The 102,344-nt window shown below is 45.5% G+C and overlaps 4 protein-coding genes across 17 annotated transcripts; all 4 read left to right on the top strand.

Annotated features, from left to right (window-relative positions):
- The first annotated feature begins 5,640 nt into the window (after positions 1-5,640).
- On the top strand, positions 5,641-38,053 carry CCDC187 (coiled-coil domain containing 187). Of its 11 annotated transcripts, none has more exons than XM_065035582.1 (26): positions 5,641-5,991; positions 6,365-6,448; positions 7,165-7,208; positions 8,028-8,121; positions 8,797-8,866; positions 9,279-9,874; positions 11,241-11,366; positions 13,227-13,355; positions 13,997-14,745; positions 14,884-14,975; positions 15,466-16,130; positions 16,885-16,984; positions 21,508-21,698; positions 26,667-26,764; positions 27,144-27,254; positions 27,636-27,736; positions 28,325-28,458; positions 28,992-29,122; positions 29,251-29,438; positions 30,317-30,404; positions 31,117-31,293; positions 31,387-31,565; positions 33,323-33,507; positions 34,066-34,178; positions 34,710-34,878; positions 35,820-38,053. In XM_065035582.1, exons 2-26 carry the CDS (start codon positions 6,406-6,408, stop codon positions 37,715-37,717), a joined length of 6,471 nt encoding a protein of 2,156 aa, XP_064891654.1. In that variant the 5' UTR covers positions 5,641-5,991; positions 6,365-6,405; the 3' UTR covers positions 37,718-38,053. The 11 variants fall into 11 exon arrangements, with proteins under 11 accessions (XP_064891654.1, XP_064891653.1, XP_064891656.1 ...); XM_065035581.1 differs by having other exon boundaries at positions 27,141-27,254; XM_065035584.1 differs by having other exon boundaries at positions 5,642-5,991; positions 13,227-13,262; positions 26,658-26,764; positions 27,141-27,254.
- On the top strand, positions 37,730-40,508 carry TBCB (tubulin folding cofactor B). The gene is made up of 3 exons (XM_065035592.1): positions 37,730-38,129; positions 39,042-39,114; positions 39,429-40,508. The coding sequence occupies exons 1-3, from the start codon at positions 37,730-37,732 to the stop codon at positions 39,484-39,486; spliced, it is 531 nt and encodes a 176-aa protein (XP_064891664.1). The 3' UTR covers positions 39,487-40,508.
- A 135-nt stretch (positions 40,509-40,643) lies between these two features.
- QSOX2 (quiescin sulfhydryl oxidase 2) lies at positions 40,644-67,788 on the top strand. 2 transcript variants are annotated; one of them, XM_065035591.1, is made up of 12 exons: positions 40,644-40,909; positions 43,855-43,955; positions 44,718-44,766; positions 46,640-46,745; positions 46,942-47,032; positions 48,355-48,500; positions 49,627-49,770; positions 51,922-52,051; positions 54,293-54,415; positions 56,517-56,667; positions 61,037-61,225; positions 63,785-67,788. In XM_065035591.1, the coding sequence occupies exons 1-12, from the start codon at positions 40,663-40,665 to the stop codon at positions 64,333-64,335; spliced, it is 2,028 nt and encodes a 675-aa protein (XP_064891663.1). In that variant the 5' UTR covers positions 40,644-40,662; the 3' UTR covers positions 64,336-67,788. The 2 variants fall into 2 exon arrangements, with proteins under 2 accessions (XP_064891663.1, XP_064891662.1); XM_065035590.1 differs by having other exon boundaries at positions 46,637-46,745.
- Positions 67,789-69,845: 2,057 nt separating this feature from the next.
- LHX3 (LIM homeobox 3) lies at positions 69,846-77,211 on the top strand. Of its 3 annotated transcripts, none has more exons than XM_065035575.1 (6): positions 69,846-70,013; positions 72,881-73,052; positions 73,243-73,445; positions 73,651-73,802; positions 73,903-74,074; positions 75,665-77,211. In XM_065035575.1, the coding sequence occupies exons 1-6, from the start codon at positions 69,944-69,946 to the stop codon at positions 76,081-76,083; spliced, it is 1,188 nt and encodes a 395-aa protein (XP_064891647.1). In that variant the 5' UTR covers positions 69,846-69,943; the 3' UTR covers positions 76,084-77,211. The 3 variants fall into 3 exon arrangements, with proteins under 3 accessions (XP_064891647.1, XP_064891648.1, XP_064891649.1); XM_065035576.1 differs by lacking the exon at positions 69,846-70,013 and adding an exon at positions 71,875-71,896; XM_065035577.1 differs by lacking the exon at positions 69,846-70,013 and having other exon boundaries at positions 72,754-73,052; positions 73,295-73,445.
- Positions 77,212-102,344: the final 25,133 nt, after the last annotated feature.

Raw genomic sequence — 102,344 nt, 5'->3', positions numbered from 1 at the left:
ATTATTATCCAAAGAGACAGAAAAAACCCCACGAGTCCAGACAGAAAAATTCCAGTCACAGTCGCAAATGATCTCAGGTTAAATGACTGTGCTGTCTGGCATCCCAGGGGAGAGCAGCAATGCAACCGTGGCAAATCTGAAGGCAACCTGACTTGACAGAGCATAACAAGGCAGAAGACAGTCTGTTGTGTTGACTTTACGCTGCTGCTTCTCCATTGACAATATATTGGATTGGCGCTTAGTAGTAAAGCAAATACAATCAAGGGGAAATTGGGTGAATTTATGAGCAAAGGGTCAACGGCCCCAGGGATATATAAAGCTCTTTTACTCTCATAACCTCTCGTAGTCACCCGTACTGGTGACTGAAGTGGGACTGAGCAGATCAGCTCTAATACAAGACAGATGTTTTGCATCCAGACGAGCTGTCACGGTGCATTCGCACACACCACAACGTCCTAGCCTGCCCAAGAGTTTCTGCCTAGGGAGTCAGATAAGCTTCTCACTGGGTCATTTGCAAGTGATACAGGTCTGAGATTAATGGCCTGCGCACTGTTGCATGGAGATAAAGAACTACAAGGTGGCAGGAGGGATTCTGGAAGCACTGAAGGTCCAGGGAAAGCTCTACAGAGAGGAAAACACGCAAAAGGGAAGTGGAACCAGATTTTGTTTGGACTACTTGGATTTCGAACACAAAATTCTTCTTGAAGGAAGAGGCTGAAATCTGTCATTCTTGGTAGTTGTTTGATGCTTTGTTGAAAGGTTGAAGCAGAACAAAGTAGCATTTAAATAAAAAGCTGTGGAACACAGTAAAACACACAGAATATACAGGGCTTTGAGTCTTTGCTGACAAGGAGGCTGTATTCTCCAGCTCAAAAGGAATTTTTCTTCTTATATTTAACATCACAAATATACCCAGGTTTGTACTAAACTGCATATTTAGATCCAGTCACACTAAGCCCAGGGTACATAAATCAGGAGATTTTGAGCTTTGTTACTAGATACGACAACAAGGCAAGTTACTTAAGCACATGCAGTTCTGTAGGAGCTAATGAGCACAATGTCAGTTCCATGTACATCAGATTTAACCATTGCCCTTAGCTGGGAGCAGCACCAGATGTGTGGAGTCTGATCCAGGAGACGATTATGTGGCACTGTCACCCAGGTCTTGGTGATGTCTGGTAATGAAGGCAGCACTGCGAAAATAATGTCTCATACCACTCCGTGTATTGCTGTACTTGAATGTCAATAAATGGGAGAATCTGAAAACAGTAAATCAATCCTCACTCATCTGTTCTCTTGTTACAGAAGCAGTTTGTGGCTTACAGCACGCTTGGTGTCACTTATAAGTGTAACAAGCTGGTCTGGGGGCCTTTACCTGATGGACTCTTCCCCAGCTCCAAACCAAAAGCACAAACTGGGCAGCATTATTGGGCTGTGGGGTCTGTTAAAGCATCTGCAGGGCTGTGCAAGCAGGGGGTGGACTCTGCTTCTCCTCTCTCTGAGTTTGGTGGGCACCGGTGTGGTGCATCCTTGAGCCCACTGCTGTGTTTTGGGGCACAGGGAACAAACAGGTGCCTGCTTGTTGCGTGCCTGGCCCAGCTCTCACCAAAACCCACAAGAATCTTTGCATCTCCTTCTACGGGTTTTAGATCAGGCTTTAAGACACCTCGTAAGTTTGTACTCCTGCAATTCTCCCCACCCACCTACCCTTCCTTTTTCATTTTACAGTGCATGGAGACAGTGTGCAAGGAGATGTGCCATTTTACCTGTAAATTGTTGATTTAAATTGCCTAGTCCCAGCTCGGTGCTATAAATCCTCCCATGCAGCTGGAGAGCCGGGTTTCCTCCAGCGGGTTTCCATGGCAACGCTGCGCTCTCCCTCCTCCAGCTGCACAGTGCGGGCAGCCCCCCCTTCCGCACTTCACATTCCACTCACATGGACTCCTGTTGATAGGAAAAACACCCAAATAGGCCATGGATAGTCATTTCTTATCTTAACACCCGTTCCCCAATAACTGGATGATAGATACGTATTTAGTACATAAAGAGAACACTTGCCCTTTTCCAGACATTGTTTGGCATGCAGCACAACATCCAGATATTCCGAAGGTCTAGTTCTTCTCTGACACACATCATTGTTAGTTTTTAAGGACATCAACAGGAAAATATGAGCTTAATATTTCCTTGTGTTTCTGGCTGCAATCACTACAGAGGAAGTGTGTCTATATTGGTACCAGCAAAAATTCTGCAGCCAGGGTCAGGCTCGTCCCTCTGGGTCTCTGAGCATTTTACATGAATATTGCTGGTTTACAACATTACCTGTGGAGGAAGAAATTTGTGTCTTATCTTGGGAGCTGTGATATGGAATTGTTAATGGGTCAGCCCATTTATCTCAGTCTTATTTTGCTGCTGATTTACGAGCTGATAAGAACCCTCAAGAATGACTTAAATATGTAATGGGCAACCCCATGCCCTTTGCAGGTTCAAATCAAGTCCCAATTTATTTCTTTTTGTCCCTTTTCCTTTCAGCTCATGTTTTGTCACAGATTTCAGTGGGTGCAGCACCAGGCCCTGGGCTGACAGACTTCAGAGCAGCACACTTCTTTTTTCTTTATCAACTGCCTCTTCCCACCATATGCTTATTATAAAATGTATGTCACATCCAGCTTGCAAGAGAAGTCTAAATTTGTGCTTTGATTGTTTGCTAACTGAGAATTGCTGTGAAAAGTGGTTTACAATGTAAATTGCTTAGTCAGGCACTGGGAGAAAAAAAAATGCAACCACCACCAGTCAAAACCAAACAAATACCATTTCCTTTCCTTTTAGCAGGACATGTTTCCCAAAAGTGAGGGAACTCGATGCTCTTGCAAAGAGCAAACCGGCAAGAGAAAGAAGAGGATGTGTCTGCCACAGCTGCGAATTATCACTTATGTGTGCCTTGGAGTATATCTGCCGGGTGCAAAAGTGTAGCTGCGTGATATGCAGCTGTTTCAAAACACAGAGACTTAGGAGGAATTTCTGGGTTTGGTTCACATACATATGCACTTCCTGAATTTTGCTAGGCCTTGTGGGTTATTGGTTTAACTATTTCCTAAACAGCGACAGTGCCCAAGGGCGGAAACTGAAGCCTCTGGGTGGTGAACTTGCAGCTTGGACCATGTCAAACCAGCCTCCAGGCTCCAAACAGCTTTGTATGGGGTTGAGCAATTACCAACCCCACTTGCCTTTGTGTTGCAGAAGCACCAGAAATCCAGGTTGCAGCTCAACGTGCCGCAGTGTTGTGCGTCCTCCGTCATCCTCGTGCATCTCCCTTCATCATTGTGCATCCCCCTTCGTTGTCGTGCACACAAGTGTAATGGTAGCAGGATCTGCTGGCTGGGAAAAGCAGAGACTCGTATCTGGACAATGGGCTCTGTGTGGGATAATCTCATGCGGTGGGTTAGCAGCCTCTCTTGGCAGATCCTTAGCTGCGAGAAACTTGGCAATATTCTTTCCAGAAAAAAACCTAAAATGGCTTTTGTAAAACCTCCACTGGGTATGCGATAGCCCATAGTGTAATTTGCTAAAAGCAGTAGGCGGTAGCCTGAGTATCTCTGTAGGGGAAATTCAGTGTTTGAGGACTGATGCATAATAAATGCCATATGAATGAAAACATGGAGCCTAAATCTGTCTTAGTTCCATGTGACAGGAGCTGTGGAGTTGTCAGGTCAGAGCTATACATGAATGGCTCATTTTGCTCATACAGGTCTAAATTACAAATCCAAATGGATTTGCTCCTATCTGCCTTGGCTCACACTTGGCTCCCTGACTTGGGAGTTTCCTACACTGCAGAAGTGGGATTTGGCCCAGCGATCGGTTTCACTTCATCTCTCAGCAGATTTGTGGTCTAACACTCCAAGATGTGCAGCACAACATGCTGGCAATCTGTCACTCTCCTGGCTCTCGTTAGCTCCGACAGCTTGCTGGGAAAAAATGGTGCCAAAATAGATGCTGGTCTGACCTGAGAGACCTCAGCAACATCACCTGGATGCAGCGAGAGCTCTGCCTGTCACTGCACATGGGTTCCAGCTCTGCCTGGCTCCTCTGTCATCCCAGCAGGCTGGGACCAGCCCTGGGCTTTCCTGGTTCCTGTCACAGCCTCCCATCTTACCAAAACTTCACCAAAAGCTGCCCTCCCACTGCTGAGGTTTCACGTTACTGTTCTCTCTTGTCTCTTGGGTGGACCAGTTTACTTGGTACGTGGCTGCCCGGGAACCCTGCGGCTCCAATTAGGGCACTTATCACTTGCTGCGGTTCCCGTCTTGGACAAGCTCTGCATTCCTAGCACTGAAGCCTCTAATCAGGCCAAAATTTTGGCTTGGAACAGCTTGACACGGGAACTTCATGACTCCAGTCTGCAGCTCAGGAATTCCTTGTTTGGTCAGATTGGAAAAGCTGAAATGCTGGGGATGTGATATTTATTAGATTAGCAGACAGAGCCTGGTTCTTCATGAGAACTTCTCTAGAGACCACAGGGATCCATGTACATGAAAGGATGTGGTGTCGGTATCTTGCCTCACCATCTGAGTGCTTTTCCAGTAATAACGAATGCTTACGATACTGACATTACTGCTTAAAGGAAATCTGTAGAATTATGGACAAATAACTGAGGACACCAAGCAGTAAAAAGAGCCAGATTCAATATAAACCAAAACGCTGATGAAACAGTATATCAGTCTCCTCTGCTTGGCAGTGAGGTGGGACCTAGAAAAGGATAAAAAGCCTTTGCTCAGGGTACTTAACTGAAATTCAACCCATGACACAGAGAGGTAAGCCACGGCCACTGCTGTAGACTCCTGTCTGCGAGCTGCGCTTGCCCTCTGCTGTTTGCTGAACAAACTGTTCTTTCTGCTTCGTCCCAGTTGGGAGAGTAAGAACAGCAAGACCTGAAGAACCAGAATGGTCAACCCCGGGTTTCAAATACTTAAACTTAAAAACTGTGACACTTAAAAAAGTGACACCCACAAAGTTGGAAAAGCCTAATCTGAGACTTAAGCATACATTTAGTTTATATTATCAAGATTTTATTTTTTTTTTTTGTAATCACAAAGACCAGAACACCCCTCTGCCTTCTTCCCCCCCCCCCCTAAATAAAAGCCAATACTCAGAATTGAGCCCCCTGCTCTCTTGAGACCAGGAATTCGGGTGTGAAGAGTGTGCTGCTGAAAGCAGGACCAAAGGGATGAGCCCACAGAGGATGATGTGAGAAGGGCCCTGGGATGACAAGAGGTGCCCTGCAGAGAGGAAAGGTGCCCTGGGACGAGGACACGGACAAGCCTGGTTTCTCCCCATGCTCTGGCACTATATTTTCCCTCCATCCCAGAACTGCAGAGCTGCTTCCAGCTGGGCCCCAGGTTGGTGCCCCCGTCCCTCTGCTGCAGTGCCCTCTCCTCTGCAGCCGTCCAGCCGCAGGAGTGGTGATCACCAGGATGCCAGGCGCCCTGGAAAGGACGCAAGGGCTTGTCAAGAAAGCTGCTGGCATCTTGCCACATGTTTGCAAGCTGAGATCAGCCCTCAGGCTCCTCTTGTTGCTGTTTGTTTTCCTCTCTGCTCCTAACAGCCTCTCCCTGTGCTGTCGCTACTGTCGCCCTGCACAGAAGGGCTCAAACAAAGGTGTGGTGAGGGCTGGTGGGTGGTGGGACTCCAAACGTCCTCCTGTGCTCATGGGCAGGGCAGGGACTGGCCTGGCACTTGTCTCAGAGGAACTTCTGCACTCCCAGCTGGTGCCAGGGAGCTGGTGCCTGCGGATGGCTCAGCCCTGGGAAGGAGCAGCGAATGCGACGTTTGGTGCTGAGATCTTTCTCCCAACTTCTTTTGGAAGTGGCTTTTGGGATTAGCCACTGTAGAAAGGCTGGAGCCCAGCCACAGATGAGCTCTAAAGGGCTTCTCTAGGTGCTTTTGCACAGCTTTGAAGTGGAGATTTTGTTCCATGCATGGACAAGGCTTCAGAAGGTAAGTGTTAAGCAGGCAGTAGCAGGGTGACATGGGAAGGAACTGGCGTTCTTGACTCTCTGATCATAGAGTCATTGCCCCCATTAAGATCATCAGAGTCCTGAGCTCCCAGGGCAGCTCTTCAGGGTGTGCTGGCCCAGAGCAGGACATGTACCAACCGTGTCACATCCTCGTCCCTCCCCGAGACTCTCTCACAAGGCTGAGAAAATGAATGATAATAGGTAACATTTGCAAACACCCCAGAAATGTATATGAGGAGGGTCTTTATGGACATCAGCAGTTATAGCTGAGACAAAATATATATAGGGATAAAAATGACCTAGTCTGTTCTCAAAGGGCAGCAATAACTAGTCCTCTTGCATGGTTATTTCAGACTCAGATATCAAGTAAGCAGAGCTCTAGCACATCTGGAAGATGGATAACAGGTTTGCATCTGGAGAATCGGGTCCTCTGGCTGGTATGTGGATAATGAACTTCCATCTTTGTAGAATCCTACTCAGAGACTTGGACAACTTTATTTTAAATCAAGGATTTCTTGCTTATTGTAAGACTTTGGTGCTTAGGTTAATCTGGATTGCATGACTTCAAATGCAATAGGGTAAATATTTTGAAGGGTCTTGAACAGTTTTGTAACTGTGCTTGGAGCTCGTACAGCAGCATCGAAACTCCCCATTTCATGCTGTTTCCTAAGAGAGACCTGCTCTTTGAATCTTAGCCTCAAGTCATGGAGACTCAGTTACTGTTGAACGCATGCAGTAAGTTCACACGAGGAGCTTCTGCTTTGTTTTTTTCTATAAAAAGACACGATCCATTTATACTTTCACAAATAATCTTGTATGGGTTTATGTAAGTAACTACTACCAAACAGGACTGAAATGGGAGAGTTCAGCTCAGTCTTTCTCAAATACATGCAAAACTGCCAGCTAGTATTGCTGAGGATTTTGCTGAATAAGCACTAGCGTAGCTCAAAGAGCATTAGCTCTGACAGAACTAAGCACACATAGAAAACAAGCCGTATATAAAAGCAGTACAGACCAATTTTCCAGGAGCAGTTCTGTGCTTCAGCCACCAGCTCTATAAACTTCTCTGGCTTGGGCATGAGGGGAAATTGTCCGTAGTGAAGACACATGTGAAGAGCTGCTGAAACATGTCTTCTGTCTCTGGTTTCTGCAGATGTGGCCCTGGCTTGGCAGAGCCTTCAGAAAGCCAAAGCAGTGGTACGTGCAGTTCTGGGGATGTTTGCTGCCACATGCCTTTATCACTCTCTGTCACCTACCTGTACATCATCTCCACAGTGTTTTCTTTCATGGATATAATGTAACTGAAGGCAATGTAAACATGCCATATTGCTTGTTCTTTTGCAATGAATGTATAACCTCTTTAATAATTTGTTAAATGACAAAAAGGGGATAAGGAGAAAAGTGAGGAATCTTACCAAATTTCACACCACTCCAGAATTATTAACAAGAACAGATAAAGGTTCTCCTTGCTTGCGGTTGTAGCCCTGAGCAGAGTGATAGCTGACACTGAGCCAGGACACCCTCTGAATTCTCCGTCTTGTTGTCCTCTTAGTAGGAAACTTAATAATGTTTATATCAGGCACAGCAGCTGCAATCCTAACAGTGAAATCACTTGGATGGATTCATAACATCAACCAAATACATGCAGTGTTGCTTGCGCGGTCAGGGCCTGACCCTGGGATCACACTGTTTCGGCTGCTGTTGGCTGGGGTTACTTCCAGCTTACGCTGTTTTTAAAACATCAGAACAGCCCTGGTAAAAGTCTGAGGCACACATACGTGCAAAGTGTAAAGAATGGAGAGAGGTTATTCCACCTCTTATCTTCCCAGGCAGTTGCATTCTTTCCAACCGTAGGAAATAGCACATGGAACATGCTCAGACACGCCGGTGTTTACAGAGTAACTAGGAGCTGCAAAATTAACCAGAGAAACAGTGTACGCCAGCAAAGGCTACTGAAGGGGAAAAAACACAACAAACATATGTCTCCCTTCAAAAGAAAAATCTGCCTTTTCACAGCTACAAAGGATTGAAAACAAATGTTATCATCAAACGTGGAGTTGTGCCAAATCACAGGCAGCCAGAAGAAAGCTTTGGCAAGGAAAAAGCTTTGGTGAGTTCTGAGTTCCCAGGAAACTGCTGAGACAGGGGCACTACCGTGGTGCTGGGGGGAAGGGAAGGTGACAAGAGATAGTGGAAGTCCCTCTTTATTGAGGAAAGTGTGTATTTTCATCAGCTTCCTACTGATGTTCCCAGGAGAGCATCACAATGTGCGTTCACACCTTGCTGGAGAGAGCTCAGGCAATAGAGCATTAATACCCACCAGCTGCAGCAAAGTAAAAGCTACTTTTGCTTGTCCTCTGAGATTTTTTTTCCTACACATAACTGAAATTTCGTAAATACAGAATTTTGTTAGTTTATTTTTTTGCAGGAAATGCGTAATGTGTTTAATCTCTAAATACGAAGTGGGATAACAAAAAAGCAGGAAGTTTGACCAAATTCCACAAGACTCTTTAATGACAAGAACAGACTTAACTTGTTATTATTTTCCCATCTGCTGGATATTTGTTTTTTGAGATGGCTTATTGACTGGGGACGGTTTAAGCTACCAGCCTTTAATATTTCTGGATTCTATTTGCTCCCTAAGCAGAAGGGCTTCGCTCAGTGCCTGGACTCATTCTGGGTAACAGGGATAGCAGGAGAGGTGTCTTGAGCTGGTCTGTTAGAGGCTTTGCTGGAGCTTGTGGTTTTGCATGTGAATGCTTTTTCTGATTTCACTACACTGTAGATGTCAAGAGGAACGGAGATGAAACAGCTTTGAATGAGAGGAAGAGCAATGAGATTCCTCCAGCCCGCAGGTAAATAATAACCTTAATGTACAGCTCTTGGTGGATGAAGAGGCAAAGGCACACATAAAGAGATTTGAAATTCTGGGATGCAGAACTTCAGAAAAAGTTTAACACTTTATGAGAAATAAAGAAAAAGTCACCAAGCAATTTCACCCTCAGAAAGGCTGATGTGAATTGTCTGCATTAGTCTGTCTTCCCATGCTTGTAATAATTCTTATCAGACTGCAGTTGGTTTTACACTTTCCCAATGTTATCTTCATTTGCCAAACTGCTGGTAACTAGGAAAATGCTGATCCTGCGAAGACACCGAGATCACTATCGAAGCAGGTTGTAGAAGCTCAGCTGTCATTCATATTAACAGTCTATTGAACAATTTAAGAATACGCCTTGAGTATTCAGTCTTGGTTTTCTTTTTCTTAAGAAAGGGAAGCTGTGCTGCTGTCTCCCCTGCTTGGCCACAGACCTGTTCCCTTGAGCGCCCCACCATGAGCTCTGGCCCGTCCAGAATGTCCCCTCTGTCCCCCAGCAGAGGCTCACGCTCAGCGCCTTGCAGCCCTGTGGATGGAGAAGGCACAGCTGGGACATGGTCTCCTGCAAAGAGTCTGTACAAACCAAGAAGGGACAGTTTCAGGGAAAAGGCAGATTCAAGAAGTCACACAGCACAAAAGGAAAAATCTCCCTGCTCTCTGCATCACCCACCTCGTTCCCTTGCAGAGAGCAGCCCGTGCTCAGCTGTCCCACCAGAGAAACACTCCGATGCCCACAGCACGTTCCCTCCACTCCACCTTCCATCAGCCAGCAAGCCCAGCGATAAGAAGCTGGGAGAGTTGTGGAAAAAATCACCCCAAAGGAAGTTAGAGCAACTCAAGAAAAGAATCCAGGAGCAGAAGCAAAAGCAGCAAGCAACATCGCAGAAGTGCCTGATTTCTGCCTGTGCTCAAGAGCCACTGCAGAAAAGAGCCGTGAAGAGAAAGGTGTGCAGAGCGGGGTCTGCACCTCCTGCTCCAGCTTACAGAGGTCAGTAGCAGCCTGGCATCTAATGAAGAAAGACTGAAACTGTGTATGACCCAGCAGTGCTTTGGCACAGCTGAATAACTAACCACACACCTTCCACCCCACGCTGCGGTTTATGCTGGGCAGCAACCGTGTTCATGCGATAAATTCACTTACTTCTGCAGCCCTTGGGGGAGCTATAAACCTTCCTGTGCTATACATATCAACCTGTTACTGAATTCACTTCTCCACTGGATTTACTCCCCAGCATACACAAATTTATAAATTTCTTTCCACAAAGTAGTAAAGAATATGCTGCCAATATATTATTTTCTCCCCTTCCCTCCCTCATTTTTCCTTCTTCCACATACAAAGCATGAGACAGGGAGCAGCAGCACAGTAGTGCAGAGTGGCGTCACAGGTATTTAAAGCAGGAATTGTGTAATTCAGAGGCATTACAGGGGATTTAACAGTTCATTCAGTGGAGCTAGCGTGGATCTGAAAGCAAACATTATTAGACTTCCTTATCCTACTTTGCTGCTAAATTTGGGCCTGGAGAACCATCCGTCTGCAGATGTCACTTTAGTTTAGCGTGGTTTAAGATCTCAGATTGCTGTGAATAATGCACAGACTTGAGAGCAAGGACTGCCCGTGGCTCCCCGGCCAGCCTGCCCGCTTGGCAATCATTTCAGCCAACGGGGGATTACTGAGCCTATATCAGACTAGAGAAGACGAGCTGAAAAGCTGTACATGATAAATCTTATTGCTGTAATAGCATTAGTGTTAATTCATTGAGCACTATGATCCCTGTCACACACACCCCACCAGCTTCCACGGGCATTTCCCTTAGATTTGCTCCAAGTCACCTTTCCCAGCGATGTGTGGAAGGATTTGATGGCGGACACCTCGAGGCTGTGGGAACACACGTTGGTCCCACCGTGTCCCCCTCTCAGCTGAATCCAGCAGCACTTTCCACCATCAGTGTGTGGTTCCCCCTCCTAATACCCAGAAGCCAAAGCCACAATCCCTGCTGAGCCTCTTTTGAACATTCTCAGGCTTGTTTAGTTTGTTTTCAACCCAGATCTTTTTATACAACTGAGTTAGGGAACTACCAGACAAACGATCCAACTTGCAGAACAGAGGCAGCATCGGAGGCTGAAGATTAACAACTCCAGTCTCCTGGTTCAGATGCAGTTTGTTCAGTTTGCCTGTACCACTGAAAAAAGTGTGTCACGGCTGCTTTGCAGGGCATCACCTCCGTCAGATATCTGCAGGCTGGCCTAGGAAACCTGCTTCTGTTTTTCACACATGCAGGAGATCAGCGCGGTCAGATACCAGCATTTGTACCGCTCCTTGTAACCTAATGGGTTTCAAATATCTGTTTGTCCAGCGTTTGGTGCCGTGAACCTGAGATCTGCTCCCCGCTTGCCTGGTGAAGAGCACAGAACCCCACGCAGAGAAGCGTTCGCCATCCCTGGACAAGGGAGGGATCATAAAAAGGCCCCCAAGACCCCAGGTTAGCAGTGCTGTATCACAACAGCTTTTTACAAGCAACTGGCCTGTATTTTGCACTACCCAAGCTACTGGGGTGAAACAGAAACAAAAAATCCAAGATATTGAATACCGTGCAGATTAAATGATGAACATAGCGGCACCATACGCTCTACTGCTTAAGTACTATTTAAAATGCATGAAATATATAATAATTTCCTTCTCCCTCCTCTTTTTTTTTTTTTGTTTTAATGGATTGTTTGAAAAATGGCTTGATCTTCCTCTGAGAGTGGGTCATAATAAGACCATGGCACATGAGGCATTCATCATTGTAACTGCCAGTGTCATGGTGTCTTTATTGGCTATTAGTTTCTGTCAGGGAAAGAGCCAAGGCAGGGCTACCAAGAGATGAATGGGGGGCAGAGGTCAGAGCCAGAGTACTCAGGAATTTGATGAATTAGGAATTTGCTGTAGTTAACAAAAAATTAAGTCACAACAGCTATAAAATATTCATCTGTTCATAGGCAGAAAAAAACCCAGGGCATATTTAAATCAAAAGATTTTCTTCTAGCAACCGTTTTCATGAGAGATGCTGGCTGCTCTTGAACTTTAACATAATTGTTTCTCTAGTTAATAAACACCGTGTAGATAAAATAAGATTTAATTGAAATCTGACAACATGCTGAAGCAAAGATTGTTAGATCTACGTATTAGTTTGTCAGTTCAGAGAAACTAAGACAGCATACAAAATAAATGCATCCTGCACTTTTAATACTGCTAGACTAGAGAACAATGTAGTACAGCCAAGTGTTTCATTAAAGACATTGATGGATCTCAGTGTTCCTGGCAGTTCCACCCGTGGTTCCTGCTGTCGGACACTGAACGAGTTCACTGAACAGAAGCTGGAAGCCCTGACTCAGGCAGCAGCCTGAATACTGAACCACATCCTCGAACTGAGGCTGATACTGACCTAAGAGTAAAATATTTCCTCTAAAAAAAAAGGTTGAATATTTTCATTGGGGGAGTATTCGGTAGGGAGGATTTCCATGTTTAGTCACCTTCTGCTGGAGAAGTGTTTGCAATAAATACATAATTATGCCAGTGCAAGTATTGGCATGCTGTGAATGCAGTCCAAAATTATGAAGTAAAACAGTGATGAATGTTGTCTATTATGTGACACCACCTATTAAGCAAGAATAATTTGTTTGTGCTGCATACTGCATCATTTATTTTTGCGTTATACATTGTCCCTCGTCCTGTATCGTTCATTGATTCTTCCACATTGCATCCTGCTGATTCTCACCAGTTTAAAAATGAATTAGTTTTCTCTAGTGAGTTTGAAGTAATTACAAGGAAAATAATTATACCCCTCCCTCCAGTTCTCAAATCTGCTGGTACCAGTGAGTACCAGCTGTCTGCAGCTGCTAGTATAGAAGGATGCTCTCAGACAACCTCAGGTCAATGTCCCGACCTCTTCTTAATGTTCCTGAGGACTCTGGGAGTCAGTGGTTTCTGAGGAAAACTTGCAAGAACTGTGCAAACATGCTACAACTGTTAAATTACGTAACTGCTAAAGCAAAGCCCTAGGAAATCACTGAACCTTCATATATTGCCCTCATCTGATTCATGAACCATCTCAGTCAGTCAGTGGATAGACCACAGCAGAGTGACAGCCTCCAAAGTCTGAGTGATTTAGAAACTTTTTGTTATCAAAGTAACATCAACATTTTTTTAAACCTGCTCTGACTGAAACTTCTCAGATCTCCCCACACCTTGAGTGTGATTCCTGGAAATCACCATTAAAAAAAGATTTATAATAGAGTTACAATTTTCCTTCAAAGAACGTGTGAGGGTTTAATACTGAAATACAAATCCTCTGTTTCAGGTGAGAAGCCACCCGGTGCTTCTGCATGGAGAGAAGGTCAGAAGTTAGCTAGAAAGTTGCTTGGGCCACCCCCTACATTTCCAAATCTGAGGAGCACAACTGAAGAGCAGATCACAGCAAATACCTTGGGTACAGTTGCTCTGTGCACCTCTCTTTAATGACTCTTGCAATAACCCACTTGTCAGGTTAACAACAACCCGGAACAATTACTAAAGCTGTTGTCCACAGCCAGTGCATTGAATCCTCTGTGGTTTTGAAGAGACAATGCAAATGCACTGTGTCCTTAAACTAAGACTTGTCTGGCCCATGGCACACGTTGTGTCTCCTCAGGATCAGCTCCATGTCCTACAAGTACCAGCATATTCTGCTTTTTCACTGGGTTGGTTTGCCAGACACAGCTGCAGAGCTGTCCCGGCTCTACCAGCAGCTGAGGTCACTGAGTCCTCACCGCGCTACACCGACAAGCGTAAGAGGTTTATGAGATAAAGGGTTTCACTGCCCATGTATATTAAATTCTATTTGTGCTGGAGGGCCACAAACTACACATCATTTGTACAACTGGCCACTGCAACCTCAAGTTCCACCCTTACAGATTTATTTTCGCCCTAGGAGGTTGCAGATTTTACAACAGACGGACAAGCCTGGGCTATGCAAGCAAATAGTCTCAGAACTATAGTAGGAAGCAGGTATTGAGACGCACATGATAGATACAGGAATTGATCCATCTCTGAAATAATAACACCACTATTCTTTCCAAATGCTTTCCACAGAACCTGGTAGAGGATTTGTAGCAGTGCCAGAGATGGAAAAGAGCCACAGAGAAAAGGGAAACCAACCTGTGAGGAGAAGCCCTGAATACCAAAGCTGCTTGATTCCCCACAGCAAACATATTGAAATGGGCGGCAACACACCAACCAAGGACTCAAAACAAATACTCAGGAACCTACACTTGCAAAGCCAGTATCGTGATGAACATAAACGTACCAGGTTCCCAAAGGATACTGTGGAAGGAAAGGTAGAAGTTCTACAGCAATACCTAAGGATCCATTCTCCTTCACCTGGACCTCAGGGCAGAACTCCCTCTGCCTTCAATGGGGAAGAGATCCAATCTTCATTAATGAAAGATGGAGCCAAGCCCAGCACCTCAGGAAACCGCAGCAGAGGAAAAAGCACATCTCCTCAGAGACAGAAAGGCTCAAGCAGCCCTGCACAGAAAGGGTCTGGGAAAGAAAACCTTAAGCACCCTTCAAAGAGGAGGGTAAACCTTAAAAAAGCTCACCCCTACAGTTCTGAAGTTGTTCAGGAATTTATGTATCGAAAGAATGAAGAAAGAAAGAAAAAAAACCTAGAAGAGAAAAAGTCTCTGGTGCAGGCCATGGAGCTGAGAAATAAGAGACTGCAAGAAGTGTACAGGAAACAGAAAGCAGCTGTTGGAAAGAAAACGTGTTCTGACCAGATACACAAGCTCATCAGGGAAACTACTTCTGCAAAAGAAAGTCCTCCGTGTAAACTGGAGCAGGTAGGTCACAATGGTTTGTTGGCTGGTGCGTGCCGTTTTCCAGTTGCACAAAACGATTACTGAGGGGAACAAAAGCCAGATGTTGCCCTCGTGTTGCCCAGCTATTCGTGCTTACACTAACGGTCACTTCTGTTCCAGGAGCAAACCAGTGGCGGAATCCTGGAGAGGAGTTTCACAGCCTGGGTGGATAAAACATCCTGTACTCTGCTAAGTAAAGACCACAGAGGCAGGTACTTAGACATGAAAAGCCTCCTAGAAAGTCTCTTTCTCAGCACACGCTGCAGACTTTTCATAGGATTCTGTTGTAAACTATAAAAAATAGAGCAATGGACTGATGTACTCTCATATCTCACCTTAAAATCAGCTTCACTGCAACCTGATACCGAGTGGTTACAGAACCTGGGAGCATCTGGGGGTGCTTTTGAGCACAGAAGGACACTGATGCTCTGGCTTTCCAGGTTGAGGCAAACTTTTCAGCCTACTTTTGTGCTTTATATTTTCAAATAAGAATTATTTATTGCAAGCCACAGGCTGATTCTTTTCCACGTGTCAGCAGCTCATAATCCACCCTGAATCTATCATTTGACAAATGTATCTATAGACAGGGAAATCTGTTTCCTTTTCTTTTTTGAAGCACTTTAGCTGAGGATACTGGTCTGTGCAGAAAGCTACTGTCACTTTGTCTTTACAACCTGACGTTTCTCCTTTTCGTTTAAACAGGAATCAACTTCTAGATACGCTTCAGGCACCTAAGAAAAGAGCAGCATCAGCTTCTCCAGCACCGCTGGAATCTGAATGCTGGTTTCTCAGTCCTCTGAAATGCAAAGGCTTGAGGGACTGCTCTCCCCCAGCTCTGCATGCACCCCCCCTGAGCTTTTCCCTTCCTCAGAAAGAGCCTTACTCCAAGGACTCGATTTCTGGGCTTTCTCCATATAGAAGTAAACAGGATCGAGTGAAAGCCATACACAGTCTATGCAAGGAACTTGCAGAAAAGATTGAGATGGCAACTAAGAGACTGAGTGGAGCAAGTATGGTTAAAGACTCTGCTGACAAAACATCGAGAGAGACAACTTCGGACCTTTTCAATGAGTCATCTTCTATTCCAGAGCCTGAGATATCCAAGGACAAGCAAGACAGGACAATGACTATACAAATGCTTCTGGACACCCCAGATCCTGATGTGCTCCATGTGTCATCAGGCAGGGGATTTAATGGACTGGGCAGGATTAGCCTTGCAGGCAGCACTGAGGGAGCAACAGCCCTGGACAGACAGAAGGAAAAGCCCACTCCTTTGGCTGGTGGGAGTGAAGAATTACCATGGATCACTCATAGCGCAGGGCTGAGGCATCTCAACACCAGGAAAGACCTGAGCAACACGTTGCAAGGTAGATCCCATGGACAAAATGCAACAGATGCCACAGCCCAAGTCTTTTCAAAGCTGCAAAGCCCAATCTCCCCTTGGCTATTGCAGGTGTGGTGTCTTGGAAAATCCCTGAGCAGTGGGGCTTCTAGGCTGTGTCCGTACTGCTCAGAGGGAGCAGTCGCTGCAGCCTTGAGCGTTTGCGGGTTTGTTCTCTGCACAGCTCACAAATCTAATGCTGAGAGTCAGCACAGGCACTGGGGGGTGGCTGCCACTCCATACGCTGTTCAGTAGAACAGAACCATGAAATTCCAGCAAATCTCTTCAGAGCAGAACGTTGCCACAATGTTAGTAGTGACTGACTTCTCTTACATGCCCGTTTGGTTAGCACTGAAAAGTCTGTCAGTCCCTCTGTGAGAGGAGAGGTGCAACTGAAGCAGAGGCTGTCACATTCAAGAAGTAGTAATGTAACTTGGGTAATGATCCAATTTCTGTCTTCTCTTCTCACTGCACCTGTGAAACTATATCTCTTCATTTTATCTGTAGTTTTGCCACTGATTTTGGCCACATTGCGTCACCTTCTGGCGCCTGGGCTTTCCCAAAAGTAAGAAAGGAATTATAAGCCTAACTCTATGTACTTAAAAATCTGTAGATAAGAAGAGCTATATGGAAGTTAAGTGCTCACACTTATGTAGGCAGAGAATAGATGCCAAAGCACCGGCCATTTCATTTCTACAAAGAGCATATTTATTAAATGCTTTAATTTGTCTTTTTGAAAGGTTTTCCTGTGAATAAGGACTCCAAGATGGACATAAGTCTATTGCACGAAAAGCCAATAACTGGCCTGGCCTCTCCATCTCGCAGATTCTTCACAGGAAGGTAAACGAATTTGGATATATTATTCTCTGCTAAATGTGCCACACACACACGTAGTTAAAATAAATAGCACCAATTCAGTATGGAGCTAGACTACTCTTTACTCCTTACACAGCGAATTGCTAAGTAGGCAGATTTTGACACAAGATATACTGGAAGAGGGAACCACCTATTTGCAGAGACCTGGAAGATGAATAGGAAGGGTTCAGCCGGGGTTTTTGGAGAGATGGATGTTCCCTGCAGTTTTGCCAGAGGTGCAGCCTCCCAGTAGCCTGAGCGGACTGGGGGATGGGAATGGTGGGAGTTCTCTCCGTGCAGCCGAGCCGTGTCCCACCTGTCCGGGGGTGTGTCGTCGTTCCAGCCCCCCCGGAGCGGGAGCGGCCCCGGGTCCCCCGCGGGGCTGGGGCGGGGGGGCGGTGCCGGAGCTGCCCGCTAGGAGGCGCCGTGAGCCCGCCGCGCCTGCGGAGCCGCTGGGTCTTAGCGCCGCCCGCCGGGAGCCTCCGCGACCCCTCGGTCAGAGCCCCGCGTTTGGGAAGGAAGGCGCAGGTCGTGCCCCGCTCCCCAGTCCCGTGACACAAACTCCTCGGTATTTTAATATATAGCATTGGCAGAAGAATCAATTGATCATGAGCACCTAATTAAATCTCCACTGATCTCCTTTTGGCAGGAGATTAAAGAATGATTTAATCAACTGAATACTACAAATTCATTTTTAGTAATTGTTTTCACTCACTTTGCTCCAAAAGTGGGTGAAAAACTCTGATTACTGCAGCTCTACAGGTTGTGTGTATGTGGAGCAACACCTACTCACAAACATTAAGTTTCCTTGAACAGGACACGTCAGAGCTCAGTAATTAGTACAGAAAATAGGTTTTGAAGCAGGAAGTTTAGAAAAAAGGATTGCCATTCAAGCAGGCTGTTTTCAGTCAGCCTACGGTAATTAAATGTTTAATGTAGATGGCAGACGACAGAAAACCCTCTGTGTTTAGCCTTTATCTTGGACAGCAAAGACATAATCATGTAGCTGCCCCAGGTGGGTCGCTTCTGGTGACAGGGAGGACCGTGAAGGGGCATGTGGGTGCAGACACAATCGCTGACTGCAAACCAGACCCTGCCCCAGAGAAGGACAAAGCCAGAGTCCCCACAGGGGCTGCACATCTCTCTGCAGAAAGGTCTTTCCTTAGAGAATAAACCCCCTGAGCCCTGTAAGATTAAATATGCCCTGGACAGACATGGCCAAAGGAAGGACATGTGTGCCGCAAACTGGCCGCCGCAGCCCCGACTTCCTGTTCAGAGAGGAGGATGAGGTGTGGGTGCTGCAGGATCCCTGCCCAGGCAGGGCGGCGTGGATCTGCGTCACGGGTGGGTCCCTGGTGCCTGGGACCCAGCTGGCCCTGCCAACCTACTTGCAGTTGAACTGCAGAAAACTGTAGCAAGAAAAAAAGCATGTTTTTAAAAACCAAAGGCAGGATATAAGCACAGCATTCTTTTAAAGAAGATTGGTTACAGCATCACAGTGCAAAGTAAACAAGAGGAAAATGAAAATTTGAGAGGTATGTCCAGACAGCTCAGCTTACTAAAGTTACGAACAATAATTACTGGAATTACGGAGAGTCAAAATCCTGGGTTTTGTGCACAACTACCGCATTCACAGAATCGTTGAATCATAAAATCGTTTTGTTTGGAAAAGACCTTTAAGACCATAGAGTCTGCTCTGAGAGATCAGTTGCAAGGGTTACGGAGCTGTTCTGTCGGAAGATGGCAAATGTATAAAACATGAGCACTCGGCACTTGGAGCGTGCAGTGAAGAGTCAGAGCTGTGTTCACACTGAACCTCACAGAGCGCAGCCCACCCGGCTGAAGAAAACGGTGGGGCACATTAGTCTTGTCTTGATGTGTGTGTGTTTATTTGCAACTCTAATTCACAGTAATGGAAGGTGGGTGCAGAACGCCTATGGGCCCCAAAGGGAACAGCCCCTCAGCTGTAATGGACAAGCATCAGACAAAGTAGAAATAAGACAGATTGCAGCGATCTCCTGAACGATGCAATTACTGAGAAAGCAAAGCTCCCGTGTGTTTGAGCAGCGAAGTCAAAGTCCTCAGAGCATCACAGAAAAAAAACACCAATAAAGCCTCTCAAACAATAAATCACAACCCTGTTGCAAGTGCTGTTTCAAAAGATGAGGAGAGCTACTTGCAGGTAAAATATCGCTGTATTTAGAGATTAGAAGTGCAAAGCGTTGCTTTATTGTGAATGACTCTAGACTCATCTCCTTGTGGGTTGAGGGCTCCCTCTGATGCAGCAGCAGTGACAGAGAGAGGATGATATAAAGGGGAGTCCATCCCATGTCTAACCCTTTCTTAGCTACTGGTAGAGTGGATAACAGAATACAAAGATTCAGAGTAAAAGCCTGTCTTTGAATTGTCCTCAGCTTTTATTTGCATATGATGGAGACTCTAGTTTTGCACCTCATCCTGAAGCCTGCACTCTCACTCACTGGAAGCAAAAGTGGATGAGAGTCCTTCAGTACACACCAGTGGGCAGAACACACCAGTGAGGACAACGCGAGGCGCCCATGATCGACCTGTTCCTGATGTTGTTCCAGTATCAACTGTTTCATACCCCTGCTGACGGCATGTGTCCACGGTCTGATCAGACAGAAAGCCACATGCTAAAGGAGCACCAGTGTGTTAAGGAAGTGACTGAGGAACTCTGGAAAGTGTTTTCCAGGGTTATAATTTCTCCTGCCTCAGACACATTTGCACTGCGGGTGCATGAACTCCATCTGTGGGAGCATCAGTTAGGAGCCAAGGACGCCAGTCTCTTGACCAGCGCTCCAAATTGCCCAGGACTCTGCGACCAGGCGGGGACAGTGCTGTGTTCTCAGCCCTTGCTCAGTCCATGCCTGTGTAGCTCATCACCAGTGCAGCCAGAGCCGGGTTAGAAAACGTGATAAGAAAAGCAGCTGAATTGGGTCTATGCTCAAGCTTTCACTGTTGCTACCAGTGATAATAAGTTATGAGTCCACAGTTGGTTACAATAGATATTCTTTTCAAGAGTTCATCTCAACAAAGCCACCTGTTAAAATCTGACCGTTTGCCTGCCTCCTCCGCACACACAAACCATCCAGTGTTACCAATTCAGCGCTCTTAAACACGGTCATTTCCACAGCCAGTTTCTATAGCACAGTTTTCTGTTTACGTGTTTAATCATAGCTGTGAAAACAGTGACTCATGTTCATGCAAGAAATCCCTCGGGTGTCTCTTTCCACAAGCAATGTCCCCGTTTCACGCACGGCTGCTCCGCAGTCCGCAGGGACGGCTCACGGACATTTGTTGCCAATGCAAATGGCTCAGTGATGGGAATTCTCCCAACTGCCAGAAAATGTGTATGCGATTTCATCCTTTTTTTGATTCAGTTACCTATAGAAGCAGCTTTCTGTTACATTCTTGAGAGTTGAAAAGATCTTAAGAATTTTGCTATAAGCTGCTCTTGAGAGATGCCAACAGAAACAAGAGCATTGACTAAAAAACTGACACAACACAAATGCAGAGACAGCACTCTGCACATTTGCCCAACAAATATCAGGACTGTTTTTTAAGAAATCCCCATTACCTCTTCTCTTTCTCCCTCATCCACCTTTGCTCCCACTTTCTGAAGGCTACATCTAAGACGCGTTAGTGGAAGCTGTTCTAATCGTTTTAGCAGTTTCTGGGTCATGAAAAACAAAGAAAAGCTTATTAATGAGAAAAATGAAATGAGATTTCCCTAAGCTGATTGCCGATTGAAAAAATCTACATTCATTTTTTCCATATAAAAAAGAAAACATCTGTCACCACTTCAATGTGTCTCGGTGTCCCCGCCTGTGTATCAGATTTGATCAATAAACACCCATTTTCACACCTTTCTTCCTAATCTTTTTAGCTTAACTCAGATAGTTGCAGATCAAAACAAAGTAAAACCAGTCAGCTGAACCTTCGTCAGGACTGTGGGACTTGATGCTAACATTGTTCTGAAATATTAAAGTATATATATCAATAGCAAATGTTAGCTGGTCCACAGCCATGCTCAGCACATCCCAGAAACACTGGAACAGGGATCAGTACTTCGTGTTTCTGAAAAGATTTCAGAAAACTTTGCCAAGGTTCAGAGCAAGATTGTGCAACCAAGTCCCAACCATGGCACGGATTGTACAATGCAGGCCTCATAAATTAAGCTTCAAAACTGCAAGGTTGTTGTTTCTATTTGTCACCAGGTTGAAAAATATCCAGCTCTTTCAAAGCAGTATCTAGAGTAGGTAAAGACGAGTGTTGTTAGCTTTCCTGACAACATCAAGGTGCAAAAAAGGGGATTTTGGACATTGGTAAGTAGGAATTTTCAGTGAGTCTTATGTTTCCATTTAACACAATTTAATAAATGATAGCTTTGCTGAATGAAATAACAATTCTTTAGTTCAAAGGATTGCTTATACGCATGCACAGCCTCAAAAACTCTCCAAGTAATTGTTGTTTTTACCTTTACACAGTGCGCAGACAGAACTCACAGCTCAGAGGAATCACCACCGGTGTGAGACTGTTTTCAAAGTTCAGAATCAAGAGGAAGGTGCCAATCGGTCTCCCAGAGAGAGCCCGAGGACACGGGACAGCCTGAGGTCACATCCCTCTGCCACCCTGAGCCCTGGAGCTGAGACTCCGTACGGCTGCAAGCAGGACTTTGGTAAGGTGGCATTTCCCAAAGCGTCACAGCGCGGTGGTTACTCAGTGCCCTGCCAAGGTGTTCTCCTGCTATTGAAAGAGAAAGAATAGTCCTTCATTGCAAGAGATTTCTTGCTAACGGTTCTGGCCAGGGCTGAAAAATCTTCTAGAGTGAGGGGGGTTTTCAAATAGCTGCTTCACATTCCGGATTTCAAAGGTGAAGAATGAATGTATGAAAAAATGTCCCCTCAACCATCATCACAGTCCAATTTAACACATCCATCCCACTAAAATAATACAATAGAAATGCTCTCAAGGAGCTTTGTGATTAATTCCTCATAATTACCACATCAGATAAGCGTGGGATATTACCCTACTTGTACAGCAAGAGGCAGCACGGGACACTCGCAGGGGTTAAAGGGTGGAGGGACCTGCCTAAGGACCTGTACGGCTGGGCATACAGGTCTTGAAGAAAAACTGCTTAAAGCCTCAAACCTTTAGGGCTCAGTTGTGGTTGGACTTGGTCTCTTCCAACTGAAATGATTCTGTTCCACTTCTGCTCAGAACAAACCTTTGCATAGAAACAAGGGGAAAATTTGTGTCTGAAGGGGTTAAATGGCAAACGGAGCATGCAGGCTGGAGATCTCGGCTTGTTCCACCAAACAGGAGCAGATGGTGCATTGTTTTAAGGGCTTTTCTGAGACAAAAGAACAAGATCAGATAACCTTTCCTCAAAGAGGGTACTTACAAAAAGCCTGTGCTCTTATTAAGGATTCTTCATTGTTTTCCCCACAAAATTTTCTATGTAATACTGGATTTGGAGCTGGTGGAGAAGCCAGCGTTGTTTACTATGCTTCCCCACACCCCCAGGGGACTAGGAGGGCATCTCATAGGATGGGACAGTAAGTCTGTTGTCTGAAGTGTTTACCATAAGCAAAAGACATTGTATTTATTTAATATTAATAACCAAGGGCCCCAGTTCTGGAAGCTATCTGGCAAAAAGACCCCACCACCCGCTACTCATCACATGAACAATAGGAACTGCTGCCTGGTGTCTGTGCCCAGAGAAACCTTCATGTTCTCGGAGCGTTTGCAGGAGCTGAGGCTTTGGAGGGAGCTCAAGCCCAAGGTCTGGGTCTAACCCAGCAGTTCCACTGGCCGTGCTGCTGCAGATGAGATGCAGAACTGCCGTGCTGAACACAATGCGGGTTTGAAATATGGGTCACAAGTGGATCTGTTCAGTGCTTGTATCGGGAAAAAGGCGTTCAGACGCAAGGCTCTATTGTCCGCTACACTGCAACGCACCAGCAGCTGATTCCGTTGTCTTTAACAGAAGTCACTGTGCACAAGCAGCATAATGGTGCGTAATCATACACCCCGCTGCAAAATAGAAATATTTACCTTTAAAAGATGCGTGCACCACCTAACCGCTAATTGCTTTGCCAAAGAGGAATTTTCTGTAGTGAACATGCTTGGCAAAATACGAAATTCCATTTTCAAACATAATAAAACACAGTAGGAGCAGCAGATATTCACAAGCTACTTGTGTCCTGAACTGCTGAATTTTCTTTTTAAACACAGCCAGTATAAAATCCAGCTTTGCAACTGCTATAAGCACCTGCTGCGATGAACACAAATCTCCTCCACAGGGATCATTGGAAAGTACTTCACATAGCTTGTATATACGTCTAACCGATTTAGGCACTAAACTCGGTACAACCAAGTGAGTTGGTGAGGAGGTGGTTTGCACTTTCTGCCTGTCTCAGAGACCCCGCTACATCAAATCTTTCTCTCATTCCTGCCAGACCAGCAGTTCCTTCCCCAGGGAGCTGAGGACATGAGCTGAACTTCCCTTGATGCTGCAGCACACCCTCTGAACACAGCCCAGAGGACCCAACTTTCTGTATCACTATTCAATAAGGGAACTAAGTGATTAAAAATATGAATAAAAAATTGCCTGTGCCCCTTCCTGCAGCAATTGAACTATGAGCCAGATTGGACTAAATGAGCCAGAAATCTCATTTCATTGGGCTAGACTCTTGGATTTCCTTTTTTTTGGTAGTATATGAGAGACAATAAGGTTGACACTGAAATCATTGTTTAAAAAAGTATTTTCTAAATGTTTAAGCTAAGCAGAGAAACTAGTTTAAAGTAGTTGGTATTAGGAAAGGAGATGGAATGCTCTCCATTATTCTTAAAATGTAGAATTTTAACCTGGATTTCAAAGAAAAGATGTCAATATGTAACATCTTTCCCTTGAACTGCTGATTGACGTATTTTTTCTCATATCACTAGAGGGAGCTGCCTTCTTGCTTGTAGCAGAGGGAGAAATGATTAAATCCGTGGAACCAGCAAAGATGTGTAACAGCGTGGTTTCAGCTAATTGTCCTCTGGCTGAGAGTTCTGAGATAACACAGCTCCTCCTGTTTTGCTTCACAATCCTACACTTTTGCATTTTACAAAGCTTCTGCCTGCTGGAGCTTCAGTGGGCTCCATCCTGAGCCTTCAAACGGCTCTAAAATAGTCTGTAATTAGGGCAACGTTGAAGCACAGCATCCATATTGCAAGCGTAGTGGCTTGAGGGAATATAATCCATGAGCAAGGATCTCCATTCCATGGAAACGCAGGGTTCTGGTTAGGCCCAGCTTCCTCCTGCTGCTCTGTGTGTGACATGCCGCACGTGGAAGGGGCAGCAGCAGGGTGGGGTATCGCCATGTGCTGCAACATCTGGCTGGGAGCTGAACTCTGGCCAACCCTCTGCACCAGAGGATTTAGCTATAAACACAAAATACGTGGAGGACAGGAGCAGCACAGGCCGCATTAATCCCCTTGTCTAGCAAGCAGCTACTCTTGAGTGACAAGCGGGATACCAGATGTATTTATAGAGGAGAGAAGAAACTGATTCAGCAGGAGCAGAAATACAGACTCTCCAAGGTACTCACAGATCAGCCCATTGATTTTCCTGCATAAACAAGTATAGCCTTGAAGTTTAGAGTCTCCTCCTTAGGGATTGCTCCTGGTTCACAGATCTTGCTGAAGAAGGGCCAAACAACCATCCTCTTCACCTGTGCTGCTTATCGCAGTTGTGATCAGGAGATAGAAAACCTCTTTTCTGCACCTTGATTTGCCTGCCATCTCTATAGCCCAGCTCCTGCATGCTAACAAAGTCCAGAAATGCCTGGGTGGTATCTCACTCGTGCCTTCTCTTAGCTGAAGAACATCCTAAAATATTAATAATAAAGCAATTGGGCTAGCACAGTAATTTTGGAGAGGGGAAGGATTAACCTGACCTAGGTGTCAATGGGTCAGTTCCTTCTGGAGCTGTTGGTCCATCACATAAGAGCCTTTCAGGACCTTTTACACCCCATCTTCATGCACCTCCTGGCAATAATGTAGTCTAAGTTGTGCTTAAATCTAAAGTTGCAAGTATGTATTTTTATAATACCTGGTTTGGACTGATTGCTGACATGGGCAGAAAGAGAAAAAGCTGTCCTTGAGTAAAGCAGCAGTAAGTGCTTCTGCCTAGCTTCAAGCGATTAGAAAAATGAGACTTTTAGCCCGGCTTTCTTAATTACGTGTCACAGAGATTCTACAGGGCTTTACTGAGATTCTGCAGGTGCAGCGGAAAGTGATTTAATAAATAGCATTTTTTAAAAAAAAAAAAGGCTGAGTGTATGTACATTGAAGCTATCTGGGCACGCAGTAAAATGCCATTCATCATAACATAAGAGGATGTGAAGTTTAGCCAGATGGTATTTTCTTCAATGCAGGATGTTGCAACACAAGAAACGCATCTGGAAATAGCCACAATTAGGAAAATTATGTTCAAAAGGAGTGAAAGCAGATCAGAACAAACTTTGTACTAATTTTGAGAACAATACCATTGGTCAGGCTTTGAGCAGAACAGTAATAACATTGTTCAGTTTGAGGCACACATTGAAAATGCTTCCTAGTTTTAAACACTCGAAGAAGGAGGTGAAATTTGCAATCAATTTGTAAAATCACAGCAACCTTCTAATAGAAAATCCAGGCTTGAAACATTAACATTTTATTTCACTCACGCCCATGTAAACACAAAAAGCATCCTGGCATGCCAAAAAGCCCATGTCTCTGATCCTTCCATGTTAAAGATCCTTCAGCATTTAAATCAAAACCAAACCTTGCATGTCGTGGGCTTATCCTGAGGCACAGGGTAATTTGGATTCAGACAGTCTTGATAGGGATACAGATTTTTATCTCAAGTTTCCAGGTCAAACCTATTTCTATTTATGACCCACACTTCAATTCATTTATGACTCTGGTTGCTGTGACAGTGGCACAGCACAGAGTAAACACAACCTGTTTGCATAAGCTTAGCAATTCATCCGAGGAGCTCAAAGCAGCCAAGAATGTATCACTGGTAAACATTACATCACCTATACTGTAAAAGACAGACAGGAGAGTTACAACAAGGAAGTAGCAGTGGAATACGTGCACCTGGAACAAGAGTTGTTTTCCCCATGGGTTTGTGCCCCTCCATGACAAAAGAGAGAAGTCAAGCCTGCACCCCAGCACAGGGAGAAGCTGGAAGGCGGAGGGGCACACATGATGCTGATGGAGTTCCCAAAGAGTGACCAGATTGGGAAGATTTTCTTCTTTCATAGCTAGTGAACCTGATTCTGTCAGTACAGAGAGGATACAGTGGGAATAACCCACACTCTGGACTTTGGGTTTAGAATGGGAATTGTTCCTCAGTCCTTCTTTACAAGGCGTACCCAACCAGCCAGCCCCTCTTACCAAGTGCTTGATCCCCGTGGACTTTGACAGCGTAGAAACACATTTTCAAGGCAGCATCTAGCTGGAATCTGAAGAAAATCTCCTTCCACTCTCCCTCTGGTAAAAATCTGATACTTTCTTCAGCTGATACCTTTTAAATGGAACACAGATTTTTAAAATTTTCTTTTAATTAAGTAATAGTGACTGTTACCATCTATTTCCTAAGTTTCTGCAGGTGAGGGAGATCCTAACTGCACAGCACTGGAAGAGAAACACAGGAGTCACCTGGACAACTTAAGGCAAACCTCCCTCCTACTGACTCACAAACTGAAGGTACAGTAACCTGTACAAGCAGCAAAGAGCAATCCCAGCTCTGCCATGACAGGTGAAAAGGTGCTATCCCCAGATACAGGTGCATTCAGGCTACAATCAGTTGGCATCAGCTGACTCTGCATCAGGTTTATAAACCCTGGAGCCACAAGAGAGAGGTGCTAACCTTAATTTGCTATTTGAAGATCCTATTGTAGCACTAATAGGCAAGAACATGTTGTTCTGTTGCAGCCCAAGCAGGGATTTGTGCTGCCTGCCAGATACCTGCTGCATGATACCTGTGCTGCCTTTTTTTGGAGTTTGCTGCCCTTTGCCCCCATCTTTGAAGAATCACATGGCTTGCTTAAAAATATTGTTTATAGCATGTCATTTCCTAAAGCAGGCCCATCAGCTCCAGCAGGAGCAGCAGCTCACAGTGCTGAGGGAGAAAGCAAAGCTAGAGGTTCAAGAAAACCAGAGATTTTTGAGTGACTTGCTTCAGCACAACTCAGAGGTAAGTTATTGTTTCAGACCCTGCGCTACTGCTGCTGGATTCAGCAAAATGTTCCTCCAGTCCCCACTATGTTCTTGATTTTGTTTTTTATTCCCCCTTGCTCAGAGTCCTTTAGGTTTTTTTTTGTTTGTTTTTTTGTTTTTTAACTGATAAAAACTGTAGATCAGGGTAAGTTTTTGGAAGTCCCCAGGTTTCTCAGGTAACAGAGTCCCTTATGCTGTCATTTGGACCTGATCTGAAATCACTTGGGTGCTGCAGCATTTTGTGTCTATAGCTGGTTTTGCTGCAAAATCAAGCAAAGGGTTTTTAAGGGAAGAAGGCTTAAAAGTTCTGCCTTTCAAATAGACCATTCAGGTCTATGGGCAATTTCTGTGTTTGCAGGGCTGCAGTAGCTCCAGAGGTGGTTATTCCGTGGCAAGACTGGATCATGCAGAGCAAATGCGGACACGACACCAGCTGGAAGGTGGCAACATCGCTGGCAGGTACAGAAGGCAGTATACAACAGTGACTTGGGGCACTAATGTGTATGCACTGTTTCTGAAACGAATGTCAAAGTCATTTAAGAACAGTTTATGTGGCTGTCATGTTATATTTAGGACTATGAGCAAGCCATTTTATTCATTCAGATCTTGGTGAAGTATCCATTTTTGTAATACAGTATTTCTATTCTGATTTAGGCACAAACTATAGTATAACCACCTTCCCACTGTTGTGGGAGCTTTTGCAATCCTAAAAGGTAGAAGTCCCTTTGAAACTTGTGGCAAGATAAAATTTTTCCCATTTTGCTTTACTATCATATACCTAGGTATGAATGAGAATATTGTGTGTGCACACTTTAATGTTCATTTGAAGTGGCATAGATTAAGTCTTGAGAATTGCTTCTAGAGTCTTATGGATACAGTTATCAGAAAGGTACCTTTGCACAGGTAAAAATTTCAGTATCACATAGACATGAGCTCCATGCTACTTTGAGAAAGATTCAGTTTCCACAGAGGACTTAGTTACAGGAGCTGGGAATTGAAATAGTATCTCTGACTGCAATGAGAAAATATTTCCTTTCTTTCCTTCAGTAATCAAGAAACCTATTCACTGAAGCAATCTGCATTGAAGACAGGAAGAGATCACAATCTAGCTGATCCCAAAATAGCTGCAGAAAGAAAACCACTGGGAGGAAGGAGTTCATATTGCTCAGTGCTTCAAGAAGGTGAACCCTAAGTTAAAGGATTTGGTGGTACTGGGCAAACAATACTTTCTAGTGTGGCATGAGAAGCAGTGAAGCATCCAGGGACTGAAACACGTACTCACAAATTTCCCTTATCTTCTAACTAATTTTGAAAACTTTGGCCTGAATACTTACATGCAGTATGCATAATTGAACCACAACAATCTCTGTCTGTCCTCCTGACCCTTCTACAGAAAATAATATTGGGAGCTGGGAGTTATTTACCTTGTTCATAGGCCACTTTTTCTCTTTACCTGTTTACTGTGATTTCACTTGAAAGTGTGGTTAGTGTTCATAACTAACTGTGTAGGTGACAGTGGTGGGGTGACTCCTCAGGCTCCCTCTGAGGGCAACGCACGGGCCTGGCTGATGAGTTTTGCAAAGGTGCCTTGAACTGAGGAACAGACACTAACTCATGTACAGTGGGAACCATTTTCGGGGATCCTTTTCCTTCTGTTACAGAGAAATGTTTTACTTACAGTCACTTTAAATCTTCTCTCTTGGTTCCTTGCCAGCAGAGCACGGGGAGCCGCTGCATGGCCATCAAACTTGGACTCTGTTGCCACCTCCAGTGAATGTCCATGGGGAGACCTGTGCAGGGGACGACTCTGGAGAGAGCAGCGAACAGGCCAGCTCTGACAGCCAGGTGACACCAGCTCTTGTATTAGTGTGTGGGGTTGTTTTTTGGGGATTTATTTTGGCTTTTAATCCCCTTGTTACTCATCACTCACATAGCACTTCTCCAGTAAACATGGCGCTCTGCTCTGTCCCCAGTGGAGCAAGGTTGGCCGGCACTATGGAGGCTCCAGAACCTTCTGCCGTTTCAGCTTGGCCATGGTGGAGCAGTGTCTGAGGGGAGAAGAGCTGCGAGCTCGACACCAGGCTGCCCTCCTCGAGCTCCGCAGAAAAGCCCTCCGGGAGAAAGCCAGGGCCGAGCTGGCCTGGCTGGGCCACCAGAAACGGTGAGGGGGACAGCACAGGGCTGCCATGACAGGGACGGGTCCCTCAGCAGAGCGTGGAGGTGCAGCTGCCCGCTCAGCCCAGGCAGTTTTCCTTCCTTTCAGGGGAAACTGAATTGGGTTCAAACTGGAACACAAGATTCCTCTTAAATTTGAGAAGAAACTTGTTTGGGGTGAGGGTGGCAGAGCCTGGCCCAGGCTGCCCAGGGGGGTTGTGGAGTCTCTTTCTCTGCAGACATTCCAACCCGCCTGGACACCTTTCTGTGTAACCTCATCTGGGTGTTCCTGCTCCATGGGGGGATTGGACTAGAGGTCCTTCCAATCCCTAACATTCTGTGATTCTGTGAAATAAAGAAAATATGAAATTCTGCTCTTACAGAGGTAGGTAAAGCAGAAGGAGAGGAGTCTGCACAGTTGAACTCCTAACTGCAGCCTCCTCCAGGGGTGTGTGAGGTGTCCCTCAGCACTGACTGGGCTGAGGCGCCATTGGGGACAGTGAGAGTCCCCCTCATGTGAGGTGTCCCTCAGTGCTGAGGTGCCTTTGGGGACAGCACGAGCCACCTTGGAGCAAGGTGTCCCTCAGCACTGACTGGGCTGGGGCACCAGGAGGTATGTTTTGAGCCCTTCCAATGCACAGTGTCCCTCACCGGCCTGTGCTGTGTGCCCAGGGAAGTCTGGTTGCCTCAGGAGAGCCCCAGGGTGGTGACATGTCCTCCAAGTCCACCCGAACTTTCTGTGGAGTCTTCCATAGCTACTGCTGCTTTTGCAGATGCATTGAGAGGAGCTTTCTTCCCATACCTAGCGTTGTTTTCTGAAGAGCATTCAATTAATGGTATTTAATTATTTATTGATTGTGATCACCACCCTTGTCTGGTCTCCAGCTGTCTGGAAAACCTGCAAGACAGTAAGGGAGCGTCTGCCATGGCTGTAAAGCAGCACAAAATCCTGAGGGAGCTGAAACAGGAGCAGGTAATGCTGGAGGAGCTGGATTTCATCTCATAAACAGCAGAAGGATGCAATGTGGGGAGATGCCTGGAGTTGCTGGAGCAAGTGGGGTTTAGTTTGGTTTTTAAAGTCACTGTTGTCATTTCACATGCATTATTCTGCTTTTCTTCCCACATTCAGTGAGCTATTTTTTGTGCCAAAGTCAGCAGTCTGTAAATCTTCAAGAAAAGAAACACTTATTTTTGATTCCTGCTACTCCACTGTGTGTTTTTTCCAGTTGTGCCATAACAAGCAGGTCATATAATGTAGGTTTCCCCCAATGTATGCAAATTTATGCTTCTGATGCTGAAATATATTAAATTAATCTGACAGCTAATTTTGTAGTCCCACTTCTGCTACTGAGAGGAAAGCTGGGCTCATAATTACACTTGGTAATCAGTAAATTTCTGTCCTATTCCTTGTATAGTACAAGCCCCTCCTATACATGAAGGAATTCCTAAGCAAACAGAGTGCAAATTGGAAGCATTCTGTAGTTTTGAGTGACCTGAACACGATTCACTTCTAAAGGTCTCACCTCTGAGACACCAAATAAGGAACAAAACCTGCATATTGAATTTTCAGGATGTTTTGTGGGTTTTAGTGCCTTATGTTAAGAGATATTATACACATTTTAAAGTGGGTCTCATTTCTGTTATTTTAGCTCTCTTATGTTCCTTTCTTTTTCTGCTTTGGCTAGGCAGAAATCCGGCACCTGCAAAACATCTACAGGGCGGCCCATCAAGAAAGAAAGCTCTTATTAAAGCAGCAAAGAGAAATCTTAATGATGAGGCATTCAACAGCGCAGCTACAGGGAAAGCTGCATAATTTGGCTGGGAAGCAAGAGGTTATTAAGTCACAGTCACTAGATGTTTCGGTGGGTTTTTTGAGTGGATAATGACTGAACTCAGAGCTGACACTACAGCCGAGGAACCCAGGTGGAACCTCATGTATTACGTTTTCCTTTCAGCTTACAAGGAGCCCAGCAACTGAAGAAACAATCAAGCTGAACACAATGAGACTTATTTCTAGCCCAAAGTTCTTCTCATCCTCAGCAGAGTCTACAGCCCACACAGAAACACCTGATCTGTCAGGGAATAGGGAGAGCTGTGTCCAGCTGAAGAATAAGCAAAGCAAGAAATATGAGGGGTAAGTAAAACCCTTTTCCAGCGATGGACGTACCAGTCCAGTGGAGAAGATGGAAGCAGTTACATCCTAGATAATTGTGCAAGTTTAAATGCTCCCAAGACGGAGTTCTATAATAAGTTTTGAAAATATCTGTGTTCAAGCAGTTAATGTATCAAGATCACTACTTATCATTCTGACCAACATTGCCTCACTGTTTACTTGTGAGTCCACCATGTGTCCAAACTACTATCCAGTGTCCAAACCAGTAAGCTCCTTGAGGCAGGGACCAGTTTATTGCAAGGTATGTGAACAGCATTAAGTAAACTGTCTGGATCTGTAGCTGGAGATCCTTATTAAATTCTTCAGGTAGAATACATCCATCGCTTCAATATATCAATAAGAAATAGTTTGTTTATTTCAGATTCTTCCATTCTTTAAAAAGATGAAGTACCCTTCTGTGCAGGGGAAAATGTGTTTTAAGTAAAACCTTGAATTTTAAAAGAAAGTTAAGTCAGTATTTACAACAACTTTACAGTTTATCAGGAACTGCTGCTGATATACACAGACACACACACAGACACACACACACACACACATATATATATATATATATAAACCCACACGCAAAACAAAAAAACCCCTCTTGGTGGTTACAGGGAGTTACATTATGATCTCAATACTTCTGTATGGCACAAATATTAACTCCTTTAATAGAACAAGCTACATCAGAGCCTTAATCCTGAAATTTAGAGTCTGTGTACATGTATTGATTTAATTGGTGAAATTCACTCCTTTGTCATCCTCTGGCTCTAAGCCTACGTGTCACTTAACTCCTCAGATCAGGTTTCTGTTTCACTTAGGATTTAACCACAGGAGGCTTTTGTACTACATGAGGCTTAATTTTATGCTTAAACTGAAGCGCAGAGGTGTCAGGTGAAGTGCCCACAGTTGGAGGTGATTCGGGAGCTCAGTTAGACTGTCCTGAGAAAGCGCTGGTCCTGTGCCCCAGGGACTGTGTCCTCAGCATCCCTGTTGGCTGAGGACCCAGCAGTATCCATACAGCTCAGAACAGCACTCTTCCAAAGCAGGCTCAGATGAATAAAAATCTAGCTTGCTTCAAGAAAAAAAGGCAGTTAAAGACAAATATATATCTATATGAATTTAAAAACCTCGTTCATTCAGTGTTACCCAGACCTTAGCAGACTGGTGAGTCAGATTTGTGCATTTACTTAAGTCCCCGCAGGGAAAGGCTTTCAAATAAATCCCTGCACGGAACTGATCTATAATTCATGGTGTTATTGATTACAAGTCACAGAAATCTTTAAAAGGTTTCTTGGCTGTGCTTTCACTTCTTATTACTGACAAGCCTGCTCATAGGAGAACAGTGAATATTGGCGTCAGTCTGGAGCAGACAGGCCCTGCTGGAACTCGCAACACACCCAGACTCCGGCGGCTGTTTGATTGTGTATAGATCTCTTTCCTGTCTAGGAGTGTAGAGTGGTAATTGTGCTATCTATCCACCAGTGGAGGTATGTTCATGTTTTCATACTGACCAGGAAGACAGTTAATAAGCAGGGCTTTAAGGGGATTAAAAGAATTGGGAAACACCTTTTAAAGTGAAAGCAAACTGAAATAAAAAATAACTTTCCAACATGCAGAAAAATCCCTGCTGATTTGGGCATTTATTAATGGGTATTCATAGAATCATACAGATTAGTCATGATCAACTTGGGAACACAAAACCTACTCCTAATCATTAATTCCTTATCTGTTTACAGCTTTTCTACTGAGAACAAGAAAACTCTGGCACAACACCAGGAGCAGGCAGAGGAGTCCCCAGGTTTGGAGCAGCCTCTTGGTGTGCAATGTCCTTGTGTGTCTGAGATGGTGACCAAGACAGTGCGTGGTGCTACCAGTCAAACCACAGGCTCAGTCTCTATGGGTAAAGATTACAAAAACACAGGTCCCCAATAAAGATTACTTCGTGGAAACCATGTTTGTGAGTACTTGGTTAAACTGAAGGACTTAGGGCAGAAGTTGAAGTCTCAGCTGTTCTTTGGAGCAGGTCAAATGATCTCTTGGAAGAGGATTGTTGAGCTGATTAGCCCATGAGAGAGAACTTGTGATGTTGACCTGGTCCTTGGTTACCTTCAGCATGGGTTTTTGTACCAATATCTGTTCAGAATTAGCAAGAAGATGATGTAACAAAGGTGTAAGTTGGGTTTTTTTTTGAGGTAGCAGAGACATATAGATGAAGCAAGGGAGAAAGAGTACAGAAACTTCTGGAAGTGCGCTTTACAGTACTGGATGGTACGTAAGGTGGTGATCAGATAAATAAAATCACTGGTCCTTTCAGCTTCTGTTGGCGTGACAAGGAATGTGGTGGGCAAAACTAAGTTACTCAAACTATAAATATATTTAAACAAGCCTTTTTGAGCTAAACAAAAAGCCATAGTCAAGTTACTCATGTTAAAGAAAATGCAGCATTGGAAACGTTGTAATTGAACATTATACCTTTCAGAGCTTAATGCTCAGGGTGGTGTCTTATTCCCTCTGGAACATGCAAACTCAGCTAGATTGGATGACCCTATATCCACACCCGCTTCAAGAGGAAGCACGAAGTGTGTGTTTCTGGTAAGGATCACCTCTGAAATTCCATTTCTGCCTTAAGAAATAGTGCCCTAGGTTATATTTGCTTTAAGATAGGATCAGCACATGACTCATTTGGCTGTTCTGAACATCAAGTAGAAATCAGCCTGTGTGATTCTGTGTGTTTCAGCTAAAGACTGAAATTTGACATGGGCTCATTCACCACAACTCTCCAGTCCCTTCCATTTTCTCTGTGTTGATAACTGGTGACAACGTGTTCAAGCCATCCCCTGTGGGTGCTGTGCTCCTCCAGGAGAAACTACACCTGTCCCTGGAGCAATAAACTATTATTTGCCCATAGCAGCTGCAGAAGCTGGTCCTTTTCCATTTCCTACAGCAGTGACACAGCCCCAGAGTGGGTATATATGCCGTGGAGTCCATATGCACTTATATACCTTGGAGTGACCATGTAGGTTTAATCTCTGGTCTCTTAACAATTCTTTTGGTGCCAGTTTGCCAACAGCAAAGTTCTTTTCTCTTAAGACGTTAACTCTGTCTCAACTACTTACATTCTAGGAATCTGTGCTGAATGAAAAGGCATTGATTTCAAGCCCAAAGGCAGATCCTAAAGACAATGAAGATATTAATCCATGTGACAGCAAGTTCACAGTGGAAGGCTTGGAGATGCTTTCTACTTTGTGTAACTTACACCTGGTTCAGGCAGAAAATACTCTTCAAGGAACTGGTAAATCATGTTTAATGCTATTATGTCCAATCTGTTTCAATCACTTCAATCAAACTTTAATCCAGACAGAGAGAGAGAGAGACAATCTTCTCATTTATTATGCAGGTGTCTTGCTCCCTATGCTCAATATATAAATCACTGCTAGGCAAGATGGTGGAGATTTCTCAAAGGTTTGTTATGAGATATGATTACACTGCTTCCTCAGAACAAAATCATAACTTATTCTGATTCTGTCATTAACAATTTACTCTTTTGAGCCATTTTTTAAAAGTAATTTAAGGGTGTTCTTTTTAAAATAACATAGATCAGTTGAAGATAGACTTCAGCAGGACGTGCTGGAGTTATTTTTGTTTCCAGGTTTTATCCTCAGTTCATATTTCTTCCTCTCAGTAGGATGTATAAAACATAAAGCTGGCTGCTTCTATATGAGCCAGTTATATAATTTGTATAGTTCTGGGTATGCATAATCTCTGTATTATAAATATTTACATACGGTAGCAATATTTTGTATTTGTGTTATTTTTGTCACAAACTATCTTTCTGCATTTACTCCTAGATACCATAGCAAGGGAGACTATAGACTTGTGTAACAAAGGCTTAGAAACCATGGTCTTGATGACAGAATTTTGACATAGACTGTACTTGAACTAGATTCTCAAGCCTAGCTTTGAGCATGTGGACATCAAATTGTCTGAAATCCTGTCCCTCAGGCAAAAAGAAATTTTCCCATGGATTTCAGTGGTCCACAGTTTCACCATTAGTGTTCTGACTTAATTTATGCGTTTGGGAAGGAGTCTTGTGCTGTTTCACAAGCAGAGTGTCAGTGCACAGCACTGCCCTAAACTCGAAGCAAGCCTTAGATCCTTGTAGTCACAGCTATTTTGTATGACTGAGAACCACCCTGTATTTGCCTTCTGTGCTGAATAATCTGTGTATTTCAGGTGATGCTACATCATCCTTAGAAGATGTACAGAAAGAATCTCTGATAGGAGGGAAAGCACCCAAGGAGCATTTGGATGGTGTTTCCCATGAAGCTTCTGATGAAGAACTAAATTTAAAAGCATTTTCTGAAGGATTAGCTTCCACTGAATCATCATCCAAGTCAAACCACTTCTCTCTGAGATGTGAGAGTGCCAAATCAGGTTCTTCACTCCCAGAATTTCAGAAAGTGTCTGCAGTTTGGATTGACATTTCAGAAAGCTCCATTTCAGACTCTGAATTAGAGCTGAAAAACGCAGAGGACACAGATGTCAGTATCCCAGAAGAGTTTGATGACAATGGTGATGTGTTTCACAATGTTTCAAAAGAGATGCTAATAGCAGTAAGTAATGGAAAGGAAATGTTACCTAGTGACAAACACGATGAACCTGAGGTGCCTGAAGATGACAGCACCAGGACTTCATCGCACTCCCAGAAATACCCTGCTGACGTTTCAGATCATGGTTGCGCTGATCATTTGCTTCCTTCTGTTCCCTCAGACAAAGCAAAAGCCACTGAAACAAAGTCAGGAGATTCTTCCCAGTCTGATAACCCTGCTAAGGGAACAGATGAGCCACATCTGGATGCCTCAGAAAGCTACAGCAGAAACAAAACCAGTTCTCAGGAGATCACAAAACAGGGTAAAGAGACAGTTGCCAGGTCTTCATGCAGTGATGATATTTACTCACCTAAGATCTATGGACAGCAGCAACCTAGTTCTACAACTAGCAGGGTGAAAAGGGATGATGGAATTAACAGTGTATTTGTGGATCAAAATAGAGACCTACTGGGGTTTCCACTGATGGGTTCTCTGAAACATCTGGATTCTGTTACTGACCAACTTAGGAACCCTGTGTCTCTTCCACCTGACAAAGACATTACAAATAGCAAATTATTAGCATGTCCATCTTCAAGAAACCTGTCAGTTTCAGGAGGTGAAAATAACCATGCACAGCTTTTGAATGAGAGACTCACATCCAGCAAACACGATGAGATTGAATCTCTGCCCACATCCATGTCAGGAATTTCTGAGGAAGTCCATACAGAGAATAATTCATTTGAATCTTTGCAAAGGGTGGCTACAGAAAATCAAAATGACTCAACAACTGAAAAGCAAGCCATAAAGGAAGCAGGGGAGGGAATGTTTTCTTCCATCTCCTCAAAAAAGCAATTGTTTCAAGCCGAGAAGTGCTCTTCCAAAGGTGATGATACAATTTTTATTAGTGATGAGGGTCTTCCTCCAACTGCTGAGGATACCTTGTCAGAAATACTGTCTCCTGTTGATGAAGTATTGTCCTATGGAAGTGCTGACTTGCCATCCTCTAATAAAAAGGATTTGTCATTTCCAAGTGAAGATCTTCCTCCTGCCCCTTTAGGTGCAGATGCAATGAAAAATGATGATTCTACCTTCAGTATGGATGATTTCCCATCTCCACCAGAACAAATGACAGTCTCAGAGAGTAGACCGTGTATGGATGAAGATATATCACTGCAAATGGATGCATTACCCCCATTACCTGATAACGCTGTGCCTGAAGAATTTCCCCTGCTCGATAGAGGGACAACTGATGCCTTTTCAACTCAGGATGGTAGTGTCTCAGAACAGCCTTTAACTAAAGATGTTTTCAGTGTGAAGGAAGGTTTATTAGAGTACCAACAAGGAGAACATGAGACACCTTTGCAGAATTTGGAGTTTCTGACTGTGTCAAATCCTATTTCTTCTGGACAGGCCAGTAAAAGTCCCGACTTAACAATTAAACAATGCAAAACATACTTAATGTCACCCAAAGCTGAGGAGGACAGTGATGACCCATTATTAGCATTTGAAATTGGGGACAGTGTGTTAGTAAAGCAGACCTAGCCTGGAACTCTCATGTTCAAAGGATGGACTAACTTTGATAGCGGCCATTGGGCTGGTGTCGCACTGGACAAAGCTCAAGGCGATAATTCTGGAACTTGCAACGGGGTGAAGTATTTTGCGTGTCCTCCGCACTGTGGTGTTTTTGTCAGACCTGAGGAGGTTTCACACCTGTTGGTGGCTGATGAAAATGGTCCCAATTACCTTGGTGATGAAGACTCCGATTCCTATGATGATGAATGTTTCAAAGGAGACCGCACATACCCTGAAGATGATGAGCAGGGAGGAGGGTTTGCAGAGCCGAAAGCAGAGGACACGAACGGTGCAGGAGGATCAGAAGTGAAAGAAAACCAGTCTAGGTTACACACCACCTCACTGGCTGGGAAAGGGCAAAAGGTTCCATATTCTGACCAGTGTAAGTGCAATGAATTCCTCTGTCAAAACAAGTCAACGTGCGTGGGATGGGATAAAGAAAAAACAGAACTGATACATATGGAATTGTTTTCTGAATAAACAAACCTATATATATAGACCATAATAAACAAAATAAACCCTATGTATGTCTTACTTATTTCTTTTACTGAAACCATCTAGAATTGCAGGTTATATTGTATACACTGCTGTTCTCATTAGCAAATGGGAGTAGTTTTGTTGTTTTGCAGACAGCTCCCGGGGATGTTACAAAGCCCTGCCTTGCTAGTTGCCATATGAACAGAAATAAAAAGGCAGCTTCTGCCCCAAGCGCATTAGCTGTTGATCTTATCCTGTAAACTATTTTCATGTCCCTAGTGATACATTTATTTTTTTTTAAGCCTCTGACTTTTATCCTCATTGATTAATTAATCCAGATAAGTTATTTGTTCGAAGATCAATGCTTTCTTGTTGTCAGTTTACAGTGGAATTTAACTTTTTTTCTCCTCCTGGACTCATAGACAAATTCTTGGATACAATGACAAATCCATATATTGAAGCACTACAGTTTTTCAGTTTATTGTTGCTATGGTTTTGCAGCAGCAGCAGCAGGATCCTTGTGTTTGGAATGAGAGGTATTAAAATGAGAGGTATTTCACTTTATATAAGTGAAAGAATTAATGAAGGACTTGTTTTATGTTACGATGTTTGCCTTATGTTACCCTGTATGTTACGCTTGAGGAAGATAACTATTATATCTGCAATGAGGTTTGTGAGTGAAGCCTGAACCCTTGCAAGATACTATACACAGAAGGACATAGCTATAAAATAGCCATTGCTGATAAGAATAAAAAATGTTTACATAGAATGTCAGACATGTTTAATATCCCCCACCATTCTGTGTTCAAAACCTCAGATTCTGGCACCCAGATATATTGGCCTGCTCAGTCAGTGGCAAGACTTCAATATCAAGACTACTCCCCTTCAAGGTCTAATATTTTGTTTGCCTTGGTTTTGATCAATATTAACCTCCTGGGTCAATAAATCCTGATACTAACCTCAAGAGGAGTCATTATCTTTCATAGAAAATGATTATTTCTCAGTTAAACCCCACATTTAATTTTCCTGTAATCCATCTCTTTCATCTTTATACATTTAACAATTCTCCTGAATAAAATGGACTCTAAAATATCTTGTGCACTGCAGATTTTTAAAATCCTAATTAGCAGATGCCAGGAGATTTTTCATTTCTTTGAAGTGGTTGGACTCCATTATCGTAACCATCTAATTTTGTTGTTTACAGCACCTGGGAAGAACAGAGACAGAAAACCCCTCAGATGGGACGTGACGCGACCATGTAACTTATGGCTGTGGATATGGATGCAAAAGAAATGTGCCTGAACCATTTCAGATATTAACGGTGAAGAAAAGAGAGAATGAGCAAAAGAAAGGGCAAAGGTGTAGAATCTGTCACTCCATTCTCGAGGAGAGGATTTTTACTGTATATAAGATTCCCATGCTTGTACTGTCCGAATTACGGGCAAGAAACAACACTTGATTCTAACTTCTGAATTTACACAAGTGGGCCTGGAGTTTGGACCCATTTGTTTCCTACTTGTTCTCAAAGGATTAAAAGAAGTGTTTGTGAGTAACCAAAGCAAGAATTATCTTTTTGGGGACCTTAGTCTCTGTGTTTTAAGCTCCTTTGAAGTCGTCCTCTAGGGACATTTTCTCTGCTGGTTTTCTGTCTCTGTTAATGTAATGGAAATTCTTGAGCTGGTATTTAGAAATGAAATGTGACTTTCATGCTGTGGCTACAGCTTAAAAAGGTTCTAAAATCCATTACTAGTGCATAACCAATCTGAATTAAAAGGGGAGCGTTTCTAACACGCTCTTCAGCGCTCCGTGCCCGACGTGCAGCCTTTCAGCACATCTTCGGCTTTGAGGAGAAATGGCTCTTTCCTGTCGAGCGGTGTGCTTTGGGATGAAACAGTCCCCGATCAAAAGGTCATGTCATCTTAATCTCATCTCAGTGAAAAGATTTGTGGAGTTGAAACTTCTGTTTTATAGCAAATTGCCTCTTCAAACCAGCCATCAAGCTATTGCTACTGTTTCAACCTTGTTTTACTTTTTTCCTTACTCCCGGGCGGGAAACACAGCAGCAAAGGGTTTATTTGTGGTGTGTCCCTGTCGCCAAGATTTGGAAATGTATAGGCGATGAAGAGGGAAGGGATGGAGCGAGGAGGGGAGGATGGCAGACATGGTGGCAGGTGGTTCGTGCGGGGCAGCTGACAACTGGTGTGTCCCCACTAGGGGCAAGGCCACGGCGCAGGGGTTGAACTGGGGAACAGCCGGAAACAGGGGCCAGGCTGCCAAAGCTCGGGGCCGCCAAGGGGGAAGGAACCGAAGGGGGCCGGGTCCCGTTGGCTGCCCGGGCCCGGCGGGGCCGCCCGCCGCTAGGCCGCGTTGCCAAGGCCGGCGCGTTGCTATGGCGCGGCCCCGCCCCGCCCCTCGCAGCGCGCCGCTGGCGTCCCAACATGGCGGCGGCGGGCGGTGCGGCGCTGCCGGTGCTGCCCCTGCCCCTGCTGCTGCTGCTGGCGGCGGCGGCGGCGGCGCGGCTGTACCGGCCGGGGGAGGACCCGCTGACCGTGCTGGCGGCCGGCTCGGTGCGCCAGGCGCTGCTCAACTCCTCGGCCGCCTGGGTGGTGCAGTTCTACAGCTCGTCCTGCGGCCACTGCATCGCCTTCGCCCCCACCTGGCGGGCGCTGGCGGGGGACGTCAAAGGTGAGGCGCCGGGGGAGCCCCGGAGCCCCGCACCGCGGAGGGCGAGCAGCGCCGCCGCCCGGCTCTCCACAGCCCCGCCCGGCGTGAGGCCGGGCTGCCCTGGGCCTGACCCGCAGCCCCCGCGGCCTCTCCCCGGCCGGCGGTCCCGGCGCTGGGCCGCAACGCTGCCCGTGGGGCGCTGGGCTGCAGCGGGGCCTCGTCTCGCTGTGTCACCCGTGGGCTCCGGCCGTGGGCTGCGCGAGTGTCGCCCCTCTGGTCGCCGTGGTGGGGGGCACAGCCCGGGCCGCGCTGCCGGGGCGGCACACGGGACAGGGCCGGGCGGGGGGGATGGCAGCAAGTCTCCAAATTAAAGGTTTCTTAGGAATTCAGGGGTTAAACAAACACCTCTCCATGCACGCGGGGATCCCGCTGCGGTTTACACGCCAGCATCTCTGTGTGCAGCTCAGCGCTGAGGCACGGGAGGGATGTTTAGACTGTAAAGTCTTCGAGGCAAGGTCTTTATCTCCTGAGCGGTGTATAAAGAGACTCACATAGGTTAAAGGCTAAAGGAAAAATAAATATTGTGGTGTTGGAGAGGCCGTGCGTGTGTTTGGTTCGTATCTTGCAAGTTCAATATAGGATGAATGGACTAGAAGGGAAAAGGAACTCAGTGAAATAATACAAAAAACAGGCTGAGAGTCAGATTTTCACATTTGTCGATTAGTGACTTTAAAAGAAATGGTGCTTTCCACAGTTTATACTGAGGGGGACTTGCATCACTGTGTCTTAGTGTGCTCGGGTTTTTTGGCAGGTGCTGGAGTGTTTTACTCTATTTGTAGATTTAAGGTAAGGAAGCAAACAGGCCCCTCAGGTATCGGTTAAATTCAGTAGCTCTGGTGGGGAGAAGACCTGAGATCAAATTGATAGCAAATGTTATACTTAATATAGTGATTTTCAAAGCTTTTAAACTACTCTTAGTTTAGCGTTCCACCCAAGAGACATTTCCAGGATGGAGACAGCAGCTCTGCTGCATTTGCATGGTTTTAGTTTGAGAGGGAGTGGAGAGCTCTGACTTTTCTCTGGCAGCCTTGTATGTGTTAACATTTAATATGAAAATGTAGGTGCAGTATCAGGTTTCTTTGCACACAAGGTTTGTGCAAAGAAAGCATCTTCCTCGTCCTATGCTGTGACTGGCGTGTTGCTGTTCTGTAGCATTTCTGAAGTGGGAGGTTTGACCAACCATTTGTCCAATATATTCACGTCATTCGTTGGAACTTGTTTAGCATAAACAGAAATAGTGTTGGTTAACATATCACTCATCTACCGATTTCATATAGTTTGTGTTAGTGTTTCAGAAATACTAATGCTTATTTAAAATTAATCAGCATTTAGACAGAAACAGCCCAGGCTACAGTGCTGCTGTAAACTTACACAACCTCGACTGCGCACTCCAGCAATTTTTGCATCCTTTAGAAAGGAAAAAGCTCCTTTTGAAGCACAAACAAATGCTTGGCAGCTCACATCCCAGCTGGTGCTCTTTAACCCAAGTATTTTGCTGGAGCTGGGTGTGCATTGTTGTGCACAGGCTATTTGCATGATGTTCATGGGGCTTCTATTCATTGCGTGAGGAGGATGGAGACAGGTGGAAAAAGGAGGAGGAGTGCAGAAAGTTGAATGAGATAGATACCCAGAAGCCAAACTTTCTTTTTTTTTAATTTTGCGTTTGATTTGATGGAATAGGCTGTTGTATCTTTTGTGCTCCTGTGAATACGTGCCCATCTGCTCCTCATGCTTGGAGTTACTCCTGCTGCCTGTTCAGCTGATGGCACGTTCAGCACAACTGAAATTCTCCCTCTGCTGCCCCATCCTCCTCCAAACACAACGAAAGGTCAAGCTACATTTCAGAAGCAGCTAGGCGTGCAACTGTCAAGCAGATCTTGAACTTGATGAAGCTTTCATGCTCTTTGCTATAAAAGCAAGTTTGATTTTAGTGCTTTTTAGATTTTATTGATACTTGGGAATTGTGGTGTACATTCAAACTCTGCCCACAGCTGTTTCAATTTAGCTTAGCTTTAAAAAGTAACTGTCTAAGGAGTCTCTTTGAGTGGTTCTTGCTTAAAGTGATTGTTGCAGTAGAACATGCCTCAAAAAGATAAGTTCCTAGCAAATGAGAAGGAAAAAGCTATAAATGAGTTGAAAGCTTTTACTGAAGTTATATAAGCATATTTATAGAAATACTTGAACTCTTGTGGTTATTGCTATGAAACGCTTGTAAAGGAAACTTACAGTGATGTTCAAACTCAGCTGTTTAGCACTCTGGTTAAAACTCAGGTATTTTTTGAGGTCTGTCAAATGTATTCCTGAGCAGCACTAAAAGATAAAGGCAGATTTCAGTAGACAATATAGGAGCCTTGTGTTGCGTGAGAGAATCGTAAGTTGGGTAAATAGTGAGTCCTTGTTAGAACAGCTGTAGCACAAAATGCATCGAATTTATGGTTTTGTAATTGACAACCACGTGGATAAGTAATGGTTGGATTAATTTTATTCAGTTATATACATTCTGCGTGCTTTATTTTATGAGTTTAGCTATTGGGAAAGGCCAGGGAATGCAATCTGGTGTCTTGTAAGTGTTGGGTTGGCCCCTGCTTCATCTTCCTGGGTTCAATAAAATGTCTTCGGCCCTGGAAGTGCTACATTGTGTGTTGGGATTATTCTTGTTTAGGTGTATTGAAAATACTGATGCAGCCAAGAAAAACAAGGAGGTTTTAGTTACTCTAAAAATCGCTAGATTGTATTACACTTGAGGATAGGAATGGATAGCAAACGAGAATTGAATGAGGACTTGATTTTTATGCCATTGGAATCTATTGGAGCTCTGGGGTTGATTTCCATGGGAAGCGGGTTAATCCATCAGCTGGGATCCATGATTGCGTCTGCTGACAGCTAAATGATATCTTTGTTTTCAGACTGGGAATCTGCAATTCGAGTTGGTGTGCTGGATTGTGGAGAAGAAGAGAACTATGAGACGTGCAAAGAATATGGGATTCACTATTACCCAACTTTTCGGGTAAGTGGCACAGTATATCACCTCGGGTGAATCTCAGTATCTACCATGGTTCATCTTCAGGTCTAAGTGCAGTTTTTAACATCTCTGTCAATCTGTATAATCACATTATTAGCCATGAGTGTAAGCAGAATGTGATGGATGGAGAGGATTGAATAAACTCTGTGTGTGTTGTGACAGGAGAGGGAACAGGAGATGTTTCACTGTAGAATTTGTGGTGTTCTACCCTGATAGAACAATATATTTTCCTTTTTTGTAATCTTTCAAGTTTTGGATGTAAATTGGAATGCACTCTTTATTAGACACTGATTTTTTTCTATTTAATTTTTTATAGCAGAAGGCTCCATTATATATCCTGTTTAACCACTGGAGGGAGTTAAGAAAATGTGAATAATGTTTTAAGTATATACAGAGTTGGTAGTACTGATTTGGTAATCAGTTAATTCCTGTTTGTGTTAGTGTTTGCAGTAATGCATCAATATACAGTATTGAATTATGCATTGTGGTATTTTTCCTCTAAAAGCTGGCTTTATTGTATACCGGAGTTTTGACGGGTGCCTGTGAGCTACCGTCATATAGTTGAGAGCAGGTCTTTGGAACTCGTGGGCTAAGAGGGAAAACTTCTGACCAGATAGATAAACATGTTTTGTAATTGGAGCTGTAAAAAGTAAAAACTCTTGAAAGCCACTTTGGTTTCCAAACTGAGCTTTTCTCTGATACAGTGAGTTATTTTCAAAGCAATAATGCTATTTTTCTCCCACATAGTACTTCAAAGCATTTACAAAGCAGTTTACTACTGGAGAAAATTACAAAGGTAAGAACATCGTATTGTAAGAAGCCCCCAAAGCAGTTGTCCGGTCAGCCAGGAATATGTCACACAATAAGCAAAATCCCTTTGCTTGTCAATTAGTTTAGACAGAGATGGGCATTAAATAGCTCTTTAAGACATGATACTACAAGTGCTGTGTGAAAATGGAATGTCAGGCAGAATTGTAAACAGGCAAAGCATTTGTTCAAGAACTTAGGGCTCACATTCCTCATTTTTTTGAAATGTAGTTCTTAATTTTCAGAAATGGCTAGATTTATTTTTTCCACCAGACACCTCATGAGCACGAGATCGAATTTACTCAATCTTGACTTTGGGGCTTTTTGATCTGTCAGCCACTTTCCAGGCGTCCTGAGCCCTATTCACATGTTGACTAACTGAAAACAGGCTTATCCTGTGTGTCTGACAGGATCACAGCTTGAGGTGGTTTGTCTGGGGACAAAAGTAATGTTGTCTTTTCCAATGGATTACCACTGAAAAGGCCAGAGGTCAGAAGAGAGACCACCTGCACCATTAACCCTTCATGGAGAAGCAGACTGTAGTTGTACCTGTTACTTTTTGGTATTTGTGAGAGTTTCTGCTTTTTAATTCATTTTTTTTAGAGCATATAAAATATTCTCACACTTGAGTTATTTCCACATGTTGGTACATGGCTTTGTTCGATAAGAATGATACACCTTTGCAGTTTTTAATGCATGATGATTATCTGTATTTCGAAAAAGGTACCGAAGTTGACCACGCTGAGTATTGTGAAAATGAGCACAGGTTTAGAATGAAGTGTTGTTTGAGGAGAAAATCAGCAAGGCAGGCAGATGGTTAGATTTGGAGAAGTCTTGAGGTTTTGTTAATTTTGGGGTGGGATGACAGCTTTTGAAATTATCTCATCTCAACAGAACCACAGAATCCCAGAATGTCAGGGATTGGAAGGGACCTCAAAAGCTCATCCAGTCTAATTCCCCCATGGAGCAGGAACACCCAGATGAGGTTACACAGGAAGGTGTCCAGGCGGGTTGGAATGTCTGCACAGAAGGAGACTCCACAAACTCCCTGGGCACCCTGTTCCAGTGTTCTGTCACCCTTGTCCTATCATTGGTTGTCACCGAGAAGAGCCTGGCTCCATCCTCCTGACACTCACCCTTTAGATATCTGTAAACATGAATGAGTCCCCCCTCAGTGTCCTCTTGTCCAGCTCCAGAGCCCCAGCTCCCTCAGCCTTTCCTCACACGGGAGATGCTCCACTCCCTCCAGCATCTTGGTGGCTGCGCTGGACTCTCTCCAGCAGTTCCCTGTCCTGCTGGAACTGAGGGGCCACAACTGGACACAATATTCCAGGTGTGGTCTCCCCAGGGCAGAGCAGAGGGGCAGGAGAACCTCTCTGACCTACTGACCCCCCCCTTCTAACCCACCCCAGGTCCCATTGGCTTCCTGGCCACAAGGGCCCAGTGCTGGCTCATGGTCACCCTGCTGTCCCCAGGACCCCCAGGTCCCTTTTCCCTACGCTGCTCTCTAATAGGTCATTCCCCAACTTATACTGGAACCTGGGGTTGTTCCTGCCCAGATACAAGACTCTACACTTGCCCTTGTTATATTTCATTCAATTTTTCCCTGCCCAACTCTCCAGCCTGTCCAGGGCTCTGGGTGGCAGCACAGCCTCTGGCGTGTCAGCCAACATTGAAATGAAATCCAACAGCTAAATCCTTAGTCCCTGTTCTTCAGCCAAATAGTGTTCTGTTTTTCAAGTCCAAATTTAAAACAAAAACCCAACACAGAAAACGGTGAAAATCTATTAAAACCTGCATGTGAGTAATTTGCCCCCAGTTTTCTGTAGTGTTGGGGCTTTATTGTAACCTGTACTCAGCAGGAGCAGATCGAGAGCTGCAAACTGTTCGTCAGATGATGATTGACTTCTTGCAGAACCATTCCCGAGAGCTGAGGCCGCCTGCTTGTCCACCTCTGGATCCAGTTTCGTAAGTTCCTCCTTTAAAGTACGGCTGGTCTATGCTTACTGTATTCATTAACTAAAATGTAGAAGGTCCTGTTAAAGATGAAGTAAGATTTATTCTTATCATCACTTCTGCTGCGAGATTGTAAGAGGAAATGCCATGAATAGCAGTGGGTGTATTGCATTCTACCTGTGCTAAAGAGCTTTTCTTTTCTGCCCAGGCCCAGTGATATCACTTCTCTCTTTGACAAGAGCAGCCAGCGTTACACTGCAGTCGTGTTTGAAAGCAATAACTCCTATGTTGGTCGAGAGGTAACGTATGACTTGTGAAATTCTAATTCTCTAGTTTTCCATGTATACACTTTAGGAAATTACATTCTAAATGTGGAAGCCTTTGGTTTTTTGCTTCTCCCACCCCCCCAATAAAATATTTAATTTGGCATAATTTCACCACCTAACGAGCCTGCTGTTAGCTTAGGCAACTGTTACTTTTCTCTTCCTGCCAAGATCTAGGATAAGGAAAGAAAATAAATTGCATAATTATCTAGACATAATCTGTGTAGAAACATCCAATGTCTGTGAAATGTTTCTAATTAGATTTGATGCTGAGATGTCCCAGTTGCAGAAGTGGAGGAGGGTTTGCTGCCAAAAGCGAGAATGACTTTGAGAAGCAGCTGCTTCCAGACAGCAGTTTTCTGGAAGCTGCTGCATTGATACAAGTGGGCATTACTGAAAAGAGGAAAGGTGATGATTATACAGTTCTTCAGCATTTTATCGCACTCGCTTTGGTTTTATTACCTGCTGTTATAGGGAAAGAATGAGTGTCATCTGATTAGCAGAAAGCATAGTCTGCTTTCAGAAGAAAAAATATTTGCCAACATTATGTAGTACTTTAGCTTTATAGAATAGCTTAGTGAAATAGAAAATAACATTGTTTTCAAGTTTACAGTATAAGACAATATGGAAGACAATAGAAGTCATACCAGCTGAAGAAAGGAAAGCACTGGTGAAGGGAAGGGTCTCTTAAATAACAAGAAGTTTGGAAGTGAGGAAAGTGTAGCCAAGATAGTATTCACCTGCAAGGGAAAAGTTCAGTGGAAAACTGTGAAACTGATGACAGGAAAAAGGCACAGAAGAGGCAGAGAGGTGTAAAAGTGAAAGAATGCCAAGCAGAAATGTAAGAATGATGAGAAACATGGCGGGTTTGGTAGGTAAGAATGGAAAATTTGAAATGGTGGCACAGGAACTTCAGCTAACAAACGGGGGGTAGGTGTGAGGCCATTAGAGTGGCAAAAAGAGTGGGATCCTGAAGGATTTAGGAAGGGAAGGAAGGAGTATTTAAGCATTTTTTTAAAGGGCAAATTTGCATTCCTTATATTTGAATCACCATATTCATAGGTGCAACTTTGGCTCTAAGTGGCAAAAAACTTTAATAGTTGAGGCACTCTGATGTTACCGCCCTCTGCTGCCTCCTCCAGCGTTTGCTGAAGGTCACACTTTGCAAAGGTGCCCCCTCTCAGCTGCTTAATGATCCCCATAAAGGATGATGCACTTCACCTCTTTATGTGTCTTATCCTACAAGATCAGATATTCCCCGCACAATGTGTAATGCATCTCATGTTTTCATTATCCAGGTTATCTTAGACTTGATCCAATATGAAAACATTGTTGTAAAGAGAGCGCTGAATTTCGATAAGCCTTTTCTGGAGAAACTGGGTGTTACCTCAGTCCCTTCGTGCTATCTGATACATCCAAATGGGTCCCATGGATTAATTAACATGTAAGTAGTTATCTGTCTGAGGAATATGGGGAGGTTCACCTGGGGGTCCTGGGGACAGCAGGGTGACCATGAGCCAGCACTGGGCCCTTGTGGCCAGGAAGCCAATGGTACCTGGGGTGGGTTAGAAGGGGGTGGTCAGTAGGTCAGAGAGGTTCTCCTGCCCCTCTGCTCTGCCCTGGGGAGACCACACCTGGAATATTGTGTCCAGTTGTGGCCCCTCAGTTCCAGCAGGACAGGGAACTGCTGGAGAGAGTCCAGCGCAGGGCAACAAAGATGATGGAGGGAGTGGAGCATCTCCCGTGTGAGGAAAGGCTGAGGGAGCTGGGGCTCTGGAGCTGGACAAGAGGACACTGAGGGGTGACCTCATTAATGTTTACAGATATATAAAGGGTGAGTGTCAGGAGGATGGAGCCAGGCTCTTCTCGGTGACAACCAATGATAGGACAAGGGGTAATGGGTTCAAACTGGAACACAGGAGGTTCCACTTAAATTTGAGAAGAAACTTCTTCCCAGTGAGGGTGGCAGAGCCTGGCCCAGGCTGCCCAGGGGGGTTGTGGAGTCTCCTTCTGTGCAGACATTCCAACCCGCCTGGACACCTTCCTGTGTAACCTCATCTGGGTGTTCCTGCTCCATGGGGGGATTGCACTGGATGAGCTTTCCAGGGCCCTTCCAATCCCTGACATTCTGGGATTCTGTGATTACTGTTGCTTACCACAGTTGCCTATTTGTAACTTTAACCTATTACTGTGATACTTCTGAAAGGAAAACGCTTTGGAATAAAAGTGGAAAAAAAAAATGATGAGGCATTAAAGTTCTTAAAAACCGAAAACCTTGCTTTTAAGTCAAGATGCTTATTCCATGTGAACATTGCCTGTGCAAGGCAAACAGACATTTTAATGAATGTGGTGTGTTCTTATTTTGAATGGGATTTCAAACCACCAGTCCAAATGATTTTTATTACTCTTCTTAAATTGAACAGTATTTTATGTCACTTTGCATCAAAACGTAACATACCAGAACTGTAAAACATAAACCAAAGTGAATATCTTATTTTATAAATATTTGCTTTGGATATTCACTTAGCGTGAGATAAAAAGTAATCTTTACTTTGTCCATTTATATGCAGTTTGAAGCCTCTACGATCTTTCTTTTCTTCGTATTTAAAGTCACTGCCAGGTGTAAGAAAAAAACTCCTTTTGCCACTTCAGCTCCCTGTGCAAGAAAACAAAGAGAAGAGTACAGAAATCAAGGTGTGGAAAGAGTTCGATAAGTAAGTGATACCCTCGATTTTCAGATCAATGCTTGCTTATTAAAATTTGTATGCATTTTTTTCTTACCACAGCGGAAGCTGTGCTGTAATTAATTATAAAATCCTAGTGCAGTTTGAGGTTTTACTTCATTCCATCCCAGGTGATGCACCTTGAGTTGAACAGGTTGGTCGCTACTGACTGATCTGCATTCTCCTGCTGAGGAAAATTGAAGGTGTTCATGCTAAATTACAGCATTGAAACAGAAAACAGGGTGGTCAGATGTTGCTTCGACTTCATCCATTTCTCAGACTATTTGGGTCACACTTTGAATTAGTTTGATTCCAGCATCAAGTTACAACTTCCTTTAAAATTGTGAGCAGTGTTTCAAACAATTCAGAGGTGAAATTCTTGAGGGCTGCCAGTGTTGGGGTTTTGGCAGCAAACAGCTGCACTGCTATGGAAGGAAACCTTTCCTCCTAACTTGAAAATACCAAGGACTTATCACCCCTTACCTGAAGTATATAGATCACTTATTTGAATTGTTGGAAACCTTCAGCAAGTAATTGGTGTCCCTGAAAAAATAAATAGTAAAATAAGCTATAACATTTCTGTAGAAAACAAGAATTCTCTGTGTGTATAATAGTGAAGCAGCACCCACCAAAAAGTGCTTGTCAAATGCAAGTATAATAGAAAACACTAAAATCACCGTAAAAGATGTTTATCATACCAAATCCATAAGGTTTATCTTCAACCTCTTTCCCTCTTTGTTTAAGACAAGGATGCAAAGGCTTTGCAGGGAGATAATCCCTCAGCATCTTTAGATGGAAAAGATGCAGGACTGAGTGCTTTCATTTTGTACTTATTTTGCTTCCATGGACACTATTAGTGTCATCTTTCCATGACTATTATAGAATCTTTTGTATTAAACCTCATGTTGTCAAAACAACTTAGTTAAATTGAGCTGTTTTCCAGCAAGACAAAGTCTTGTTGATGTGAATCTTCAGTCCAGGTATCTTCTAAAGAGGATCCAGTGGGAGAACCTCATGCATTCACACGGATGTCTCTATTTAAGAAACCTGGAGCAGAATTTTGCTGGTTGGTTTTAAATTTAAGTGAGTACATTATTAATTAAGGAGATAAGTTCAGAATAAGTCTGTGGGTTTGAGTTGTTAAGAATATAGATTATTCTGCATTTTAATATGTTCTTTCCTGCATGTTATTTAGGAGGTGGGGCCAGCCAGTTTCTTAAATGATTGTTCTTTTAATTCTATCTGTTGTTAGAAATAGCAGTGCTGCTGAACTCTTACGAGAAGTGTCTGACTCTGTTAACTATATGAACTTCTGTTGGTTCCGTTACATTGCTTGGTATCGTGCTGTCTAAGATTTGTACTGGGAAAGCATTGAAAGGGTGTTTCACTTGGTGCATTAGTACTTTGTAAAGTGGTTTTTGTTGTTATGAAGATAACCGGTTGTGTGGAGGAACTCTTAAAATATTTGATTTGCTTTAGATGTTTTACTTGTACCTATCACAAGGTGCTTAATTCTGTCTTAAGAGTTGGTGTGATTAAAATTGGCTGTTAAACTTCTATGCAAAGAACCTACAGTACAACTGCATTTGGGAGAGGATTTCTAGATACGGTCCTTTCCAACACTGGCCTTTTTCAGCCCTGTTTGCAGTCCTGCTCTGTGTATCATCTACTTTTGTTCAACCAAAGTCTCCCTTTTTTCATAGCGTGTCATTTTGCTATTTGTGGTCAATCCTGAAGAGAAGCTATAATTTCTTTACACAAGCTCTTTCCGTGCTGCCAGTGTCAGGGTTATAATTTCGTTACAAGGTGAAGCTGGCCGGGAGGCAGAAACTTTAGTCAAATCTAGAAGAAATGATTGTGTGTGGTTATGCTTCATTTGTCTAAGCTCCGAACAGAATGACATAGAATTACTCTTTTAAGAGAGTAGAGTGAAACTCATTGAACTTGACATTCACCATCCTAAGTACCCGGAGGAACCGCTGTGTCCGCCCATGCTGGTGTAGGATGTCCTGCAATCACTGTGGAGCGGCAAATGTGGAGGCTCTAATGACACCCACTATAGATCAATTTTACCTTCATGACTGGTGAGAAAATGAGCGGAAGAAACCTGCCACTTCCTAAGGTTATATATGTGTGTTCCAGGTCCAAGCTGTACATGGCCGACCTTGAGTCGGGATTGCATTACCTGCTCCGGGTAGAGCTCGCTGCGCACAAGGCACTTGAGGGAGCTGAGCTAAAGACCTTCAAGGATTTTGTTACCATCTCTGCCAAGGTATACACTCGTAGCCTTTGATTATTTGTAAGAATAAAGTGACTCAAACATAAAATTTATTATGTGACATAAGTCTCTCAAAATGTCTTTCAGAATGTTTAAATATATGCTTCCCCACTAGCTTAAAAAATAGTGTTGCGGGTTTCTTTAAATGTCGCTTTTGAGTGATTGTGAGCCCTTCTGACGTGCTTGTAGGGTTGAAATGCATTTTAATTTATCTTAGGCGGCTCAAAATTAAATAAAGCTTAAATAGTCTGCGGCATATTGGGCAAACACTGTAAATATAGTCCATTTATCAGATTTTCGGGATAAGTAGCTATTGTAACTGAGTGGGATTAAAAAACCTTTGTTTTTCGTTCTTGACTTTTGGATTTTGTTAGTGCATACTTGACAAATGGTGTTTTAGTTAGAGAGATTAGTCACTTCTGTCTAAATTTTTAACATAATTGAGGTATTTAACTGAGTGTTTTAAAATAATTGCAGTATTTAATATAATTGAATATTCAAAAAATAAAGATACTTACATATAACATTTAGGTGAAGGGACAGTACGTGTGATATGACTTGAAAACAACTGAAATAATTTAAAACGTCAGCCCACTGAAATGATCAATGTCTCTTTATATTTACTTACTGAGCAGCTATCACTTTGTTTTATTTTAAAGAAAATGAATCTATATGTGTTTAAGGGAATAATAGGACCTATATGAACTATTTCCAAGTATCTGGATTTATCTGAAAATCAGACAGACAGTGTCTTGCCCCCCCGTGGCCATTGGAGGTCAGAAATCTCCAGCTGGCCTCATTTCTTTAAGAAAGTGCACTGGTAATCTTTCCATCATATTATCCCTGAGCCATCCCTGCTCTCCCCATGGCTCCTGGCCAGCTGATGCCATTTTTCCCTGGCTGTCGTGCGGCGTGGGGAACACTCGCTTCCCATTGCGTGCTCGGCTCCAGACACCGCGGGACGCCTGGGGACTCCTGTCCTGGCTCTGTGGCTGTTATTGTAGTTCTCAGTCCTGATTCTCAGGGGTTTCCAGTAGGAAACTTTTCATACTCCTGTGCGACAGCATTTATGGTGATAATAAAGTCACAGAGGTCTCTGGTTCCCAACGTGGGGAGTTTTTATTGTTGTGGATTTAGTTTTTTTGGCAATTGGTGCCGGAGTCCGTTGTTTTATGAATCCCTGATGGGACGGATATCTCTACCCCAGATACTACTGTATTTTAGATAGCAATGCGCGATATTCTGGGGCTCCCACTGGAGTAAATGCAATCCCAGTGTGCCCGCAGTAGTTCAGAGGAGTGCTGCTTTTTTTAGACTATTTAAGAGTCCTCTTTGAACACAAACAATGCACAGGGTCCCTTATGTTAGATACAATTAGCAAAGGGGAGCTCCTGCCCATTAGATTTGCATGGTATCAAGTGAGTGGTCTATGAATTAGAGATCTTATCGACAGCTGGATGACGGCTGCAAAGTGACTGGTGTATGTATAGCATGTTCTGTCATAAATGTAGCCAATACAGGGACTTCATTTCCCCATGTGTTGAAATACTGTTCCCTCTGGAAGGGCACTTAGATGATGGTACATGTACTCTACTTAATTCTATAGTAGTTACAACCATCACTAAAGCAAGATAGCATTTCTAGTGTAAAATAACAGCATTACCTCTGATTTACAGTTCCTCACCTTCATCTGCCAGACTGACTTCAAGTTGCAAGTTAAGGAAGTCATTATTTCCAAACCGCTCTGGAAATCACTGTTACACATATGAAAAGGAAAATACTCCTCTAGATAAGCAGCATAACCTACATGTACAGAAATCTGTACAAATATTTTGTAAGAACTAATTTTTGTGATTAATCTTCTAAGAGCGAGAAGGATTTCAGCCTCTCTGATTCAGTTCGGTCTTATGCTCCATTCTGAGCTAAACACTGAGCTGAATTAACTTAGTGCAAAATTCTGTGTAATCTGTCAAAAGTTCTGTAGCATTTCTGCTGTTGAGTAGCTTCATTTTACTGGTTAACATTTTGTGCATTCAACTCATTAAGTTTTGTAAGCAAAAGTTAGCGTGAGATTGCTTTTTACTAAAAGCAGAACAAGTAATTAATTTGCTCATAACAAAAGAAAATCTGAAGCGTTTTAAAGACAGGAAAAACACATTTAGATAAAGATAAAAGTGTCTTGCTGCTAATGAGGTTTGTGCTTTAAAATAAGAGTATTTTCTTCTTTTTTCGCAGCTTTTTCCTGGCCGTCAGCCTGTGGTAAAGTTGTTAGAGACCTTGCAAGAGTGGCTGGTGAGCCTTCCATTAGACAAAATCCCTTATGATGCTATCCTGGATCTGGTCAACAACAAAATGCGGGTAAGCTGTTACTAGTTGTCACCATAAAATACAGCATTAGGAAAGGATAAGATTCTATATAAATCTAAGACATCACTTACTGATGGTCCCTCAGTCATAATGGAGTTATAAGAAGGTTAAAATGAAAACAAAATGAAGTCATTACCGGAAAAAAAAGAAATCCACATGAAGGAATTGAAATGAGAGAATTGAAATACACAATCCTGTCTCAGTTTTATAATGAGCAAGCAAGTGCTAACACGTACGTGTTCCTGAACATCAGCTTCCAATGATGCAAGATTGCCAGCAGATATTTTGGTGTCGCCGTTGCGTGCTGTGCCCACTACCAGTGGGATTCTCCTCAAGGGTAGAGTTTAAGCGATGGGAAATTCACCCACTTGGACGGGCATTGTTCCTGAAGAGTTTCCACAAATACTCTTTTAATTTCCTGGCATAGGAAAGGCCTTGCTGGGTATCCCATCTCACTGTGGTAATTCAAAACCTTCTGATACAGGCCTCCCACTGGACTCTGCCCCATTGGCCACGACTCTCTGACTTCTTCCCTTCAGCCCGTTCACAGTCCTCCTCACTAGCCGGTCATCCAGACCACACTCCCCCAGTTTAGCTGTAAGGATGCTGCGGGAGGTTTCTAACTCCTCCTGCTTATTCCTCATGCTGCACGCATTGGTGTGCAGGCATTTCAGAGAGCGAGCCGAGCACACCGATTTCACCCCAGGGGTATGGGAGGCCTCCCAGCCTTCATGAACTCTAGAGTGATGCCCTACTGATGCAAGCCCAGCTACAACCCCATCCCCTTTCGAGTCTAGTTTAAAGCTCTCCAAATGAGCCCTGCTAATTCCGGTCCCAGCATCCTTTTGCCCCTGTGAGATAAACCTTTCCCAGGTATCACTGTTTGGACTGGTGTCTTGTAAAACCAGCTGTTACCAAAGAACCCAAAGCCCTGCCTGTAGCACCAGTCCTGGAGCCAGTTGTTTACAGACTGAATTTTTCTATTCCCTCCCATATCATCACCCAAAACTGGAAGGAGGGAAGAGAAAATCACTTGATCCCCAGACTCTTTTACCATCCATCCCAAGGCCTTGAAATCTTTTCTCATTCCCTTCAGACTGCGGGATGCAGCTTCCTCCCCATCTGTCTGGAAGATCAGCTGTGGGTACTAATCTGTTGGGTGCACCAGGTTGGGGAGCGTCCTGGTGATGTCCCTGATCTGGGTTCCAGGTAGACTGCACACTTCCCTACGATGAGGGTCAACTCTGCAGATTGGGCCCTCTGTCCCTCTCAGAAGGGAATTACCTACTACAATTACCCTTCTTTCTTTCTTATCTGAGGCGGTCTTGAGGTGTGGGGTCAACTGCCTCTTTCTATGTGACCTTGTAGGTGGGCCTTGCACCACATCCTCACCTACCTCCTCTTCAAGATCCAGGGCCTCAAACCTATTACAGAGGGGCGCCTGGGGGTGCAAAGCAGGTAGGGAAGGGGGTTGCCCACGGCCTCGAGCTGGAACCTGCTTCCAACCCTCATCATCTTTTCTGTCCCCTACCTCTGCCTGACAGCGACAGGGCAAGGGGTTCATCACCTTTTTGGGGGGTAACCCCTGGAGCTTCTCTGAGTGGCACACCAGGGAGTTACTCCACCAGTCGATTTCCTTTTCACACTCCCTGAGGGTCCTCAGCGACTCAATCTTGCACTGGATTTTAGGTGTAATGGATAAGTAGTGGTTTTGTCTTAAGAAGGAATAATAATGGGTTCTGCGTCTTAGCCTGTTTGGAATTCACCACTGTTAGTCATGTAGATCCTGCTGAGTAATGCGGAATTTTTAATGTGCCCAGGGAATCTGTAGCTCTCAGTTTACAGTAGGATTTGTGTGTATTGTGTTCATACTGTGCTTAAAACAATCTTTACAAGTTAAGCTACTCAGTGTATTGTCAGACTAATTAGACATTTGTAATGTGCATATTTAGTAGGTTTGACATCACTGACTGTATGTTGTATACCGTGGATCACATCAGTTCTGAGGCAGGATCTGCTGTGACTGCTCTTATGGTCAGTAGTGAATTTAGGTCCTGGAGCTGCATATATCCTAAATATGTTTTTTTCCTAGATTTCTGGGATATTCCTCACTAAGAAAGTCCAGTGGGTGGGATGCCAGGGCAGCAGACCAGAGCTGAGGGGTTACACCTGTTCCCTTTGGAAGCTGTTTCACACCCTGACCGTCCAAGCTGCGCTGCGACCAAAAGCTTTGATAAATACAGGTGAGCAGCACTTAGGCGATTCACTTGAAGGACAAGATGAATACGTGCAGCGGTTCTGCTATGCAGTAGAAAAAGTAACAGACAAGAGCAATTTTTTGTGTGTGTAAATGCTTAGTTAATACATTGGTGGAGGTTTTCAAGGCTTTGAGGGTTGTGCCAGCAGAGGTCAGAGCTTTGCTGCGGCAGAAGGCTGGGAAAGCAAGGCTGGCAGCTTGTCCTTGCTTCCAAATGTGCTAAATAAGGTATGCGGCCCTAAAGATGTGAGCAATAAAGCAGAAAAAGGAGAGAATTTCTAAGACATTTTGAAGTACCTGAAAAGGGATGAAGATAGCTCAGGTTCCCTGAGTTTGCACTGTTGATTTAATTTGAGAAGACTGAGATTTAGCTGTACAGTTTAGTAGCTATAATAGCCGTGCAACCATTAGCCAATCCTCTAATTTCATTTCTTAAATACCAACTGTTATGACTGTGGTTTTTTTCAGCTGAATGTACCTAGTGTCCATTAATCTGTGCTTATTTTCAGACTTGCAGCATCTTGTGAAGCAGAGTGTTAATATTCGGGTGATGATTGCTGTTTAAGAAACATCCTGGATATATAATCTATTTCCCTTACACAATGGAAATAGAATTACTAATACTAAAATATTGACCTTCATATGTTTTTATTCATGCCAGGACAGTGCTTTGTTTGGTTATAGTTCTATTTAGTTTTCATTTAAAGCCTTTTAAATGCCTTTTCCAAGGAATATGAGAGTGCTAGATGGACTGTTAATAAGTCAAAAACTCAGAAATGTGCAAGTTGTTGGTTACTGATTAAAAAAAAGTATTATTTCAAGTTATGGATCCATACATTTGTCCAGCATTACTTGTAATCACAGTGGCAATCTCTCAGTTCTTCATATTGAATCTCCCGCAGAATAGGGATTTTTTTTTGATAGCCAATCATCAGGTTGTTGATTTTTGTTTCTCTCTTTTTTTTGTTGTATTTTGGTTGTTGTTGATGGGATGGTAGGTTGAATCCCTTTAATTTAGCACTGTGATCTGCCTGGTGAGTTTGGAGCTTTTTTTGTACTGGATGATGTATTAACCATTCAACAGGATCATGCAAAAGTTAAATTTCCCCTTTTGTCCCAACTGCCAAAAGTGTTCTAATTAAATGTTTAAATGTTCTTGGTATTTAGCTATACAAAATCACACCTTTAATTGCTCCCGTGTTTCAAGCGTGAGCTCTAGTCAGCCTGAAGTTAAAAATACATTGTAGAACCTGAGAACTCTTTGGCACACTTAACCATCGATTTAAATCGGGGCAGAAATGTGATGATCACTTCTTATGGCGAAAGAATTGGGTCAGTCTGAGACTGTCGGATTATGTCTTGGGAGGTTTTCCTCTCCTTATTGCTTGTTTAAATCCTATCTACTAAAAAGCATGATGTACTCCCTAATCCTGCCCACCACAGGTAGGGTTTTATGGTTCTTGTCCACTTTAAAGATTAGGGTTACCCTGAATTGCAGTAGTTTGGGAGGCAAGAGAAAAGGAGGATTACACGATGATACATGGCAGATGTTAATAGAAGATTCATCTCTGGGCTGATAAAAGAAAAACAAACAAAATGAGCCATTTTGCAATTGTTTGTTTTCTTTCGAAAGCAGCTGTATTTTTCTTGATGGTTTCCTCTGATGGCAGGCCCGGCAGGCAGCGCGAACTCGCTGTGGCTGTCTGGAGAGAATGTGTTTATTGGTTTAAATTTGACATGTTTTCTTGTTGAATGGCATAATGTGAACCTGCAGAGGGATCAGCACGAGGGAGTCCGAAGGAACTGAACAGAACTGCTCCCATCAGAGGGCGTATAAAATCATTGTAGCGATCTAGTCCTGAGCATGCTTAATTACATGAAATGTGTTTTTAGGTAATCGGATCTCTTGACGTGAGACGGGCTGTGCTGCCATCCAGAGACCTGGACAGGCTGGAGAGTTGGGAAAGTGTAGAGTCTTGAATCTGGGTAGGAACAACCCCAGGTTCCTGTATAAGTTGGGGAATGACCTATTAGAGAGCAGTGTAGGGGAAAGGGACCTGGGGGTCCTGGGGACAGCAGGGTGACCATGAGCCAGCACTGGGCTCTTGTGGCCAGGAAGCCAATGGTACCTGGGGTGGGTTAGAAGGGGGTGGTCAGTAGGTCAGAGAGGTTCTCCTGCCCCTCTGCTCTGCCCTGGTGAGACCACATCTGGAATATTGTGTCCAGTTGTGGCCCCTCAGTTCCAGCAGGACAGGGAACTGCTGGAGAGAGTCCAGCGCAGCCACCAAGATGCTGAAGGGAGTGGAGCATCTCCCGTGTGAGGAAAGGCTGAGGGAGCTGGGGCTCTGGAGCTGGACAAGAGGAGACTGAGAGGTGACCTCATTAATGTTTACAGATATATAAAGGGTGAGTGTCAGGAGGATGGAGCCAGGCTCTTCTCGGTGACAATCAGTGATAGGACAAGGGTGACAGAACACTGGAACAGGCTGCCCAGGGGGGTTGTGGAGTCTCCTTCTCTGCAGACATTCCAACCCGCCTGGACACCTTCCTGTGTAACCTCATCTGGGTGTTCCTGCTCCATGGGGGGATTGCACTGGGTGAGCTTTGGGGTCCCTTCCAATCCCAAACATACTGTGATACTGTGATAAAAAAATTATCTGGATTCTTTTTAATCTGTTCCTGAATGTGAAAGACCTCCCTGCAAAATGAATTTTCAAGGCCGTAACATTACACAAGAGAACAAATATAATTAAATTTGCGTATGGATCTCTGTTCCTCCATGAAGAGGTTATTTGCTAGTAGTTACTTTTGCTGCGATATTGTTGTTTTTCTCTGAATACGAATCTTGTTACACATGGCAAAACTGCGTTGCCTGAAATTCGCTTTAACTTTCCAAAATTATTTTTCAGCCTTTCTTTTAATACTGTAATTTAATCTGCTTTAATCTCATAGCTTTTATTTATACATGCCTATTCAATCACAGATATTGAATGTCTGAGTAGAGATTGTTTGCTTTTTATGATTTCTGTTTGGCTTTAAAGACACTTTTTTTTGCTTCCACGCTTAACAATATAATGTCATTGTTGGAAATAAAGGTGTTGATGACAGTCTTCATGCATTTCTTATCTATGTAACAGATAAGTACTCTGATCGTTTTGAATAGTTTTTGTTGAGGATTTTTTTCCCTAAAAAACAAGGCACGTATGGAGGGTGTATGTGCTACCAGACTGTTCGTTATTTGCTACCAGAACAGGACAGTGAGCAAAGCACCATAACTCTTCACTACAGAACCTCCAAAACCTGCACTGTAAATTACTCAGGGTAGAGGTGGTTCAACCGCAGGGGTCGGTAATTTGATCAATCTGCTTCATAAAGTGCGTTCCGTTTGACAAATGTGTGTTTGTGGTAACATATAGTACACTTGTAAGTACATTTTGGCATAATTTACTAGGTCAATTAAGCATGAATCAGAAAATCCGTGAGGCAGAGATGAAACCATTAGGATTTTAACGAATTATATCAGGTTTTCAAGCCACTTACAGACATAGGGACTACCTGCTGTCACAATAAAGGCCCAGGACAGAGATCTCAATCTATAGAGACCTTAGCTTACTTCTGAATAAAATAATTATGTTTTTGCATTATCTTTAGTATAAAAGTGTAGATGTTATAGAAAGAGCAATATATTTGTATGCATTCTAGGGGGAATTCCTGAGTTACTCTTGCAAGTTCCAGTGTCACTAAGTAGCTATTATGTGGTGCATTCAGCGCCTGCCAAAAAAGCCACAGCGTTAATAACTGTAATGAGATTCTGGTGTTGGGTAATACCTCCAAGTTACGGAGTAACAAACTATCGCTCACCTAACAGTCTTTGAAACCTTATGTGTTGAAATAATTCCATCCTAGTCGTGTGTGATATCCAAGACAACCTTTAAAAACAGTATGTTTCGGAATGTGCTGTTTGAGATGACATTAAACTCTACATTAGAAACCAAGTTATTTGGCAGTGAATAAATACGTCTCACCTGAACTACGTGGTGAGACTATTAAATATGTATTTTGTTGGGGAGGGGTATTTCTTCTAAGAATTGTGCGAAGCTTTTAATCCCTCTCGTATCTTTGTACCTTGCTGAAGTGGAGGTTCTGTGTGATGGCATGTGTGTTGTGGATATATTGAAATTATAGAAACAGCTGATTTCTTATATCTAAATGGAGGTGTAAATTTGCTTGGAACAAGAAGGCAGCGATATTCCCTTTCCTTTTCCCATGGTTCACTTTTATATATGTTAAAGTGCATCTGTTGAAGCTGCATTTGTCCGGATGGTGCTAAATGTGTCTATCGTCTGTCTGCCCAGGTCTCGAGGACAACCCCCAAATAGTCCTTCAGATCATGCGCAGATACATTCAGCACTTTTTTGGGTGCAAGGCGTGCGCTCAGCATTTTGAAGAGATGGCGAAAGAGTCCATGGATTCTGTGAAAAGCCTGGACAAGGCTGTTCTGTGGCTCTGGGAGAAACACAACGTGGTGAACAACCGGCTGGCAGGTACGGAAAACCTGGCTTAGGAAAAGCCACTGAAGGTGCCTGAAAGACAGTGGCACAGTTTATACAACGTGGTTTATGTTTATGAGAGGGATGCGAATCAGGCTCTGTAACAGGAGTTTAAAACAACAGTAACTGTTGGTCCAGCTTGATATTCCTTTATTAAATACTAAATATTAAATACTGGCTTCAACAGACTGGTGGACAAGAAAGGGTACTTGAGTATGGAGCAAAACTAGAACATCCCAATCAACTATAACCCTAAAGAACAACACTCTGACCTGTGTATGAGTGAGAAATACACACTTGAGACACACCATCCTCCGGTAACATCGTTATCTCTTGTGATATATAACGAAAACCCATCAAAGATACCATTTCTTCTGAGATTTCACCTGTTGCTTGATGAGAGGATCTTTCTGGAGTACAAATCAAAGCCATTTCAGAAGGGAGCAATACAGTTCACCTACTTATCAGCAGATTAAAAAAATAATTAAAGTTATTTCTGTAACAGTCTAAATAGATGTTAAAACCTGTCTTTGTTGTTTTTTTCTGGCAAGATGCTGTACAGAAAATGATGATAATTGAACAGGAGGCTTTCTCAGGATAAAAGAGCCTAAACTATTAGCAGATCAGCAACTGAATAACATAAAATTACAGTATGAAGAAAATCTGTTCCCTGGCTAGATTGCTATGTTTTCAGTTAGACTAAAAGTGCTGTTAAAATACTGGTTGTATTTAATCCGTTCTCTTATGGGGATATCAAGTAACTAAAGCACTAAAGAAAATTGGTTTCTCTTTGCACTTAATCCCTGTCTGCTGTTATGGATCTGTGTAATGTAGCATTGCTTACAATTTAAATATGCTATATTGTATTTATATTACGGTTATGCTGAATTCCCAAGATTTATGAAGTATTAAGTACTGTTGTGAGTATAAACAGTTTTATCTCCTTTCTCCAAGGAGAAAATAAGTAAATGATGAGGTGTTCAACACAAACATCCTCTGATGTTTGTAGGAAGTGCCAGGTGAACGCAGCCAGAGCCCGTCCTGGTGACTCGCAGCCGCTGAGCAGTGGAGCAATGTGCTTATTTACAACATTAACTTATTGGAAACCTCACATGGATATTGATTTAGATGATGCAACGGCCAGCTAAAACACCCTTTTAGGAAGAAGTAGAAACATACTGGAATAAATAATAATGTTAAATTAGGCTTTTTAAGTTTGCTAAAATTTCTCTTTGGGACAGTGACTTATTTTAAGCCTTAAAAGCTGCGTCTGTATTTCTGGTAATATATTTCGCTTCCAATGAGAAATGGTGTTGGACTGGGCAATGAAAACACGTTGGCGCAGCCTTCGGGTGCGTGTCAGAGATCGTTGTATATGGCTCTGCCCCGTTCAATCCTTTCCTGTTGCGTTGGATTGTACAGAATTTATAGCATTCTTCTCTTTGGCAGGAAAGCATCAAGTACAGCAAGTTTGCTGTTTGCAATCTTACCATAAGATGTTTTGTTCCTACAAATTGGTTAGCGAAGAATCGTTCTTTAAGATACCTGAAATGCAAACTTGCTCTCTTACTTATAAATATCAAGGAGACGGATATTTTTAAGCATCCTTTGAATCCCTAAACAATATTTTGCTCAAAATCACGGGGAAGATTCCTGCCTTTAAAAAGGATTTAAAAAATGAAGAAGAATCTATATTTACTTCTGGAATATTTTAAGCTTCACTGTACTAATAACAAACAACTAAACAAATGAGCTTTTTTACCAGGTAGAGATTTTGGTGGTAAAAGTTGTCTCCATCCACGTTTTAAGATGTTATTTTTTAGAGCAAAGTGCAGCACTAATAGTGTTCAGCTCTTTGCCATCCAGGCAGAAAAGTGGCCATAGCCACAGGCAACCGAAATGTTAACATTTGATCTAATTCAAGACAGCGTTATATATTGAAATGCTGAAAAGCAAGCTGAAAAATACGTTTTAAACATGAGAACAGTTTTTAAAGTACTGAAAATAGTTTGCCATAGTAATAATGCAAGCTATGAAGAAGCAAGCTCAGGATGGAGTGGTTTAAAATATAGAAAAATGAAAGTATCTACAAGTCTTTGGCCTTGAAAGTGCTCAGTGCAAACCAGGCTTTGGGATTAGAGAGCACTGAGCGCAAAAGAGCAGTTTGTTTGGAACCGCAATTAAATTAACCCCTGAAAGGCCCAGATGGTCGTGTTTTCATGCCTTCTGAAGACACAGCAATTGTAGTATCTTATTGTATTAGAATTTGAATGCTGCAGCATTTACTGAGGGAAATAATTTAAGATTTAGTGTTTGTATTTTGAAAGAGGAAGCGATATTTCGGAATATAATTGATGCATTCATAAGGAAACGTTAATTTCTAAATTTTGTCGTGATTGTTTTCGGTTTAATACAAACATTCTTGTGCTGTGAACTTGTTTTGCCAGTCTCACTGTTTATGAATGGAAAACACCATCTGTGGTTCCCTGTGAAGAGTCGATGGTTCGGCTTTCCTAGTTTGTTCACTTGTGATTGTTTTTTCCTCCCATTTAGGTGATTTGACCGAAGATCCAAAATTTCCCAAAGTTCAGTGGCCAACTCCAGACATTTGTCCTGCATGTCATGAAGAAATTAAAGGATTACATAGCTGGAATGAAGCCCAAGTTCTACAGTTCCTGAAGTATCACTACAACAGTGAAAATATTCTATATAAATACACCGAAAGCCAGACTGACCCCAGTGAAACTGAGCAGGGAGATCCAAGGGAGGTGAAAGACAAAAGCCTACTGAAGAATCCGAGTGGAAACAGAGAAAATAAGATCCAGGATAAAGAAAACGTAGCCGATTCGGAATCAAAGGTGTTTGATAAGCTAATAGCAAATCACGGACCCGCCAAAGAGAGCGGTAAAAGTGCGGGTGGGTCCGCTGGCCTCAAGGAGACGAAGCAGGCGGTGTCGATCCTGGGGATCGGCTTCTCCAACATCGACATGAGTCTGTGTGTCATACTGTACGTGGCATCATCCTTGTTTTTAATGATCATGTACTTTTTTTTCCGAATGAGATCTAAACGGTGGAAAGTGAAGTATTACCGCTCGTCTGTATAGAAGTTTAAATCGGAAACAGAGTTTTCGTTGTGGCTGTTCAGTACCAGATACAGCTTTAATATTTATGATCAGGGATTTTATACAGTATTCCTTGTTTAAAACCCCTTTCTGCCCAAGTTGTTTCACAAGTGTTCTAGCTTGATACGCGGAGCTGCCTGTAAGAACCCTCGTCTCTAGCACCATAAATGTCACTGAAGTAAGCATGACGTTTGTCAGTTAAGATTTTTCCATGACTTACCACCTACATCCGTTACTCATTTTCAGAGTAAACATTACATTATGCAATCGACTCTGCCTGGTTTTAGAAGGAAATTGGATATTGGTTTGTGTACTTCAAGTGGTTTTTTAATCTATCCAGAGCTGATTTACCTGCCGGAGTACTGAACAGAAATGCTGTTACCTTGGCTGCTTCATTTGGAGAAGCAAGAATTGCCTTTTCTTTTTTTCAGGAAACAAGAGTCCTATTCTGATCAATTCTAAACCTACACGACTTTCTCAAATAGTATTTACACTGCATATTTAAAGTAGGAAGCATTACACCTTCAGATAAGTCTTCCATTCTCCCCTGCGTTCCAGCTTAGGAGTGTGTGTCTCTGCTAGGATGGAAGATTTAGACGGTTTGTATTCAATAAGCAGCGTGGTTGCGATTGCTAATGCTGGCGTCTATTTTAACGGAGTTTGATGTAAGCAAGGACAGACTCAGACTCTACTGGATGTGTTGTTGGAGCATTAGATAACTCACCTCACTCATTTAGGAACCAGAAAAGTAGCTGAGTAATGACTATGTTATCCAGATGGAAGCCAATTCTGTTGAGTTCCAGTAAAGGGAAACACTGTTTTTAGTGAAGAAGCCTGAGATTTGCATCGGTGTATCAGAACAAATTTACACACCTGGAAGTACTAAGTTTCTGGTGATGTTGGATAACTTTGTCACTATATCATAGTTGTTCTTCCTGTGAGGTGGCATAAACACTTCAGCGGGCATTCCCAGCTGGGAGCTCACAGAGCATCCTGTCTGTGCAGTACTTAGGAGAACAGCCCATTTCTCTTGCTGGCGCTTCTCTGTTTGGGTCGAGAAGGGTTTGACTAACGGCTCCGTCCTGGGATGTGGCAGCACCTGGGAATGCGGCGCTTGCCCTTGCGGGTCTGTCTGGGCTCCTGGCTGGCAGCAATTAGAGGAAACCATGAACCCGGTTATAAAATTACCATTGGGAATAGGAGTTCCTTTCTGACCCTGGCTGGGGGAGATCATTCACGTCCTGGATAGTGAAGTTTATAATCCTATCCAATGTAATTGAGCATGTTCTAGTTATCCATTACCTAATCTTTAGTTAATCCTAATAGGTTTTGGCCTCAATGTTTTCTTGTGGCGGTGAGTTCTACAGATTAATTATGTTATATAAAAAGGCTTTTCCTTTCAATTCTACATTTGCAACCTTTAATTTAATTGAGTGTTCCCTAGCTCTTCTGTTATGCGAGAAGGAATAAATAGTCTCTGGCCAATTCATTGTATTTATACTATTAGTGTGTCCTCCTCTTATTTCCATCCTAAGTTCTAGCATTCAAAGTTTAAAGCCCAGCAACAGGAATGTTCTGAAAGCACAAAAACTCAACGGGGATATTTTTTCATAATCAAATCTGGTTTGTTCACAAAACTGGATGTTTCCGACATAAGTTTCAGCAGCTTCCAATTGGAATAACAACATTGAGCTTCAAAGATTTACTCTCCTTCCTTAAGTTCATCAAAATAACATACGTATAAAGTAAGAACCTTTGGTGGTTATTGTAAATGTGTGTCATTCACACGACACCGTGAGTCTGATGTAGGTAGAGGCGCATTATCTGGGGGGTTTTAAGGCGTCTTCGCTGGTAATTGTGTGCGGTTGCTCCAGTGTGAGCAACGTGACTCCTGCTCTCTCTGAGACGCTGGAGATGGGACGGGAGCACCTGCGGCCGACTGCGGCTGCCTCTGTCTGCTTGTGGCTTTCACTCTGTTTGGACATGTCTGCGACATTAGGTCAGTCTGTGCTTTTGAAGGGCTCTCACTGTTCAAGAGTTCTGCCACAAGGAGCCACCATGGGTCTTCATTTTCTTTAGGAATTTGTCAGAGTCTCCACAATTACCTTTACAGCACCTGGGCTTGAATATGAGAACAATTTGTAAGTAACTATAAAGATAGAGAATGGGTGGTGGAAGGTGCAGGCTGGGTCACTGGTGCCACTTTGCACTGATTCCAGTGAGAGGTCCCAGGAGGAGGTTAGTTAGGAAAGGCCAGAGTTTCCAAATTTAGCTTTGAAAATCAGACATTTTTAGGTGACCTGACTCATTCTGGTTATTTTCATCTGTGCATGAAAACAAAAGGCTTTGAAGGTTTGTACGGATGATTTTGCCGTTACAACAGCAGCAAATGTGGCTCTGGAATACGGCATTTGTTTTGCTACACACCATTAGCTTTCACGGTACTGTGACCCTGCTGGAAATGTGACAAAATGAGCCAATCTCAAGCCTCCGATGCTCTGGGTTTGTTTCCTAAGTGTAAAAGCGTAAAATCGGGATGTTGCTGATCCGTGTTGGTGCTCTGACTCCATTGCCAGTTACCTGGCCGAGGCTTTCACTTCAATTGCGAGCAGTGACCTCATCTGGAAAACTTCTCTTGACTTTGAATTCAGTTGTATAAATCTTCATTTACTTGTTCTTATTTTCTGTCTTTATAATGACAAACTACATCCTTTCATGTACCCTGACATGAAGATGTGTCTGCAGGGGAATGTGTGGCGCTGCTTTGCTGCGGCGCGTTGTTGGCGGGTGAGTTACATGAAGGTGTTTCCTTTTAAAATTGCCTCAAACCACCGTCTCCTCAGCCCTGGAGGTTTTATTTGTGTCTTGTGCTGTACCACAGGAGTTTCTGCGATGCCACTTGCATTTGTGGCTCGTACCACGCTGGCGGCCGTCATTGCCGAGGAGGATTTCTTGGCCCTTTGTAATTCACGGAGCCTTCTTTGCTCAGCAAATGGTTTTAAAGAGGAAACATTAAACCTGCATAGAAGATGACATGAGTACTGTGGAATGTGCCAGGATAGAAAGAAAACTGCAAAGTGCTAAAGCGACTTAATGAAGTTATTCTTGAGAACGCTTGATTTTTGATTTCCAGCAATGTATCTGTCCTGCTATTCCTGCTCAGAACCAGATGGGACCTCCCGTCGTAGCAGGAGGTCTGAGGTGTCTCCTCTGGGTCTGTACGTTGCATATGAGGTGTTGAAAATAGTGTAACACTTCAGTAATTTAAATGTTTTATTTATTTTCATTCAGTAACTTGACATTTTCAAGTATGTTCTGTTTTGTTTGGGTTTTTTTACTCAGTCTCATACCTCTCTAGGAAGGAAAAGTGACCGTTTTGTACTAAACTGTAAGCTAATGTGCTTGTTTAAAATAAATTGCAAACATTTGGGCAAAGTGCTGTGGTTTGGCTTTTTACCTGTATTTTCAAGTTCTTTTTAGCTAAGCTGTATTGCAAGGATGGCTCCTGCACGTCCCTTTCAAACCATATTGGTCATTTTATGTGGGTACTTAATTTTGAAAAGTACCTGAACAAGTAAACTTTTACTCCAGTTCTTTCCCTGTTACCCCATAACTTTACAAAATGTCAGTGAATGTTCACGGGATTAGTGGAAGCGGCTTTTGTGGAAACCTGCTGAGGTGGTGTGACAATGCGAGGGACCCATGGAACTGAGAATATGATGCTGCGCAGCGCCGCCACGGATGGTCCATCCGCCACTGTCCCCATCCTGCACGGCCACCGCTGCCACCCCCTGCCCGCGGAGCAGCCACCAGCACACACGCACTCCCTTAAACTGCTTCTGTAGAGGATCAGACTAAAAATCCACTTATAAAACTGAGCTTAGAAGAGTCCATGTGGGTCATCACCTGCCTCCCCCTAGAAGCTGTTGATGGCCCTGGGGAGGGCTGGGATGTCCCAGCGCAGCCGCTGCTGGTGGCACCCGGCAGGACTCACAGTACCCAGCAGGACACACGGTACCCAGTGTCACTACAGCTCGGTGCTGCTGCTTCGCCAGTGCTCTACCGGTACCCAGCCGTGCTCCAGCCCAATGTTTCCAAGTACTTTATTTGGGGACCCCAGATCCTGGTCCTCAAAATGTCTCCCTGTGGTTTTGTTCCAACCGCGCAGGTCTGAGCTGTCCCCCAGGCTGGGACCTGTCCCCTGGCCAGATGAACCACCAGAGGGGACAGTCCTGCCCCAGCTGTTGGTCCCACAGCACTGAACCATGCAGGACCAAAGTGGGGAGCAGGCGTGAAGGCAGCAAGGCACCCAGGGGTGCTCAGGAGTGGTGGGGGGCTGATGTGGGTGCCGCCAGGTCAGGGTTTTTGGGGATTCAGTGCTGGGCCCGCTCCCCAGTTGCCCCCACGGGCAGGCGAAAGTCCCTGTGCTGCCGTCCGGCAGGAACATATGTGTGTTTGGAGGCTCCCACCCCTAAGCTGCTTTTATTAATTTGTAATCCCCTGCGAGCAGGAGGTAAAGGGATTTGGGGGGATTAACGGGCTCACAGTAACAACCACAATTATCAGCTCCGGCTGCCTGGGGCAAGCCGTGCACACACGCACAGGGCTGTGCACCCCGGCACGGGCACGCACAGCACACGGACGAGTGCACACACCAACATTTTCACACGTGCAAACACAGCAGCACCCATGGGATAGAGCACAAGCCCACAGGTACAGATACAGGCACACACATCTGTGTGCACACGTAAACCTGCACACCTCCACTCGCACACCCGCATGGATGCACAGGCTGGCACAAGTACCCCTTGCACGCACAGTCACACTCACAAAATGTATATGAAGAAGTGCACACGCACACAACTACACACACAGCCCTGCAACCCCTGTGCACATGCGTGCTCTTGCAAACGCACCCGCATGCACATGCAAATGCATGCGTGCACACACACATCCATGTCTGCTCTGTCCTCAATTAGTGCAATTAACCTCCGCCAGCCGCAGGGCGCTGATTGTCGTGGGTCAGACACGAGACTTCACCCGTTACATCTCCATGCTCATTAACTAATTAGTGGAGAGGGATGAATCCCCCGCTCCCCACAGGCGGCGTCGGGACAGACCCGCGCCGCGAGGACAAACGAAATCCGGCGGCGGGGGTGGCCGGTGGGCGACTGGGCCCGGGGGGAGGCTCCCCCCGACGGCGACTCCCCCCCCCGCCCATGGTGCGATGCCGCCGTGGGCGCTTTGCGGGGGCCCCGGGGCCGCTTTGCCCCCGGGGGCGGCGGCTGCAGCCGGAGCCTGCGCGTCGTGCGAGTCGGCCCCGGCCACGCGTGGGACGTGGGAGGACAGTGTCGCCTCCCCTCCCGCTTTTGTGATGCTAAAGAGCCCCGCGGTGAACCGCGGCCCAGCTGCGGCCCGGCCCGACGGCGCGGTGCCGCCCCCGGCCCGCCCCCCCGCGCCGGCCCCGCTCCGCCCCGGGCGGCGGCCAACCCCCGCACCGCTCCCTGCGCTCCCCTCCGCGCCGCTCCGCCACTCCTCCGCAGCCACCCGCGCACCTCGGACGGCGCCCGGCGCGCCCACGGAGGCCGCGATGTTGTTGGAGCGGGTCCGCGCCGGCTCGGAGAAAGCAGCGGAGCTCTGCCCCTTCCCGCGGAGCCCAGGTGAGGGGTGGGACGCGCAAATCTCCGCGTCCCCCCGCGGAGGCGCCGGTAGCCGCTCTGGGAGCCCCGGCAGTAGCGGACCCAGCCGTTTCGCGCTCCCGGGGCACCGTCGGGGCCGCGGTCGGGGCTGGCTACCGGGGAGGGTAAGCGGTCCGACGGCACCGGGGTCTCCATCCTGGTCCATCCCGCCCTTCCACTCTCCCTCTCGTTCTCTCCTGCCTCGTCCCCAACATCAGAGACCGATCCGCTGCCCTCGCACGTCGACGGCTCCGCGCCCGCTCCAGGAGCCCCTTTGGGTCCCGTCGGGTCTGGACCGGGACTCCCCGCCCGCTCCCAGGGGAAACGCGAAGGCTGCCCCGGGCTCCCCACCGGCCCCAGCCCCGGCAGGAGCTCTGACCTGCGCCGCGGAGCGTCGGCTCCTGCCCCGAGGTCCCACAGCTCTCCCCGCAACGAGAGCAGGGACGAAAGGGGCAGTTTCTCCCCGCGGGTTTGCTCCCGATGACGGGCGTCCCCCGCGCCACCCCGTCCGGCTCCGACCCGGCTTTTCCCACTTCTGGAAAAACTCCCATTAATTCCTTTCCAAAATGTTTTTTCTTCCCCTCCCGTTTACCGAACGGAGACAGCATTGTCGGGGCGGGGAGAATCGGGCCGCTCTGCCCTGGCGTGGCCGAGACACCGCGGGTCTCACCGGGGGTGGCAGAGCCGGGTCCGTGGCACCGGGTCCGGTCCCGGTGTGGGGTGGTCCCGGTTCTCGCCAGCATCGACAGCGGCCGACGGGGGCTTAAAAACAAAAACAACGAGAAGCCGTGTCGGGGGCCCGGCAGGTGTGCGGGAGCCGAGGTGCCACCGGGAGAGGGTCCAACCCCGCGGGCCGGGCAGCCCGGTAGCGCCTGCTAAGGGGCTGGTGCCCCCGCTCCTGCCCCTCGCTTGGCGCCCGGTTTGTCTCTCTGTGGCTCTTCCCTGCTGCTCTCCGCGGTGCCGTCACCGCAGTCGCAGGAGCTGCATGTTTGACCCGGCAACCGGGAGATGTTTTTGCTATGGGGAGGAGGAGGGGAAGCCGCCGAAAGCGAACCCCCGGTAGAAGGAACGACGCGAAAACGGCGTTTTCGCTCAGGATGCGACTCTCGTTTAAGGCTCTGTGCTCGCTGGCCGGGCGCCGTCGGGGCTCCGGGGGGCAGCGGGATGGAAGCAGGGGTGCTCACCGGGACCTACGGTGGCTGAGGGCCGGGGCTGGGCGGCGGCAGGACCGGGCCCGGCTGCGGCTTCTTGCCGCCGGAGGGGTCGACCCGCGCTGTGCTTTGCCCGGGCCGGGGGAAAATCCCGAGGTTTGCGGTTCACAACGAGCTCGGAGCAGCGGCCGGCGCTGCCACCCCCGCGGCGCTGCCCTCGCCGCCGCCTCGAACCCCGCCAGCCCCGTCGGGGGGCGGCCCCGCCCGGGGTTCGTTTCCGGGCGCCCCGAAGCTGTCACCCTCCCGCCGTGCCCAGCCGGGAAGGGGCGGCGGGAGGGGATGTGCCGCTAGCCCCGGGGGGATTAAATACAGCGCGCCGCGATGCCCTGCCCGGCGCTTCAGACCGGCACCGGCGGGGAGGGCCAGCGTCTAAAAATAACCCGCTTCGGCGAATTAAATCCCCGGCGCCGCGGGGGTGACAGCGGCCGGCGGGGGGGACAACTGCCCCTGTGGTTTGGGGGGGCCAGGAAGAGCCGACGAGGGGGAGAGCGGTGGTTCCGCGCCCCGGCCCGGCCTCGGTAGCGGCGGGGCCGGGGGCGGTGGGCGCGGGGTTGGGCAGCGGGGGCTGCGCCCGCGCCCCGCGAAAGTTGCGCCAGTGCCCGCAACCCGGCTGAGGGAGCGGAGCTGCAGCGGCCCGCGGAGCCGCCATGCAGCGTAAGAGCCGCGGCCGGGAGCGGACCGGGCTGTACCGGGACCTTACCGGGGCCGGGGCTCCGTCCTCCCCGGGCAGCCCGGGGCCGCTGCCTGTAGTGCTGCCGTTATTGGGGTTATTCGTTTGGACGCGGTGAATCGTTGAGGAGGCGGTTAATACCTATAACGATATCATTTCCACCTCTACCCTTACCCACAGCTATACATCTGTCTCTATAGTTATCTTTACATATAGATACTCTTATGTCTGCATCTATCTGTATCTACACAGCCGTTTCTATATATATATGTCCATCTGTATCTACACCAATATATCTATATTTATGTATGTCTATATCCACATTTTTACCTACCTATCCGTGTCTAGGCCTATATACCAATATCAATATATTCATGTCGATATATCTGTACATTTTCGTTCTCAATGTACTCTACCTGTTTATTTTTATATCTCTCTTTCTCTATATCTGTATCCTTATATCATCTGTTTCTATATCATCTCTGTCGGTATCTGCAGTGCGACGGGACAAGCCTACTGCGTTTTAATTTTCTGTGCAATCCTCATAATTTTCGGCGGTTTCTTTCCCCACCCCGCGCGGGCCACCCCGCCGTTATTTGCAGGTGAAATTTGGAAGTGTAGGAAAAGGTGGGAAAAAAGCCTGGAATAACTGCGTTTCAACTTTGCCGGCGGCTCGGCCCGCGGGTTCATTCCGTTCCCATCACTTCCCTTCTCGTTTTCCTCGGTGTCCCCAGGCTCTTCCCCCAGCGTAGGTACTGCTCTCTGCGGCGCGAAGAGAGGCTCACACGCCGCAGCGCCAACGAATTTGAACGAATAACGCTTATTTTCGGCGCGTTCCCTGGGTCAACCCCAGGTCCGCCGTCGGGCGGTGGCAGCCCCGGGGGCTGCGGGCCGGGCCGGTCTCGGGCAGGAGGCGGGAGGCAGCGGGGCCGTCGGGGCGGCGGCTGACAGGGGCTGCCTCCCCGCAGAGATCCCCTTGTGCGCCGGCTGCAACCAGCACATCGTGGACAGGTTCATCCTCAAGGTCCTGGACCGACACTGGCACAGCAAGTGCCTGAAATGCTCCGACTGCCAGACGCAGCTGGCCGAGAAGTGCTTCAGCCGCGGGGACGGCGTCTACTGCAAGGAGGACTTCTTCAAGTGCGTGGGGACGGGACGGGGAGAAACCGACGGGAGGACACGGGGGGGAACAGTCTGGGTGGGTGAGGGACACGCGTGGGGTTCAGCACCGCGGGCAGCGCCGGGCGGGTTCAGCACCGCGGACAGCGGCAGCCCCCCCCCTTCCCGGCCCTGCCGCGCTCAGCGGCCGCCGCTTGTCCCCCCCGCTCAGGCGCTTCGGGACCAAGTGTGCCGCCTGCCAGCAAGGCATCCCCCCGACCCAGGTGGTGCGCCGGGCCCAGGACTTCGTTTACCACCTGCACTGCTTCGCCTGCATCGTCTGCAAACGGCAGCTGGCCACCGGCGACGAGTTCTACCTGATGGAGGACAGCAGGCTGGTCTGCAAGGCAGACTACGAGACGGCCAAGCAGAGAGGTACCCCTTGCCCCGTCCCTCTCATACCCGCCCGGGGGCAAGAGGTAGACGGCCTGGGGCACTCTTGCCCTCTGGGACACGGAGAGGGTGGGAGGGGTGCCCGGCAGCATCTGCCGTCAGGGGGTGGCTGGGGGGAGGACGGGGGTCTCACGTCCCTGGGAACGCTCCGTGGTGAATTCACCTCTAACCCGCACCGTGTCGGCAGAGGCTGAGTCCACGGCCAAGAGGCCTCGCACCACCATCACGGCCAAGCAGCTGGAAACCCTGAAAAACGCCTACAACAACTCGCCCAAGCCGGCGCGGCACGTCCGGGAGCAGCTTTCGTCGGAGACGGGGCTGGACATGCGGGTGGTGCAGGTGAGACGGGGCGGCCCTCGCCCCCCCCCGGCTCTGTCCGGGCGGCGGGGAAGGGGCCGGTCCCGCAGAGAGGGAGCTCCCCGGTGTGTCCTGCTTGCAGGTCTGGTTCCAGAACCGCCGGGCTAAGGAGAAAAGGCTGAAGAAGGATGCGGGGAGGCAGCGGTGGGGTCAGTACTTCAGGAACATGAAGCGATCCCGGGGGACCTCCAAGTCCGACAAGGACAGCATCCAGGAGGAGGGGCCCGACAGCGACGCCGAGGTCTCCTTCACAGGTCGGGGCTTTGCCGAGCGCGGTCTGTGCCCTCCCTGTAAAGCTGCTTTCCTTGTCGAGGCTTCTTTCACTCCCTCGGTGCTCCGTTAATAATTTTCGGCCTTAATACAAGGAGTGAAAACAAGCGCCCAAGGCGGGAGAAGTGCAGAGCTGCGGGGTTTGCCGCGGTGCGGCCCCGGCTGCCCGCTCGTGGCAGAGCTGCGGGGGGGTCGTGGCTGAGGAACTGCAGGGAGACCCCGCTCTCCCTCCGGGGGGGCCGTGTCAGCTCCTAAAAGCTGCAGGGAGAGCAGGGAGAGGAGGGAGAGCTCCCCGGGCAGGCGCGGCGGCTGTTAGAGCCGCTGCTCATGTACAGCCTTTCCAAGGGACTCTTGGAAATACGAAAACCAGAGAGTCTGAAATCACGGCATGTTTCTGTGGGAAAAGTGTATAGAATTTATTTTCATCCTATTTAGGGGTGCTTTATCTGCGCAGTCACTAGTTAGATCTCCATTCCCCGTTCCGCTGGAGCTGTTTGCTCTCCACGGGAGATCGCTGTGTGTTAGGAGGTTTCTGCATCGGAGGGTCTCATTTTTGGGCAGACATTTCTGCCGGGGCAGGTCGGTGTCTGCAGTGGGGGCACATTCTGTGCCCCAGAGCTGCCCCACGGCCCAGTGGTCTCTGCTGACAGTACCTGGTCTGTGCTACCACAGCACCCACATGTGCATGTGTGTCCATGTCCTGTTTTTAGGAAGCCAGGAGAGAAGCTGAAATGCAAAACTCTGTGTACATATTTACACAGACATGCGTCTATAATGCATGTATGTTTATACACACACAGCTTTGCATCTCAGCTCCTCTCCCATGTTCCTAAAAACTATTTGATTTTCAAGTCTCTTTATACACACTGTGCATCAACATCATTAAATATGAATATACTATAAATAATAACGAAAAAATGGTGAACAATTACTGATAGCTTGACGCCACAGAAAGGTTTGTATCCCAGGCAACAGAGCAGCTCTTTCTGTCCATAAAGCACCTAACGAGTGCAAACAATTTTTGCTGTTAACTCAAAAAATATTGCTCATCTTTCAGAAGTGTTTTTAAGTCTTACAAATACATTTCATTAGCCTGTTCCTGAGCAGACAAATACTGCTGAGATTGAATATATATATTTTTTTCTGAGCAATGAAGAATTTTTCTTGCACTGGTGAATGTTCAGGTAGCTCTTAAAATTCATATCAAAATTCAAGATAAACATCAAAGCCAGATAGAAGTGCAGAATGAAAGGTGGAAAGACATTGAACTCACAGTTCCTGTCAAAAGATTATTTTTAAATCACAGTTTTATATTTTAGTATGTACTTTTCATGCATATTTTTAAAATCCAAAATGTATTATATATTTGGACTCTGAAAAAATAATAATCCTGTGGCGTCTGTGAAGATCCATCAACAAGAATTGGAATAATAAGGAATTACAAGTGGCAAGAGCAGGGCTGCTCAGCTCCATCCGTCTAATCTATTTATACCCAGAGCTTGCGGGAGTTCCCGTGCGGAACTGCCAGCCGCAGCCGTTACTCGCCCAGTAAAACCAGTCTGTTCCCCTTTCAGATGAGCCCTCCATGTCCGAAATGAGCCATTCCAATGGGATTTACAACAATCTCAATGAAGCATCCCCTGCTCTGGGGAGACAGGCTGGCACCAACGGGAGCTTCGCTCTGGATCACAGTGGCATCCCAGCACAGGACCAGTACCACGACCTGCGATCCACCAGCCCCTATGGGATCCCCCAGTCACCAGCGTCCTTGCAAGCGCTGCCAGGCCACCAGCCTTTAATCACCAGCTTGGTTTACCCAGACAACGGCTTGGGCATCATGGGACAAAGCGGACAAGGGGTGCCCCAGCCCATGAGGGTCCTGGCTGGGAACGGACCCAGCTCTGACCTCTCCACCGGCAGCAGCGGTGGGTACCCGGATTTCCCCGCCAGCCCGGCCTCTTGGCTGGATGAAGTCGACCACGCTCAGTTTTGATGCAGGTTCCAGCACCGTGCAGCGGGGAGGGAAAGAACTCAGTGCCGTTGAACATCGTCTGCTCTTGGGAATGATGGACGGACAGACTGAGGGTGCTGAGCGGGGCAGGACAGCGCGATGAGGCACAGAGAGCGGCTTTGCTTTCGGAGGGGTCAGCAGAGGATGGGGGCACCGCAGCGATGAGCACCCGGAACACCCAAACGCAACTGATTATTGTGTCTTTACTAAACACCGAGACTTGTGCTTTACAGAGTTGAGATGAGGTATCTGCTCTCTGTTGTCAGTGCATTCTCCAGAGCAAGGACTTGCTTCACCACCCGCCCACACCAAGACCTTTTAAAGAGAAAAGAAAGTCCTCACCCACAGTACAAGGTGTGACAATGTCTATATTTCTATAGGGGAAATGTTAATAGTGAATCACTTCAGAAATCCATGGTAGAAAACTTCTCTGTTCTTCCAGCAGATTTTTAAAAAGCGCACCGATGCGGTATGTTTTGTTTTATTTTGAATTGACATTAACTTTTCTAAAATGAAATGCTCTTTAATATGCCAATCATTTATCAATGACCCTTTTCCTTTGTAAAATGAAAATCATACGTTAATTCTGCTTCTCACCTTTTTAATTTGTAGATTGCTAGCTTTATTCTTCCATGTAAGCATTAAACCGTGAATAGATGTATTTATTACCAAATAACTACACTTTTATCGCGAGGCCAGGAGGCGGTTTTTCTAGACCCAGGAACACTTGCAGCTCCGGGTTGTGAATTTGATGCTTTTCTTTCAAATTCCTTCGCAACCGTTTTACTGCAAAGTGTCTCAAAAGTCACCCTGATGTCTTGTTGCCAAATACCTTCTTGGGGGTGTCTCGATGGGGGTTCGGCTGGTTCGGTTCCAGCCGCTCTGCAGCGAGCACACGCTGTCCTGTTCCAGGCTCTTCTGTATTTCCACAGGTACCGCGTGGGCTGATTGTGAGCAAAGACAAGACAATATGTGTATTGTTCTCTGTAAAAATTATCCAATTAAGTGTAGATTCTGTGAATGTCCAGTGTCTTTTATTTATATTCTCGCTTTCTCTCTGATGATCAAATACTTCAAGACTACGAATAAATTTGTCAGCTAAGCTTTAAATAGTCTTTCGCTAAATTTACATCAAAAGAGTCAATATAGGTAAATACAACACCTGAAACTAAAAGGAAAAGCCCTCAAAACTCCATGTCATGACTCGACAAAGTGTTGAAATCCTCTCTCCCCTTTAAACACAGGAGCAAACCCACCAACGTAAAAATGTTTTGATAAGCTGCAACATAAAGAAATGACGGTTTTGGAGGCTGGTAATCATTAGGAAACCCAAACAGTATTGCTCTGTGCACGCACAGGCTTTGAGTACGGTCAGGCTATTTTTGATGGTTTATGGTTATTTTTCAGCATTCATCACAAAGGCAGAAATCCATAAAGCAGAAATCTGTGCTGATAAAGCAATAGAAGAGTCTGATATTGCCTGTCTGTGAATAGAGTGTTGTGCACACCAAACACTAAAATATATTGGAATATTTCAAAGCAAAATCAGAAAGAATATTTTAAAACCCTAAGGAATGAAGCCTGACCAAACATACACATCCCGTGTGTGTATGTACACAAGAGGTGCATGCACATGTGTATCTTCATATAAATATGTCTGTGATCACGCTCCCTGGAGCAGAGTGAAGCACTTTGCTGAAGTGTCTGATGTAAGAATCAGACGTGAGACACCTGTGAAAGCACGAGGGCTCCGAGCCCCTTGCTCCCCGGGGGCTTCGTGAATATTCATCTGTGTTGCACCAACCGCCCCGAGAGCGGATCCGAGTGCGTTGGCGGCACCGCGGACTCACCGGGGGCCAGTGGGGACACCGGGAAGCTCCAGGTTTTCATTCCTCCCCTTTTCTAAAGGTCACATCGCCACGGCCGGCACAGGGTGACGTGTCCTTGTCCCCGCTCTCTTGCTATCCTCACCCTGGCTGTTTTGCAGCTGCGGGGGACACGTGCTGCCCTTCAAACCCGCTTGTCACAGCCTCGCTCGGCGAGGGTGGGACACTGCTGTCTCCAGAAGCCAGCAGGTATTGACAGGATTTGTAGAAAGATGTAGATTTGCAAACTCCTTGTTAACCATCTCTACAGCTTCTCCCCCTCTTGTTACACTTGATTTGCTTCCGAGAGAAGAAACACATCTGGTTTCTGCTCCATAAGGCACCAGGAGCCTGCCCAAAGCAAAGCGGGTGCACGTGTGCTGCCTTAGCACTGCAATATTCACCCAACAGGGAAACCCACTCTCTTTTTTCCTTCTTTTCAAGAGACCTGATGCAAGAGCTAAGGCAGGGAAGGGAGAAACCCCCCTGCATGACACCATGGGGCTTTTGGTCTAAAAACACCACACCAGCTTAACCCAGGGGTGATATGTGCAAATGTGCTCATGTCCCTGCTCCTGGGGGATTTTTCGGATGGATGAAGCTTTGGCTGTTGTAGCCAGGGCAGAATTTTGCCCCATTTGGGTCTCAGCCCAGTGCTGGGTTCAGCACCAAGAGTCTGGAGCTGCTATTTCTTCCTTCTCCAGAACTGAACAATAAAGAGCCAACTGTTGCTGCCAACCCGTAGGCACATCGCAAGGACAATGAGACTCAGGGAGTAATTAGAAAACGATGGGATTTTAGAAAGCAGATCACAAAACTTCACCCGAGCAGAAAACAAGAGTTTGTATTTTCAAGAATTTTGTGGTTTCTGTCCTCTTGAGCTGTGATCTGGAAGCCCCCCCACCAATTCTGGGTGTTCTGCATTGAAACATTTTGGCACTTCAAGTATAAACAATATTTTCCTAGAAAAGACTGAGAAAGGCTAGAGAAGTCTCTTATTTCCTTAAAAAAAGAAGGAAATAAGAACAGAAAGACAGAAATGTAGTTGATTTTAGGATAACAATGTTATCATAAACCCAAAATCTAGAAACTGTAGTAATTGAACATTTATTGTATAGATTTTTTTCCACAGTTTCCCTCCCAGCAAATAACGGGCGCTGTTGTTCCTCTCACCCCAAGAATTCCCAGCGGATGGCTGGGATTAGGAAAGGAAGAAATGCAGATTTCTCGCTGCCTTTGTGCTGTGCTCTGAAAGGCAGAAGGGGCTGAAAGGTGTCGGTCGGTGCTTGTGCTCGTCTGAACACGGAGAAGAGCTCCCCGAATGGCCTGATATCAAATGCAGGGGTTACATTTCAGCCTCTCCTTTCAGGGCCGAGGCTCGGCGATGCCATTAATATAAATGCTTTCTTCCCGTTAAAAAGGAAACCAATTTGAAAGAAGCAAATAAAACTGACGCCATCCAACTGACTGACAGCTCGTAAAAGCCAAACAGAATTAGGAAGAGGGGCTTGCGTTGCTCAGTTTGCAGGTGAGCTTTATCACCTCGGCTGGTTTGCCTGAGCGCAGGCAATTTTTTGTGCTATCAGCAAGGAAATCTAGCGCGGGGCTTGGGGACGTCAGTGCGTCTTTGGGGACATCGGCGTCCCTTTGGGGATGTGGGCCAGGTGAACCCTCACCCGTGGGGAGCAGGGAAGGGGCCAGGTCATCCTTGGGGTCCCCGCTGATGTTTCCTCCCCAATGTGTCAGAGCATCCCATGACAGGCGCCCTCACACCCTGCGCATCCCCCTCACCGCTCCCTGCGAGCACCAGGGGCTGCAGGAAAGCAAAGTCCCGTATGATTTATACACTGAAATAACATTTCAAAGCAGCAAATGACTTTGTTAAAACCTGACAAGAAAACCAAGCTAGCAAAAATATGCCAAGGAAAAGAGCATAGGTGTTTAAATTAGGTGTTTTTTTCCCTTTCTGACATCTTTATGATGTGCCTGGGTGGGAGTGCATTTTGCACTAAACCGCACGTGCAGGCGTGTTTGTTGGCACACGGGTGGAGTGATATGGAGCAGAGCCTGGGGAAGATGTTGATTTAGGATGCAGAAGGCACAGCTTCTGTGCTCAGCATTTTGCAATCTGGGGATGAAAAATAATTTAACAGCCAAATACGCAAGGCTTCTGGATTTCAATGAACTTTCCCATGTTAGAACATAGTTTCTGCATATTATTGCTCTTGCAGGATACATGTATTTATATATGTGTGTGTGAGGGGAGTGTCAGGAAGGTATGTGTGCTGCCTACAGAAAACACAGACAGAAGATGATCCCAGGTAGTAGTGATGCTCCTGGTAGGAATATCGGGATAGAGGGGACCCGGGTCCCTTCCCGCACAGCTGACGACCCGACTGATGTGCTGCCTGTGAACCTGCTCCGAACCCAGGGGGAACACAGAGGAAAGGTAACAAACAGCTCAGTCCTGACTCACCAGGGATGTTGTTTGACACCTATATATGACCCGGACCCTCCTCCCGCAGTGGAGGCAGAGCCGCCGGCTGGGGCCAAGGAGAAACCGCAGAGGTTTGGACCCTGTAAATATTCCAGCAGAGATGCTGCATTTTAACCAACAATTTTCGTTAAGAGCAGCCCCCGGTTCAGACAAAAACAAGCTCCACACCTTTTTTTAGCTCCCCAGTTATTTTTCCACTGTGATTTGAAGAGCATCTCTGTCTCCCCAAGGAGGACAGAGCCACTTGCTTGCCAGTATCTGCCTGACCCGCGCTGTGTCCCGCTCCACCCGGGCACGGGCCGCTTCCAGCTCCTATGCCGGAGCCTGTAAAAAGTCTCCAAGTCAGCTGGAGGCGAGTAAATCATTCCTGACAGCTACATCTCTACAGGGCAGTTAGAATTAATGTAACAATTTGGCGTTTAATGAAGCAACAACATGCTGGGCTGCAGAGAATAGCCGGGACCTGCTGCAGTCACATTATAATCCCGGAGGGACCCAAACGGCAGCGACTCCGTCAGATGCCGACTCGTCAGGCTGAGCAAACCGCCGGGGGGGGGTTGGGAAGGCGCTGCCCCCTCCAGCTGGGGCACGACCAGCATGGGGCACCTGAGCACAGCGGGGGGGACCGACCGTGGCTCCAAACCCAAAATCCTGCAGCCCGGAGCTCCCGGGATGGGGTGAAAGGAAGGAGCAGCGGGGATGCGAGGGCACGTCGGTCGTGTTGCTCACGCGTCTCTGCCGGGAAATGCGGCCTCGTCCCGAGGCAGGTCACGGAGATGCTGGATCAATGTTGTTTGTGTACAAAAAATACCTTCTGAGGCTTGTCAGAAGAGCGGAGAAAATAAGTCAGTGTTGGAGGCGCTGGGTGGGGGGAGCTGGCAGAACAATATGTTTTGTAAATGTAAACCAGCGTGATCGGGTGCTTTGCATCCAGAAGTCTCATTTCTGCAGAAGCTGCAGGTATTCCAGCCACCTCCAGGATCTTAAAAACACCCACTGCACGAGGGAGGGAAGGGACAAATGCAAATGATGTTGGAGACAATCTCCTGTTTCTATGTATATACATATGCTCTCAAAGCATTGCAGTTTGCAACAGCTTGGATGCTTTAAAATAAATCAAGCAGTGCACTTCCCCCCCCCCCCCGTCTCGCTTTTAAATGAAACCACGGCACAAAACGCCATCCCCTCGCTTCCAAAACCACCTCGGCTGGTTCTCCTCTCGGGGCCGGCGTGTGTGTGGCCATAAACCTCCGCGCGTTTTGTTGTGAAGCCTCATGGTCACCGGCTTTAAGGGCTTGACAGGTTTATAAAGTGCTGAGTGTCCCCGAGGGACCGCGGCACTGTTTGCAGGGAAGATGAAGCGTGCCATATCCAGCTGGTCTAACAAGGCAGCGGGAAATCTAAATTAATTCAGGAATCACTTCTGTTTTTTCGAGGGAGGATGTTGTTCTCAATCCATGGAAATAGCACAGCAGAATACTTATTAACAGCAGGCACGGGGGGCGCAACACCAGGCTCCTCTCTTGTACAATGGTGTAAATCAGGGGGAATTGAGCTGAAGTGCAAAGCAGCAGAGTGAAATGGGGACCCCAGGGCTGTGTCCCCACACAGGGCAGGATTTGGGGTGGTTTATTTCTACTTGAAACAGCTGATTTACTCAGACCTGCCTGTAGAGAAGGATTGGCCTCAACAAGTCCCACCTGGGCTCTGCAGGTGAGGCCAGGGGGGTTATTTAATGGCTCCTGGTTGCTTTTTGTTCAGGGCTGTGCCCTTGCTGGTTCCTGGCTGTCCTTAAGCTTTACAGGGTTACCACAGTCATCACTTGGGACCTGGGATTGAGCCTTTCTTCTGTGCCCAAGGTCAGTCCTGGGGGTTTTAGGGGAGCCTGTTGCAGGTTCATGGGGTGTGTGGTTGATCTCATCTCCAGAATGTGGTGCTTGGTGTTTCCCCAGGGTCTGTCCTGGCATTTGTGTGGGCCACAGACTAACCAGTATGTGTTTATATCCATAAAGAGCTTGGTTCCTGACATGTGGTTCTTTTCTTACCTAAAAAACCCCCAAACAAGCCTCAGATGATCTCAGCTTGAGGTGTAATAAGCCTTTGCTTTAACACAGCCTCTGTTTGAGGGGCTGGAGATGTTTGCTGGTTCCTTTTTGTGAGGCTGCACACAATGCTGAGCTGGAATAGGCTCTGTTGGGATTTGTTTTCTCAAACATGAATTATAATTCAAAAGGCAGAAACCTTTCTGGAGATGATGCTGAAATTCATGCTTGTTGTCTGCTGCTGCCTCATCTCCGTGTGCTGCGGGTGGGAGGGTCCTGGCAAACAAGTGGTAGTAATAGTGTTAAAGTTATTTGTTGTAATTATGTCCTTTGGAAAGTTAAGTCAAATATGCAGTGTGGTCTTTGGTACCAGGCTTGTGTGAGTTGGGGTGCAGACCTGCATGTGCCCTCAAGCAGGAGTGGCTTTGTTGGCTCTGACCAGCCCTAACCCAGAGCCACAGGGAGCCTTTGGCTAAGTGAGGGAGGATTTGGCCAGCAGACCTCAGTGGTTGGGAACTGGGCTCCAGTTGTTGAGTTTATCACGTTGAATTGGCTTCATATGAGATGGGGCTTTTATGAGAGTGATTGAGAAGGAGCAGCGCCAGGTCCTGCTTCTGTTCCTTGCCACCCGCAGTACTTAGCACAGCCTTTTCATTTTCATTTTCTCAACGTACCCTCCTCGCCATGGCCTGTTTCTGACAGGAGGCTGCCATGAACTTCAAAATTAATTTTCCTGGACTATCCTAATCATTCTAGCTGAAACATCCCCTTGTTGTGCTCTTATTGGTACTTGGCTCTGGGGGATAAGGGTGTTTTGATGAACCTGCCTGATGTGGCAAAATTAAAACTTATTCTGGTTTTAATTTGTACTAATCATACACTCAGAAATAAAGAATTGGTCCCCCAAGTGTTTTTCTGGACTAGAGGACCAGGCTCATTTATTTGTACAGATTAATATGCTGCATGCTAATTGTGGGATGCTGATATTAGCCAGTCTGTGGCAACAGAGGCAGCGCAATCCCATCAAGTCAGTCTGGAGACATAGCTGTAGCCAGATCCATTGAAACACAGATTCGTGCTGGTTTTATCACTAGATTTGCCAACAGGAATATAATCATTTTTGGAAATAAATTTCCTTGTGTTAATTGAAGCAATTCAATAACTCAGAAGAACACTAATTGAACATGCTTTGATCAGATGGGATATTTCTTTCCCCCTTCAGCAGACAGGGCAGTGGGTTATGTCCTGTGTGTGAGTTAAATTGTTCAGACCAAATGCAGCAGCATGTGGTGGGATCCTGATCAACCCCACGATGAGCAGCGCTCACAGGAGCTGTCACTAAAATAACTGAGTGCTCAGCTCAGATTTTTGAAGGCTGGTGCTCAGTATCAGGTCTGGCTGTGGTGGGCAGCCAGAAAACATGTCCTTGTGCCTCAGTGCCTGCCCTGAGGGTTGGAACCCTCTCTGTGCTTGGGGTGGCTGGGTGAGGTCCCCTTGTGCCACCCACGCTGTTGGCACCTTTGGGTTTTGGGGCCCTGGAGCTGAGGTGAGCCTGTGTTTCTCCTTCAGGCACAGCACAGCTGGAATACGATCGCTGTTGTGGCTCTGTGGGTCGACATGTTACTTGTCATGAATATTATATCAAGCCAAGCAGAGATCGAGTTGCAGCGTGTGGAGCCTTGGTACAGTTGCTCTTTCCCAACAGGTTGTGGGGAGAGAGCTGGGATGCCTGGGGTGGAGCTGGCAGCAGAAATATAACTGAAATTTGTGGAAGGTTTGTGATTCTTGCTCCATCAACAAGTCTTGCTGCATCTATGGGGACAGGAGTTACTCAGGGTCACCTCCTGCCTCTATCATGGTAGAAGTTTTACCTTTTTCTGGTCTTGGCAGAGGAGGTAGGAAGTGAAAAACAGAGTCCTCTTTATTTTCAGAGACCATCCCTGCTTCTGCTGTGAATCAGGGCAAAGGGAAGGTGTCAAACTTCAGCCCACCCTGGGGAATGGCCATGTGAAGTAACGGGTGTCCCTGCAGCGTTTCTTGGGGCAGAGCTGCAGTTACCATGTGCTGCTCCAGCCTCTGTATGTGCACTGGGTGCTCGTGTGCCCATCACACTGTGTGCAACTGGCTCCACAAGGTTTCTCTACTGATAACTCTATCAGCTACGTGGCTACAGCTCCATACATGTCTACATTATATGTAACATGTACCCTATGTATGTTGGGTGCAATGGGTTTTGTGTGTGTGCTGTAGTGCTGCCTCTCACCAGTGTCCTGGCGGTGGGTGGATGCTCTAGTTACAGATGGGGAAGTAAAGCCAAGACTTATCTTTGGTCCTTTGCAGCTGACACAGACCAACCTGCAGCCTGATGGCAATCGTGAGCATGGAGGTCAAACTCACCCTTGAAAAGTGGAGTTGAAGGCACATGTGCTAAAGGTAGAAAGACACCAGTGGTTTAAAGGAGAAAACAAACCAAACAAAATACTGCTGCAGCTTGCATTATCTGTGTTTTGGGAGCTATGTCACTTCCCACCCATCAGCCAGTTGTGCTAATGAGAAGGCTGGCTCTGAAGTCACCTCTTCTCCATTAATTAAAATTGTTTGGTGTGAAGCAGTGAAGAGGGATTGAGGAAAGGCTGTAGATGCAGTTACACTTTCCATAGATGCTGCTGGGTATCCATTATGGCCTGTGAAAGCCTTGTCAACATTTTTCCAAGGAAGAATGAAAATGCAAATAACTTTAAAATGATTCAGTGTCACTGTGGTGTGGAAAAAGGTCATGCTGCTGGAGACCATTTATCTCTTTTGCCAATTTAAAGAGCTTTTTTCCTGTTACATTTTTTGAAATTAATGTTTTTAAACATTACCCAAAGTAATGTTAACAATCATGGGGTTTATGGGATTGATTGTTATGCAGGTTGGGATTTAAATTGAGAAAGATTTGTTTTAGGTAGCTGTTGCTCGGGGGGTTTTAAGACTTTTTGATTTATTGCTTATACAAATGTTTGTGCAATTTAATGAAAAAACAAAACTAGATCCTGAGTTCCCACACAAACATGAGTAGAATATTCTTTGGGAGTGAATATGGGATTGTGAAAGGAGATCTTGTGTGTGTGGGTAAATGTTGAAGTATATAAATCTGAGGTGCGCCTGAAGGGACAAGGGGCTCATTTGCAGATTAAGGGTTGGAGAGAAGATAAACTGGAGACTCAGTTTCCATGTAGCCCTGTGCAGAGCTGCTCATTGCTGCTCTGTGAACCTGCAGCGCAGCGGAAAGTCACGGTATCACAGTATGTTTGGGATTGGAAGGGACCTCAAAAGGTCATCTATTCCAATCCCCCTGCTGGAGCAGGAACACCTACGTGAGGTCGCACAGGAACATGTCCATGCGGGTTTTGAATGTCTCCAGGGAAGGAGACTCCACAACCTCCCTGGGCAGCCTGTTCCAGTGTCTGTCACCCTCACTGAGAAGAAGTTTTTTCTCAAATTTAAGCGGAACCTCTTGTGTTCCAGTTTGATCCCATTACCCCTTGTCCTATCATTGTTTGCCACCGAGAAGAGCCTGGCTCCATCCTCATGGCACTCACCGTTTATATATTTATAAACCTGCTGATGCACCTGGCAGAGACCCGGCCCTAAGCTGGAGTTCCCATATCTGTCTGGTGTCTGTTATCTTGGACACCAATGGTCTGGTGTGGGTTTTGGTACCTGTAACCTGCCAAGCACCAATACAAGGGTAAACCTCTGCCTGGACACAGAAGGTGAGGTCCCTGAGGGTGGGACCTTGGAAATAAGGGCTGGGTGTTAAGAGTTAAAGTTTGGGCTTGTCAGTGTGGTTTAAAGAGTAACGCCTGGAAAGAAGGGGGTAAAGATGCTCTCTGCATCTGACAATGGGAAGCCCCACATATGTCCCTCAAAAGGTGACAGTGGCAGCCCGTCAGGGAAGATGGACCAGGGCTACCTGTCCCCCGCATAGCCCACGAACCATGGTGGACCAGGACCTTCTTGTCAGCCCGTCTGCTCCAGCTGTCCCGCAGCAGTGCTGACATGAAGCTGATCTCCTGTTGACTGACTGGGGGAACAGGTGATGCTTGCGAAAGGTTTTCTGCTCTTCTGCACAGGAAGAATTTTGACAGTACTGAACCTTGGTTAGGGGAAGGGAAAAAAATAGCTGTGCTCTTAATAGAAATGCTCGGTCTGCTGAGATGTACTTGCATTTTTCACCTCTGTTGCCCCTGCTACATCAAGTGTGAGGGAGCAGGGGATGCCACAGCTGGTGCTTTGCATGTAATTTTCACCCTCTTGTTAATGACCTTGCAGGGATTAGCATGGCCTTCTCCATATGCCAGTAGATTATGTCTGTTGGCAGCTGCTACTACTGGAGCAAAATGGGATAGTTTTCATTAGGAGTGCTTGACACTAGGTTGCCCTGGGTGTCGTCAATTCTAAACTGTCAGTGCCTTTGAATAAAGCAGTGTACAGATGTGATTTATTAGATGTGTTGCTGCTTTGCTGAAAATGTGGCATTTTCAAGTCAGCAAGGTCTTGCAGAAGTGTGAAAGGGACCTTATCACTCTTCCCTACCTGCCCTTCCATCCCACAGGCTTTGCGGGGCTGGTGGAAAATCTGCCCCAAAATGGTGAGTGACATAGGGACTTGAGTGAAATATCCCCCCATGCTGTTCAGTGTAGCTACTCACTAGTAAGTACGTGTGTGTTTAGCAAGGGGAAACTGTATTTTTTAACAGCTTTAACTTGCAAGTATGCTCTGAAAGAGTATTTCTATCCAACTTGAATGGGGGTGAGGAGCAAAGGTTCTATTCCTTTGTGTTGAATCATGACTTGACTTCAGTATTGCCTTATTCCTGTAGCTGAACCAGGGGGATACCCTGAGCCTGCAGAACGTTTTTATGTGGACTGAGGGGTTTCCAGGGTGCAGGGCAGGAGGCGGGAGGGATGCTGCAGAGGCTTCCCTGCTCCCGCTGCCCTGGGAGGAACCAGGCTCTCTGTGTTCTACAAGGTCATTAATCCTCTGTTTATCCTGTTTTAAAATAAGCAGTTTAAAGGAGGCTGTCAAAGATGATAGGCCACAAATCCATGTCATTCTTTTGATTTGCAACAGCAAAGCTAAGCGCTTCTGTCCCTCCCTCCTGACCAGAACGAGGGCTGCAGTAATAACCCAGCCCCCCCGGCCAGAGGAGACCCGTTCCTTGGGCAGAACTGCTCATTTGAAAGGGTCTGAGACTATCCCAATGACATAGGGAGTATCCAGACAGCCATCCCACAGCATTCAGGGTGCTATGTGGGGCTCATGTCCCCTGGACAGACCCAGGTGTCACCATTATGATGTGGCTTCACTAACAGCAGACTTGGGTAAGGGACCAGCCACTGTGGGATTGTCCCAAAGCTCTTTGCTCAACTTCAGGTTCACTCTCAAGAACGGCCCCAGTGGCCCCTCTGAGCAATACTGAGCAGAACAGCTCCACTATACTCTACCTACCTAATAACTCCTTTTGCAAGTCCAGGAGCCACCAATTAACTGCATGCCAGAGGAGGATTAACAGCCGTGTAATACACCAGCTATGATTCATCTTCAGTAAATATGTCCCTTATAATCAATGGGTGATTATTTCATTAGCAATAGTTCTGATTAAATACAAATTAATAGTGCACGTGGGACATTAGATTTTTAAAGTGGTAATGTAATGTTAAGTGAGTTTTGAACATTTATTGCAATACAAAAGCCAGTGTTTGTACCACTGCAGCGGGGCTGGACCAGCCCAAAAAATATATATAAATATATAAAACAAATAAATATTAAACCGAGCTAACTTACTGGCTCATAGCTGCCTGAAAACAATCACAGATATTGTCTATGGGCAAAGCTCCCACTTCCCTGGGCTGAGGGGGGTGTTTGTGCAAGTCTATATAAGTTGGGTGCTGCAGGGGCTGTTTTGTGCCCAGGGACTGTGGGGTGGGGGCTGCAGGCACTGGGGGCAACTTGTTCTGAGCCCTGAGCAATTTCCTCATCAGAAGACCCTGAGGAGGATGAAAGGGTGTGGGCAGGGGATGATAAATGAGGGAGGAGGGGGAAAAAAGAGTCAAGAAGGGCAAATGTGAAAAGAAGTGTTTGAACTCTGACTGCTGCGGCGTCACACCACAGATGGGTTGGACTTCTGTGTTCAGTGGTAGGAATAAAACATCACCCTTGACAATTAGAGGCAGGAGCAGCGTAGCTAGTTCTAGGGAGAGGAAAAATAAACAGGTTAGTTAACAGTGATAGGTCTAAAAAGCCCAGGAGGGAATTAGAACAGTCTCATGTAAAAAATAAACTATGATGCAAAAGAAATACAGAATAAGTAGTAAAAATCATAGCTATATTCTTGTCACATATTACAGCACCAAGTACATGAATCCCATCAGCGTGTGACTATTGAGTGATGTTAAGGACAAGGTGACTGAGACCGCAGCTGCATCCTCACCAGCTCGGGTGTTTCTCAGGTTTGTGGCTTTTGCTGGTTTGTCCCGGTGTGCCCAGGCTGGAGAAGGATCGGATCTGGGTGGGGGGTGAGGGACTCACCCCCATCACCACCATCTGGTGGCTGTGGCTGTGCCCAGGGTGCATCCCCAGGTTAAAAACCAACAAAACGCACAGGACAACCCACTCCTTTCCCCAGCTTTCCCCTTGCCACAAGTCCCACAGAGGTGCTGGGATCCAAGTAAAACCACCTGCTGTTCTCATACCTGGGAATTTCCTTTTGCCACCATGGTAGAGGTTTCTGCTTTTTCCTCCAAAAAGCAAGTGAGGCTGCTAAAAACTGCTGTAGGGATGTAAGGAGCAGCAAGCTTGTTACCTTAGAAACACAGATGTAAAAATTGTATTTAATCACCTTTTGCAAGGGGTTTTTTGGAGTTTTTTGGCAGAAGGTGACAGTTACCTGACAGTATCTTGGAGTTCAGAATTTAATGAGGTAACTTTCATTATTCAAATTAATTTTTTCATTAAATGAAGTATTCTATTATTGAAAATAAGGAGATATTTAAATACACTGGTATTTGCAAGAGGAAAATTAATAGTCATGGTAGGAAAGTCTTATTGCTTTTTTCCCCACTTTCATTTTGTTCTCATTAGAGTAAAGCTCATTCCAAAGTTTAGTTAATTATTTAGACTACCCATGTAAACCTTGCAGAAAACATTCTCTTGACATTGTAAGTCTAAATTAGAAAGAGAATTGACATGAAAACAGCTTTAACACATTGGTTGTCAACACTTATTAAATATACGATGTGGTTTTGATATAGTTAACATTCTTGGTACCAGGATTGCAATCTCATGCAACATGACATCAGCCCAGAAAGATGTTGGCGTGATGAGAGTGCCTTGGACCACAGAGAGATGACTTTTCCCTACATGAGGGCAGGTTGTCACATGGATGGTCTCTATTTTGCAAGTGATAAGACAAGAGGAAATGTCCTCAAGTTGCGCCAGGGGAGGTTGAGGTTGGGTCTGGGGAACAATTTCTTCCCCAAAGGGCTGTGGGGCACTGAACAGGCTGCCCAGGGCAGTGCTGGAGTCACCAGCCCTGGAGTGTTGGACAGATGGACATGAGGTTCTCAGGGACATGGGACTTGACATTGCCAGATAATGGTTGAAGGCTGATTTTAAAGGTCTTTTCCAACCAAAAGGATTCTACGATGTGGCACTTTGTGTTCTCCTCTGCCCTTTGCAATGCCCATGGATGAGTTGGAGTGCACTGGGAGGGCAACTGGCTTCTCCTTCCACATCCCAGAGTGTGTTGAGTGCTGGTGTGGAGGCAGTCTCCTTGCCACAGCCTTTGGGGGTGACACTCCAGAATTCAGTGCGTTCTGCAGCTAAGTTCATTAGGAATGAAAACTATTTGGTAGAACATTAAGTTGAGGAAAAAGTACAACTGCCAAATATGGGAGATCCCTCCTGGGGCCCCAGCAGGTCAAAGCAAACCCCAGGGTCTCCTGACTGGCATGGACCTGCTCTGAGGTCACTCATCAGTAGGTGCAGAGGTCCCAGCATCAGGGACTAATTGACTGTAATAACATCTGGATTAAAATTAGACATAAATATGCTGAGGAGTGACTATCTCTGAATAGGAGCAGAACCAAAGGGCTGAAAAGCTACTTTCAAAAACTCCCAGAGACCATCAAGTCCAACAAGACAATGTTGATTCTTGACTTTTTTTTTAATGAGGTGCAAGTCTGTAACCAGAAGATACTAAAAAGCAATTGCATCAAATCAAGAACTACATTAGACTTTATGGATTGTTTATGTGATCTTTCTTTTATTAATTCTTTATCCTTTAATATTATAAAGGATTTGTGTCTACAATAAATAATGTAAAGTTACATTACATCCTCTTTGGCTTAAAATTTTAATATTCCTATTGCCCATCTCCATAAAGAAATTGTATTTGCGGTCATTGCCTATGTACAGCTGCAGTCATAACCCTAATGGAATTACTATTCAAGCACAGGCAAGATTAGTATGAACGCCAAGAAACTACCCGTCTGTCAGGGGAAAAGGTAAAAGTTCAGAGTTCAGCTTGCATCCAAATTATTTATCTCCCTAATAACTTAATAGATTGAATATATTACTTGTCAGTGACCTTGATGTACAACAATAAAGACCCCTTGGTTGTGTCAGAAAATATATGAGACTATAATAAGTAGTACTTATGTAGCGGAATAAAAACATTCTTTATGATAATGAAGTCTCTTCCCACAAGGACACCACAAGGACATGGAGCCATGTAAACATAAACACCGGTTTGCTTGGGACTGTCGCTAGACAGTGACTTCTCCAATGGGCTGAAGGGATGGTGGTGTCGGGGCTGGATCCTGCAGTGCCCCAGTGCTGCGGCTTGTGCCTTTTGCCTGCCCAGGCAGGTGTCACATCCTGCATCTCCGCTGCTTCATGCAGCTTTTCCAAAGAGCCCCATTGACTCCACACCACTTCTAATTATTTCCATTCTGGGTGTCCCAAGCGTTTAAAATAATCATTTAAATTAGGATTTAGGATCAAAGGTAATACTTCAAATAGGCATGTTGTAAACATGACTAAAAATAGGAAGGTAATTTCTCTGAGTGCCGTGGTCTCTGTAGCAGCGCAATGCGATGTCTCTATTCCTTTCTGTTTCTGTGTCTATTTTTCAAGGCTTCACATTATCTAAAGGGGAAAACAAAAAGCCCTCGAAGGATATTGTTCTTTAATAAGGCTTATGATCATGGATTTTTTCCTTCCTCAGCCAGAACAGAATCACTATTAATATACTCAAATGGAATGAGTCTCTCCTATTTAATAGGTCATTTTAATCATATATTTAAAGTTTTGCTTGGAGATGGAGGAGGAGGGTGAGAGGGAAGGTAGAAAAAAAGGGGGGGGGGGGGAGGGGCGGAACTTATTTTGTGTCTTTGTTTCCCAATTAATCCTCATGGTGCAGCGGTGGTGCCAGGAGCAGCCTCCTCGTCCCTGGGTCACCCTGGCTGCTGACTGGAGATCTCCCATGTCCAATCTTGTCTCTAAGGTCCCTGAAGCTACAAACCCTCCATTTCCCCTCCACCAACAGTGCTGGGTGCCAGGCTGAGCCTCCAGCCCCCTCCCCAAAAGTGCATGACCCAGTGCTGGGCTGCAGAAGGTCCTATGGGCTCGTCCTGCTCCCAGTAAACCCAATGGAGCTGGCACGTGTGCGGCTGCACTCCCGTTCCCCGGCCACTTATCCCAGCTGCCTCACCGTTTTCATTGTATTTATGGCCACTTAATCTGTGCTAGCAGCCAGGATCAAATATATCTCCAAGTATTGATCAACTTTAGGCTGATAGAAGTTCAAGCTCAGGAGGTCTTGGTCTTTGACCCTCAAATAGGATATGAATCTCAATCCAATAGACTGATATTCACACGCAGTCGCTGCCCAGGGTTGCAGGCTGTGAGGGAAAAATCAATGGAGAGTGCTAATGATTCACAATTTATAGAGCAGCTGCCATTTTAATATTAGAATAAATGTTATATTGCAAAGGGATGGGAACATAGGTGGTGGCATGGAAAATATTTCTTTGGAGCCTTTTCTGCAAGAAAATGATGTGCCCAGGATTATATGAAGCATAATTTATTGGCCTCATTTAGACTTATAATTTAAAACTCCTTATGAAAAAGGTATTTAACTAGAGTGGATTGGGTAAGGAAATGGCAAGGGCAGAGCAGGCTGTCTTGGAGTGCTCGAGTGCGTGCTGGTGGGGAAAAGGAAGCAATATCCTAATTCAAGTAAAACTCCCCTTGTGCTTAAACACCCGTGCAGCTTCTGGCAACAGGAGGCCCTGTTCTCTGACCCGGCTCTTCTGAGTGCACTTGTAAATGAGCAAAATATATTGAACGTATATAGATGTGGGGCACATTAAGATTACATAATGGATCATGTCAGCGTGGAGTGGTAGGGCAGAAAACTTCTCTGAACTGGTGTGTGGGTTGGAGAGAATTACTGCAGCCAGAGAGGAGGGGCAGGCTCGAAGGCACATTTCAAACCATGGGAATGCAAGAGCTCTCTGTCCACTTTCCATAGGTTTTCTTGCATTCTAAATAACTCATTTCTATGTGGGGAGGACTATATCATTCCCTCCAGAACTGCACACTTCTGCTTCTCAGTTCTCATGTGTAGTAAGTCTTCACCTGTAAGTCCAGTTCATGGACATTATTTTGGTGTATGATAATGTCTTTTCCTGCATGGATGCAAACGGTAAAAGGATTTTTAGTACAAAGAACTCAGGCTTTTTAGAATAGACAAGAAAAGATGGAAATTCTATATCAAACCCACAATTTATGGCATCCTTTTTGACCATCTCTGTATTTATTTTTCATAGAAGTGAAAAGAACTTAAATAATTCATCTGCCTGAGAGCTCATAACTCTTTGGCCTGTGTAGAATATCTTTCATGTATCTCATAACCCAGAGCCTATTGACAAACTGTATGAAAAATAACAGCCTTTTCACTCGCAAAAGCAAAATCCAATTTATTGATTGTGATAGTCTAAATAATGGCATTTCCATTGACCAAAAGGTATTGCCCAAACAGGTTAGAGTTTACTTAACTCAAGGCGTGAAGTGTCCCGTCCATACAGTCATAAAACCAAAATCTACTTGATGCTTTTCCTTGGTTATTCTGCCACTGTGACCAAACTCTTTTATGGAGACTTGTGATAGGTGTTTAATGAAATTAAACATGAGATCTTTGTGTGAGGAGGCAAAAGGGACAGACCCATGGCATTTACACTTTTTTGGGCTTTTTTAGTCTGACAAGACATAGCAAAAGTTGATCCAGAGTATGTGCACATGTGCTGTAGGAACCATTAAAGCTGAGGGGCGGGAGGTTTTGCAGCTCTGGGGGTGGTTTGTGCTGCCTCCTCCTTTCCTTTGGGTTTTTTTCTCGCTCCCTTTCAGATTCTCTCTCATAATTGGGCAACAAAGAGATTGTTACAGCTTCATAAAATACTGAACCCCCTTCTCCATCAATTCTGCCTGTTAGAAAATGTTGTTCGCCAATCCCAGTCTTGCATACATTCTGTTATTTAATTCATAAATGTTTAAATAGGGGCCTAAGAGATCCCAACTGTGTCTTTTTACATAATGAAATTACAAGGAGTCATATGTTACTACCATCCATAAACTTATTGTGCACTTTACATAAAATTCAGATTGGGTAGCTCTTCATGCATGCATATTTTACATTTTCAACTTTAATAAAGAAATGAGCAGAGTGCTGGAAAGGCGGCTTTGCTGTACGGTCAATTCAGATCCTGGGGGCCATAAATCTGAAAGCCTATGATTTGTTGTCCTTTGCCCACAATAAATTAAGCCTTTCTTGATGGAAAGGTTGGCTACGTGTGTCGCAGTTTAGGTCAGAGTATTTGGACAAAGATGCAGCTGGATGTGCTGGGTCCAATGAAGAATATCTATGTTTTTATCAAGCTACTGAAGCTGGAACACACAGCTGGTTCTGTATACAAGTTTTCAAGTTAGTGTAACTGAGTGGAGATAATTTTCAGCTGAGGAATGAATTCTAAAGACTTTTGATGTGTTCCTTGGAGGTTTCTTTGCCTGGATGAACCAACAGGGAGAAAAGCAGGGCTGGATGTGGGGGTGATTTGGTGTGTCCAGTGCCGGTGAACAATCTCTGAGGGTCACAGGGTTCTCCTGGTACCTTCTCCAGGTCATGCTTCACTACATAGAACTCCCCAAAATTGAGTTTTGCACTGAAATCTTGTGCGAAAGGCCTTAGCTAAGGGCTGCCTGGCTGTGAGATGCTGACACGGCAAACCTGCTCTGCATTTCAGTTCTGGCCAAAGAATTTAGCTGTGAATTGCCTGGCAGGTGCTGGCGGAGGGAGCTGGTGTTACTGTTAACAGCATGGGAAGAATGGATGGATTAAAAGGAGACAGAAAAACGGGAAACCTGAGCTCGCATCTATGAGATGTGTGTGAACTGATTGTGTCCCCAGTGCAGGGAAAGCTGCTGTGACCTCTGCAATCCACAGACCTCCAGCACCACCACAAAGCACCTGGCAGACTCTTCCAAACACCAGCCTGAACTCAAGGGGAATTACTTTTGCTGAACAGCGATTATAATTCCTGCTGTATATCCAGATTTTGACAAGTAAATCTCATATTTTAAACACAGGATTAAAAAATTTTATTACTACAGTGGGGATTAAGTAGTAAAGCCTCAGAATGTAAGTCTGCAAAGTAGGCAACACAGGAAAATAAAGTTAAATCTATTGTTCAAAATAACTCTGGCTTAACCCTCTGTCACCTGATGCAGACCCAGATTGCAATTGGTACAGCCCTGTCCTAATTATCCTCAGGTCTCTTGTAATGTTTCACAGGACAGGTAGGGGATATGGAATTTCTTCCTGTTGTTTTCCAAATCCCTCCATTTCCAGACTTGGCTGCACCTTCATGGTCAGAAATAACAGTGGCATAGAATAGCACCTGAAAGAGAAACTCAAGCCAGCCAGTCTCATTTGCTGTGCTGACTTGTCTGATTACAAAATGCTTCATTTCCGTTCCTTGTTTGTTTTTAGAGGGAAGTCTGTTTATTAAGAGCTTCATTGTAAAAGTGCAGTAAATATAATAACTTAGCAGCTGATGAGTTTTCAAGCCTTTGGGTGAAACCCTGACCACACAGGAGGTGTCTGGCCCTTGTTTTGAGTGAGCCTGAGATTTCATCCCAAAATGCCTCATTTTGAACCTGCTCCCTGAAAGGGTGATATTGGGAATGAAGCAGAAGATGGGGAGTGGGAAAGTGGGAGTTCTGTTTCTTAGCTGTGCGTGGCCTCAAATGCTCCCTTGTCTAAAATGATGGATAATGATCTTCCTATACCTGCCAGGTAGGAGTTTAATTCATCTATGATTAGTAGGTGATTTGAAATGCTTGACTGAATGCTGTTGTGGAAATAATTCTTCCAGGATGATTTGAATGCGCAAATTTAGAAGCTGCCACCTCACACCTACTTGGGAAAGTGAACTCACAAAAGGTGCTGTTGTCATTCTGCTCAGATTTGCCCCAGATGTGCCCACCTGGAACAATGAAACATTCTCTAAGAAAAATGAACTTTACCACAGGGAAAACTGCAGCTGAAATAAGTACCACTATAACCATCTAACGAAAAAACAAACCACAACATCAAGTTCGAAGGATTTTATGCAAAACTATCAAACGAACAGCTCCTGCTGTGCCCAGGATTCAGCTGTTTTCTACCAACATTGCTTTTCTGAACAACTAATGAACACCTGACATCCAATGATCTGCCTGTTGCTGCAGATACAGCTTAGGAATCTAATAAAATCACAGGCACAATCCTAAATCAAAGGAATCTGGAGTCCTTACCCTTGGTTCTTCCAGACAGTGAGGATTTTAACAAATTTTTAATAACTTTCCAAATGAACTTTTCTGTGTCTCCACAAGCCCATTTGAGCTTTTGACTTGGGTTTAGGATTAGCAGTGAAATGGTTGATGAACGGAAGCCTTCAGACATTCCCCTGTTTTGCTAAGGGAGGTAAATCTATCTAATCATAGGTTAATTACCAGCTATTTTAAACTACCAGAACATTCTTAAAAAACAAATCAATGTCTAATAAATGATTTGTGCGTGCCCAATAACTGAAACCATAATGCTCAGCACTCACCAACTTTCACCAGTGAAGCTGTCAGAAGACGCTATTTCATTCTAGCAGTGTCAGCAGCACCATCCTTTTACATAACCCACTGATTCTTGCATAAGGAAATAAAATTATTGAACATATGATTATTTAAACCCTCCCCATGCTAAGGTGTTATAAGTCATTGGCATAGTAAATGAACAGGGAGTTATTTTTCTTACTGGCACTATCAGCTACATTCCTGTTTCTCCAGGTAAAGAACACAAGGATTTGGCTGCAGTGAATACAAAAGCAGGCAGGAGAAGAGGTCATTCTGCGGCCAGAGAAATTCCAAGTTTTTCTTTCTGTGTAATTTTACCCTCCTTTTGATATGGTTCTTAATTAACTAGTGAGCAGGTCTTTTCATTTCCAATTAAATGTATTGATGGTGCATTCTGACTTGGCTTGTAATCTACTATTTTCCCTTTGGTGTAATCAATACAGAGATGCCACAGAGCTACAGGTGACATTAAAAAGAACTTTTCTTTATCCCACATAATTAATTGCCTCTGTCTCCATTCCATTATATAACCTGTGTAACAAAATAGCCCAGAAGGCTGCCTGAGAGGGAAGGTGGGCCTGATTTTTTTTTTTGGTAGTGCAGGTCTTCCTTGGATGAAGTAGAGCTGAAGTCCTGCGGTTTGGAAAAACAAAGCTTATTTCTTTGTATTTGAGGTGGGATTTTAAGAGGAACATACAGAAATCTGGGAAGCCCTCATTTCACCCCATCCTGCAGTTTTTGTGTTACCAAAATGTCCTTTCACCATTTCAATATAAACGCAGAGCATGTGGTCATTGGCTCATACTCAAGGCAGTTTCGAAGCCAAGATGTGGTAAAGAAGGCAGCAGTAACAACAGTCCTGTTCCCAAAGAAAGACCCCAAAGTTGGTGAGCAGCCCGGGTTTGTGGGTTAGGAATGATACAGGTGGATGTGAATTAAACTCTCTGTTCTCAATCAGAGCCTTAGTGCCACCTCAACTGTGTGTGCTCCGCAAAGCCCGATTGCCCTGGAGGAAAGGCTGGGGAATGGGAGCCCATTGCGAGGGGATGGCTGCTGCAGTCCTGCAATTAGTTTCAGAGCTTCCATTAGTCTGAGAAGCTCTGCAGACAGGAGCAGGGGATCCGTGTATGTGCAGCATGGCTATGGGAACACAGGGTCTGCGTTGCTGGATCAGACTGTTGCAACGCCCATCAGGTCTGGGGTCCTGCTCTTATTTCAGGAGCCTGAAGCCATTGCCGAGTTTATCCCAACTTCCAGGGTGAGATGGGGCTGGGGCCAGTGGGGAGGGGAGGTGCGAAGCCTCATGTAACTCTTTAGGATGAAGAATTTAGCTTTGTTTGTGGTTTATTTCACCAGACTTAGCAGCTGTGGTTGTAACTTAGACTGAAATCCAGAGGTGTTTCTGCATGATGTTGCTGGAGCTGAAGCTCAGGTTAGTTGGAGTTGAAATGTTATTGGAAAACATTCAGACATCTATTCTGTTTAGGGGATGACTGGGTCATGCTCACTGTGGGTGCAGCCATGGGTTACACAGCCCTTCAGAAAATTCATACACATGAGATGGGACTGAATCAAGTTGTTAACAGGTTGACTTCATACTGCTTCTCTTGTCAGCCTGCTGATAAATAATAGATAAATACTGGAGGATAATGTTGCTGCGCTGCTGTGAATTGCACGGGGCTTTTATGTCTTAAAGCAGACTGCGTAGTGGGGCTGTTACTTGGGTAAAAGCTCTGGGATTTGGCACGACAGAAGAACAAAGGATGACAGAAAAGGCAAATGGAGGTTATAGGTTTTGTTAATTAACTTCCTTCTTGGCCTTTACTTTCGCTGCTGCCAGCAATCCAATTCCCTGCTTTGTCCATAAAGCCCTGCAGGGACAGGTGACTGATCCTGGGGGGAGTTTGTGTTACATTTCAGATAAACATAAAGCCACAGGTAAGCCAGAGGTAATGAGTTTGGAACCCCTCCCTGCTCAGCTGGGCAAAGGCAGATCCACCATGGAGCTGGGGAGTGAGATCCCCCCCGGGAAGGACGGCAGCACAGAATTGTTGGCGAGTTGGGCTGTGGAGAGTGGAGGGGACAGGAGGCAGAGGAGACCCGGAGAGCTGTGGATGTGGGGTGGAAATGGGGATTTCTCTCCCTCGTCGGTGCATGTCTGGGAGCCGAGGGGACGCGGTGGGGGCCGAGAGGACAGGAATGAACGGGGGGACACCCCCGCACCGGCTCCACCGGCCGCCGTCCCGAAGGCTCTGCTGCCCCCTGTCGGGGCCGCGGCGCCTCAGGCCGCATCGATCGCGCCGTATATTACCCCGAGGCCGGGGCCAAACCGCGGGGTTTTAGAACAGGTTCACCAAATTGTCAATTAAGTGCAAATCAATCCTTGGCCATTTATCACCGTGTTAATCCGCCCGCGCGGTTCGAGGCGAAAAAAATCGATCGGTTCCTGTCACCGGGGACCAATCGAGGGGAGCTGGAAGACCAACATCTGCTGTATCAGGGCAACAGCTGAAATTTATAATCTCGGAGAAAAATTGCTGCTGGCCGAGTGGCCCATTAGGAAGTTGGGGACGTCGAGAGCGTGCAGGGGGAAGGGGCTGTGACAAAGAGGGGGCTCATGGCGCGGGAGGAGATGTCAGCCCAAGGAGCTGCTGATTTATCGAGGAGAGATAAATAAGGATTACTGTTAACTTGAAGATCAATGCATTAATACGTGCGGCTTTGAGGGGCACGGTCGGGGCTGGTGCGGGAATCCTGCACAGTGAGGGGCTCCTGGGGGTCCCCGTTCTGCTCCAGCCATGGGAAAGGGGCAACAAAGGGACCCTGGGTTCTGCTGCTGCATCTGTGTCCCCAGAACGAACATGTACCACTGAATGAACCTTTCCTGATGACATCCCTCCTTCTCAAATGCGTTTGTAATGGCTGAGGTGGCATTTACACAGGGTAAGCAGGTAATCTGGCTCACACTGGAGTAACCAAGGTCAGGGTCGTTCAGCAACACACAGGTTTTCCGGATGGTGCTCAAAAGGATGGGGTGAACTCACCTTCAGAAGCAGTATTTTGCCAACATGCCTTTGCCACACTGAAACCTGCGACCATCGCATTTAACAGCAACATCTCAAGGGCTCTCCAGAGCCAGCTGCTTTTTAACACAGGGAAGCATTAGGAGCATCATCATGGTTATGTTTTAAAATGCCTTTGTCTGGGGAAATAGAACTTCTCAATTACTCTTGCGTGGAGCACCCAGTGTTGGTAGGAAGTGTCAAAATGCCCTCCCTGGAGCCTTGCCAAGGGTCGGCATAGGCAGAGCCTCTCCTGGAAGAGTTCACCAAGAGAAGTGACTGCATTGGGGAGCTCATTTCTTGAGCTTCCTTCTGGGTCTTACTGAATGCAAAGCTTGAAATCATAAGCACAAGCCAAGAGCTGGGGAATTAAAACGGTGAAGTGATTATTAGCTTAAAGAAGTGAACACACAATTATTTCCTCTGAAAAGCAGGGCTGTGTGCTCGATGACAGGGGGGGCTCTGGAGATGTGGAGCCCTGGGCTGACTCTGCCCCAGGACTGGGGGGCTGTGATTTTTCATTTGCCAGCTGAGGTGGAAACAAATTCCTCCGGCTGCTTTTGGCATCACCTCTGGCTGGGGGTGCAGAGCAGGTGGTGCCAATGTGCTCGTATCAGCTGGGGTTCCCTTGGTACAATACGACAGTGAGAGAGGAACTCAGCTCATCAAGGCAAACTGAACGAGGCAAGAAAGCCAAGTCAAACCCCTTGGTTTTTATTCCTGTACTCCAAGTGAGAAATCTGCTGGTTTTTGTTTATAGCTGCATGGTGGTCAAGAAGTTTGGTTCAAGACTCAGGTAAACGATTACAAAACAAAATTTTGCTTTAAAATTTTGTGTCAGTTTTCACTGCTGAAATCACACTGTTTCAGTATTGATCTAATTAAAATCAGAATCAGTCTAATTATGAAACAAAATCAAAATTGGTTAGGCGCAGTTTTCTTGCAGAGAGGAAATCTGTCTGATCACAATTTATACTTTATGGCAATCTGGCTATAGATTAAAAAAAGAGTTGCTGGATATATTATTGAACTGTTCAGAAACTGCTGTATTTCACAGCTAAAGAAAGAAGCACTTGCTGGCTTCTCCTGCTCTTCAGATGCTCTTTATCCATAATGCTGTGTAGTCATTTGAGTTAATGGGAGGAAGGGAGGGTCATGTGGATCCTCTCGCCTTCAGCAACTTCTATGGGAATGAAAAGTGTATTGAGAAAGAAAATGAAGCCATGTTGGTGTGCAACTGTGTTTTTGTAAAATCTGATAAAATATCACTCAGAATCAGGTTGGCTGGTCTTGGTTCCCAGATTAAAGAATTAAAGATCAACTAAACTCTCCCCAAGTATTTAAGAAATGAACCATCTGTATAAGAATCTAGGACAGATTACACTTAACCTTATTCTGAAGCAAGAGATTAAGATGAGAACAGCTACTGTAATTAAGATGCTGCAGATGCTGTTCACTAAATATTCAGCAAAGGAGATTCGAGACTCTTGTACTGCTGTGAGAGCAAAAACTAACATGGGATCTTTCCTAGAAAAGTATCAGCATTTTGTGAAAACCGTCTCACTCTAATAATTCTGGACTGAACCTTTCACATTTTCTCAGGTAGTGCTGGTGGTTCACTGCTGGGGTCACTTCCCACGGGCTGTGGGGTTCACCTCTGAAGTGTTTAAAACCAGGCCAGGTGCCTATAGAAGGTTGTTCTCTTGCTCAACCACCGCAAAAGCATCTGGAAAAGGGCTTTAGTCCTTTTGTGGGAAGTCAAAGGGAACAGGCAGCCTGAGCCAACCCAGTTGTAGAGCTCGTTTTGGCTTTTCCAGATACGGAGGATCCTTCTCTCACCTGTTTTTAGACAAAATTTACAATTTATAATGAGGCTGTGACTCAGACCCTCAAGAAGTTCTTGAAATCTGTATTGGAAGAGGGTTGTGTGGGGGTGTATTTTTGTGTTCTGTTTTCAGTTTTTGAAGGTTAATGCAATAAAAGGTTTGTCCTGAAACCTTTCTTGGAAGTAAAGTAACTGCTCAAGTGACAGTATGAAATACTGTACGCCATGTGTAGAATCTGCCTATCTTTTTTGTGGACAAAAGGGCTCGTTGCTGATGCCTGCAAGAAATCCAGGCTCCTTCTAACCACAGAGAGCTTCGTGAATGGTCTGTCCAGCCAGGCCTGCCTTTTCTTATGCTTTGGTATTCAAAAGCCTCACCTGAAAGGAAGGGGAACACCTTCAGAATATTATCTGCACTTAACAGAAAGCAACACATTTGAAAGTGCTCCCGAAATGAGTCGTGCATTATTTAAAAAGGGAAGAGTTTTACTGCCTTCCTCAGATCTCGCTCTTCTTGCCCATCAGATTGTTTTATTTTTCCCTGGGAAGGCAGGGTGTTGCTTAAAATGAAAAATTGATCACAGCGAACAGTGCAAACTGGTTTTGCATAAGGCACAGTTATTATTCAGATATTACAATGCAAGGCAGTGAGACCCATGAATACTCACATGGAAGCATTTAAATATAAAAGCTTAGTACTTCCAGCCCCAAACAACCCCTGCAGACTGCCAACAAGCG

This window comes from Columba livia, chromosome 19 (genome assembly GCF_036013475.1).
Source record: "Columba livia isolate bColLiv1 breed racing homer chromosome 19, bColLiv1.pat.W.v2, whole genome shotgun sequence".
NCBI classification, from domain to species: Eukaryota; Metazoa; Chordata; class Aves; order Columbiformes; family Columbidae; genus Columba; species Columba livia.
The sequence above is the reverse complement of the archived record's forward strand: the minus strand, read 5'-3'. Positions and strand labels throughout refer to the sequence as shown.

Coding starts and splice junctions, on each gene's coding strand:
- CCDC187 (XM_065035578.1), top strand. CDS start 6,406: ATGGATAACAGGTTTGCATCTGGAGAATCGGGTCCTCTGGCTG. Junction 8,122..8,796: donor TTGGCAAGGAAAAAGCTTTG/GTGAGTTCTGAG, acceptor ACTACACTGTAG/ATGTCAAGAGGAACGGAGAT. Junction 14,746..14,883: donor CTCCGTGTAAACTGGAGCAG/GTAGGTCACAAT, acceptor CTTCTGTTCCAG/GAGCAAACCAGTGGCGGAAT.
- TBCB (XM_065035592.1), top strand. CDS start 37,730: ATGTTCAAAGGATGGACTAACTTTGATAGCGGCCATTGGGCTGGTGTC. Junction 38,130..39,041: donor GGTTCCATATTCTGACCAGT/GTAAGTGCAATG, acceptor TCAAAACCTCAG/ATTCTGGCACCCAGATATAT. Junction 39,115..39,428: donor CAAGACTACTCCCCTTCAAG/GTCTAATATTTT, acceptor TGTTGTTTACAG/CACCTGGGAAGAACAGAGAC.
- QSOX2 (XM_065035590.1), top strand. CDS start 40,663: ATGGCGGCGGCGGGCGGTGCGGCGCTGCCGGTGCTGCCCCTGCCCCTG. Junction 40,910..43,854: donor GCTGGCGGGGGACGTCAAAG/GTGAGGCGCCGG, acceptor CTTTGTTTTCAG/ACTGGGAATCTGCAATTCGA. Junction 61,226..63,784: donor GGTGAACAACCGGCTGGCAG/GTACGGAAAACC, acceptor CCTCCCATTTAG/GTGATTTGACCGAAGATCCA.
- LHX3 (XM_065035575.1), top strand. CDS start 69,944: ATGTTGTTGGAGCGGGTCCGCGCCGGCTCGGAGAAAGCAGCGGAGCTC. Junction 73,053..73,242: donor TGCAAGGAGGACTTCTTCAA/GTGCGTGGGGAC, acceptor CCCCCCGCTCAG/GCGCTTCGGGACCAAGTGTG. Junction 73,446..73,650: donor CGAGACGGCCAAGCAGAGAG/GTACCCCTTGCC, acceptor CCGTGTCGGCAG/AGGCTGAGTCCACGGCCAAG.